Below are 144,179 nucleotides of genomic sequence, written 5' to 3' on the forward strand. Positions count from 1 at the left end.
TTGATGTCACACTCTATCAGACAGCTGTTGGTTGCCTCATTTATGTATGCATTACGAGGCCGGACATTCAGTTTGCAGTCTCACAGGTGAGCAGGTTTATGCATAGCCCAGGGTCTCAGCATTGGAAGGCAGTTAAACGCATCTTTCGTTACTTGAGTGGCACCATACATCTTGGGTTGTTTTATCCCAAGGGGGGATCGTTGCCGCCAGATTTACATGCTTTTTCGGACTCAGATTGGGCTGGTTGCTATGACACAAGAGTATCCACAAGTGGTTTTTGTTTCATGCTCGGTAGCTCATGCATATCTTGGTTGAGCAAGAAGCAACCTACTGTGGCCACTTCTAGTTGTGAAGCTGAGTACAGGGCAGCTTTCACAGCTACGGTTGAGTGTGTGTGGCTCAGACGGCTTATGGCTGACTTGGGTGTTGGACAGGAGTCTGCCACCTCTATCTTCACTGACAGTCAGAGCGCATTGGCAGTTGCGAAAAACCCAGTTTTTCATGCTCGCACAAAGCACATTGAGGTGCATTATCACTATGTCAGGGAGAGACTCTCAGCAGGAGAGATCAGCTTGGCCTATGTGCCAACACAGGACAACCTCGTCGATCTTTTCACAAAGGCGCTTCCTCGTGAGAAGTTCGAAGCTTTCCGCAAAGCTTTGGGCTTGCTCCCCTTTGTGGATTGATCTACTTCGGGCATGGCACTCCCCTATACATGAGTGCTAGCTCTCGTTCACACCATCACTCCCAGGGGGGATTTGTTGCCATATATATAGGCAGTGATGTGTGTGAACACACTTAGGACCGCCGGGGCACTTTTTCCCTCTTTAGGAGGTTTTTTCCCCCGGCTTGTATATACGCCCATCCTTCTAGGGCTAACTTATCTTTATACATTGACATAATCTAATACACTTTGTGTTGTGTGCATTCTTGCTTCTTCTTCTCCAAGCTTTGTGTGCTTTCCTGCAACCCTAATTCCAACAAGAATTAAAAAAGTCAATCTTTTTATGACACCCTATACACCCTTCACATAAATGACCCCCAAAATGGACAATTTAACAACTCACGAGCATCTACTCATTGAATGCTCATTAGTCTAAATGAGTTATGTAAAAAAGTGATTAAGAGTTAATCTAAGATTAATCCTTTCACTAATCTCTCTCTCTTTTATACTAATCAAGGACTCTAATTACCTACTAATCTCTAATTAATTCACACAATTGAGCACATCATTGGATAGAGCAAGGGAATGCTAATCTTTGTGCATCAACAAATGTGTAAATTAATCTAAAATAGGAGATTAATTAGACTCTTAATTGTGGTCTCCTCTTTTAAGGTAAAATTAATCAAAGAGTGTTAAATTCCTCCAATTAATGAAGAAATTGATGTAATTAGGTGTTTTGATGCATCTAGATGCTCTCAAAACACTCAAAAATACTAACTTCGACTACTCATATGATCAATTTAGATCCCAATTAACATATTTTTTAAATTTTTTACCTCTTAAACAAGATTAATCACCCTTAATGATAAAAACCAGTCCATTAAGTGAAATTAGTCGAATTCAAGGATTTTTTTGATGGTTTTAAGAGATTTTTTGAAAGATTAAGCTACTCTTAATGCTTGCTAATACTCTCATGCAAACAATTTCAACAACAAACACACAATTAAGCTAAAATTAATGATTTTAGTTCTATGTTTAACACTAAAGAGAGCTAACATTCACTAAAAATTGCATTCTATTGCATTGTTTGATGCAATGGATGCAAACTAAGCCTAATACAAACTATGTGCAAGCCCTAAAAACATGAAAAACCACAATAACAACAAATTAAGCTAAAAATTAAGCAAAAAGCATTCTTTACAAAAACAAAAAAGAGAGCTATTATACACCAAATCACACACAAATCACCATCAAATCCATATCTTCTTCATGGGAAACCATTAATCAAGATAATGGGCAATGGGTAATGCGTAGATTAGAGGAAAAACGATGGAAAAAGCCAAGGGATGGCTCCTCGGCAGCGGCGCCAAAAATGTTATGGCTCACCCTAACCCTCCTTGAAACACATCCAATAAGAGATTACTTGGTGAACCGCAATTGTCGTGAGGATCTTTCCAATGGCCGAGCTCGTAACTCTTGAGGTCTCCAAGCTCTACAACTCCTTGAGAAGTAATTCCACCGCGCCTCCCATGAGCGTTGTCACACCGCCGCATTGCACTACGGGTCCTCATCCCTCCTCTCACCTCACTTCACTTACACACACTCACTAGTATGTATTAGGGAGAGAGATTAGCAAGAGCAAGACTCAATTGTATAATGGGAGAGTATCTCGTATTATGAGAGATATTCACTTATATACATGGCCATAAGTGTTCACACTCAAACTGTGGTCGACCGATCACTTTAGGCTCATAAGAGGCCTAATGCTATAAGAATGACTACTCTCATAATATATTCATGAAGTACATCCCTTAGGACTTCATCCTAACTTGCTACCACACGCTCTTGAAGTGGGAATCACCATAAATAATTTGTCACACCATTACGGGCGCCCGTCCAAGTTGTACCTTTGGACACTATTGCTTCATATCTTAAATGTATGACCCTTTGGTGTATCTATCGTGACTCTTTGATGTAAGATAATGGCGATAGATCTTGTTAACCCTAGAACTAGGTTAACAGGCATGGAGAATGGTGCAAAAGACTAGTCGGGGAGGATGCACCGAATTTGCATAGCACAGGCCAAAATCCATGGAACCCTCTGGCATGTGAGGTCATCCTGAGGGAGGTGGAGGAGATGTGGCTTGAAGGGTTTGGCAATAGGTTGAAGGGTTTAGGAGAAATCAATAGATCAATTTTAGCCACAAAGAGGAGAAAATAGATAAGATGAACATTAGTGGCTAATTACTTGATTAGTGAGGTGTCTAAGTTTATGTGAGCTGAGAGAGTGTTTTGGAGAAGCTCAAAGAGGAGAGGGAGGCTCTGATACCATGTCAAAAATTAAACATGGCACCACAAGCATACATGGCTATGGCTTAACCTTAATTACTATGATTAAAGAGCACTAATCCTATGGTGGATGTAACCTAATTAATAATATAATGATAATCCAAATGACTTAATCAAGATTGACTCAAGCACAATTAGGTTACGAGATTGACTCAAGCACAATTAGGTTACAAGATGGAAACTTGTGCTCATAGAGAGGGCTTGAGAGCTGCTTGTCTTCATTGCTTGAAAATGATCCTTTTTATATGAGGAGGATACGCCTCTTACAAATGTGCTCAGGTAGGATAATGTCCAAGTGTGATGTGGCAGCATGCTCTTGATCCTGGTCCTCTACTCATACCTTGCCCTTAACGGCACCACAAATTTGAACAATTTATGCAGGCTCCCAAGAAGCCGCACTTGGATGTGGCTAGATAGATTCTCAGATACATAAAGTCCACTATTGATTATGGACTTTTCTATGAGGCTAGCAGATAGATACATCTACATGGATATACAAATGATGATCGAGCTGGTAGTGTGTTAGATAGAAGATCTACCAGTAGTAGGGAAGAGTCATTTCTAGAAGGTAAGTTAGAACTAGGCTTAGACCCACCAAGGGATCATACCCATATGGAATGAGCTTCAACACAATCGTCTCAAAGGTATAGTATTAGATGACAACCTAAGAGTTCCACTCATAGGAGTGCCCATGCATATCCTCTATATTATCATAGGCCCAATAATCTACTAAATGAGAGTGTTCATACTCCTAGAGACATTACTAGTCTCTATGCCAATCTCTATATCTTCTTATCTTCACAAGTTCAGATCCCTATTGGCTCCTTGCTCTAGACAACCCAAGCTTATGCAAGGACTTAAAAGCCTTCATGGATAGGAGACTTATGGCACACATGGATGAGAAATTATTTACCAGTTCAAGCTTATGGAAGGACTTAAAAGACTAGATGGACAAGAGACTTAAGACATGCATGGACACAACACTCCTCAAATGAGTCTACTAGAAAAGTTTGAAAATCAAAGAATATCCCATAAACAAATTTAGTCACTACTTTAAGCATGACAAAATGAATGTAAATATGAATGTGGCACTACTTGTGAAATAATCGATTACAAGTGACAGTGCAAGTGGCACTACTTATGAAATAATGGATTGCAAGTGACAGTGCAAGTGGCACTATTTGTGAAATAATGGATTGCAAGTGACAGTGCAAGTGGCAGCTATCTTGGATGGAGGTTCTAGAGTCAGCATCATCACCAAATAATTCTAGGAAAAGTGGGGACAATCTACATTGGTAAATAATATAAGGCTAATTGTGAATCTTGTTGATGGCACCACTGCAAAGCCTATGGGGATTTTACGAGATTTAAGAATCAAGACATTTAACCTAAGTTTCTCCATTTTTTGTAGTGACGAACTTCACAACCAAACTCTTACAACTACATATTTGACTCTATGAATGGGACGTGGATCTTACCTGAACCTTTTTTAATGGTTACAATGTCATTTCTCTTTATAATTGATCATGCATAATGTTTACACGTGCTCTTTGAGGTCTTCTTCTTTGCTCTTTGAGGTCTTCTTCTTTTGGACCTCTGGTTCTGGTTCATTAGACTTATTAGGGATTGCTATAGCCTTTGAGGTTTGCACCTTTGTCTCTTTGGCTATTTGCTTTGAATTTGAAGCATGGACTTTCTGCTTATTTGTAGCCTTTGGATGCTCCTTTGGTTTTTCCACCCTCGTCTTGGCTGCAAGCCTTGTAATGGCACTTAAGAGGACTATGTGAATAAGTCCTCCTTATATGCTTAACAAGTTAAGGCTAGTTAAAGTGGTAGTAGATGCTTCTACCATGGGGGCGATTATTACAAACTTCATGGATGGGGAAGTCGAGGCTGGGTGGTGTGTCAAGAGGTTAAGGAAGTGATATGGCACCACGTGGCAAGGTTGGACGTAAGTGGATGGCACCACGTGGCAAGATTGGACGTAAGTGGATGGGATTAAATGGAGTACAATAGTGTGGTGTCAAAGAAGGAGATGCCTTGGTTATTAAAGAAGAAACACAACATTGATGTAGGCTAAGATGGTGTGGAAGGTTGGGGTTGAGACAAGGTCCAATAAAAAGATTTTTAATTGAAGAAATTAAAGAGCTAGGATAAGGTTAATGAGAGTAAGGGTATCTACTCTAGGGGGGGGGGGGGGGGAGACATGTTAGCAAGGTATCAAGGTTGGAGGCCTATGAGAGAAGCATGTCTAGCTTCTTTTGGCCACTCCCTTCTAACTCTACGGGTATCATCCAATGAAATGGTTTCCAATTTATAGATGGTGTGTGCCTAGGTGATGAGGGCTTCTTTGTGGTGGAGGAGTTCTTGGTAGGATGCTTTTTCAGTGTCCCCTTGTTTATTCCTCACTTGTACTCCTCATGGAAATTGGTGAGGGCTTTGGTTGCCTCTTTGGTTGCTACTAGGGTAGTGTCACACTTTGGCTACCTCTTTGGTTGTTGCTAGGACAATGTCACGCTCCTTTGCGCAAATTAGTTAGCCACAATGAATTGCTTCATCTTTAGCTTGTTTGAGATCATCTAGGAATTTGTCTCTTTAGGCTTTTCATGTGCCTAGGCTACAATGATCTTGGCAATTTAGGGCATCCATGTTTGCATCCATGTCCTGCTTATGAGTGTGAGCTAGCTCCTCTTGGGTGGCTGCGACGACCATGATCTCCTTTTAAAACCTATGGATTATAAATTTTTCTCTCTTGAGCCGGATTCTAGTTTGGCATTCTTCCCATGAGCAACTTGAAGCAGTTGTTGGGAGTGGTTAAGCTTTTGGCACTCTTTGTTAATAGAGTCATTCCTGGCACTTGAGTTCATGTTCTTGCTGGGATATGTGGCACTTAGATGTCTTAGTCACATGGCCAATGAGTGTCACTTTTGAAATTGCTTTGGGGAGCTAAAAGTTCATTATGATGGACCATGTGAGACCAATCCATGAGAGTTTTGTATACATGGGTATGGTATGTTGTCAATGGTGGAAGGTTGACCAAAGTAGATGTAGTAGAGGTTGGGATGATGTAGGAGTGCATGACAGATTTATGGAGGGTGTAAGGAGGCTTCTCATGGGTCACTTGGTGAATCTCTTAATGGGCATCTTTGGCTTAAGTTTGTCCAAATGTGGATCTTATGTGAAGAAGTCTTGTGACTCAAACATATCACTTACAGATCTAATAGGGGATTTCTTTTGAGTGGATTGCGCAATCGAGATTATGGCTATTAGAGGTAGCCATTGTGGTTGTTTGGGCTGGTGCTAGATGTGTGTAGGTGGTTGAAGGTTCCTCCTTGGTTGGGCCGCCTTGGTGAGGAAATGGATGAGTTTTAGGATGTTTTCCACTTTTTCCTCTTCGAGGGAGGTTGGGGCTTGGGCTTATCAAAGAGACAATGCATCATAAGTTGGGAAAGGGCTCGACGAGGCAAAAGGGATGGAAGCTGGAATGACAAAGGATCTTTGTGAGCATGTGAGCACAATGTACCTTTCCCACCATGTCCTTACATACAATTTGAAGTTCATTGATGAAGGCTTTGACCTAATTTTTGGTTGGCTAAAAAACAGCTTGGCTAAGTGTGGTGGAGGGATAACCTGTTGGGTGGGCCTTCTATTGGTGAGTGAGGAAAGTGAGCACACAAGCTAGGGGCACCCATTTGAGTAAAGTGAGAACACGGGCTAGGCGCACCCATTTGAGGGACTATCATGTCCTCAAATTTAGCCTTTGTTATGTTGGTCCTCCCTAGCTTTCTGGTGGTGCCATTGGAATTGAGACCATTGTTGGTGATCAAGTATCTAACCTCAGCCATGGCTTCCTTCTCGCTATGGAAGTTTGATGGAGTGGCTGGGAGGTGCAAGGATCTTCTAACGAGATGCTTGATGAGAGGGATTCGATTATATAATCTATTTGGCATCTCAACCTCCCTTGAAATCTCCGTATTATAGTAGGACTCAATATAGTACAGGGTGAGAGGGAAATCTAAGCCTAATAATCATGGATGTTATGTAAAAGATTTCAATAACCATTCACATGGTTATAAAGGGGAACATAATTTGTAAATTTTAGAAAACATGGATCTAGAGTTCTCCATAGCAATGGAGGTGGTGATGATAACGGGAATAGAAATGAAGGGAACTCATCTCATGAGTGTGTGTGTGTGTGTGTGTGTGCTAATTAAAAATACACTCAAGTTAACTAGGTTACAAGCTTGAGACTTGTACTCATTGAGAAACTCGAGATGAGATTGATTTGATTCATTGCTTAGAAAGAGCTCCTTTTATATCAGTTGAGTACAATGAGGACTTGATTTATCTTATGGGATAATAACTTCGATGATGTGGCTTAATGCTACGCATACTCACTCCTTGCCTCTTCTAGTGTACAAGGCACCACAAATCTCAACACCCGCCCTTGGTGCCTTGGTGGATAGGCTATTGGAAGATGGTTGGATGTGAGGTGTTACAACATGTCATCACCCCTTCTTAGTGCCAACATAGCTACTCAAGGTGCTAAGGTGTGATTGCCTACACCCCCCCCCTTAATGCCAACATGGCTGAAAACAACAGAATTTAGGTCTATTCATTTGGTGACCTTTTTTACAATGGATTGGGTAGTGAAGTTTTGTTGATGAAGCTCTTAGAAGAGTCTGTCTCATTGGAGATCTCGTCTTTGCTTGATGAAGTCTCTATGTAGTTGGTTTCTTGGCTCTTGAATTTGCACTCCTCTTCTTTGTGTCCTTGAATCTGCACTCCTCTTCTTCTCTGTGTCCTAGCTTCTTACAATGGTTGCACTTTGGCTTATTCTTGAGTCTGCATTCACTTTGGTAGTCCCCCATCCTTCCACAATGGAAGCATTTCTTGGTGGTTTTATTATGCTTGTTCCACATTTTTGCTTCCTTGCTTTACCTTATTCTCTTCTCGAAGGAGAGACATCCTTCAAAAATTGGTTCTAGATCAATGCATTGTACTCTTTTGCATGCTTTTTAAGAGAATGTCTAATGCATATTTGTCTCCTATCTTTGCATTTATGCCATCTACTTGTCTGATTATACTTTTTATCTTGCTAACAAATTGTGCTAGTGACTCATTAAAGTTCATTTCTAGCCCATAGAATTCTATTTTGAGATGCATTTCTTGATTCTTGGCTTTGGCCCCAAACGCTTAACTTAACTCTACCCATGCATCTTTAGCATCATGTAACCCGATGAATGAAAGTGCTTGTTTATCTTTTTCTACCCACTTATCATCAGGATTAGCATATGCATTCTCTTTAATGAGTTTCCATAGCTTTTTGTGTATGATAAGATACTTCATTTGTGTATCGCAAGTATGGAACCCTTCCCCCAGTGAATCTTTCAACTTGACTCATTATGTTTAATGCCATTTATGAAGCTCTTACCTTACAATATGCGATGAAATATGCTTAATGTAGTGACCAAAATAGTGCAAAGAAATGAGCTAAAAGTGCCTAAATGCGAGAAATTTTTGCCTAAATTGACTAGTGCAACTAGGTAGAGTGGATTTAAAGATGAGAGAGGGCTTCTTCGACTTGAATACTACCCCAATGTCTAATTCTAAAGTCACTTTAGCTTAATTTTTTCTAATTATTACTTAGTATTATAATTAAGAATTATAAATAGAGATTAATAAGCTACAAACTCGTAGGGATTAATTGAGCAAATAAAAAACAAAATCAATGGAAATTTTTACATAGGGTGATTACTCTTAATGAGATTAACTTTCCTAAGCCCAAAAATGTAGCTCAAATGCCCAAGAAAATGCATTGTTGTGTTGTTTTTTGCAAAGCTAGTTTTTTGTTTCTCTTGGTGCGCATGGTTAATGATTTTAGTTATAGCCTTTGGATTGTAGAGTCCTTAGGCTATGGTGCGCATGGTTAATGATTTTAGTTATAGCCTTTGGATTGTAGAGTCCTTAGGCTATGGGTAAACACCTTCTAGGAGGGCTTCAGCTAGTTGTGAGCACACATTGTGAGAATGGAGTAGATGAGTAGGCAGCAAAGAAACATGAAATTTGAGTAGCAGCATGCGATTCTGGGTAATTTGAGGCTAGTGGAGTTGGACGCCTTGATGAGTTGAAGATACCCCAAAATTATTTTAAAAATGGATACAAAAATTGGCAATGGCAAGCTCGAGAAAAACATGCCACCACAGAACAATCTGGAGAAGGGTGGGATTAATGAGCTTAATAAGTGATTAGTACTAGTTTAAATGACTAATGAGTTGATGAAAACTAATGTAGCAGTTGGCATGTTAGAAAACATGGATCTAGAGCTCTCCATAGCCGATGTGATGATGAAGATGGTGAGCTAAGGTGGATAGGAATGAAGTGTGTGCTAATTAAGAATCAACTCAAGTTAATTAGGTTACATGATTGAGATTTGTACTCATAGAGAAACTTGAGATGTGATTGATTTGATTCATTAACTTGTAAAGATCTCCCTTTATATAAGGTGAGTACAACCTGGGCTTGCTTTACTTTATAGGATAATAGCTTTGATGATCGATTTGATCCCCTTTTATATAAGGTGAGTAACATGGGCTTTCTTTGATGTATGGGATAATAGCTTTGATGATGTGGCTCAATGCTAGGCATACTCCTTACCTCCTCTAATGCACAAGGCACCATAAATCTCAATAGGTAGTAAAGCATGCTTACTAAGAGAAGGCTACAATGTTTGCACATGGTGTATGTGTGATTTTAGACATTCACATTGGCATAAATACAGTCATGTTAATATTCAACAATTGAAAAATATGTAGGCCCAAAGTATGTTATTAAAGGTTTAGTGAAGTTCAAAGTGGATGGATTGCACAAAGTATGCGAAGCATGCCAATTGGAAAAACAATCCAAGCATGCATTTCCACATGATAAGAGTGTAAGTCAAAGACCTTTGGATGTGGTGCATTTTGATGTTTCATGACTAACAAAGATGACATCAATCTATCATGTATGTTTTATTGATGATCACACTAGGAAGGTGTGGGTATACTTCATGAAAGAGAAAAGTGAAGTGTTTATGCCCTTTCAGAGATATTTATGAATCTAAGCATTGACCCCAAGTTTATGCCAATCAAAAGGAGGTGGTCTTGGTGTAAGACGTATGGAAGAAAAAGGGCCCACTTATAACTTCCCCTACATTAATGGCCCCACACTTATCACCACCACAAAGATGCAGCTTGGAATGAAGAACTTGAATGACCTCTGAGCAACCACATGCCAATTCTTCCAGCTCATTATCCTCATCCTAGAGAAGGTGCCCAAGACAAGCAAGGTCTTCGATCTCAATGAAGATCCCAACTTCGGCATGATCAAATACTTCAATGGACACAAAGCGGTCACCTTCAAAGACATGCCAGATACTTGGTTTTGGAAGCCCTTTGAGATCGTGCGTTGATTTGATGGCTTTTGTGCAAACCCTTCATCTCATGTCCTTTTATGACACTAGCAGTATATTGATACCACAGCGGGTTACAACGGGTTGGTAAGTCTTACCCCACATTGAGTCGCCCCACTACATGTGCATTCCTTTACAGGCCCACTTTCAATACAAAAGCCTTGTCTAGGGGCATCGCACAAAAAAGAGAGAGAGAAGAGAGTCGAAAAGAAAGCAGATTACAATGTCGAAAAGAAAGCAAATTGTTCGAGATTTTACACGCAAAAGCTTCTACACAGGCCCACCTTTTACCCAATGCCCATGCACACCACATGAAATATATACATGGGCTTTGCATATAATAGACACAGTTATTATTCTTTTACAAACTTGTAACAATGAGCCTCATTGTCTCGCGACAACCCTTCAGATACATGTCTGCATGAGGGGACCATGGGGCGCCTAGTACAACCCATTGTTTGGACCTTCCTACAATTAACAAGAATATTATATCGCCTTGTATTTGACCACACCACCCATTGATTCACACCACCTCTATCCCAAAGGTTCGATAATGCCAATTTCTTGCGAGCCACCAAGGCCCTCCATTGTAGCTGCGATGGGCACCGCCATGCTCAAAGTACCATGCGTTAAATAATGTAATAATCTTGACTCCTCAAGAAAAGGGTTTCAAGTAAATGTTGACGAAAGCAGCAAAGAGAGTCAAGAAATCAGTTGAGTTAGAGAAGTCTTTGTGCACCCACATGGATATACATCCACCTATGGCCTATGTACGTCACATGTATAGTTACTACGAGCATCATAATTTTTTTCACTTCTCACATTCCATGGCACACACACACACACACACACACACACACACACACTTATAACTAGCCTCATCATCACAACGCCAATCCTCCAAGTACATCTCTGGATTGTGAGACCATGGTGGGTGTAACCTTCACCCATGGGACGGAGAACCTTTGACCTTGTAGGTACCTCCACCAACGAGTTTTCATACATGTATCCTATGCTTTGACTCGACTTCCACACCATCGCAACCTCGCCATTGGTCGATGTTTTTTCCATGAATAAGCCTCATCTCTCATCATCATGCTATTAGATCAAGACATACTCTCATGTTGTGCCATGAATATCTGAACCACCATCTACCCATATAAATCATTACATGGTGGCCATGGTGCTCATTGTGCCAATCATAAGGTATGGATCGCTTCTACCAACCACTTCATGATAAAGGGTCTGCACCACTTTCACAATCAACGCAGGCCTGGCATCATGAAGAATCTTTGCATTGACTATCACTTTGTTAAAATTACAGCAATGTGATGAGCTATGGTGGATCAAATACTAGAATCAACATCATTAACAAAGTGATTAGTAAATAATTAAGATGTGATTAGTGAGTAATTAACACATAGCTTAATGTAGGCATGGATAATCAACAAAAACCAGCAAATTCTCATTAGGCCAATGCCTCAATTTATAGAGTTTACATCCAAGCATCTAATCCCACTGATTTCTCCTTGATTCACTCCACCTCTTTTGCTTGATTCTCTCCACCTCTTCACTTTTTCCAGAATATCTCCCAGAATATCTCCACACTTCCTAAATCTTCTCATGCTACCCTTTATTCTCTCCCAGTAGATTCTTCTCACCTTTTCACAAGTTCTCTCACATTTACAGATTCTCTTTTACAGCCTCTAACTAAGAGCTTGTTCCCGCACACACCCTATTCACTTGTATATTTCAACACCTAAGTGAATACTCGTAGAACACCTAGACCCTATACCAAGTTTCCCTCTTACTTGATAGTCCGCGCGACCAGTGTCTAACACACCTCCCCTCAAGTTAACTTAGCATACCTGGACCCTGTACCAAGTTTCTCTCTTACTTGATAGCCCGCGACCAGTGCCTCAAGTCCCTAAACTCATAGTCCTTGACACTCTCTCTCTCTCTATGTGTCCAAGGCTTACTACAAGTGCCCGCGACCTTGACTAAAGTGCTCACACATACATCTATCTACCACGTGGCCTACATCATCGGTGGCTCAAAGGTGGTTTTACTTTGTTGGGACAGGTTACATTGGGTTGTGGGGTCTCTCTCTCTCTCTCTCTCTCTCTCTCACAGAGATTTTCACATGGCTCCTCACTCTTTGGAGCCTCAAATCTTCTCTTGTCTTCAATCTTCTTGTCGTGGCAGCTTCTCTTCACGCGTCTGTCTCTTCTTTCAGTCTTCTTGGGGCAGCTTCTCTTCTCGTGTCCATGTCTTTCTTCAATGCTTCCTATAGATCTTCTTGGTGTGGATCTTCTTCTTGGAAAGAGATGTTCTTCTTCTTTCATAGCTGGGGCCATGAGCTTGTCTGTCAGGTCTTTTTGCTCCATGTGAGCAACATGTTTGAACATTTTGTTTTGATAGTTCTTTTGGGATTTTGATGTTTATCTTGTATCATTATGCAATGCAAACCCAAATCTATGCGGGAGGTCTTACCTCTTGCCTTATTCTGGACAAGGGTAGTATCTGATCCCATTTTTACACTGATGCAATGTGCCCAATACATAATGGCGTATAGCATTCATTCTTATGCACATTCCCAAATGCAACTCTGGCTATGAATAATCTTGAATTTAAGTGAGATTTATAGGCATTAACCAAGGGTTAAATGCAAAATGATGATTACCACAATTTTATCAGCATATTTTTACCAAAAATTACATTAAATCAAGGGTAACCAATTTGTACGGAATGGTTGCAGTATCAAACCAACTCCGAATTGCAATCTGAAGTTATAAGGATGTGTATCAGACACCTAATGGTTAATTTGAACCCTCAATTGCACCAAAATATAGTGATTAGTATTTATTAATCATTAATTAGTAAATTAATCCTCTGTTTTGTGTGCAGAAAACAGAGTATGCGAGGAGTCTAGATCTGAGGCCTTAGACTTCAAATGAGCTCAAATGCTTTCAAGGCCATCAATAGCAATTAGTCTAGTAGAGGATTAAGCCAAGAAACACAAGATTTGACCAAACATTGAATGCTTAATCTCTGTTTTACCAAAGTCACCTGCAGATTTGATGAAGAGCTTAGATCTCACTGTAGACTTGATCAAATCAAATTCCGACTTCACCAACTTGTAGAGCATGCTTGAAAACCCTTGGAGCTATGAGGAATTAGACCAATTTGATTGGATGAAGATAAGATCTGCAATCCTCTCAGAAAAAACTACGCTGGCTAAAATCATGATTTCTCCTTCGTCCGGCGACGGTTTGCGCTTCTGTTTCACGACTGACTGGAGCTCCTATGGGTTGGCTATGTATGGCTAGAAGGGTTTGGCCTAATGTTGAGTGTGCAAGGAGCTAGAGCTCCTCCACCAGGTGGGTGTGCAGAGACTAGTTGAAAAAAGAGGGAAAATTTATAATTTTCTACTAATCCTAATTAGCAAAATAATTAGCAAGATAATGAGCTCACAAATTGATGGATTCTAGGCATGGATCTGATACCATGTTAAAATTACAGCAATGTGATGAGCTATGGTGGATTAAATACTAGAATCAACATCATTAACAAAGTGATTAGTAAATAATTAAGACGTGATTAGTGAGTAATTAACAAATAGCTTAATGTAGGTATGGATAATAAAAAACCAGCAAATTCTCATTAGGCCAATGCCTCAATTTATAGAGTTTACATCCAAGCATCTAATCCCACTGATTTCTCCTTGATTCACTCCACCTCTTTTGCTTGATTCTCTCCACCTCTTCACTTTTCCTAGAATATCTCCCAAAATATCTCCACACTTCCTAAATCTTCTCATGCTATCCTTTATTCTCTCCCAGTAGATTCTTCTCACCTTTTCACAGGTTCTCTCACATTTACAGATTCTCTTTTACAGCCTCTAACCAAGAGCTTGTTCCCGCACACACCCTATTCACTTGTATATTTCAACACACTTTCCATGCCACGTCGATAAGCAATCTATCATCACGCGACTATCTAAAGCTTCTCACCACTCTGCCCCTGTCAATTGGTCTTGAACTATACCACTTAACCTAGGTCGCTAACTTTATGAGGGTGTTTCTTGGACCATCGACATTGTTCCAATCCAACACCAGCCTCACCACCGATGGGTGGTGACGCAAGGACACGATCATCACCATTAGGAAGGGGGATCTATTAATCACTCTCTAGGTTAACATAGTTTCACCCACTCGACCTTTACCGTAAGACGACGTGTCATCTTACCTGTGCAAAGATACTTATTCTTTGTAAGATGATGCTAGAACATATAAAGCGGCCTTACCATGTGCCTTATGTCAAATAGGAAAAGCCTAAGGACTTAGTGTATATACTTGCTTAGAATTAGTAATAGAGGTCAGACCATTTTTATGTTTGGTTGGACTAAAATACAAACTAGTCATTTGTATAAAAATCATTTTTAAAAATAAGCAATACATAATCATTCCCTTGCAATAGTTTAGTTTTGTGAGCTCTTCTCTTCCCTCTTCTTGCTTACTTGTATACAGTTAAATCTTGCTTGCTTGATGGATGCATACTAGATTGGTTTAATTACAAGTTTTTTCACTTCTTCTTCTTCTTCCCTTGCCTTTTGTGAGAGAGAACCACTGCAAAAACGGGTCTCTTGTCACCTTCATCAAGGCATAAAGAGATCTCCTGAAAAGAAGCATTTCGGTGTGACAATGGAGTGAGGACACGATGGACAAACTAGCGCACCCATATAGAAAAGTTATAGTTTTGTCCCTAAGGTAGGATCCAATGACAAATACTTTGGCAAGGCTAATGTAAGCTCTTGATTGAAAAAAAAAGGTATCGCACACAAGCTGCAAAGAAAGCTAGAAACAAAAGAGTGGAAGAAAGCAGTGTGATGGGATTTTCACTAAAAGAAGTTTCTACAAGAACATGTAGACAATATACACATGAGCTTTGCGTTTAATGGAAACATCTAACAGGAATAGACAGCACCGCTATCTCAAGCAAGTAAATTAAGCCTCATCAATAGGCGTTCAATAAGGAGACCATGGCAAATGCAAGCTTGGCCCATGGGACGACCCACCATCATTGGATCCTCAAATTTGCAGGATTTTATGGTTTCGTCTTCGACCACACTAGCTCTTGATCCCCTTGCCTCTATCCCTAGTACTCGCTAACCACCCAACCCCATTGTAGCTATAGGAAAATTCCCTTGCCAAGCATCAATAATCTAACAATCTTAACTTCCAAAGAAAATGAATTTTCAGTGAATGTCAAAGAAAGCAGCAAAGAGAGTCAAAGAAAGCAGTTGAGTTGGAGATCATGGAGTTGGAGGAGCACATGCAAAGGGACACCTTCCAACCATTGCACATGCACGTCACCTATATATTTCACTATGGGTATCACATTGTTTTCACATCTCGCATCTTACGGTGCACATGAGCACATGTATTTGTAACCAAGCTCTTCAACACCAACCCTCTAGGTATAATTCTAGATGGGTGGACCATGGCGGACATAAGCCTAGCCCATGGTCCAACCCATCGACCTTACAAGTCCCTCCAAAGAGCTTCAATGCATTTACCCTTTGCTTCAACTTCATGTACACACCTAATCTCACCTTGGGTGACACATTACCAACTCACTGTGAGATTGGGAGATAATATTATGTCAGATCTGGCCCTGCCATTTACCTACGTATCATTCCATGGATGTCCTTGTGCTCATTCCACCACTCAATGAACACATGCCACTTCCGCCAATCGCCTAAACTTGAAAGGCCCAAGCCATGCCTGCAACCAAACAAGGCCTCGCATGAAGAACTTTTACATTGCGTATACCTTTGATGCCGACTCAACAAGTTGCCTAACCCCAAGGCTATGCCCTGAATCGGTCTCAAATCATACACTTAACCTCACACACTAAATTCATGGTATATCTTGGACCATCCACACATTTCCACCTCAATAGAAGCTTCACTACTAACTTAGGTGACGCAAGGACACGATCACTATTAGGAAGGAGGATATATTAACTTCTTCTTAGGTTAACGGGACTTCACTCGTCTGCCCTACTGTAATACGCTTTGCCACCTGACCCACTCGAACGGGCACTTATCTTTTTGTACGTCGACACTGGAACATATAAAATGGCCTAACGTCAAATAGGAAAAGTCTACGAACTTGCTTAAGACTAGTAATAGAGACTAAATCACACTTAGCAATAATTAATCATTCCTTTGCAATAGAGTACTTATGAGCTCCCATCTTCTCTATTCTTTCTTGCATATATGCCAATTGAATATTGCTTGCTTGATGGATGCACACTAGTTGGTTTATTTGTAGCTTTTCTAGGTTTATTTATAGGTTTCCCTCTTGCATTAATTGTTGCTTCTCCCTCACCTTTTGTGTGAGAGAGAACCATCGCGAGAAGACGAACCCCTATTCTTTCACCCCCTTCGCAAGAAGCATTATAGTGTAACAAAATGGAGTGAGGATGCATGACAAACAAGCTAGCGCACCCACATCAAGGATTTGCTTGTAGCTCTAAGGCAAGAAACAACGACACATGATTTAACAAGACTAAGGTAAGATCTTACTTGAATAAAAAGGTGGACTGAATCATGGAAGTAATTAGTGGCTCTTTTGATGTTTATGAAAAGCTATAATATGATATAAACCCTAAGCTCATTTTTGTGGAATCTGCAATGAGATTAGACCCTTGCTTATGCTATCATTATGTCTTTTTTATTGCAATATCTTGTGAAGAACCAACGACACATGATTTGATAAGACTTAAAGTAAAAGCTCTAACTTGAACAAAAAATCATTAAGTAATTAGTGGATCTAGAGATGTTTATAAAAAGGTACAAAATGATATAAACCCTAATCTCATTTTTATGGAATTTGCAACGAGATTAGACCCTTACTCATGCTATCATTACATCTTTTTTTATTGCAATATCTTGTCAATAGAACATGGATTTTAAGTGCAACTTTAAGCTTGGTTCGATTTTGCTCTCGTACAAAAAATAAATGTTTCATAATATCTTTATCATGGAGTTAAGATCACATACTTGCATAGTATGGCATATGATACATCACAATACACGTAGCATATGATGCATAGTGCATAATAACTCATAATACAATCATAAACGAAAAGAATCCACTCTTGTATTTCATAGTCAAAGCATGCCTCACCTACTAAAATGCGGCTATTAAAGAAATTTATTTACAAGGTTATTATAAAAACCCATCACACTAGACGATATTCAAGAACAATTGCTCCAATTTAGTGTATATTGAGAACTTTACTTGTAGTGTATATTGAGAACTTTATTTGTAGGTGTACTAATTAAATACCACTAGCATACAACCTTAGTAAGTGATTTCCCCCACCCCCACTCCCTCTCGCTTCCTCCCTCTACTTGTCGATGGAGTCTTTTGAGCCCTTTTATAGAGAATTATGAGACCATAAATAGAAAGGATATGGGTGAAGGCATGCAAATAGAAAGCATATGGGTGAACACATGCAAATAGAAAGGTCATCATTTCATTGCCTTAAATAGAGAGGATATGGAGGGTCATCATTTCATTGACTTTTTCAAGCATTAATCATTACATACTAAAATGAAACGTTAGAAAAACTAATATATTAAATGAAAATGCAAAAAACATTTTGGTGCCATATTCAAGAACAATTGCTCCAATTTAGTATTACACTTCATTGAGCTTTTGTGACTCATGACATGTACTCGTGTTATGAATGATGCATACGTTAACACACTAAAGATGACACTGTACTATAAAGACATGAATGAGCAAGTTACAATTCTGCAAGGCTATGCCTTTCCAACTTATCAGGCACAAAACAATCATGATGACAAACAACAGCAGAATGGAAAAAAAGAAAACTGAACTACAATGTGTCAACACGATACCATGGAGTGGCCCCCTAGTAATTTCAAGTTACAATTCTTCAAGGCTATGCCTTTCCAACTTATCAGGCACAAAACCATCGTGATGACAAACAACAGCAGAATGGGAAAAAAAAAACTGAACTACAATGTGTCAACACGATACCATGGAGTGGTCCTCTAGTAATTTCAAACATCTATGCACGACAATTGATGATCTGCCTTATGAAGAAACAAGTCCTTTGTATGATCCAAGTCTTCTTCAGCAACATGCTTGTGTGATATCAACACGAAGGAAGATGCTCAACATTGAATTTTGCACGAATAGCTTCCTCAAATTGTACCAAAGACCCTCTCCATTTCCTGTTAGTGTACCATTCAATCCTGTTGTTTCTCCATGGCTCTCTTTGCCAATTCATAGCCAGCAAAATTCATTGCTCCGAGAGGCGCGATCCAAAAGAAGCGAGGAACTGCTCCTTTGAACAAACCTAACAAGCCCTCTTCTCGCAAGATCGTTAGAGCAATGGTGCTCATCCTTGTTGACAAGCCTGGGGCTGCTGTCATTGTTCTTGTCTTCATGACATCAAAAGGGGTGGTACATACTGCTGCTAGACCACCAGAAATAGCCCCCACAGCAATGGTTTCCCATGGTGCCAATTCACGATTCAATGCCCTTTGCATTACCTGAGAACATACCCCACATTAAAACAAAGCTGCATACAACCTTACCTCTACCACTTGCCATGTGCCCTTTCTCACCAACTTTTTCTTGCTACATAAGCTCTAAGAACCTTCTTCCAACGACAATGAAGAACTCATAAAGAGAATTGTTACCTTTTTGGCCTCTGCATATATACCCATGCCTGCTACATAGAACGGCACTTCACGGCAAAGAGTAGCCCCAGTTCCTCTGAAAAAACCTCTTGGCCCATCTTGTTGCCATGTGCCAATAATAGCATCTCCTACACTGTCAAAAATACCAGCCTGCAACCTCTGTTTCAACACTTCGCATGGGATGCGCACTGCGGTTCCTAGCACTGTGCTGCAGAAAGATGCCAATGATTGCACCTAAAGAATAGAGAACATGGTTAGTATTTCATAAAAAGAAAACCTAAGGCATTGAGATCATGGTTCGGAGGTGACTTTGGGTGAACAAATGATTCCTGTTTGAAGTCTCACTACACCTGAAGTTCAGGAACACCGGGAGCTAGATTTGCCAGCAACAGTTTGCTAGCCTCAAAGATACCAGTTCGTAGACCATGACTGCAGAAACAGTGCCATCAGATGAAGGGTTAAACATGTGCTCCATTTGATAATACAGTGCAGTTGTAGTAACCCTCAGAATTAAACAATTGGCAAGTCTGACAGACCTTGAGAATTGTCCTAAAATTGCAGGAATGGAACCTCTGTAAAGACCTTCAACTCCAATCTCTGGTAGCTTTGATATAAGCTCTGCAAATGATAGAGTTGATGATGCTTGCACTCTTGTCTGCAGTAAACAAACTCAAGTTAGCCACTTCAATGGAGATTCTATAACATAGTCACAAGGGAACGGGAACGTTTTGGGGAACAGACGACTGTTTGGAACGGGATCGACAAGCTTGAATAAAAGGGAACAGTATGGGGAACACCACATTATTGCATAAATGTGTTTATAAAGTTACTTTATATATATGTAAATGCTTTGGAAAGAAGCATAGTAGCAACGGAATAGGAACGGGAACGGAACGAAAGCACCACTAGGGAAACGGGAACTGGAAAAAGGGGGAACGGGAACGAGGGGGAACGGAAACAGGGAACGACCTAGATAATTCCTAGAAATGACAATAAATCTTAACATACAATGCTCGTTTATATAACCAAATCAGAGACACACTAAAGTCTAGTGTACCACAATTTGCATGGCTAGATACTAACACTGAACAGATCTCACAAGTCAAAATAAATTAGCCCACATCATACATGACATAAGTGACAAAAAGCACAAAATGTGGCCCACGGCCTAGATAAAAGAAACAATCCAAGTCCAGAGTCCAAGCCTCAAGGTGACATGCAAATAGTGAGGAGATATCATGCATGGCTACTGCCAGTGATGCCATCAAGGAGACTATCATCTATGTCATCCAAGAAAGCCATATCATCAAGACCAACATCTGCAGCATCCAAATCTTCAACCCCATCCTGACCAAGATCTACAAGTCCATGTGTCTCCTCATCATCCGAGGACTCCTTATCAAGCAATATAAACTTCTCTGGTTTGGGAGAAGCCATATCACCAAGCAAGCACAAATTAGCACTAACAAAAATCAAGTCATTGACTTGTTTTGTCCCAAATTTGTTCCTCTTCTTGGATGCAACATGGCCGAACACACTCCATAGTTGCTCAATCGGAGAGAAGCTTGCACCTTGAGACAAGATCCTTACTGCCAATGATTGAAACTGTGGTGTACGAGCCCCATAATCCTCCCACCATAAAGCAATCCCTATCTTAAACCTATCTCTCTGTGCATCATCCGATCCAAACCTTCCCAACTTGCTGCGATAAAATCCAAGTTGGTCTTTCACCAACCTTCATTTATCTGCATCACGAACCTGCCTAGAAAGCAGTGTCTCCCAACCATCCATCACCTCATCATCAGCCTCTTGCCCACATCCTTGGAACTCGGGATCCAAGACATACGCAGCAGCATGCATAGAAGAATGATAACCATTCCATCGTGCTTCACATAATTCTCGCACCTCTGCATATTTCTCATCAGACGAGCCCATTTCTCCTATTTTCTCGATCATTCGGTCAGCCCTCTCATAAACCTTGCCAATGCATGGCTCCCGTCCATCTGCAATCCGCATCAAGCGCATGATCGGCTTCATCATAGCATTGATAGTGTTGACTTCATCCCAAAATGTGAAGTCTTGTATGGTTCTTGCAACCTCTATGCCGGCTCTTGACCGAGAAAGAGCCCATCCCATCCACTCATTGCATACAACCAACTGCTTCAAAGGCAAGTGCACTTTGGATAACCTCTTCATCATGAGAAAGTTATAACCAAAGCGTGTCTCTGAGTACTTCAAGAGATCCTTTTTGGACGATCTCTTGCGGAATTCATTCAAAATAAACTGATGGTTTTGACTGAGGCTTATTATCTCCTTGCCTTTTTGAATGTGTGGATCAACCCATGGCAAGCTGCCAACATCCTTCAATTAGTTGCTCAAACAATGAGCAAAGCATGGACTAAATGTGATATGTGGATACCTATCTTCAAGCTTAAGACCAGCTGCTCTATTTGTTGCCTCACCATCAGCTAAGAACTGAATAACATTCTCTGGTCCAACTTTCTCAATACCTTCGGCCCACTCTTCCACAAGCTAATCTGCAGTTTTTCTAGTCCCAGAAGCATCATGTGATGAAATGAATTACATTCTTCCTCGAGAATAAGCAACCATGCCATGAATGGACCTTTTTCAAGTGTCACTCCAACCATCTGCAATAAGTGACACACCATTCTTTGCCCAACTTTCATGCACAGACTCTAAAGCACATTCAATTGCAGCTTTCTCCTTTTGCAACAAGGTGGTGCGTAGTGTCTCATATGAAGGAGGCTTGTATGTTGGGCCATACCATGCAATCTCCTGGACCATTTCAATGAAATATGGAGACCTGGCAACATTGAATGCTACATGATCATGATAAAAGAACCTTGCAACAGTTGCATCTACACTCTCTTTCTTGCGAGGATCCCAAGCTGCTCCCAAGGTTTGCTGCTTGCCGGAGCTTGCACTCATAGACTACGAATCTTGGGAAAATGCAAAGCTTCCAAGTCCTCCATATTGTTGTCCATCTCCCAAGTGTACATCTTCCCCATGTCTACTGAAGTAAGATGCATCAATTGCCGGTTTCTTTCGTGCACATGCTTTCTCCTCTTCACTTGGGTACTTTGCCAAAAGCTCTCTACACATTTCAAGTGTTGTCCCTGGGCATTTGTTCACTTGTGCTTTTTCATTGTTTACATGGCATAGATGTGCTCTCACACGGTTTGCTCCTCCTGACTTCTCTTTGTTACATTGCTTGCATTTCCATCATGTTGCACCTCCCTTAGATGAATACCTTTCTAGCCTTTCAACCTTGTCCCACTAACTAGCATTCGAAGCCGATCGCTTTGAACCCAATTAAGCCATGATTTCTGCAAATTCGGGAAAAAAGTTGAATAGACTTTCAAAGTTAACCATTACAGAGAAATGAGTCCTTTTTTTGTCTATTGTTTAATGAGGAGAGACTGTGCAATCCAGATTGTGACAGGTAATTTTTAAAACACCAAAAGTTCAAACAGAGAAAGATAGAGAGAAGAAAGAGAAAAGCTTGCTGCCTTGCCTTGTAAAGATGTAAACTGTTGAACTTGAGTCTTGATCACTCTGTTGCACATGGCCCAGGCATGCAGGCTGGTACCAGGCACAGTGTTGAGTGTACTACTGTCGTGGACTTGTAGACTGTAGTAGAATGTAGTGTACAGTCACCAGTGTACATTGTACACGGCAAGGGCTGGGGGCCTGGAGGCTGGGGCGACTCAAGACTGGCTGGCAGCTGCAGCAAGCTGTAGGTCGGCTAGATGTATGTCAAATCCCCATGGATCCCCTCGTGATCGACCTTGGTTCGAAACTCGAATCCTACAAACAAACGAACAAATAAACAAGCAAGGGGGTGCAGGCCTGACTCACCTCCCAACCATGACAGCCGTGGACGAGCCCACAATCTTGGCTGTCCCCACCGAGCCACGAGCTGAGCTAACTAGGTTGACGTACCGACCAATCTCCTCCTCGCAACGTCCCATACCGCCACGAAGCTGCCCTCGCGGGCCTCGAGATTGCTGCCGGCCTCGGCTGCATAAAGCAGGTGCACGTCTGCACTAGATCCAGGCTCCAAGACCATAGAGCTCTCACAAACTCGCGAGACTCTCTATATTACAATAACTAACCTTGGCCACCCTTTTATAGGCTCTTGGCCGGTCATCGGGCGTCCACACTTGGCCGCCCGCCCGTCCATACTTGGGTGCCCGCCCGTTAGTATTTCCGTAACTCAGCTCGTCAATCAGCCTGCCTAGTTCCAAGCTTCCCCACGTCTCGAAACTAGTCTTGCATGCGTATAGCACACGGTAGATACACACTGTGCACATGACATACTCCCCTTCCTCTAAGAGCTCACTCCTGAGCTCACTAAAAAGCCAGGGTAATCTCTCTGAAGAGAAGTCAATGTCTCCCATGTAGCGTCCTCCTCAACACGATCCTTCCACTTGATCTTGTATTCCGTGATAAGCGTATGACGCAATCTTCGTTCACGAAATCCAAGAATCTTTTCAGGTTCGTGCGGATCAAATGTCATGTCCTGGACATCTATAATTTCTTGAGGAGTAACTAACTGATCTGCTCCACCAAGTACTTCCTTAAGTCTACTGACATGAAATACAGGATGAACTTTCACATGAGAAGGCAAATCCAATTCATATGCAACTGAACCAATCCGTCGTGTAACACGAAATGGTCCACAGTATCTAGGGGATAATTTCGGAGATCTACCTGTCTGTAAAGTCTCGGAATCTTTCGGAACTCGCAAATACACCATCGTTCCTTCAGAGAACTCTCTAGGTGAACGATGTCTATTAGAATAAAACCTGTCTCGGTCTTGAGCACTTCTAATAGATTCCTTTGCAACTTGTAACATTTCTTGCATATCTTGCAAAAAATTATGTGCTGCATCATGCTGAAGTCCTGAGAATCCTACTGTAACAGGTGATCTAGGTTGAAAACCATACATAAGCATGAAAGGACTAAACCCTGTACTCGTATGCTTAGTACTGTTATATGCAAATCTGACACTTGAGAACATAATCTTCTACATACCCTTTCATCTTCGGCCAGTAAAAAGTGTGTTTCACTAATGATAGTGTCCTGTGTACCCCAGGGTGTCCAGCAGAAGGGGCGTCGTGACACTCCTTCAGAATCTTGGACCTAATGTCCAGGATCTGTGGTACACAAATTTTGTCATTACGGAATAGTAAACCATTCCGAATCATCCACTGACCTCCTGCAGCCTGAATGGTAGACTGCGCAGTCACCGAGTCTTGGTCAATCAATGAGCTCCCGTCCTGGATCTTCTGTCAAAATGGACCGAAATAACTATCAGTCCTGCAAAGCCCTCTCAATGATTGAAATAAGTCAGTAGAAATCTCGGTGAACGACAAAGTATTCACCTCTCTAATCCGACTAAGCGCATCTGCAATATTATTCATGGACCCTTTCCGATAACGGATCTCAAAATCAAAATCTTGCATTAACTCTGCCCAACGAGCTTTCCTACCTCTCAAATCATCCGCATCACACACATACTTGATTGACTGATGATCAGTCAATACCACAAACTTGGAGCCATATAAATAATGTCTCCAAACCTTGAGAGCATGAATCACAGCATAAAGCTCCTTCTTAAGGGTTGGCCAACGAGATTGAGTGTCGTCTAGCTTTTTACTTTCAAAAGCAACCGGTCTACCATCTTGAAATAAAGCAGCCCCAATAGCATAGTCACTGGCATCAGTTTCAAGAACATAAGGCCGACTAGGATCAGGTAATGCTAAGATAGGTGCTTCCTTGACTTTATCTTTCAAAAGTCTGAAGGCCATATCCAAATCGTTATTCCAAGTGATAGGCTGATTGAACTTACGTCCACGACCTTTCAATAAGTCGGTCATCGGTAGTGTGAGCTGAGAGTACTCCCGTACAGATTTCCGAAGAAAAACTACAAAACGGAGAAAAGAACGAAGTTGTTTCACTGTTCGTGGTATAGGCCAGTCCAAAACCTTCTGAACTCGGTCATAGTCAATGCTCAATCCATCTCTAGTGATCTTGTGTCCCAAGTAAATGATGTCGGTCATAAAGAACTCACATTTACTCAACTTAGCATATAGTCGATTCTGTCTTAAAATAGATAAGACAATCGTGAGGTGTCTGACATGATCCTCAAGAGTACGGCTATATATCAAAATATCATCAAGGAACACCACCACAAATTTTCCCAAATGTTCACGAAAAAGATCGTTCATCATTTGTTGGAAAGTGGCTGGAGCATTGGTTAACCCAAAAGGTAATACGAGAAACTCGTAATGGCCATACCTAGTCCAAAAGGCGGTTCTTTCGACATGCCTTTCATGAATACGTATCTGGTGATAGCCAGTACGTAAATCTATCTTCGTGAAATATTTCGCTCCTGCTAACCGGTCAATTAGGTCATCTGATCTAGGGAGAGGATAACGGTTCTTAATTGTCAGCTTGTTCAATCTTTTGTAATCTATACACATTCTCCAAGTATTGTCCTTCTTTCTCCTAAGCAACACAGGTGCACCCCAAGGTGATTTACTTGGACGGATCTGGCCCATCCTCAAATAATCTGCGAGTTGTTTAGCCAACTCATCTTCCTCAGCTTGGCTCATCCTATAAGGTGGAATACTCACAGGATGAGCACCAGGGATCAAGTCAATACAATGATCTACTGCCCGTTCAGGTGGTAAACCCGATGGCAATTCCTTAGGAAATACATCTTGAAACGAATCAAGTATCTTCTGTAATTCTTTGCTTTCAAACACACTTAATTCATTCACATCCATGGAAGGGATGAGAAAAGAAGAAAGTGGAATCAAGACACAATGGAAAGCGGTGTACAAAGAAGAATTCATTATATTTCCAAAATCAATTGTATTTACAAGAGGTCCCTGAGAGGGATGGATACAATCACCTAAAATACTATACTTGGTGTCCCTATGCTGAAAAGAAAAAATATGACTAGACCAATCTATCTGGACGTTAAGAGTCTTAAACCACTCAATCCCTAATAACAAGTCTACATTTTCCAGATGCATAACATATAGCATTCCAGAGTGTCTTTGTAGTCCTGAATCTGGATCGGAAGTATCTCGACCTTGCGATCCCAAACTTGTCTTCCCGCAGGTAGACGTACCTCATAGGTATGGTCGCTAAGTGTCGTATCAAGACTCAATTTCTGCACAAGTTTGTAGTTAACAAAGTTATGCGAACTGCCAAGGTCTAAAAGAATGTGAATTTTATGGCCATTCACTTCTCCATAAACTCGGAGAAGATCATGCATGCCAAATACCTTAGAATTGAACAGACAATCAGAACAAGTACTAGGGCGAGAAAGTACAGTAATTGACGTACCTGTCAAAGACAACTGGTTAGCTGCCTTTGGCTTGGGTCCTGCGTTTGACTTGGTACCCTTTTGCTTTGGGCACTCATTACGTATGTGTCCTTTTTCTTCGCAGATAAAACAACGTCCTTCCTTCTTGAGCTTCAAAGCCCTAAGGAGTCGTTTCTTCTTCGTTGGTGTCGAACTTGAATTCTTCGAAGGTTGGTCCGAAGACTTGCCTTCAGTTGCGTTAGCCTTAGGTGCGGAGAACTTTCTTTTATGCTTGTTCCCCTGCTCGGTAACGGGTTTCGACTTGGAAGAGACCATCGTATCATCATAGATACGAGCTGAATGAATGGCCTTGTCCAAAGTTTTACATTTGTTATTTTTAACCTGTAATCAATACGAGTCTGGTAAACCAGCTACGAAAAACCCCAACAGAGTAGTGGGATCCATCTTTGTAGCTTTCATCTGCAAGTCACGAAATTTCTAGAGGTGGACCTCATAAGTGAGGTGCTGCGAGGTCATGGTCAAAGCTGAAAACCGCACAACAACATCATAGTCATCCTCTTTCTTGAGGAATTCTTTCTTGAAAATGTCTTCAAATTGTGCCCAAGTCGTTGGCTTTGGGTTCAGTTCCTTCCACCAAAGCAAAGCTTTGCCGGACAGGAAACCTGCTGCTAACTGAATCTTCTTTCCATCATCATATGGATGAAACTGAAAGTGAACTTGCCACTTGTGTAGCCAAGTGTCCACGATCTCCTTGGTTCTCTGCTTTTGCTCGCCCCCGAACGGTTCCGGAGTAATATTGGGGCCTAAAGCAGAAGCCAAGGTATCCATTCCCGAGAAAGTAGAGAGGGTAGTGGTCAATAGAGCGATGGAGTTCTGCAAAGCCTGCATCTGGGTTGCGATTTGTGCTTGACGTTCCGTCGAAGAAGCTTCGAGAGCTACTTTGAACTCTTGGAAATCTGATTTTGACACAAACTCGTCAAAAAGATCGGCATCAGTGCCTTCCGTAGCCGGCAAGCCTTCGCGTTCCACGAGGGGCTCCAACTCTGATTCTTGGGTCGACATCGTGAAGAGGGTACATGGAGAGAAAATTCGATCTTTGCACAACAAAAGTGCGAGCGAACTCGAGAGCTTGAGAGCTTGAAAACTTGAGAACTTGAGAACTCGAGAACTTGAGAGATGTGTGGCAAGAAGCCCACTTGAGGGGGTTTATAAAGGTTTCCCAAAAGCCAAAAAAAACTCGAAAAGCTAGGCTTAGCTTTTGCTTTAGCTTTTGTGTGTTTTTTTTTGAACAGCAGCCCACCGTTCCATCTCGCGTTCCACCGGCGTTCCACGACCGTTCCGCCACCTGGTTGTTCCTGACCCCCGTTTCCATCATTCCCTTCATGCTGGCCATGGAACGCGTTCCACCGTTCCCCATGGGGGGAAACGAGGTTCCCCTGCTACTATGTAGTAAAGAAAGAACCTCAAACCATCTCATTAGTGGCCATAATAATGCATAGATGTGTTGATACATAGTTCACTTACATTTTTTACATGTTCTACAGTGCCATTTCAGAACGGGAACGGGAACGGGAACGACCATCTCTATGGAACGCGCTCCCCCGTTCCAAGAGCTTGGAACGGCGTTCCCTTGTGACTATGTTCTATGAGCATAGCAGAACTGAGTCACATCTCCTATAAAAGAAATATACATTCAGTCACAAATCCTTTTCATAAAAAATTATCATTGAATGTATTTATTGATTTCTTGCTGGAGAGGCTTAAACTCAATGCATGGTAATCAATTTTCCTTCGTCTATGCCGGGCACAATCACCCCTCCACAGCAGAGGTCATCCAAGCCATCTGGACTGACCTTATCAACACTCTCCATGGATTTTGGGAGTAAATTCACCAGCTCTCAGGCCATGCAGGAGAGGCATTTCGCTTTTCTTTGCATGTGGAGCCCTGGCCCCTTCTTGTCCAGTGGCAAGTGGCATCTTTTGGCATTAGCAGCCTCAGTGTGGCTTTCCCCCCATCCTCACTCTCAGACGTAGTCACCCAAGAAAGTCCATTTCAATTAATGCCTCTTTATGGTGGTTGTAATCTAGGCTTTCCAGCTGTCCTTTTACTAATAAAAGATTCTTTTTTTGGGGGTAAAAGAATATTGTATTCCATTCCCTGATCGCTAAGAAGGCAGTGGTAAATGGGTTGTTGCTTGAAGTCTTCTCACCATTTACCTTTCTTGCCCCTTCCAAGCATTACAGCCTAGTTTGAAAGTGATTCTACCAAAAGATGTCAATAAGAATCTAGCACAAGCTTCATGTCCATGAAGCAGCATATTCATCCTATGTACGATATCTCCACTTTCTACAGGTCAAGTAAAACAAAAAGTTCTGTTAAATTAAATGCATACTCTCGCTTCGCCATGTCATCTGCTGCACCAATAACGGTTACGTCATCTGATATGCTGTGCAAAATTAGGGTTTTGCAGACTGCACGCAGTTAGGGTTTCATTTGGGCCTTCTCTCTCTCTCTCTCTCTCTCTCTCTCTCTCTCTCTCTCATCACGCTGCGCACTGATGGCCACCTTGCCGTTCGAGTGCTCCTCTTCAGCCCGCCGTCGCCCTCTTCGCCCCTCCTCTGTCCGCCAACTGTGTGCAGCCCACCGCCGTTTCGCAGAATGCACAGTCAGGGTTTCGTTTTGGCCTTCTCTCTCTCTCTCTCTCTCTCTCTCTCTCTCTCTCTCTCTCTCTCTCTATCTCTCTCTCTCTCTCTAAGGCCACCTTGCTGTTCGTGCTGCTCCCCTTCAGCCCGCCATCGCCTTCTGCTCTCGCACCTCCTCTGTCCACCACCAGTCTCTCCTCTTCTCCCACCTTCACCTGCACTTCCACTCATGTCCTCTAATGCAGGCCTCGAAGGCAGCAACTAGGGGGAATAGCCAAGATGAACCTACAGGGCTGGAGGCATACATCAAGACCGTGGAGGACCACACCAAGAAGGCATCGATCGAGCAAAAGAAAGTGTTGGACAAGGTCCTTAACCAACACAAAAACAACCAACCGATAATCTGCACACATGCTCCAGGAATCACCTTGCCATACAAAGGAATTGTAAGAAACACCGAAAGCCCCAAGTCGCTCTTATCAAAAACCATGACATTCCCAATATCACGTCCACCCTATCAAGGTTCACGATGTAGAAGTCCAAAGCCTCCCAATAGTCCTCAATCTGGACTTCCAACCTAGGCACCGTTCGATCCAACACTTACACACGTCTATACCCCTAGCAAGATTGACCACATAACGGTGATCACTTGCCACTGTGGTAGCCGGAGTGTCTACACCAAACTTGAAGAAATAAAATTGTGAGCAGAGCTGTTGTCAAATAGAATCTGCACCTGATGGCCGCCTATTGATCCCTCAACTCAAAGGAGATCATGCCGACCAAAAAAGACTCACTAATCCGATACCCCTGGCAACTACTACTATCCAGATGATGAATTTCATCAGAAGAGATCCAAGAGTTACCTTGTAGTTTAGTAATGTGTATCGAGGTCTTACCTCCCGAAGACTTCTTCTTTGGACAATCCTTGTAGTGATGGCCAGGCTGGTTGCACTCGAAGCATAGGTTTTCCTTATGCCCCTCCGCTAGTTGTTCCTCGGTAAGCGACGCAGACCTTCCCTTGCCTCTAGAGCGCTTCTTGGGATTGCGCTACCTGATGACTAACCCTCCTTGGATGCTGCAACATGCCCTCGCTTTCTGTCTTTACAGGATTTTTGGCTCTTGCATGAGGTATTGTGTGTGCTCACCACCCCTTTTGACAGAAAGGGTCCCATCAAAATTTTTGGCATAACGATGGATGTCATCCAATGATGAGTGAATATGGTTCCGAAAAACCTCATTCTCATAATCCGACAAAAGGCCCAACAAGTATACCATATAAACCAACACATGAAGCTCCTCGAGGGCCTTATGACCATTTACCAGGTCTTTAAACTCCTAGGAATAGTTCTCTCGGCTCTTCTTTCCCATCTCCAATTTAAACAGTTGACGAAAGTTGTCTATCTTGTTTATAGAGACAGACTGTGTCTTAAACACATGCAAAAAAACAGCCAGCCCACTTTTTTGGTTTCACACGAAGGTCCTTCCACCAAGTGAACGTTTTATGCTAACTGAAGCATAATTTGAATCTAAATAATAAGTTGAGCATCAATGTATTGTACAGATCAAAAAAAAGTGGTCCACTTCCCAAGCCAGCTATCCAAATAAAGTTCCTCACACTCCTCACCAGAAAAAGGTTTTGGGAAACCTGCAAAGGAGGAGGATTACTAGCTGTAGCTTGGTGAGCTCGGGAGTGTAGCTCCGGTAGCTGTCTCTGTAAATCAAGCATAGTGGAGTACAAACAATCCACAAAAGGAGATGCAGGAGGGTGATGGCATCATGGCTTTCCATATGGCACAGGAGGCTACAGATAGCCCATATATTGATGATACGGCTGTGGGTATTGAGAAAAAGCAGAGTAATACATGGTAGATTAGGTCATCTCTCTATTGTGTATTGGGCATGAAGAAGAAGCAGTTTGCGCATGGGTTGAAGTCTTTGATTAGGCACTAATCGCAATCAACAATTCATAAACACACTTCCGCAAGCACCCATGTTACATTGGTAAAAGAGCATGGTGGAAGTCCTAGAGGTGCTCGATTAGTGCAAATTTGGAAAACGCAGCCATGGGGTTCTTCAACATAAGGTATCATGGTGGCGCTGGTATAAAGCCCCCAGATGCTTAGCCCGGCAGCCATGGTACAAAGATGAAGGGAGGAACAAGGGGTTGCAGGTTTCCAAGATTGGATCTAAGTCTCAGCCCAAGAAAGGTTCAAGGCTTTAACCCCCAAGGAGGGGACAAGAAGTACATGTGCATACAGAACAAAACAATAGAGATCGTGCGATCCAAGCTTGCAACAGAAGGTTTTCAAGACGAGATCTAAGTGGACAAGAGTACCTCAAGTTTTGGATGCAAGATGCCAAGGATGGAGTCTACATGGAGTAAACGGATGACGTCAATCATCCAAGTTGGATTCCCCTCATCAACCTTAGCAAGAGCGGATGTCACATGCACAAATGTGGACATGCTTAAATCCCCTATTATAGCTAGGATTAAGAGCCTTTTTAGGCATTCACCAACTTTTTTATGGGATTTTCCGTAGGTTGCTGTCCAAGGACCTGGCGGACAGCGGTCAAGTAGAGGTAGGGGCAATTTCATGAGCCTATAAATAGCAGTTACCATTTGGAGGCCATGTTGGCTAGGATCTATGTACATCTCGATACATATGTACAGAAAACACTGTTTCAGCAATCTCTCTGTTCATCTTTGCTTTTGCCCAATTCTTGATACAGGCAATCCTTCCGTATGTATGTCTCGTGCCCTACAACTAGGGTGGGTGCATGTGTGCATGTGAGGGGGAGAGAGAAAGAAAGAAAGAAAGAAGGTTATATTAAACGTCTACTAAAGACCCTATGGGCCAATGAGACCAAAGTGATACAATAATGTCCATGGCATATCTCATCATGGAACAGAAATCGCAATCAACATGGCATGGGACATGTAAACACTCAAGAAGCCCGGCTGCTGGATGAATTCATCCTCACTTAGCATGTGGAAGTGATCTCTGTAGAAGTGCATCTTTGGTGGGAGCTCCGAAGGTGTGATCCATGTGCAATGGGTGTAGAAGTTGAGAAGATCTAACCGGATAATCCGGTTGGCGTCCTCATGAGAGAGTTGGAGAAAAGGGGAGTCCAAACTGTATTGAAGGGGTGGGAGGCAGTCCATGTATTGAAGAGCATTACCTTGGTTTTACCGAGGGTTTTACCAAGGTTAACAGTGAGGTCCCGCTAAGTGCAAGAGTCCCGTAAGGCATCCAAATGTCTCTGAAGACCCTCAGGTGAACCTGAAAGGAGGACGATGCCATCTGCATAAAGTAGTAGGGGGATCGATATGCTTGCCAATGTAGGACCAGCCCTGCCCGATCTGTCAATGAAGCTGGAGATCTCATCAATGCAGAGCCAAAAAGAGTGGGTGATAGAGGACAGCCCTATTTCACCCCAATAGTGCTGGAGATCTCCTACAATGTACCTCCTAGGACTCACTCGTCCGTGAGAAGCTCAGAGGGCGACAATGCTCCAAACCATGTCAGATGGGACACCTATCTCCTGTAGATGTTATAGGAGCGCCAGGGTAGGCTAGTAGGAGCGCCAGGGTATCATCGGCATGTGAGATGTACTCGACAATGACTCCCTTATGATCCTGGTCCCTCCCATTACATAGTCTACGGATGGCCTTGAGAACAATGCCTTTTGTGAAGAAAGTGGAGGCGGTGGGGCAGGGATCTAGTGGTGGGGGTAGAGGTGATCGATGGGGTATATGATAAGAGGGAGCGTGCATAGAAGTGCCATGTGTCCGGGCAAGTGATAGGTGTGGGGGGTTGATGTTCTCGGAGTTTCCTCCATGCCTCTTTGCACTTCTCGGCCCTAAGAAGAATCAATATAACTCATCCACTTTCTAAGCGTAGATCTCTCGTTTCTTGTGTTGGATGAGGCGTTGAGAAATTCGTTGCGCTTGGCGCTTCGTCACTCGTAATTTTCCCAATCCGTACCTCATGCTTAAGACGCAAGGGTGGCTTGCCATTCGTCATCATACCAATAATTTTGGGACATGGAACTGCAAGGTGACTTGATCAGTGCAAATGAAAGAAGTGGTGGCAGATGTGTGGAGAATGGTGGTGAGCTGTGATGTGAGGGCGGGTAGGGGAACAGTAGGGGAGTTGGCGGTAAGATGTGGTCAAAGTAAACAAGGTCAAGCACGTGATCGAAATGGACCTGGGTGTAATGGAAGATGGGAGGTAGTGGCGGGGGGATGGGTGGTGTAAAAGTAAGAGTGAAAGAGGTAGGTATGGTCAGCTTGAAAGGGGGGTGGCGGGATGGAGAAATCAGGGAGAAGGTATGCCAAAGCCGGAGATCCCATCAAGAAATCCACGTTGATGGTACCTCCTGAGTAAGGGAAGGGGGTGAGGGCGTCAGAGGAGGGCCATCAAGGCATCCCGCTATAGATAACAAGACCATGTGCAACTCCCAGCTCAAGAAATGTCTCCCATACACCGTGATTCACGATCTTGTGATGATCTCTGTAACCCTGTGTCAAGGATGTCCAGCTCTTATAGTCTGCTAGGGTCATCCAGATCAAGTAGTGGGACCTAATGACTCCTCATCCCCAAGCAAGAGGACTTTCTCCAGTTGTAAGAACTTCATAATATCCCCATATAATGGTAAGTGTGGTAACTGGCCATGCTGTGTGGCGTAAGGGGAGTGATACGGTGCAAAATAACACACAGCAATGTGGATGACTCTGCCCCGGGTAAGCTGTAGCCACACCCAAAGATACCGTGCATCCCCGTCCTTTCGTACGATGCTGAGAATCTGCTACCCCTCTCAAGCCACCTACTCCTCCTGACCTGCGCGAGTCTCGCCTCAAAAAGCTGACTCCTACTCATACCCAACTATGTATGGTAAACCCCTCTCAAGGCTTTGATGAGTCTCTGTATAGAAAATGAAATCCCTACCTGTGAGAATCTTACTCAAAGATCTTGGATTCAACCACAGGGGATGACCCTGCCACCTTTGTAGATAGCCCATTTGACCGCTCTACAAACCTTCTCATGAACTATCACCATCGCCTCACGCCGGTGTGCCACCTATCATTCCCCATGTAGGCCTATGTGCCCTTGAGGATAGCCCATCTGTCTAAGAAGGCCTGTCTCCCGGTGGCATCAAGGAATCTTGTAAGCCTAGCGGAGCATTCCGTGACAGATTCCACCACGTATCCAAGAGATAGAAATATAGAGAGAGAAGATAGAGAGATGGAGAGAGAGAAGGGTTTAGGGAACTTTGCACAGGACACACTGAGTAGGGAACAGGCCCCGCTCCCTTTCAAGAATCTATTCAAGAACAATCCACGGGCTCACAACCCAAGATCAATACATCAATGAATACAAAAGCAAACAAATATGCCGCTGTAGAACCCAAGTCGAAGTCAATGTCAAGGCACGAGATCCGGGTGCCGAGCACACCATGGGGATGACCCACAAGATCTCTCACTGGGCTAGTACCAGATCCAAATCCAATGAATCCCCAAGCTCGTAAACAAGGTACACAAGTAATACGTGTAGAGATGACGAAGCTTATGGTATTCAGCCGAAGTAGAAAACAATCCACAAGAAGACGCACAGAGATGTACGTGCTGATTCACGTTCACGTGGCTACACGGCAGCTCTTGTACAGCGCATAACAACTAAGAGTAGAAGTAGCTATACGGCTCTGAGCAGCCAACCAGAGGCAGGGGGCAGAGGGCAACAAATCCAGCAGCGGTTCAAGCCGTGGCAGCTTGAGTTAGCAGCGGCCAGTAAGAGGCCGCAGCAATGGTTCAATCACAGGCGGCAGTACTGGCCAAGCACAAGCGACGTACGGCGGTGGTGGCCAGGCGGCAACTGGCGCAAACGCGTGGCGACGGCGCAGAGAGGCGGTTGTGTCAACAGATCCGTCAATCAGCGACGACAGCAGCGGCAATAGCCAGACAGGCAGCACAAGCAAGCACAGATAGCGGTGCGCAAGCAACCGCAAACAGGTGCAGGCAGCGCAAATAGGTGATGCAGCCAGGTGGCAATTGTACGGTGGCGCGGCAGCAGCCAGGTGCTAGTGGCCGTGGTATAGTGGCAGTATGGATGGCGCACAGGAGGGCGGTGGCAGTGCTGGCTGTATAGCAGCGAATAGGTGCTGACAGCCGGATTCCGTACACCTGTACGGACAACAATACGACGATGGAGTTCTTTCCCAATTCGATGATGATAACGATGAAGAGTTCTACGCCTTGTCCATGATGAGAAGGGAGAGGCTCATGCTAGTTTTATACTAGAGAGGAGCCTTGCTTTTTGCCAAAAGCTAGCCCAGCTTTTGCGTTGCCTTTTTTCAATGTGTTTTCTTTTTTACTTTTAATAATAAAATATTACTCAAATAAGGCCAACTTTTATCAAAGTTCTTGTGCTTTGCTTTTCTAGCTTTAGGGCCTTACTTTTTGGCCCTAGAGCTACTTTTTCATAAGGCCAACTTTTATCAAAGTTCTTATGCTTTGCTTTTCTGGCTTTAGGGCCTTGCCTTGTGGCCCTAGAGGTGCTTTCTGAAAAACCAGCTTTTTCTTTTCTATCCTGCTCAATCCCCTCTTGCCACTAGTGCTCCTGGCTCGCAAGGTATTCCAGGTACTGGCCAAGTAGTCTAGAACCCAGTGGACTACACATGCCATAAATCCAAGCATCGTCCACACATCAAAAACAGCACACAAAGTCAAAGAAATTCAAACATACATCAGTATGCAATGCACATGTAAAGATCCTCCTGTTCATGGATTGTCATGTTTGGTCTCATCGAAAACCGATGCTAAGCTATCTGGCTCCCGAGGAAAATTGCTCAGTCAATCATCAGGGCCATCTGGTCACTAGGACCACCCGAGTGTTCATCAATAGTCATCTGGGCTATCTAGTCGCACTGACCATCCGACTATGAAATCCAACACAATCATCTGGGCTATCTGGTCACTATGACCGCCCGACTGTCCATCAATAGTCATCTGGGCTATATGGTCGCATTGACCACTTGACTTTGAAATCCAAGGTATCTAGCACAAAGACCGTCCAATGGGTCATCTGGCATTGTTACCACCCAAATACAAATCTTGCTCCTTCGGTTATCTGGCATTGTTGCCACCCAAATACAAATCTTGCTCCTTGGGTTATCTTAGCATTGTTGCCACCCAAAATGGAGCATGTCCAATTAACCATTACATAAGCAAAATAATGGTCAATTACATTCCAATACATATACAATGAAGAGGGCTAGAGGTGCAATCCCCCTCTCTTAAATCTACCTTGGTCGCAAGACGTCTATGCTTGTACTTTAAATACATCTCGACCAATCGCTTCCTCATAAGCTCCAAGTATGTCTGGATAGTCCTTGAAGTACTCCTCTGGCATCCATTTCGCATCCAATGGCGAATAATTCTCGAATTTCAAGAGGAACTTTATGACCATTGTCTTTCCTCTTTTTCTCACAAAATGAAGCAGAATCTATTCTGGTTGCAAAATCTCTTCTTGCTCTTCCACCTCTGGTGGATCCTCCAATACAAGCTCCTCTGGGGCTGGTCCTGTGTATGGTTTCAATAAACTGACATTGAAGCCATTACGTATCCTCCCAAGTTCCAGAAGGTCCAATCGATAACATACATTGTTGATCTTTTTGGTAATCTGAAAAGGTTCGTAAGTTTGTGGGTAGAAACTTCTTGTTGATCATAACCTTGAAGTCGGTCCATGTCTTCGGCTTGATTCCTTCTAGCTTAGGTTGAATTCCATTCACAAACAAACGCATTTCCATTAGTGGTGGAATAGGATTATAAGAGTAAACTTCAATGAAACAACTAAAAAGTTGTTAAGATAAGTTGCCACATTCTCACCGACTTTTTGTTTTACCTTGTCCCATTCTTTTTGCACATCTACTTCAAAGTTTGTGGGTAGAAGCTTCTTGTTGAACATAACCTTGAAGTCGGTCCATGTCTTCGGCTTGATTCCTTCTTGTACCACCTTTAGCCACCAATTCAAGGCAGCATCCTTCAAGTGCATGCAAACCATATGAAGTTTGGACTTTTCAGAGAAGTTCTCTTCTCCAAAACAACATCGAACTGCTTAATAAAAGATAAAGCCTTTTGTGTATCCCTTTTACCATAGAAAGAATCAAGTACGGCAGTGGTGGCCACTCAGCAACTTGCGCAGACAAGCGGCAAACGACACAGAGAGGTGGTGGTGTCAACAGCTCCGTCAATCGGCAATGGCGCCGACAAGCGCAGATGGCGGTGCTAGCTGGCACAAGCGGTGCGCAGGCAGTTGCAAACAGGTGCAGATAGGTGGCGCAGCCAGGTGGTAGTTGTACGGTGGCGCACAAGTGATAGCAGCCAAGTACAGGTGGCAGTACAGAGCATAGGAGGGGTGGCGGCAACGCTGGCTATCCAGCAGTGAATAGGTGTTCATGACCAAATTCCGTACACCTATACGAACGACAGTACAACCATGGAGTTCTTCCCCAATTCGATGATGATGACGATGAAGAGTTCTACGCCTTGTCCATGATGAGAAGAGAGAGGCCCATGCTAGTTTTATACTAGAGGGGAGCCCTACTTTTGGCCAAAAGCTAGTCAAGCTTTTGCTTTGCCTTTTTTTCACTTTGCTTTCCTTTTTTACTTTAATAATAAAATATTACTCAAATATAAGGCCAACTTTTATCAAAGTTTGCTTTTTTGGCTTTAGGGCCTTGCTTTTTGGCCCTAGAGATGCTTTTGAAAAAGCAATGTTTTTCTTTTTTGTCCTGCTCAATCCCCTCTTTGCCAGTGGTGCTTTTGGCTCACGATCAACTCAGTTTGACTTTTTGCTTTTCTCTGTTTTTTGACCCTTGAGAATGGCACTAGTGGCATTTTCCCCTTTAAGGTAATGGGAGGCTCTGAGAATGGTAGTTGTGCCATTCTCCCCTTCAATCAAAATAATGGGATGCTCTAAGAAACGTACTATTCCAATTCTTAGGGTGCCATTCTCCCCTTTAATCACGTTAATGGTAGATCTTGAGAATGGCATCATTGGCATTCTTCCTTGAATGTAAGGGAGAATGGTAGTGGTGCCATTCTCCCCTTTAAAGTTATGGATGTGAAAAGAGTGCAAGGAAGGCCAAATAGTTACAAATATGATCCTCTCTCGTGTCATATCCTTCCATGCCCTCCATGTACCTACAAGGAGAGGGGGGGGGGGTCCTGTCCACTTTTATCATTTGGCAAAGCATCATGGCATCTGCCTTGGGGGAAGCCCCACCTATAGCCCCCACACTCGCACAAGGAGGGCCTTATCCTTCCTGCGTTTCTCCTCCTCGTGAGTCTGGACTCTCATGCATGATGCTCTGTGGGGGTTGTGCTTCTTCACCACCTCCACCCAATCTTTCTTGGTGGTCTGCAGTTCTGTCATGTGTATGCATGGACATGGCAGCTTTCCAAGCTAAGACCTGATTTGGCAACAGATAAACATTAGGCTTAGGGCACTAGCTAGGCTCAACAGAATGCAGAAGAACCCCAGACAGATAAGATGGCTGCCAGCCTGTATCTATTGCTGTTGGCCGACAGATGATTTGCAGAAGATGGGGTGAATCTTTGCTGCTAGCCAACAGCAGGTCAGCCAAGTCCTTTGCATGATGTGAGCCTATAAAAAAGGCTAGGCTGCGAACTCTGAGTGTCTCTGCTCTCTGGAGAGTAATTCCCTGCTGTGTAGGCGTTGGGAGTGGGTGGATCTCTGAAAAAATGTAGTAATCTTTGATTGTCGTCCCCCCTCTGGAGCTGTCTAAGCCTGTAATGATGTCTCTCTGTGACGTTGTATGTCTAGAATGAATCTCCCCAGTATGCGCTAGTCTGCTGCCTCAAAGATCTGGCGTAGGGAATGTGGCTCTCTGAATAAAATGGGATATCTCTCTCTGATGGCTGTATATGCCATAGTAGCAGGGGAACCCCGTTTCCCCCCATTGGGAACGGTGGAACGCGTTCCCCCATCGCATGGACAAGTGGAACGCCGGGAACGCATGGTGGAACGTGGAGGTGATCGAAAAATGGTGGAATGGCAGGGAACGTAGGTGGAACGCTAGGTGGAACGCGCCAGGGAACGCTAGCCTGCCGTTCCCCCACGTGGGAACGTGCAGGTGACGTGGAATTTTTAAAAAAAAATGAAGCCCGTAAGCCTTGCAGCGCTAGGCGCTTTTCGGAAATTCGCACAAGCCCGTACGCCGCCCGCCGCCCGTCGCTTTTCGGAGTTCACGCCGTTGCTGTCCACAACTCCACGAGTACAGCCGCCAGCGCCCGTACTGTCCTGCCCGTACAGCAGCGCCCGTACTGTCCTGCCCATACAGCAGCTGTTCTTTCAACTCCTGAGTCTTGACATTCTGTACTGCTGCCTGCATAGTACAGTACTACAGTCGCCCCAGCCACCACTGGCAGCCAGGCCCCCAGCCCTTGCACTGTGCAGACTACAGTCATCTAAAAGGCAAGGCAGCAAGAAGCTTTTCTCTTTTTTTTTTGAACTTTGAACTTTTGGTGTTTTAAAAATTACCTATGGTGAATCACAATCTGGACTGCACACTGCACAGTGCACAGTCTCTCCCCATTAAACAGAAGAAAAAAAAGGACTCATTTCTCTGGAATGGTTACCTTTGAAAGCCTATTCAACTTTTTGCCCGAATTTGCAGACATCATGGCTTACTCGGGTTCAAAGCGATCAGCTTCGAATGCTACTTGGTGGGACGAGGTTGAAAGGCTAGAAAGGTATTCATCTAAGGGAGGTGCAACACGATGGAAATGCAAGCAATGTAACAAAGAGAAGTCAGGAGGAGAAAACCGTGTCAGAGCACATCTATGCCATGTGAACAATGAAAAAGCACAAGTGAACAAATGCCCAGGGACAACACCTGAAATGCGTAGAGAGCTTTTGGCAAAGTACCCAAGTGAAGAGGAGAAAGCATGTGCACAAAAGAAACCGGCAGTTGATGCATCTTACTTCAGTAGACAAGGGGAAGATGTACACTTGGGAGATGGACAACAGTATGGAGGACTTGGGAGCTTTGCATTTTCCCAAGATTCGCAGTCTATGGGTGCAAGTTCCGGCAAGCAGCAAACCTTGGGAGCAGCTTGGGATCCCCGCAAGAAAGAGAGGGTAGATGCAGCTGTTGCAAGGTTCTTTTATCATGATCATGTAGCATTCAATGTTGCCAGGTCTCCATATTTCATTGAAATGGTCCAGGAGATTGCACGGTATGGCCCAACATACAAGCCTCCTTCATATGAGACCATACGCACCACCTTGTTGCAAAAGGAGAAAGCTGCAATTGAATGTGCTTTAGAGTCTGTGCATGAAAGTTGGGCAAAGAATGGTGTGTCACTTATTGCAGATGGTTGGAGTGACACTCGAAAAAGGTCCATTCATGGCATGGTTGCTTATTCTCGAGGAAGAATGCAATTCATTTCCTCACATGATGCTTCTGGGACTGGAAAAACTGCGGATCAGCTTGTGGAAGAGTGGGCCGAAGGTATTGAGAAAGTTGGACCAGAGAATGTTATTCAGTTCTTAGCTGATGGTGAGGCAACAAATAGAGCAGCTGGTCTTAAGCTTGAAGACAGGTATCCGCATATCACATTCAGTCCATGCTTTGCTCATTGTTTGAGCAACTTATTGAAGGATGTTGGCAGCTTGCCATGGGTTGATCCACACATTCAAAAAGGCAAGGAGATAATAAGCTTCATTCAAAACCATCAGTTTATTTTGAATGAATTCCGCAAGAGATCGGCCAAAAAGGATCTCTTGAAGTACTCAGAGACACGCTTTGGTTATAACTTTCTCATGATGAAGAGGTTATCCAAAGTGCAATTGCCTTTGAAGCAGTTGGTTGTATGCAATGAGTGGATGGGATGGGCACTTTCTCGCTCAAGAGCCGGCATAGAGGTTGCAAGAACCATACAAGACTTCACATTTTGGGGCTGACCGAATGATCGAGAAAATAGGGGAAATGGGCTTGTCTGATGAGAAATATGCAGAGGTTCGAGAATTATGTGAAGCACGATGGAATGGTTATCATTCTCCTATGCATGCTGCAGCGTATGTCTTGGATCCCGAGTTCCAAGGATGTGGACAAGAGGCCGATGATGAGGTGATGGATGGTTGGGAGACAGTGCTTTCTAGGCAGGTTCGTGATGCAGATAAACGAAGGTTGGTGAAAGACCAACTTGGATTTTATCGCAGCAAGTTGGGAAGGTTTGGATCGGCTGATGCTCAGAGAGATAGGTTTAAGATAGGGGCTGCTTTATGGTGGGAGGATTATGGGGCTCGTACACCACAGCTTCAATCATTGGCAGTAAGGATCTTGTCTCAAGGTGCAAGCTCCTCTCCGATTGAGCAGCTATGGAGTGTGTTCGGCCATGTTGCATCCAAGAAGAGGAACAAATTTGGGACAAAACAAGTCAATGACTTGATTTTTGTAAGTGCTAATTTGCGCTTGCTTGGTGATATGGCATCTCCCAAACCAGAGAAGTTTATATTGCTTGATGAGGAGACACATGGACTTGCAGATCCTGGTCAGGATGGGATTGGAGATTTGGATGCTGCAGATGTTGGTCTTGATGATATGGCTTTCTTGGATGACAGATGATAGTCTCCTTGATGGCATCACTGGCAGTAGCCATGCATGATATCTCCTTACTATTTGCAATGTGCATGTCACCTTGAGGCTTGGACTTTGGACTTGGATTGTTTCTTTTATCTAGGCTGTGCCATGTGGGCCACATTTTGTGCTTTTTGTCACTTATGTCATGTATGATGTGGGCTAATTTATTTTGACTTGTGAGATCTGTTCAGTGTTAGTATCTAGCCATGCAAATTATGGTGCACTAGACTTTAGTGTGTCTCTGATTTGGTTATATAAATGTGCATTGTATGTTAAGATTTATCGTCATTTCTAGGAATTATCTAGGTCGTTCCCTGTTTCCGTTCCCCCTCGTTCCCGTTCCCCCTTTTTCTCGTTCCCGTTCCCCTGGTGGTGCTTTCGTTCCGTTCCCGTTCCCGTTCCGTTGCTACTATGGTATATGCTCTACATCTACATACATAATGCTCCTCACTCTCCACCTCCTCTCTGCACAATCTGCATACCCTCTCCTCTCGGGGGATCCGTGCTACTCTGCCAATCCCGATCTCCAATCGATGTGATGAGACTCTAAGCTGACCAACAGCTACTCGGGCGGTAAAAAGCCCTCCATGTATCTAGGCCTCTCTATAAATCCATCATCAGTGATACTCATGAAGTGATCTTTGTAGTATAGCATCTTCGGTGAAAGAGGCTGTGTAGGCAATATCCATGTCTCTCGTGTATAGAGCTGCCATAGGTCCTGTCTCAATACTCTGTTCCTCTCACTATGAGAGAGACGGATATGTGGTGCATCCCTGTCATACTGGAATGGTGGTAGATGATCCATGTCTAGGCCATGCTGTGAGAACCAATGTGTGACCTCTGCCTACCATGATCCTCTGTCTCCTGCCTCAGCCAGCTGTCTAGATGCCTCAAAAGCTCTGTATGACAATCTGTCCATGCGTGCCATCATGAGGGCCTGTGGTCTCTCTATCTGTGTCCACCAATGGGTAGCAAGTCCTGGCGCCCATACCGCTGCTCCATACATCAGTGCCGGTGTGACTAATGTGTCAAATAGCCACCCCTTCGTCCGAGGCTCTTGAAAATGCGCTTGGTGACACTGTCTCTCTATCCTAGCCAATGCTGCATTCCCCCATGTCAATCTAGCTCTGGCTGCTAAACCCATGGTGAAGCGCGTGGCTGCTGCAGAGAAGGTAACCCCTAGGTACACGTATGATGTCACCACCTCCACCTGGCGTCCTGCGAGAGTGAATGTCAACTGACTCCTGCCTTGTCTCGATGTAACATGGCACTCGTAAAATGCTAGAGCTGATCCATGTACAAAGCATAGGCTCGTATATCATCCTAAGATATCCCGCATGGCACACTACAACTTGGCACTCGAGTGGTAAAGCTGAGCCAGCGTGAGGGAGTCTGTGATGGTGTAAAATGATGGCCTTATTCTCCTATGGTGACATGGGCGTGGGCGGGGGCCTCTGGTCGAGGTCGTCAACCTCTCCATAGCTTGGCAGCTCTCTCTAGTGTCACTCCTCTCTGTCGGGCTCCTCCATCAGCCTGGGGTCCAAGCATAGTTGCCAGGCGTTTCATGAAACGTGTTTCATAAACGTTTCATTCATTTTCCAAAAGTTTCAAAAACGTTTTATACAAAAAGGGGGGCTACAGGCCTCAAAATCTATATACAGGTTTATAATATGTTAAAAATATGTTGCCTTCCCTGCAAAACAATATTAAACATGCATCATTTACACATTAAAACATGTTTACAAGCTAAAACTAAAGAATCTGGGTGACCCAGTTACAATGGGCACCCAACTGAGTCACTGACCAATTGGCATAAATAAACTCGCAACATCAAGAATCAAGATCTGGATTTCATTATCAATAATGGCACTCAAAGTGATAACAAAAAGTTTGAATCCTGAGCTGATACAAAAAAAGTAAACTGAAGTCTGAAATACACAAAGTAAAGCATGCTGAAGCCTGATAGATGCAATCATGCATGAATGATGAAAAATAGTAAACTAGAGCAGCTTGATAGCCCCAAAGACTAGATTCCTCAATATGGAGTGTGGGCACTGCCAACTAGGCACTCAATCCTCAACATCCTCGATGTCCTCATCAGTAGTCTCCTTGGTAGACTCAATGTCACTCTCAGAAGAGGATGATGCTGGCTCAACTGCCGCACTCGTCTCAATTGCTGCACTAGTACTAGCACCTCCTGATAATGCTACTGTATGAGCAGGTGCCATCAACTCCTCATACAACATGGCATATTATATCGCGCTCCTCGTGAGGAATCTCTGGGACATCTTTCATCTTCTCAATGTTGATTTTATCGACATTGACCTGGCGAGGCTCTATCGGATTGCCCAACTGCTCAATTAGGCGGAGATTGCAATGGCAATACACCAACCGCTCCAACTAAAGTATACAACCTATTCCTCTTCTTTGTATGGAAGAGGGCCCATGTGCTCCAATTCCTCTCAGCAGGACCGGAACTGCAATCCTGTGAGAGGACTCGAATGCCGAGGCATTTCTGCCATTAAAAATACAAAAACTTTGTAAGTACAGTGTACTAAAGTCTAAGTATAATCATCATTGATCAATGTGTTATGTAAATAACAGACTTGTCTTTTAGAGTTGTACTCACCAAGTGAGGGCTATTGATCCCATACTTCTCCCACCATGAGACTGGCTGAAGCTGTCTCTCTCGCATGCATGCAGTCTGTCTACCAAATGCATGACTGGCATTCCAATACACTAGCCGCTTATCCTCCAAGCGTCTCATGAGCTCCACATCTCCTCCTGTCCATTTCTGAATGTAATCTTGCCATCCATCTTCCAACTCTTCATTAATATACTACGCCTCACTATGCCAGAGAGGGTGCAATATGTGGACAACCCCCACCGGTCATTCCAAACCCGTCGAATGTCCTCAACCTTGAAAATTAGCCATGAATGATCAAAGCTATTAGCTCACTCCTACAGGGGACGATAGATCATAGTATGATACAAGTTACAACAAGAAGGCAACTAGTTGGAAGTTCAATACCTCTCATCTGTTGAGAGAGTGCATCGGTTAAGAGCCTCTCCAATCTGGTCCATGAACTCGTACAAGAGTCCAAGAGTGTTGCCCTCCATGTCAATGATGCGAAGAACACTATAGATTGGTTGAAGAGCGCTCAATAAAGCCTCTGCCTCCTTCCACTAATCTTCTTGCATCACTCTGCGTGCAAAAGCTGCTCATGGTCTTCCCAACTCATCCACTCTCGACTAACCACTATGCGCATGAGTCTCTGTCGGACTCTCACTACCCTCTCAACCACAATGAACATATATGCAAACCTCATTTGTGAGGGCTTCAAAAATTCAAGGTCACTATTGGCACGAAACATTGCCAAGACCTTGGGCCTCTTGGTAACAAACTTCACCAAGCTACACGTAGTGTCAAAGATGTCAGCAATCCACCTAATCTTGGCAAGATCTTCAATGAGCAAGTCTAGGCTATGGGATGCACATGGAGTCCATACAATCTGCGGGAACTCATCCTCTAGCATCCGTCCCATAGAGACAGTTGCTACCATTATCAATGACCACCTGCAGTATGTTTTGTGGGCCTATCTCCATGATAGCCTCGCGAAGGTGTGACCATATAAATGCTTCTGTCACCACTGTCCCAGGCATAGACGCATGAATGGCACGCAAAAACATATTGCCCTTGCAAGAGGACACCAAAATATTGTACACATTCCTCTTTCGTATATCTGACCACCGGTCACATAACAATGTGCAACAATACTTGCTCCAAGTGGCTTTTAATGGCTCCATCTCCACCTCCACTGCTTGTTGCTCTCTTCTTAGCTCTTTAGTGCGCAAGGTCTCACAGGAGGGTCCCTCCCACTCACATCCAATGCAGCTGATTGCCCTCATGGCCTTTTTCCATCGTGGTGTGCGCACAATGTGAAAAGACAAAGCACATTGGACGAAAAGCCTAGTGAGTTCCCTAGTTCCATCTTTAATTGCCTGCTTTTGCATGCTTGCTTGAATGCTTGCTCTCTTGAGAGGCTTTAGGTGCTATGGGCACAGGGGTTCGTGTTGCCGTGGGAGTGGAACTACCGGCACCCCCAAATTCTGCTTGGCTCTGGGCATCTTCCTCTGAACCCAACCGTGTTCTCTTTGATGCATCACATGTATCCTCACTAGCCCCAATATCCTCAAGCACAGGCCCACAACCTCCTGCCAGTTATTGTCTTTTCCATTCTTGTAGCTCGGCTTTGATGTTTGCATGCACCAATGCCTTCCCCGGTTAAACCTGTGAAATGAGCCTTAACACGGATTATGGACCCTCCTGAGCAAACCCCACAAAAATTGCATTTCCACTTTTGTGTGCTTGAACCACCATATTTAGATACAGGAGTGACATGGGCCCACATGGCATCCTTAGTGCAAGGCATCTTGACAAAAGCAGGCCTGGATTGGCACCTGGGCATGAAAACCCCCAAATTTCAAAATCTGTGTTTTTTACAAAATCGAAGAAAAAAAGCACAAATCAATACAACCAACTTGAGAGATGGCAGGCACGGAACCTCGGAAGTGCAGGAGGAGCTGATTTGTGCAAGGCAGGAGCTCCTTCAATCAGTTTCCCAATCGCCTGTAGACGTTTTTCCGAAAAACATGCTCTTTGGATAGAAAACGTTGAAAATCGTAAGTTTTCCCAGGCAACATGAAAGAAACGCGTTTCATTCGAATGAAACATTTCGTTTCATTCAGATGGATGAAACGCATTTCATTGCAACTATGGGTCCAGATAGGGTGGGTGGTTTTGCCCTCGAAGCTTGAGTCTGGAAGAAATCAGCGAGCTCTCTCTACGCTGGCCCTCAGGTAGGTGCTGCTGGCCTGGGCTGCAATAGTGACTTCCTATGTCTTCGAAGTTCCAAAAGGAAGAGCCCTAGGCATCTCTGATCCAGGGAGTCCGTGATCCTAGGGAGTGGTCCAAACCCGTCTCGAAAGAGGCACTGGAACCCCCCCTGATCTCACAGTATATCGGACACTAGCATATGTAGTGCTCCTCCGTCTCCGCCTCTGTGTGGCAAAGTTGACACATTCTATCCTCTGGTGCAGCCGTCCCTAGCTCATAGCTGGCTGCCTCCACAGTCATCTAGTGGGATGAGGTGCAGATCTGGCCAATCGTGCATCTCACTCGTCCATGTAGCGTGGGCATGTGATAACGCTATCCTCTGTCAAATGAAGAAGGTGATTCTGTAGAAGGCCATCTTGGTCCCAAGGGGCTGAGTGGGTGAGTGCCAAGTCCTCTGAGTATCTAGTCTAACAATCTCCTTCCTAATGACCTTGTTCAACTCTATCCGACTGAGATCAAAGAAAGGTGCCTCTACGTTGTACTGAAAAGGGGGGAGTCCTTCCATCTGCTTGCCATGTAAACTGAACCAAGTGCTGACCTATGCATACCAGCACTGTGTGTCTCCATCTAGTGCCAACTGTCTGGAGGACTCTAGGGCGAGCCGGGGATATTTGTCCTGTGGGAGCTCCCATCACCTGTGCCAGTATGTCACTGTATAGAGTAGAGCCTCTGTCACTACCGGTGTAGCCCCCATCTCCGCCCGCACAATCTCGTGTGGCACTGATGGCTGTACTCCTAATCATGTGCGAGATCATCCTCACCAAGGGCCTCTCCATCCGCTTCCATCCATCATATGCTTCCTCCATATCTGTCTCAGCTAGTTCCCCTCTCCGTCTCCTCCTGTGGTATACACTGGCCCCCAGATGGGAGCTCCATACAATAGTGCAGGAGTGACTAGCGTGTCAAATAGCCATAGTTTCGTTCTTGGCTCCTAGAACTCCTCTGTGAGCACTGCCTCTCTAGTGAGCCCAGGGCTGCATGGTCGCGTGTCAATATAGCTTCATCTGGTCCAGAAAAGGTGATCCCAAGGTAAACATATGATTTGACATGCTCCGCGGGCTCCCCACTGTAAGTAAACTGCTATGCATATCCGCCTATCCACTGTGGGGTAGTGTTAAAGATCATAACCTTGGTCTTCCCAAGGTTCACAGTGAGGTCCCGGTCCTCACAGAAGGCCCACACTGCATCTAGGTGCCTCTGCAACCCCTCCAGTGAGTCAGATATAAGGACAATGGCATCTGCATACAATAGGATCGGTATCAAGACTCTGCCAGTCATGCTCCTGGTCCTCCCTAATCAGATACCTCATAGCCCAAAGAGAGAGAGAGAGAGAGAGAGTATAAAAGGCCAAAGACTCTATGAGACCAAAAGTGCTACAATGTGTCCATAGAGTGACAAATCATAGAGAAAACATGATAAAAAAACCCAACTAGCGCTGAGAAAAAACAACGGCCTTGTAAGTGCAAGTGTTACAATGCTACAATGATAAAATGTGAGGGGATCATACTGGGTCCTCGATATCTCTTGAGTATCTCTCGGGTCTGTAGCTGTTGGGTGAAGCATCTCCTCGGACCAATGGGTCTTGAGCGTCTAGCTTGCTGCACCTGGATCGCCCTGTCTAGGGAGATGCCCGACAGGCGGGATGGCACCTATGGCACATACATTGTCAGTGTACATTGCCAAGTAGGGGCATCCGGATCAAGGCTATTTCGTGGTCATCGACAAGCAAGGGCCTCCATCCTGGGTCAGATGAAAGGAACTCCTTATGGTGGGTTGTGAGGTATCTAAGGTCTGTCTCTATGCCACTCTGCATACTTGATCTCTGTGGCGGCACAGATCAATCAGAAGGTAGAGTCCTAGGCATCGCTGGTCTGGGAAATTAATGACCAGAGACAATGGCCCAAACCCCTCCCTGAAGAGGCAATTAAACCTCCCTTGTACTGGGAATCTGAACAGATAGTGCTCCTCTTTCTCCAGCTCTAGTGAACAAAATAGGCAAATCTTGTTCTCTCTCGCAATGCCCTTTGCTCACCTAGTCTTCACCCTCAGTGATGAGACTCTAGTTTGGCCGATGGCAATCCTCATGGCAGGTGACATCTATGAAGATGGACAAGCTTGAGAAAGAGAGAAAGTAACTTACAGTAAACAGCTTTGAAAGACCCAATGGGTGTATGAAACCAAAAGTTGTACAAGAGTTCCATGTGGTACTCGGCCATGGAAAAAGACTAACAGAACTAAAAAAATCATACAAAAGATAGACTAGCTATGTGTCAATCTCATCATCATCATCATCAGCATGGTATGCCCTGTCGTGAGCATGTGAATACATGTGAAAGATACATCTCCAAGTCAGCACAAGAAAAGAATGGCTCATGCGGGTGTGATCAACATCATCATCATCCATCCAAAATATCCAGCATAGGCAAGTCTATGACTGCCGAGAGACTCACCAAGTCCACCCTCAGTGGAGTGGTGTCTCTACATTGCTGAGAATCTCCCCAATCTAGATCTACCACATAGAGAGCTATCCTGGCCCAAGGCCCATGGACATCGAGAGCACTGGATAGAAGCGTGGGCACAGTCCACACGGTGACTCTGGGAACTCAGAGTGGACATGGGGGTGGCTAGTCCTCCGAGCTGGATCGCCAGCTCATGCTACCATCCTGTATCTAGAAGAAGCTAGTGATGGTCCGTTGTGATGTGTGGGCTCTACTCTCTCTAAAGAGTGACTGCTGGGCTCCATTAAGTAAAGACCCAGGCAGCGCTGGTCGAGAAATTCAGTGATCCCGGACAGTGAACCGAACCCCTCTCGGAACAGACAATTAGAATCTCCCGGGATCGAATAAAATATTGGGCATCTGCATAAGTACTTCTCCTCCGTCTCGACCTCCATGGAGAAGAATCGATAAATCTTGTCCTCTCTGATGCCACCTGCTCTCTGTGGCGTCGTCACCATTGTGAGGCAATGGGATGAGACCCGAATCTGTCCAATCGCGAACCGCATGGCATGTGACATCTACATGTGCAGGTATTGAATCCCTAGCTAACCTGGTTATTATTAGCCCTTGCTTTATTTATAAGCTTTCTTGCTTTATTTATAAGCTTTTAGCCATTATTAGCCATAGGCTATTAATTATAAGCTCTAGGTCAATCTAGACCTCATCCTACTAGCACCTTAGCCCACGTGTGAACCCTCCAAGTCTCCACACCCCAGCTAAGCTCTTATCCCTAATCTTGGGTTAACCCTAACCCTAACCTTGGTTTAGTACACATCCCTAGTGCCACGTTAACCTAACCCTAGGCCAATCAAGACGAAACATACTTCCCTCCTCCTTTCAATTCACGTCCTCGTGAATGCATAAAGAGACAACCCCATGTAAGCGAATCCCGGATCCAGACATTCGTCCATAGCATCTACTCTGACCTAGGCCAATGTTGTTGGTTCAGCCCTAAGCTAAGGAGGCTCATTGATGTACACCATGGTTATTACTGTGTTGGAGCCGACAAAGATAGAGAGAGAAGAGAGGAACAAGCTAGAGAGAGTCCAGTACACACGACTCAAATGATGTGATAGATATTAGTTAATTCTTCCATGAAGTACATGTACCTTTATAAGTACATGTACTTCATGGATACATGTACCTTTATAAGTACATGTACCTTTATAAGTACAAAGGTTCCTCTTCTTGACATCATTGCTTATGTCACACACACATATAATATCTAGATATTATGCATGCCCCTCTAAGAGGTGGTTCACACACAAATACACACAAACATTTAAGTGAGTGTTTACTCCTTTTTAGAGAATGTTCACACACACACACACATTACCACCTATTTATCTAGGCTTAGAAGCCTTTTACACACAAGTAATACCTTGATTCCCAACAAGTGTAAGACTCCTCTCGTAGACCCTACTACAAAGATCCAATTGCTTACTATCAATCCAACTCACCCAAGAGCTGAATCCCAATAGGACTTAGAGTGCAACAAGCTCTACCATAACACCCTAGCACAGACCTATAGCACAACTCAATTGTTATACCAAATGGTAGCTTGCATTAGTTGTTGGTAACCATTAATGCACAAACAAGTCCTAGTGCCATGTACTTCCAGTACAATATTCCAACCACAAGATCTCCCCTGTCCAATCCTCATCTAAGACTAAACGGACATTGTGTTTTCACACATAACCGATAGATACTAATATCTACTTTAGGACAAGCATAAAACTCCCGATCGATTTCTACGTATGTCCCATGTCCTAGAACACCTTGAAAACAACATGCGGCTTCTAGCTACTTTTCACCCCACCAAATTGGAATGAACTTAAACCAAAGGTCCAGGCGATCCCATTAATAGAAGTCCTGAAGGACAATGGTTACAATATATTCCACCTCTAACATGTCCATGGGTTACATCCCATCGAAAAGATGGAAAATCCACACAACTCCAAAGTCCAAGAATCAAAATAACCCCGTGGAACTATGTCCACCCTAGGATATCCCTGACCATGGTGGGATCATACCACAAATACAAAGTCAGTGTATCAAATGCTCCAACAATCAACAACTAGTCTAGACATTCAGTCTTCCAAACTTCTCATCCCTCTCATGTACAATTCCGACCCTTGAAGCAACCAAATTCCTCTTCGAGCACCAAGGTCAAACCTTAGGTCAACTTGAGTGTCAATTTGATCCATGCAAAGTCAAGGATGAAACATGCCACCATGTTCACACCCCAATCCTTCTCCCTGAAGCTCTACAGGCTATCTATAAGCCATCTAGAAACCGCAGTCTAGACATGTTGGATTATAACCATCACTACAAGACTTCAAAATCAGCACTTTGTTCTGGATTATGCCACACCCAACTGTAGAGTCCTCCAAACTCAGCCCCAAGCCTGAGGTCTAATTGTCGTGAGCCTGCTTGGTACCGATGGCCCCGACTTAGCGTCCCATACCACTAGGCCGAACCACCCACCCTGTAGCTCCATGGCCATGAGGTCTTGCACACCCCTAGAGCCCTCTTGTCTACCGCGTGGATACATCAAATAACTCATAAGAGCCCCCACGGTCACTTATAAAGCAATAACCTGGCTATTATTGGCCCTTGCTTTATTTATAAGCTTTTAGCCATTATTAGCCCTAGGCTATTAATTATAAGCTCTAAGTTAATCTAGACCCCATCCTACTGTTAGAAGTCATCTCCTGTCTATACCTATTTACCAGGGCCTCTATTGTGGGTGTACCTACCCTTTTGGGTGTTTTCTCATTTTTCCTCACTCCCCATATTTTTCCCCCATTTTTCCTATTTTTTATGTGGCTTGGGTGGCAGTCTTGTGGTGGCAAGAGGACCCTTATCTTGGCCGACTGCATCTGTGTGATTGCTGGTGCTGGCCGACTGTGTGTGACACGTCATGGACACCTTGATGATGTTGGCCGACTCAGCACACCTGGCCGACTGGGTGTTTATGCTGGTCGTGGAGATATGGCCTACTGTCGGCTGTCCTAGAGCATGCCGACTGCCTTCTTGGGGCCATATAAAATGGCCCCATAGCCCCTTGCCACTTTGTATCTTGTATTTCCCGGATCTTGTGTATATAGAGCAAAGTTACACGCCTATCTCTCACCTTCTCTTGTGCTGTCTATTTTCTGCACTATGCTTGCTCTCGTGTTTCCAGATTTTGTCATCATCTCCGCTGCGTATTCTGACATGGTATCAGAGCCCTAGGCTCTTGATAGTTCTCGGGAGTTGTCTCAGCAAGAGGGGGACTGTGTTGCTGATTGGTGGACTATTCGGGAAGAGGAGAAGCAAGAGGACGGCAGGCTGATTTGCTGGACAGCCACTTGCAGGTGTAAGTTCCTCTTTGTTCCCACCCACGCACCCTTTTCAGTTACATCCCCGCAGTGGCAGATATGCTTGAGATGGTTGAGAGACATGTGAAGATCCCGACACTCCCCACGTTCCCAGTGGACCGTCACTTGGACAAGAATAACTACGGCATTTGGAAGGTTACGATGGAATCTGTTATGGAGTCTTACGACCTTGCTGATTTCATAATTGTTGGGGTTCCATGGCCGGAGGTAGAGGAAGGGGAGTTACCGTCGATTCGTAAGGACCGGGAGGCACAGGCACAGTTGTGGGATCGTGTCAATGCCAAGGAACGTTCATTCATCTTCCTCAACTGCACACCGCAGGTAATCAATCATATAAAGCATATGACGCTGGCCAGAGGTATATGGCAGCATTTGGCTTCTCTTTATAACAGGGTATCGCCCATGAAGAGGATTTCCTTGGAAGTACAGATGCAGGTTATGAACCCTGCAAAGTCGTCGACGATGCGGGAGCATATTTACAAGCTGTAGACTCTTCAGCAGGAAGTTCTTCAGGCTGGGAAGGAGATATCATCGGAGGACATGGCCATAACGTTGCTGTCGCATTTGCCCTCTCAGTACTCAACATTCTACTCGTCTTTGATTACCAGTGGCAGGCTCAGCACCATCACGTGGGAGGAGCTTGTGCCCATGGTCTTGGACCAGGAGGAAAGATTCTCGAACCCTCCACAGGGCGGAGGTTCGGAGACCTTAACTGGCCAACGGTCGAAAGGCTTCATCGGAGAAGTCTTCTGAGAAGAAGTCCGACTCTGACCGCGAGAAACTGAAGGCAGAGAGGACCTGTAATGATTGTGGCGAGAAAGGCCACTATTGGAGGCAGTGTCCCAAGTGGAACACCGAGAAGGGTGAAGAATCCTCAACAGCAATCGTGAAGACTCCAACATTTGTGCACCTGGAGGTGATGGACACCGATGTTTCATTTTCTTCAAGCAGGGAGGAGGTTGGAGGACTCGCCACTACGGATACTTGGGAGTGGATTCTAGACAGTGGTGCTTCCAGGCACGACTCCTTCCCGTTTAGATTTACAGGATCTCTGCAGGTATTCTGGTCACATTCTTACTAGGGATACATCCACTATCCCAGTTCATAGTGAGGGCAGGTTGGAGATAGTTCCCGATGGCAGATAGGGGAAGCATTCCTCCCAGGTGTTGTATGTTCCGTCACTTGGTTTTCATCTATTGTCAGTGCATCAGGTTTGCAAGACTGGCGTACGGGTGGAATTTGATGAGCATTTTGTTGCTCTCCGGGACAAAGCAACAGGCCAGCTACTTTGGGAAGGCGGAGTGGAGAATGGAGTTTACAAACTTTCAGCACTCTCTCTCCCAAGTCCTCAGTTTTGTGATGAGTGGCAGTCTGGTAATCGCCACTTAAGGGTGGATACGCTGCAGGTGCAGGCTTTCCGAGACCAGATGGTGGATAGCTTGCCAGTTGATGGCAGCAGTTGGCAGGAACTTTCCAATACAGATGTTGGTAGTTCTCGTGTTCGTCAGTCAGAAGAAACTTTACAGGTAACTTATGCTCTGATGTCTCGTAGTATTCGAGACAAAGAAACTCCTGTAGATGAGGAAGCTCTTTCCACGGAGACCTATTGGAAAGCCAGGCAGGTGGGAGTTGATTACTTGCAGAAGGAGGTGAATGTCGCACATTCTCCAGGCTTTGTGGTTTCGGATTCAGAGGGGGTTGGTTACAGGTTTCCGAAGGCCTTGAGTGGTCTTCAGCAGGTTTCCAAGACTTGGCATCCCACCGTAACAGGTGTTGATCCTTGTGAGCAGTATGATGCCTCTTTGACTTAGAAGTAGAATGGTTCATTGATTTGGTTGATGGATACTAAATTGGACAGGAGCTTCCTGATGAGGCTGTTGAGCTCGTGTTTGCAGATGCCTCTTTGGGAGGCAGGATTGCGTATCTTGTGGTTTCTGTAGCATGCGAAGGATCATGGACTCTTTTACATAGGAGGGGGATTGATGGATGGAGTCCGACTCCACGGTTGAAGTGACTCAGTTTGGGGAGGATATTCAGACACGAGGAGATCTACTTCCGGCCCAGGAGCACTTTTCTGGAGCATAGTAAGAGGCAGTCATCTTTTGACTTGTCGTCGACAAAGGCAGAGTACCGGGCTACTAGTGATGCTGCTTGTGAGGTGGTGAGGTTGCAAAGACAGGATTGGGTTTCCATTGGTGGAATCCTTGGTCATCCAGAGGCACTTTGTTCGTGAAAAGATTGTTGCTGATGACATCTTGCTAGAGTTATGTTCGACGGAGGACAGTGCGGTAGACCTCTTCACGAAGTCGCTATCTCAGGCGTTGCTCTGGCGGCACTCCAGCTCCCTGGGGATGGTTTCACAGCCAGGAGCTAAGAGGGGGTGTTAGACGTCATCTCCTGTCTATACCTATTTACCAAGGCCTCTGTTGTGGGTGTGCCCGCCCTTTTAGGTGTTTTCTCATTTTTCCTCACTCCCCATATTTTTCCCCCATTTTTCCTATTTTTTCTGTGGCTTGGGTGGCAGCCCTACGGTGGCAGGAGGACCCTTATCTTGGCCGACTGGATCTGTGTGATTGCTGGTGCTAGCTGACTGTGTGTGACAGGTCGTGGACACCTTGATGCTGGCCGACTCAGCACACCTAGCCGACTGGGTGTTTATGCTGGTCATGGAGATATGGACTCTTGTCGGCTGTCCTAGAGCAGGCCGACTGCCTTCTTGGGGTCATATAAAATGGCCCCACAGCCCCTTGCCACTTTGTATCTTGTATTTCCGGGATCTTGTGTATATAGAGCAGCGTTGCACGCCTATCTCTCACCTTCTCTTGTGCTGTCTATTTTCTGCACTGTGCTTGCTCTTGTGTTTCCAGATTTTTTCATCATCTCCGCTGCGTATTCTGACACCTACTAGCGCCCTTAGCCCACGTGTGAACCCTCCAAGTCCCCACACCCCAGCTAAGCCCTTAACCCTAATCCTGGGTTAACCCTATCCCTAACCTTGGGTTAGTACTCATCCCTAGTCCCAGATTAACCTAACCCTAGGCCAATCAGAACGTAACATCATTAGGCTACAAGGTGCATGTTGAACATCAGACTAGTGAAAGAGACTCCCACACATGTGACCATATCCACTACATCTCTCGTGTACGTGAAATGATATCTTGATGCAGACTGAGTGACCACCAACGCGTTGAAGACCATCACCTTGGTCTTCCCAAGGTTAACTATTAAGATCCCGCTACTCACAGAAGGTGTGTAATGCATCCAAGTGCCTCTGGAGTCCCTTGGCTGAATCTGAAATAAGTACTATATAATCTACAAGAGGGGGACAAAGGTGCCTGCTAGAGGAGAGCCTCTGCCACCTAGTCTATCAATGAAGTTGGAAATCTCATCAATGTAGATCCAAACACAGTCAGAGAAAGAGGGAAGTCCTGTTTCACCCTAACAGTGCTAGTGACCTCCAGTAATATATCTCCTGGAGAGCTGACCTGGCAAGTAACTGACTCATAAAGTGCGGTGATGCCTCATATGAACTCTGAGGGTACACCAAAATCTTGTAGGCGCCTAAGGAGGTGTGCCCGGAGGACAATGTCAAAAGCTTTGTGAAAGTCCACAAAGTAGCAGTAAACCCGGTGTCTCTGGGATCTGGCCTCCTATATGATGACCCTCAGTGTGAAAATGTGGTTGAGTGTGGGATATGTCCTCTGGAAAACAGCCTGCCAGGGGCCCTATATCCATTCATCTCTGCCGCGATAGAGCTGAGATCAGACTCTAACACAAATCCATAAGCTTTGGCCAATGAGAACACAGTTTACTCAACTGTGTGGTCAACTATAAAACCTGCAGAGAAGAGTTCACTCAATTGTGTACTCGACTCTACTACCTGTGCAGAGAGGAGTCACATCCTCTAGTCCCCTGTAGTTTCCAGAATCTGATGGGAACCCCGGCTTTGAGGATGGGGGTGATGCTGTTAGTGGACCAAGAAGGTGAGAAGCCATGGCATAAAGCTCTGTTTAACATGTGTGCTAGGAGAGGGGCAAGGGTGTCATATGCGAGAGAGACGATTGCTTCATGCTCATCCCAACTCTGAAAGGGGCACACTTGGCCATTGAGACCCAGCATTGTGTACAGTGTGGTCAATCTATGTCAAGCTCTATACCTTTCTAGTTCCTTTCCTTGCAGTCTGAATGCCTCAATTTGCAAAGGTGAACCCTACAATTTCACAACGGTACCTGACAACATACCTGAGACCACACAAACCAAAAGCCAATGGGATTAATGGAACCACCGACATCGTTTTAGGCTGTGATCAGTTCAAGCTCTTCAAGGTTCACAACAATAACAGCTCAGAACATTGTGATGAGGTAAGTGTGATTGCTGGCTCTCACAGCTACACTTCAGGGGGTTGAAGAGAATAGCATTTGTATTCGTGGAGTGATTTGGTGTATTGTGATCTCTAGCCTTAAATTTGTATTTTGAATACTGCATTACCCAAGAAAGAGCAGCTTGACCAAGACCAAAGCTTTGATTGAAACACTATCTATCAAGTCCGTGCCCTGGTAAAAGTAAAGATACAAGATTGATAACATGCCTTCATTGTGTCGATAGGATGCATTAAGGATGTAGAAAGAGCACAAGCCAAACCCCCTGCCAGAGCTGACTTCAGCACACTTTCTGCTGGCACTGCTACAGGGGGAGCCATCGGTACTACTGTTGCAGCTTCAAACCACACCATCCTGCATCAAGAAGACATTGCCTGAAAATAAATTAAGAACTCAAAAAGCATCTGAAATTTCATGTTAATATCTATCCACGCTTTGGTGCAAATGCAAGGACAGCATCAAATATGCTGAAGTAGCCAAGTTTATGAAAACACACACATGTATGTACACAAATAGAAATAATGGTTCCCCCATACTGTAAAGCCATGTCAAAAAACAACCCAAAATCCAGAGCAATTACAGTTTTAGAAGCACAAAAGTGACTGAGATATCAAAACAACCCAAAATCTTGAGCAATTACAGTTTAGTTTCAGAAGCACAAAAGTCAAGTTCACCGTGGATCATCTCCAAGTCGCTCAGGTGGCAAAAGTAGCATGAAATTTCGAAATTGCCCATATGCAATAGAGCCTCTTATGTCCGGATCGAGACATCGCATCATGGCTTCTGCATTTTCTTCTGTTGCAGGAAGCCCAGCATTTCGAAGAGAGATTAACACTTGATTCTTCTGTAGCGTGCCAGACTTGCTCAGGCTCAATGAATTATAAGCACGGAGCATCATAGGCTCTTTCTGCTCCATCAGTGAGAGAAATTCATTCCACCCAAAAGACTTTGCAAACCAGTGCTTTCTTGTCCGACGCAAAAATTCACGTGCATATTGTTGGGGAAGTCTTCTTTTGCGCATGGCAGCTTCCAGATCCTCAAGAGTTACCTGTCCATCATTATCTCTATCAAGCTCTTCAAAGAATCGTCTACCTGAAAAGCACACAGAGCAGACATAGGCAAAAATTTGTGGAGAAAAAGCTGTTCGGGGGGGGGGGGGGGGGGGGGGGGGGAAAGCCAGTCTAATACCACAAAAGATGGAGATAGTATCATGTAGTTGCCTATGTAGCCAATAGTAGTGAGACACTACATCGACAATATTTCATATTTGAGAGCTAGTGTGTCTAGACAAAGAAAAGAAAAAAATCACAACATTGAAATTTTAGCAAAACCACCCCACAAAGACCTCCCATTTTAGAGTGAGTTAGGACAGTGGCTGTAAGGCACGCTCATACTTGTATCTGTAAAATACTCTTTCTGGAATAGAGGATTCCTAAGGGGGGTTTGGGCTATTCGGGCCCTAGTGTCTCCTCTCATTTTATGCTAAGTGAATGGTATGTTAAGCTGCCATCTGTTTAAAGGACTCGTTAATGTGAACACAATAGTAAGAGAAAGAGCCTTGATTGTCTCAGGCGCATTACAGTGAGCCACGCTCATTTGCCCTCCAACGTTTTGAACGATTTCTTCACGAAGGCGCCTTCTCTTTGATGATCTACTTGGCAAAAGGTTTGACGACCTGCACCTACACCTTCTGTACAGTCATCTCAGCACACATCCCTATCTGCTGTACAGCTTCTTCTCAGAACTGCCACTGTTGGAAGCAAGGCCAGATCTCTGGTTGTCTAGTCATAGTAACAGGGGACGGAGGGGGAAACGCCGTCCCAAAACGTCATGGTGCTCCAACACGGTCTGGGGACGGGTGGGACGCCTCGGGCACCTGCGTCACAAGGGGACGGCGTCCCGGGAACGGCCGAACAGGCGAGTGCTGTCGGGGACGGGTCTGGAACGGATGCTTTTTTTTCGCTGGTTTTTCGCCGTTTTTTCTGCTGCTTCTGCCCGTTTTCTCCCGTTGGTGGCTGGCAGCTGCGCCCGTTTCCTCCCATTGGCACTGTGGCCTGCCATGACCCGCACCATGCATGAGCCTTGGAGCCTTCAGCCACCTATAAGGCTTGAGCTCTCCTCTCTCTCTCTCTCTCTCTCTCTCCCACTCTCACACTCTTGGCCAGCCGCCCAACTCCCTCTCCCCACTCTTGAGCTTAAGCCTTAAGCAGCAAGCTCACTCTCTCTCTCCCGACACCGGCGGAGACTACAACAGAGGATCGGGACCATACTAGCACGGCATGGGAGAGGTCCAGTCAAAGTGCTCACCATGGAGGACATTGAGGATATCCGCCATCGACCGATGAGAGACATCTTTGGATAGTGATGTATATGATGCTTACCTTTGTTGCTGGAGTTTTCCTTCCCAGATGTTATCCATTAGGAGCTCCTAGTACCTTACTTTTCCTCATAGTTGTTGTTTCAGTTTCAGTTAGTTGTTTAGTTGTTTTAGCTTTTCTTACACAGACATTGTATCAGATCCACCAATTGTTGTAACCTTTTTGGTCTCATAGGTCATTTTGGCCTTTTGAGGACGTTAATATATCATTTCATTTCATTTCTCTCTCTCTCCCACTCCCTCACTCTCTCTCTCTCTCTCTCTCTCCCTCTCCCCCACTCCCTCTCCCACGGGCCACTCTCTCTCTCTCTCTCTCTCTCTCTCTCTCTCTCTCTCCCCCTCCAGCTGCGCCCACCCCTCCCGCTCTCCCCCCCCTCCAGCTGCGCCCACCCCTCCCGCTGCCCCCCTTCGCTCTTCGTTCTCCCCTCCCGCTGCCTGCCTGCGCTCCCCCTCTCTCTCTCTCTCTTCGCTGCCCGCCTGTGCCTCCCCCCCCCCTTCCCTGTTTCTCCTGTTTTCGCCGCCCTGCCCCCTGCCCCCTCTTCTTTGCCACCCACCCTTCCTCAGGCCCCCAAGGCAGCAACATAACTCTCTTCTCCTCTCTTCCCCCCTTTTCCCTACATTACTTGAACCCCCCCCCCCCCCCCCCCCCCCCCCCCGTTGCTGCTGTTTTGCTCCTGTGTCATGGATTAATTTTCAGTCCATTGACTGTGGGAATCTGCAAGACCGGGTTTAAAGAGGAGCTCGTGAAGATGGAGGACAAGCTCGGCACAATTATCAAAGAAAACAAGAAGATGGTCGACTCTTCCGTCACCGCAATCATAAACCGCCTCTCCAAACTCGAGAAGGGATTTGACAAAATCCAAGAGCTCGAAGAGAGATCTTCCAAGCAAGAGGCTGAGATTTCAGCTTTAAAGGAGGAACTAGTGGAGGCCAAATTGCATGCTAAGAGTCAAGCGGCTGAAATCTCAGCCCTCAAAAAAGAGTTGGCAGCCACTTCAAAAAGCAATCTTGAGGATGGAAAATTTCAGCCCTCCTTTCTTGAAGAGCTGAATACCATCAAGGAGCAAATGAGGATCATTCGAGAGGAAGAGGAGCAACATAAAGAGAAGACATCTTCATGGGTGGAGGTGATCACAAAGACACAAAAGAAGATGGACGAGGCGGAGAAATGGATCGAGGTCGCCAAGAAAGGGAAAGGTAAAGAATCGCCACCCATCCCCACTCCCACCATCATCAACATGACCCTTGAAGAGGAGCAAAGGAGGAAGACCCGGGCCTTACATGTACGAGTGTCCGGTCTAAAAGACTGTGATGATGCGGAAGGGGAAACCAAGGAGCTCTTCCCTATGATGGGCATTGAAGCCACGCACACAAAGGCATGGAGAGTGGGAAAGAAGAGAGAAGGTAGTGGTGGCGAATCTTCTAAGGAGAGAGCACTTATCATTCGTTTCCCCTCCATGGAAGCGAAGAAGGACTTCTTGAAGAGACGTCCTACACTCAAGAAGACGGGAATATTTCTTGGAGATGACCTCACACTCTCGCAACTTGCTCACATGAAAGAAGTTATGCCAGAGATAAGGGCAGCCCGAGAGAAAGGGAAAGTGGCCTTCTATAGAGATGGTAGAGTGGTGATTATGGAGAGGTGCTCTTCATGACGGCGCGAGACCTATGGGACTACACTCAAAGTTGCTACTTGGAATTGTAATGGATCTCTACGTCTTGATGTAGGGGCTTTTGAGGATAGTTTCACTGGGAGGGACATCATCTTCTACTGTGAGACGCATCAGGCTCCTGGACAGTCCATGCCACATGTTAGTGGATACCGATGGGAGACAGCTTGTAGACAGGAGACTCGTTCAGAGCATAGAGGACGGGGCTCAGGAGGAGTGGCAGTATTGTTTAGAGAGGAGCTACAGCCACTGATACATATAGTCCGCAGAGATGAGCAGGCTAGGTACATGTGGGTTAGACTGAGGCCAGAGACGGGCAGATATCTCTACATTGCTATATGCTATTTTGCTCCTAGTACATCAGTGTATGCATCACCTAGCGGACAGTCTCCCTTTTCTATTTTGGATGATGATATTTGGGAGTTCTCCAGGGATGGTGACATCATTCTCCTGGGGGACTTCAATGCCAGGACCGCCCATAACCAGACAGTATTTTATGATACCTCAGAGGAGATGTTGAGGGAGCTTGATGTTAGGGATATGGGCCTATCTAGACTATCACAGGATGAGGAACATACAGTGTATGGGCGGTATTTGATAGACATGGGGACTGCACATGGATTGGCCATCCTGAATGGCCTACAGAGATTCCCGACATCGGGCGGTTTCACTTGCTTTCCACATAGGCATGGTGCTAGTACAGTGGACTATGTTATGGCTCAGCCCAGTCTCATTCCCTCTTTTCAGGATTTTATGGTAGGCACTAGGCCGGTTGGAATAGCAGTGGATCATGCTATCTTGTCCTTCACTCTCACATTTCAGTTCAGCACCGCTCCATTGGGACAGGTCTCCACACACACTCGTTATACCTTTACGAGGGAGACTGACACCATGTACACGGATGAGATATACAGACGCTTATGTGCCGAGGAGCCGGGACGGCCATTAGATGAGCTCACTCAGATATTGATAGATACGCTTCATGCTGCAGCATTAGAGGCATATCCCCATAGTCAGCCTACACGGAGACGATCTGGGAACATGCCCCAGAACAGTTGGTATGATGAGGAGTGCAGAGAGATGAGGATCAGATTACAAAGAGACGTGCTCATGGGTGTTACCACTCACAGACAGTCACGGATTACCTTCCGGCACCTAGTGCGACGGAAGACGAGGACTTATCTTGCTCAGTTAGAGAGGGATTTGTATCAGTTATTTATGGGTCGGGACTCAGGCGAGGCATGGAGACTATTTCATGAGCATTCACCATCACCAGCCATTACCTCCACAGAGATTTGGGGTGAGTATGCAGCATCCCTGTACACAGCAGCAGGACAGCCGCCCCTGCCAGACCCATCGGAGCCATGCCCAGAGACATGTGCTTTCTTTACTGCTGAGATGGTAAAGAAAGCTATTGATAGGATGAGGACTGGGAGAGCATATGATCATGATGGTTTGGTAGCAGAGCACTTTATTCATGCCAAGATATGCTTGCAGAGCTTATTGCTATGATGTTTAACCGAGCCATGTGTGAGGGTTTTCCTGAGACTTGGAATATGTCCACGATTGTGCCTATCTTCAAGTCAGGGGATCCCATGCTTCCTGGGAATTATCGTACCATCATGATTGGTCACACATTGGCTAGATTATATGCATCTGTTCTTGAGCAGGAGTTGAGTAGATGGGCAGAGAGAGAGGGCATACGTGCATCAAGGCAGGCAGGGTTCAGGAGAGGTTTCTCCACTCTTGACCATATCTTGACACTCAGAGCTATTATTGAGGAGGGCAGATTATATGGCAGGAGGATTTATTGTTGCTTTGTGGATTTCCGCAAAGCCTTTGACACAGTACCGAGAGCCAGATTGATGCGCAGACTACAGGAGATGGGAGTGCCCACAGAGCTGATTTGGGGAATCATGGCTTTATACAGGACAGTTGTGGGACAGGTACGTACTACTCAGGGTATATCTGAGATGGTTCACTCCACTATTGGAGTGAAACAGGGCTGCCCCCTTTCTCCCACCTTATTTGGGATGTACGTGGATGAGGTTTCAGACTATGTAGAGCGGGAGGGTGACAGAGGAGCACAGCTAGCAGGGACATGGATTCCGCTGTTATTGTATGCTGATGATATTGTGCTGATCTCAGATTCTCCAGAGGGGATGCAGCGTCATTTGGATGCATTGCACACATTTGCACAGGACAGTGGATTGTCTGTTAACCTTGGTAAAACCAAGGTGATGATGTTTAACACCACAGCACAGTGGGTTAGGAGGTCAGTACCCACCTTTACATATGGTCAGGAGAAAGTGGAGTATACAGATGCATATACTTACCTTGGTGTGGTTTTCAGTGGCCCACTATTTTCCTTGAGGAGAGCAGCGGAGACCAGATTGACCAGAGCTTATGCAGCATGGGGAGACTAGAGAGGATGTGTTCGCAGGTTCAGTTTCACGAACCTCGAACAAAGCTCTGGCTCTTTGACACTTTGGTCACTTCAGCCATGCTGTATGGAGTGGAGATATGGGGACCCTCAGTGGATCACCACAGCCGAGCTGGTAGCACTGATGGATGGAGACATATGGAGAGGCCCTTGGTTTCTATGATTTCCCGGATGATTAGGGCCAAGGCCTCCGTACCACATGATATTATCCGTGCAGAGATGGCTGGCCCCCCATTGGTGGTAGAGGCACTCACTCGATCAGTCTCCTTTATACATAGCACTTGGGCTCTCCCTAGAGACAGATATGCTCGCTTAGCCCTGGAGTCTTCACGACAGTTGGCATCACAGGGAGACGGATCATGTTGGTATGCACAGATGAGAGCTTGGTTCCAGTTGCATGGCTTTAGTATGGAAAGGCTACCTCCATTTCAGTACTCCCTGGATGCACCCTCCCTCTCTCTCACACGGGCAGAGATTACCAGACTTATCAGGCAGGACTTGATTCAGCTGGACTTGATTCAGCTAGACACTAGGAGGACATGGATACAGCCGACACAGGAGCTTGGTACGAAGATGGCTTTCTATAGGGATCATCTTCTCCAGCTCACGCAGGATGGGTTTGTGATTAGACCCAACTACATGGATGCTCATCTTTCTCATGGGGTACGGTGTGTTATTGGTCAGATGCGCACATCCTCACACCAGCTAGAGATTGAGACTGGCAGATTCAGAGGAGTACCAGCTAAGGCCAGGATTTGTCAGCTATGCCAGATGGAGCCAGAGACAGAGTTACATTACATATGTCACTGTCCAGTATATTATGAGATACGAGGCCGTTTTCACTGCCTGTTTAGAGAGGGTTTCGGACCACTTTCTAGAGTCATGAGATACCAGGATCAGAGATGCCTCGGATTATACTTGCTGGAGCTTCGTAGACATAGAGAGGGTCTCTTGAGAGGGACGGGATCAGAGAGGGAGACACACCTACAGAGGCAGATTACAGACTTCTTTCGACCAGAGATTGAGCAGTCAGGCCAGCAGGCATTGCAGCTAGCCCCAGAGTATAGCCGCACTAGAGGTACACTGATTGATCGGGCTATAGAGCTGGGGCGGTCCAGGCGCCCCAAGATGAGGCCCATCTCGACACCGGCGGAGACTACAACAGAGGATCAGGACCATACTAGCACGGCATGGGAGACGTCCAGTCAGAGTACTCACCATGGAGGACATTGAGGATATCCGCCATCGACCGATGAGAGACATCTTTGGATAGTGATGCGTATGATGCTTACCTTTGTTGCTAGAGTTTTCCTCCCAGATGTTATCCATTAGGAGCTCCTAGTACCGTACTTTTCCTCACAGTTATTTCAGTTTCAGTTAGTTGTTTTTAGCTTTTCTTACACAGACATTGTATCAGATCCACCAATTGTTGTAACCTTTTTGGTCTCATAGGTCATTTTGGCCTTTTGAAGACGTTAATATATCATTTCATTTCTCTCTCCCACTCCCTCACTCTCTCTCTCTCTCTCTCTCTCTCTCTCTCTCTCTCTCTCTCTCAACCCGCAAGCTTTCTCTAGGCTCTAGCCTCGTAACTTTTAAGCCTTACGCCTTAAGAGCTCTCTCTCTCTCTCTCTCTCTCTCTCTCTCTCTCTCTCTCTCTCTCTCTCTCTAGCCTCTTAACTTTTAAGCCTTAAGCCTTAAGAGCTCTCGAGTCTCTGTCTCTCTCTCTCTCTCATGTTTTTATGTTCTTAGTATTCCATGACGAGTTTCCATGGACAGTTTTGTATCACCCCAGTGAGAGAGCTATATTTATGTTTTCATTCCGTTTTATTTTCCATTCCATGATGAGATATGCCATGGACATTATTGTACCACTTTGGTCTCATAGGCCCATTGGGTCTTTAGTGGTTAATGCCAACCGCCCTGGAAGTGGAGGAGGTTCACGCCCGAGGTCTTGCAAGCTTTGCCCCTATAGGTGGACGAGAGTGGGTCAGACAAAGTGAGAGCCCACCTTATGCATAAGTCCGGGCACAAGGTTCGATTTTGCACGGGAATCACATCGGAGAAGAGAAGGGAGCTTCTTGAGCGCATTGTCAGGCATGAGGCTTTGAGGGCTGCAAGGCCGGCACGTATGGCTATGGATCCTGCAGCATTTGTGACACCACTTGAGGGGTCTGTTTCAAGGTCAGGGGGTGCATCTACCACATCTACACCACAGCCACATGGTGTAGGTTCCTTTGTGATGCCCACAGCTGCGCGGCGACAGAGTACACTTGAGGGAATTTGGGATCCTAAGAAGAAGGAAGAGGTTGATACAGTTGTGGCTCGTTTCTTCTTCCATGACCATATTGCTTTCCATACTGCTAGGTAAGCCTTGACTCTTCCCTCTTGACATGATTTTTTTAAGTTTCATTCTTGAAAGATCACTTGTTTCTTTCTGTAATCAGATCCGAGTACTTCAAGGCTATGGTGAAGAGGATTGGGGAGTATGGTCCAAACTACACCCCCCACATTGCTCGACAAGGAGAAGCGCCTTGTTGAGCAACCTGCAGAGAACACAAAGCGGCTATGGGCAAAGAATGGAGTGTCACTCATTGTAGATGGATGGAGTGTCACTCATGGCAGATGGATGGAGTGACACACGAAAGCGGTCCATCCATGGTCTCGTTGCATATTCCCGTGGCGAGATGTACTTTATTGCTTCACATGATGCCTCAGGGACAGGGAAGAGTGCGGACGTGCTTGTAGCAAATGGCATTGAGCTAGGCCCGGAATGTGTGGTGGGTTTTGTTGCAGATGCCGAGGCTACAAATAGGGCAGCTGGAGCTATTATTGAGGGCATGTATCCACACTTGACTGGGTCATATTGTATGGCACATTGTTTGAACAATCTTTTAAAGGATATTGGAAAGATGTCATGGATTGAGCCAATCACTGAGAAGGCCAATCAAATGGTCACATTTGTCTTGAACCACCAGTTCCTCCGCCACGAGTTCTCCAAGAAATCAAGGCTCTCACTTCTCAAATACTCAAACACCCGATCTGTCTTCAACTTCTTGATGTTGGCCCGCTTGAGGGAGTGCAGTGGTGCATTGAGGCAGCTCTTCATCAGAAACAAGTTCACCACTTCTACATTGGCTTCGACAGCCATAGGCATATTATGTAGGGAGCATGCAGAGAGCACTTCCTTTTGGGAGGATGTGAAACGCATTGATGCTATGGTGAGGCCTATTGTCGACTTGTTGAGGCTTGTAGATGCTATGCAGCCATGCATCGGGAAGGTGTAAGACAATGGATAGAAGGATAGAGAAGTTGCAATAGTTAGAGCCCGATGAGGACACTGGACAGATATGAGGAGATTCGTTCCTTATGTGTGACGAGGTGGAACTCCTATGCATCCAGCTACAAATATGGACCTGAGTTTCAGCGTAATGGACAGGAGAGTGACAGAGAGGTCGGTGATGGATGGAGGCGCATCTTGGATCGTCTAGTGCCAGATGGAGGCATTAGGCGTAAAATCAGAGACCAGCTTGCTACATACAGGTCCTTTCGTGGTGCTTTTGGGTGTGCGGATGCACAAGAGGATAGGTTGAAGGTTGGGACTGCTTTGTGGTGGGAAGACTATGGTTTAGATGGGCCTGAGCTGCAACACTTGGCTATCCGCATTCTCAATCAAGCTGTAAGCTCCCCTTGTTTGGAGCAGCTTTGGAGTTCTTACAGTCATATTGCATCAAAGAAGAGGAACTGCCTTGGTTTAGAAAAGGCCAATGATCTTGTCTTTCCAACCGCAAACTTAAGAATGCTTTGCAAGGGTACAACTGCAAAGGCAGATCCCTTTACTCGGTGGGAGATGGAGCAGGAGGAGGGAAATGAGCAGGTGGAGAAACAATAGAGCCCAGAGGACGATGCAACTACCTTTCAGACTGGTCATGTAGGCAGCCATGATCATGACGCCAGTACTTCTCACGCTCCAGCCTCCGATTGAGCATTGCAGGCTCTATGATTTATCATTTAGCTATGTTTCATTGTTTTTACTTTTGAGTCTTGACTCAGCACTTTATGTGCATTGTATACACTAGTCTTTTGTTATTTGATAATGATCATCATTCCATGCTTATAAATTGGTTTGAACTTTGTCGGTGTACTTATTAGCGCATGTTCGGTGTTTGCACCACGTATTGTACATGTAAAGTGATGCGTTGTTACGACCCTGTGTTTTTTCCTCTGGATAACAAGTAGGTGGGCGCGGGCGCGGGCACGGGCACGGGCACGGGATGGACAGTGTGGACAGGCATCAGTTGGATGTGAAAAGGAAACTCATATTGATGGCCAGCCCAAGTGTGAAAGGGGACAAAAAGGAACTTTAAAATTTATAAGGTTTTTAAACCTTTGATGATTTAAAAGCATTATTATTTTTGAAAGCATGCGTTTTTAATCTTGCTTTTGGCGTTTTTGAGGAAGCGCATCACCTCCTTATCAAGAGAAGGGTGGCGAGCTGAAGCGGGCACGGGCACGGGATGGACAGTGTGGACAGGCATCAGTTGGATGTGAAAAGGAAGCTCATATTGGTGGCCAGCCCAAGTGTGAAAGGGGACAAAAAGGAATTTTAAAATTTATAAGGTTTTTAAACCTTTGATGATTTAAAAGCATTATTATTTTTGAAAGCATGCGTTTTTAATCTTGTTTTTGGCGTTTTTGAGGAAGCGCATCACCTCCTTATAAAAAGAAGGGTGGCGAGCTGAAGAGGCAGGTCGCCGTATGGATCATCGTGTGGCGCATGGAGCAACGGGCGCATCCCTTTGAGGTAGTCGCCGAGTGGAGTCAGCACCGCTACTCATGGGATATCTGGCGGGTGACCAGGCGGCTACCAGGCTGAGGTGCAAGGGCTGCTGCTGCCGGGTGCTGCTGCTGCTGCTGCCGGGTGCTGCTGCTGCTGCTGCTGCTGGGCGCTACTGCGCATGGACTTTTACAGGGTGCAAATGCGCCCGGTCTACAGTAGGGCACTGCTGCGCCTGGGCTCCAGACAGGTGCTGTTATGCATGGGCTCCAGGCAGGTGCTGCTGCGCGTAGGCTACAATCGGGTATGGCTGCGCATATGGACTGCATCCAGCCGGGCAACTGGGAACCACAAGCGCTTCCCGGTGTAAATCACCACAACTGCCCACATCCGCCAACCAAAAACGGCAGCTCTACAATAGCTCACTAAGACGTAGAGAGCTGCTCCACTCACAGCAGCTCGGTGATCAGCAGATCAACCACGCAGCTGGGCAAGCAGCTGAAAGCCACCACAGGAGGGCAAGCGGCATCAACGGACTTCTTCCGCAGAGAAGCGGTCAGCTGTGGAGGAAGAAAGAAGATAACGTTTTTTTGTTTTTTGGGAAGGTTCACAAAACCCTAAGGATTTATCCTTATGAAAGTTTAAATTTGGTGTAAAGTGCCTTTCAAAAGGGCCATTCACATGTTATTAGTGAATTCTTTATGAGTTCACATGCATAACACGAAAATCATAAAAATAACCATGAGCACCTTATTTTGGGCATTGCACGGACGTTCATGGGTTTCACCACCATCATTTGCAAAAGTTTTTACAAAGACATTAAATGCTTTTGTAACTACAACTGCAAGATTCTTCATTGACAAAAGTTTCAGCAATGTCGTCATCAACACCAAAGCCATTAATTCTTCGTTGATGTTTTGCTTCATATCACGTTCTATATCATTTTGTGATTTTGGGATTCTATGGAAAAGTGGCCATTATGAGCACGCAGTGTTATGTGATGCATGGAAGAAAGTCAAGCCAGTAAGTATCGTATTAATGGCCAAGATATATGTTGTGTTATGTTCAGTTATGTGTTGTTTGTGTTTGTGTTTTGGTTGTGTGTTTGTTTGTATGGTACTCTAGATCAAGTACTTATTTTGGTTGTAACCACCTCTGGTCACCTACATAGGCAATGTGGAATGTATGGTTTGTTTGGTTCTTCTTCCTGGTTGGTTGCTCTACCCAAGGTGCACCATTGCAGGCATGTGAAACAGGACTACGGGTCCTGATTTATCCTTGCAATAGCAAGAGAGATAGCCCTTGAGGGGGGTTTGTTGGAAGCAAGGCCATATCTCTGGTTGTCGAGTATGTACTTGGGTCATGGGGTGTGTGTGTGTGTGTGTGTGTGTGTGTGTGTGAACATCCTCTAACAAGGAGTAAACACACTTAAATTTTGTGTGTGCATTTGTGTGTGAACCACCTCTTAGAGGGGAATGCACAATATCTAGATATTTATGTGTAATGTGAAATAAGCAATAACGTCAGGAGAAGAGCCTTTGGCCTATAAAGGTCTTGTACTGAAGAATACATCTAATACATTCACATCAATATCACTAGTCATGTACTGTCTTCTCTCTCTAGCTCTCTTTCTCTCTCTATCTCAAGCGACTGCTTCATCACTGTAGCCAGGGCTGTTGTTTAGGATCCTCCATAGCTCTGGAGACCCTAGCCTGTGCACTGTTATTTTAATAGCCACATCACTATGCTGTACGGAAAGCAGTATGGTTATTCTGCCTGTTGCCAGTACACTATACAGCATGTTTTACTGCAACCCTACCTGCTGGATGACTGCCGCGTGGACTGAGCCTGCTGTACCCAACTGAACCTCCTGTACGGCTGCCATGTGGACTGTAGCAGCCACCTATCGCAATCCAACTGTGTGCTGAAATATACACGTGGACTGTAGCAGGCATATTCTTCCATTTGAACCTGAGAATTCATCTGCCAAAGTGGAAAACTTGATGGCCATGGTGTGGACGAACCTGCAAAAAGAGTTTCCCTGCGTGGTGTGAGACTGGGCTTAGCTTAAGAGATCCACACAGGGATTCTTGTGTGAGACTGGGCTAAACCATCAGAGATCCACAAAGGTTGGGTGTGAAGATATGGATTTCCCCCCTTGCTTTGTGGCTTGGGTAGGGGACACCTCCCCTGCTGAGTAGATTGGGCTGAAGCCTGAGGTACTTGTTTGTTTGGCTTTCATTTCATGCTTGAAAATCTAGTGCAAGACACCCTAATACTTGTAACTCAATTACTCTATTGGAATATTAAAATTCCTCGGGGGGGTGGCTTGTTCCATCCCTGGTGTGTGTTCATTTTCCATTTGTGGTGTTGTTGAGCTGGTTAAAGGGCTTGTCCAGTGTTAGTTTTCATTAATAATGAGATTACGGCTCATAATCCACTGCATTACACCAACCCTTGCTCTTTTGAACAGACTGGTTTGAACCATCTTAAGCTACCTTACACTAGTCTAAATCTGTTCCAAACCTGTCCATTTCTGCTCCATCCTGAATTTGCAACTGATTTTTCTCCATTGCCATATGTCCCACATTTCAAACTGCGTCAAACTCCAGTCTTCTGTTTCTCTTTGTTTCCCAATGTTTACATTGGAAGTTTGTTTAGGCTCTGAAAGTTGTTGCAAATCCAAGTTCAGCAGGAGAAGTTTCAAACCCTAGCCCAAACCAGGAGAACCATCCACCGCCCACCAGCCGCAAGGGGAGAGAACACCTTCACACCAAGCCCGTGTGGATCTCTCAAGCAAGACCAGTCTAACGTAGACTCCTACGTGGATCTCAAAAGTCAAGCCCAGTCTCACATGCACCAAGGACGCACCCAAGGAACCAAGTTTCCCTGGTTTTCTACACCAAGAGGAGTACCTGGTATAGTACAGTTTCAATCTTTACAGCTTCCGGCCACTCTGGGCACTCAAAAGATGAGTAAATCAGCACCAAGAAGATGGCCAGCTTGTTCCAAGTACAACGACGCACACACTGTCATGCCAGCACCTAAGGAACCCAAACTTGCCCAAAGTTTGAAGATGGGCACCCCAAATGGGCCCAAGGAAGGCTGCGTGGATCAAACACAGTGGGGAGGGTGCTCCGAGGCTTGGATTGACAAGTGCCCACATATAAGTCTTCACATACATTAATAAAAGTGCCCCGGACGAAGGGGTGGCTATTTGACACATTAGTCACACCGGCATTGATGTATGGAGCAGCGGTATGGGCGCCAGGCCTTGCTACCCATTGGTGGACACAGATAGAGAGACCACAGGCCCTCATGATGGCACGCATGATACGCAGCAAACCGTCAGTACCTCATGACATTATCCGAGCAGAGTTTGTTGCACCTCCTATGATGGTAGAGGCCATATTTCAGACTATATGCCTGCTAGACAGATTCAGAGAGATGCCACAGGACAGATTATCATATAGAGCTTTTGAGGCATCTAGACAGCTGGCTGAGGCGGGAGACAGAGGATCATGGTATGCACAGGTCACACATTGGTTCTCACAGCATGGCATAGACATGGATCATCTACCACCATTCCAGTATGACAGGGATGCACCACATATCCGTCTCTCTTTAGAGTTTCATCACATCGATTGGAGATTGAGACTGGCAGAGCAGCACGGATCCCCCGAGAGGAGAGGGTATGCAGATTGTGTAGAGAGGAGGTGGAGAGTGAGGAGCATTATGTATGCAAATGCAGAGCATATACAGCCATCAGAGAGAGATATCCCATTTTATTGAGAGAGCCACATTCCCTACGCCAGATCTTTGAGGCAGCAGACCAGCGCATACTGGGGAGATTCATTCTAGACATACAGCGTCACAGAGAGACATCATTACAGGCTCAAACAGCTCCAGAGGGAGGACGACAGACACAGATTACTACATTTTTTCAGAGATCCATCCCACTCCCAGCCCCTACACGGCAGGGAATTACTCTCGAGAGAGCAAAGACACTCAAAGCCCGCAGAAGACAGAGGACACCTGGCTTTCGGACACCACGCCTATACCAAAGAGAGATGACAGAGATCAGAGCTCAGTTTCACAGAGAGGGTGCGGAGCGACTTGCTCGCTTCAGAGCACACCCAGGCATGTTCTTCAGGGAGCTGTGGACACCCCCTTCATTGATGTATACCATTTTATACCCCCAGTATGGTGCAGGATGGAGCTAACTAGGTTGCATATCATGATTGTATACTCCATGCATATAGCTTTGCATTCTCCTAGTAGTAGAGCTCCATCCCCTCTCCCACTCATTGTACTTATTGCACACCGAGATTCAGCTTTTTAGTTCAGTACTTTTTCATTTTGTTGGGATGACAGAGGATACCCCATACAGGTACACCGATTTGTCTCATAGGCCGAGTTCGGTCTTTTGGAAGACGCTAATAAAATCTTTCTTTCTTTCTTTATTTCTCTCTCTTCGCATAGGCCGAGTTCGGTCTTTTGGAAGACGTTAATAAAATCTTTCTTTCTTTCTTTCTCTCTCTCTCTCTCTTCGCACCACAAAGGGTGACGTCAAGATGAAGTGGGATAAGGAAAAGAAGGGATTCCTCTTTATGCCTCATTTCAGTGGACTCATATGTGGTGGACTTTTATTTCATGGGGGGAAGGGGGCGAGGCCTCGTAATGCATACTGAGAAAGAGAAGGGATTCCTATCCACAAGGCACCTAAAGTTTTACCTTACATCAATTAGACAATTGTGGCAGGAGTCATTTCAAGTTTTATGGAGTGAATCCTCCTATTGTTAGTTGATTAATCAGGCGCTTCTGTTTGGAAGAGTAGAGAATGAGGAGATAGCGAGAGGGCAACGTTACACAATATTGGGTCCCATACACCCACTCAATGGCCCCCCTCGTTGCCAATGTATTTGCTTATATTACTGCAAGTGAATTGAGTACAAAAGATAGGGCTGAACGTGCCCTAAACTAAAACTGACCTTTGACTTGCAAGGCCCAGGCTGCTGATCAACCTTCTCTAGGACAGCTTTTGACACTTGTGTTAGCCTTCAGATGCTCCTGGAGGCTGTGATTTGTTGGCTGATCTGCAGTGGCATGCACTCCCATAGCCTGGCTGTGTTTTCTTCCCTTGCTTGGCCCTCGGGGCGGCTGATTGGAGAATGCACACACTTAGTGGAGATTAAGATGCCGTTGGACTGACCCTTGCCCACCTTTATATAGGTTCTGTAGCCAAAGGGTTCATGGCTGTCCAAAAAGGTTCTTTAGTTGTCCTCTGCTTGTGCATGTTGTAACGCACATGAGGTGTTATGTACCTAGTGCTAATCCTCAGGATTAGTGGCCTAATTCGGTAGGGTAAGGGGAGCCTTCGGATTTATGGGCAAGGCATGGTGGATGGAGTCCATGGCTCGCAAAGAGGAAGAGAGTTAAGGACCAAAGAGAGGGAGATGGTTTGCACGACTCAAAGATGATGATGGATTAATTGATTTACTTAAGTCGAGTACAATTTTTTTTGTAGGTTTAGTGCCTTACCTTTTGACTAAATCAAACTCACTAGCACGTGACACTTGGCATAGCCATTGACATCACTGCTTTTGTCACACACACACACACTCAGCCTAAGAGACTATTCACACACATACACACTTACAAACATATAAGTGCTGTTTCACACACATGGAGCTCCGATTCCCAACAAAACCCCCTTTTGAACTAAAGGAGGTGTGACCCAATACGAAAGGAAGAAACTATACCCCCCCCCCCCCCCTCCATCACATCTTGCAAAGGAACAACCTACCTATGCATGTGCACCTCCCGTGCCATCTCAGTAGTCTTCCACCCACACATATAGATGAAGTTGGATAGTCCTTCAACACCCCCGTGGTTGCAAATAGGGAATAACATGGGAAAGGAACCTTCTATATCATTAAGGCCCTTTTTTCACACACACAACACACGAAAACATTTCATTTTGGGGGACATCCCGGGTAGAGGACCCTTATTGACTTTAACATAAAAAGATAAGGGATTTAGAAAGCCCAGTCATGGTCTCCTGCCTCACAGAGAGAGATGTTCTAAACCTGAGCACTAACAGCGTGAAATTCTTCATCTTCAACATCCTTGTCTCTATCTTCATATGGTTCCGAAACATCTCCAATAGTAAGATTTGCATGATGCTGCTCTTGTTCCTTCTCCTCCTTCTACTTAGCTTCTTTGTGACCCATCCTCTTGCAATATCCGCACTAAATCTTCTTGGATGTCTTCCAATTGTTGCTATTGATGCAGGCTTTGTCTAAGTTATAGCTACTGCTTGTTTGCTCTTCTTCTTTGTTTCTTCTATCTTTCTCAATGAGTAGTGCCACTAGGTCATCATAGGTTGTGGACACCAAGCGAACGACTTCTAGAGTCTGTTGAAACCGAGTAATGCCATACATGCTCTTTATGAGCACAAACATCTTATCTTCATTATCGGGCTCGCATTTCAAACTAGCGAGCTACTGGACTATCAACTCAAACTTGGCAAGATGATCACATGATGAAACCCATGCCCGGACACCTGACAGGTGGAAGAAGACATACGACAGGGTCCATAAGGTTTGATTACGAAAAAGCACCATTCTTGGTCAAAAAGCCCCAAAAAAAAAAGCAAAAAGTCAAACAGGGTTGACCACGAGCCAAGGACACCATTGGAAAGAGAAGATTGAGCCGGACCAAAAAGCTAAAAGCTACTTTTTCAAGACACAGCTCCAAGGCCAAAAAAGCAAGACCCTGAAGCTAGAAAAGCAAAACAAGAACTTTTGACTAAAGTTGAGTAATATTTTACTATTAAAAAGACCAAAAGCAAAGTAAAAGGCAAAAGCAAAGCAAAAGCATCACTTTTTGGCAAAAAGCAAGGCTTCCCCAAGTATAAAAGAAGCATAAGCCTCTCTTGAGCATCAAGTGGAAGAAGCACCTCCTCATCACGTTGCCATCTTCGTTGAAGCGTGGAGATCATCTTCTCCATCATCATCTACTTGATCATGAACCAAATCATGTAGTTTTTCATCGTTGCCTGCTAATTCAGAGTGCCTCCATCAACTGTTGTGCGACGTCATGACTCATCACCTGTCTGTACGACTATACGGATCCATACAACCGTACAGACAAGTACGGACTGTGCGGACTAAACATTTCAAAAACCCTAAAAATTGCTTTTTGGAGGTTTTTATTGCTTGAAAACCATTAAAACAAATTTTATATCAGTTTTTTTTGCCAGAAAGAGCTTTTCCATGGCTCTCTTCATCAACAAGGCTGTAGGAGTTGTGGAGAATACTCATGGGATGAGCGAGTGACTCTTGGACTTAGACTTGGACTTGGATTTGGACTTGATCATTGGATTGGAACTAGAACTTGGACTTGATCAATGGATTGGAACTAGAGCTTGGACTTGATCATTGGATTGGAACTGGAACTTGGACTAGAACTTGGACTTGGATATGGACTTGGACTTGGATATGAACTTGGACTTGGACTTGGATTCATTGGATTTGGATATTAGATCTGGTACTAGCCCGGTGAGAGATACTTGTGGGTCATCCCATGGTGTGCTCAGCATCAGAGATCTTGTGCCTCGACATCGATATCGACTTCGACTTGGATATCCTACATCGGCATATCTGTTTGTTTTGTATTCATTGATTGTATTGATCATGGCCAGCATGCCCGTGGATTGTTCCTAAATAAATTCCTGAAAGGGGGCGGGGCCTGTTCCCCACTCAATGTGGTGTATCATGCAAGATCCCTATTCCCTTCTCTCTCTCTATATCTTTATCTCTTGGACACGTGGTTGAGTCTATCACTGCACACCCCGTTGGGCTTTCAGAGTTGGCGCCCACACGAACTAGTCAATGCAACAGGAGGTGGCGCGAACGAGACAGAGTACTCAGCTCTGATACCAATTATGGGGGAGGATGGGTTACAACAAGGGGTGAGACTCGTGTCTTTTTTTTTTTCTACTACTTTTAGCAGCCTTCAATTGTTGGGTTTAATCTTCGCTTCAGACTCAGAGGCTTTGACGAGCTTGGTCTTCTTGTTTGCGAATGACTCAGTGGCTAAATTCCTAGATTTTCTCAAGAGCTCTTTCTTTGCCCTCACATACACACTCATTCCACGCATGCTCATTTGGCCGCATTACTTCACACAGTACATCTTTTTCCGACTCAAGGTCAAGGCTTTGCGTGTGCATATTGAAATTTGGCGGTATTTACAAAGGTCACAAATTTTTGCTGAAAATATTTATCAATGATGTTGTAGATAGCCAAGCTTTTACCAATGAGATTTGATGATGATGACCTTCTCGATGACTTTGTTGCCAATGTTGGTGATGACTCCCTTGATGACAAACGTTTAGCTAAAGTCAACATCATGTTTGCATTGAAAACACTTGCAAATGATGAGCACTTGTAAACTACCCCTTTGTTGAAGACTCTTTACACCAAGGATTTTACAAACCATACTCTTATATCCACAAGGACCTTGTCGTCAACTATTGGTTGTAACCCTTGTATGTACCCCGAGCTGCTTACCTTTGATGTAATTCTTTAGTTCTTTTTTTGTAGCGAAAAGGACCACCTAGATCTATAAGAAGAATTGATTGAAGTCTATTGCAAGTGAGAACACATGTGCTAATGGTGATGTTGTACGTGGAGCTGAGAGTTGGTCGTCTTCTGCTGATTTTTTAGTTTATTTTTTTAATATGTCAGTGGCCAGGGAGTTGCACACGGCTCTTGCCGTTTGCTAATGTTTAGACTACTTTTTAGAGCTCGCTACTCTCAACAATCGTCTCGTTTTCCCTTGTTGTTGTTTGCTGATGTTGTTGAAGTTGCCCTAGTAAGCAAGCAAAGGTGTTGCTTTGCGTTGAAAATCGCCGATGGATTGCCTTCGCAGAGGATAACCGCTTACTGAGCTATTTGCGTAGCTATGAAGAACGAGCTAACTACTCTTCTCTGGTACTAAATTCTGGTACTCATCCAACCCCGCAAGATAAATCAGAACTTAGGTTTACCCTATCATCCAATCTCGAAAGGGGATATCTATTCTATAGAACCAAAAATCTACAGATTCTATAATTACCAGTATAATGACCAATAAACCAAGTGCACCTCAAGGAAGAAACACCTGGCACTACGGCCCATCCTCACCATGCTGGTAACAATAACGTTATCCATGGTCATAGAGAACCCTTGTCAATGTTATTTTAATGCTTCCCTCATGGGTCAAACTCATCAGAGTCCTAAAAAACAGCTACCCACATGAAGCTACACTGAATCACCAGCCTAAAGCTAGAAATTCTCTATTCGAAGGTGATAGAATAAACCACTCTTGAGATCATGTGCACTATATCCAAGAAATGTGCTCGATCAAATACATTACTTAAGGTTATTGGTGGTAACTAAAAATAGGCAAGATCAATGATCGTTCAGGAAAGTAATAAGAAACTACATAGTCACTAGCACTGCATTGTGACACCACACACCGATTGCAATGGAAGCAACTGCCCTGACAAAATTCCTTCGTCGAGGCTTCTTGATTGGCATCTATCTATCTAGGACTAACCAATGTTATTACTAGATACATGAAGGAGCTATCGATCATGACGACCTGTTGGCAATATAAAATCAAGAAAGATTGCTTTGACGCATGAAGCTTGAGTTGGAGCTCCCCCCCACTGTTGCCTCTATCGCCCAAGCCCCCCTGGTGCCGCCTTCACCCCCCCCCCCGCCCCCCCCCCTTCCTACTCGTTGCCCGCTTGTTGACCTAGCGCAGACTTGCAATGCACCCCCCTAGCTTGTTGGTCGCCTCCCCCCTCCCTGCGTGTTCCTGCATCAACCCCCCTATCTCTCTCTCTCACGCCCCACGCTCAACCATCGCTCCCCCCGCCCCCGCCCCCGCCCTGCCCTAATCTACGCCGCCTCCCAGCTTTCCTCTTCCTACCGCCTTCTACGCCCACCTCCCTCCTCCTCCCTCGCTATCTATCTAGGACTAACCAATGTTATTACTAGATATATATACGTAGATGAATCCAAGAACATGCCCAAATTCACCTTATAAGAAAGTGCAATTTATAACCTCATGGTAGTCATCCACAAGACAATAAACCATCAACTCCATCATGCATAGTATGGACTAGATACTACGACATCCCCACTAACGTCATTAGTGCCCAATAGTGGGTGTAGAACATGGTATCAATATATGCTCCCACACGCACACACCCCACACGCGCACACACACACACACACACACATAAGAGCATACATTCATACAAAGGTCTCTGTACTGAGTTTCTGTCAGAGCTCCGGAGTTACAGGACAGACTCAGCCATAATGAAGTCTAACATTAAGGATCATAACAAATAGAAAGAATTATTACAACAAAAAGGTAGTTGATAGGGCATATGCACCACTACAGATAGAAAGAATTAACACAATATCAACTACCTCCAACTTGGACGAAAACTTCACAATGTTATTACTAGATGCACGAAGGAACTATCGATCATGACAACCTGTTGGCAAAATAAAATCAAGAAAGATTGATGTGACGCCAGAAGCTCGAGCTAGAGCTCCCCCCCGTTGTTGCCCCCACCCCCGACGCCCTAATGCTACCTTCGCCCCCCCTTTCCTACTCGTTGCCCGCTTGTGCACCTGGCGCAAGCTTGCAATGCGTCCCCCTAGCTCACTAGTCGCCTCCCCCCTCCCTGCGCGTTCCTACACCAACCCCCCTGTCTCTCTCTCTCTCATGCCCCACGATCAACCATCGCCCCCCCAACCCCCGCCTCTGCCCTACCCTAATCTGCACCGCCTCTCAACTTTCCTCCGCCTATAGCCCGAGTCTACCCTCGTCGGCACTAGAGTCTACCCTCGTCGGCAATCCAAGAGGCCGCCTCTCGTTATCCCCCCCAAGGCCCCAATCCAAACCCTCCCCAGGGGGGTGGGCGGGACACAAGCCCCCACCCATGTACCAAAGCACCAAGCCCCAGCTGAGATCGATGCAAGAGAGTGGCAGACAGCTGGCCCGTGGCAGAACTACCTGTCGATGTCAAGAGCCGAGCGGCATCGACACGCACGTCACGCTAGTAGGATCTAGGAGGATACGGTTGTGTCACAACAACTGGAGACCGTTACCTCGTTGAGACCCTCTGCAAGTCTCCAGCCTCCTGTGGGGATCGCTAACCCCTCTAGAGCTTGCAACGGGTCCGGCCTTCCAGCCATCACCTCGCCCCCCTCTGCAAGCGAACCCTTCTCCCCCCATCCCTCCCGCACCCCCCCCCTCCTCCCCCCCTCCCCCACCGTCTGCTCCGACTTCCCCCCCTCCAGCTCCTTCTACTCCAACTGTACAACACCCCCCCCCCCTCCGCCCCCCCTCCCCCACCGTCTGCTCCGACTCCCCCCCCTCTAGCTCCTTCTGCTCCAACTGTACAACGCCCCCCCTCCCCCACCGTCTGCTCTGACTTCCGCCCCTCCAAATCCTTCTGCTCCAACTGTACAACCCCCCCCTCCTCCCCTCCCCCACCGTCTGCTCTGACTTCCCCCCCTCCAGCTCCTGCTCCTCCAACTGTAAACCCCCCCCCCCCCTTCCTTAAACCTCTCCAGAGCACTCCCGCCACCCTCCAACTACACCAGATCCAAAGCGACAACAACAGCCGGCCAACTCCGTCCGCCGGTTGATTCATCATTTTTCGGAGCCGGTAGAGATGACCATCGCTCCCTCTCTGGTCCAAGGTCTCCCTCTCGAGTTATCCCCCCCCCCTCCCCCCCCCCAACGCTGTGTTGGGATAGCCAGTAGACTACAGTTTTTTCTGGTGCTTCCCCGTTGATGGAGCTAGCATGTTCAAGGAGACGATGGCTCCCATCCACATGTGTCATGTACCACTCCAGGCCGTCCACCCCAGAGAGTGAGAAATGATCTCCTCCTTCCCATTGAGTGTAGCACAGGGGACGGACTGGAGCACAGAGTCAATGTCCACCACTATACAGGGGCAGGCCATATAGATTTCGCCTCGTCTACACTACCTGTGTATAGCTGATGTGCTTACCCACCTTTGGCCTTTGGCTCGGATGGAGTTGGGCGGCTTCGGGCTCAGGGATCACATAGGGGAGATGGTGTCCTCCAGCCTGGAGGTGTTTCTTTTTGCGTTTCTTCACGTTTCAGTGGCGATACCACTTCCCTCCTCCTTCAGATACTTGCACTATGACAGATGGACCCTAGAGTATGCTTATTGTACGGCTTGAACAGAGTGGATCCACATGGAGGCCAAGATACGTGCCCATCTAGCACGGCTTCACCCCACGACTGACAGTGACTACTCTCCATTGAAACCCACGCGACTTTCATGTGCAAGACATGCACTGGCTGAGCCTAGAACTATTACTAAGGAGAGCAACCAGATAAAGACAGATCAAAACCAAAGATTAGGAGCATGTGTTGCTAGTTTTGGCAGGTGATGGACTGTTGGACTGTTGCTAGACATAGAGGACTGTCGGCCAGTATACCCAAGGGGAAAATCCAATCGGCTGCAGCAAATAGTGTGATATTTGTCCAGTTAGTTGGATGACCAGCAGTCGGCCAGTTTATTGTGTCTTTTTCCAGCCTATAAATAGCATTGATGCTCAACGTTTTGACTCATTCAGCCCTAGTTTAGGGCTGGGTCTAGACATAGGCTTAGACTAGGTGTTATAACTTTTCTTGGAAGGCAGCCAAGGGCTACAAGAACACTTGTACCTTTTTGTACCATATGAAATATATTGAATACTCAGCTCTCTCTCTCTCTCTCTCTCTCTCTCTCTCTCTTCTGCATGCGTTTTGCATCACCATGTTCCCAAATGGTGTTTAGCGCTGAAAGAAGACTCCAAGCGCTTCCCCATGTAACATTGGTATCAGAGCATCAGGCTCAACAAGGCTAAACACTGATTTAGTCCCCGATGAAGGTGCATAGGTCCAAGGCACAGGAAACTACACAGGTACGAAGCCCTAGGCAAGGAATACAAGAACAGGGAAGAACTCCCAAGAGGTTGGTTGGTGGTGTTCCACAAAGCCCAGCAGTCTTGTGAGTCGGGTGCCACTTGGGGCACACCAAGAAAGGCTTTCAATCAACGGTTCCAAGGGAAGATTATTCTCCAAGGGGTGGAGTGAGAGTGCCAGACTCATTTCTCAAGAAAGAAGACAAGAGACAATGTTCAAGGACAAGGCAGGATCGAAACGGGGACTAGATGGAACAGGTGCATAGATCTTCATCAAAGTTAGAGTGGATTTGGAGACCGGGCCGGGTGTTCAGTGAAAAGGTTGCCAAAGTAGGAAGGATGACAGAGGGACTCCGGGAATAGAGAATGGGATGATGACAGTCATCCAAAAATATAGATTGGAATCCCGTCATCAAGTTTAACAAAGGGGGATGTCATGTGCAAGGCATGCATTGGCTGAGCCTAGAGCTATTACTGAGGAGACCAAGCAGATAAAGACAGATCAAAACCAAAGATTAGGAGCATGTGTTGCTAGTTTTGGCAGGTGATGGACTGTTGCTGGACATAGAGGGCTGTTGGCCAGTATACCCAGGGGGAAAATCCAGTCGGCTATAGCAAATAGTGTTGATATTTGTCCAGTTAGCTGGCGGACCAGCAGTCAGCAAGTTTATTGTGTCTTTTTCCAGCCTGTAAATAGCATTGATGTTCAACGTTTTGACTCATTCAGCCCTAGCTTGGGGCTGGGTCTAGACATAGGCTTAGACTAGGTGTTATAACTTTTCTTGGAAGGCAGCCAAGGGCTGCAAGAACACTTGTACCTTTTTGTACCATATGAAATATACTCAATACTCAACTATTCTCTCTCTTCTGCATGCGTTTTGCATCAGCATGTTCCCAGATGGTGTTTGGGCTGAAAGAAGACTCCAGAGCTTCCGTATGTAACAAGACTCTTCAAGTGGAGGGCAATTCTGACAGTTCCTATTCCCACCACTCTTAGCTATGCGGATTGTCTCATGGAACATCTAGGGTTTGGGGGGCCCACAGTGCTTCCAGAGGTGTGGTGTCCTTAAAGAGGAGCTCCACAAAGTAGCAGTTGGTGGACCCATTGACATTCTATTCTTGCAGTGGGACGGACCCACCACTACAGGAAGATCTTGAAGTGCAAGAGTCACACCTTATGGTCCCACTCTTTTCGCCCCTCTGGAAACAGGGTGGAGTATGCATTTCGGTTAGTGAGCAACTTTTACCGGCAGTGGTCGAGTCAGGCACCATTGTCACTAGAAGTGCTCAATGGGTGACCATCAGGATAGGAGAGGACTGTGTAGGCTTCCTGAATGTCTATGCAACAAACGCGGTAACATGCAAAACCACCTTCTAGAGTACAGTCTGTCAGTCCCTGCAGCACACAAATTTCTCGTGTAGGGGTGGGGACTTTAACATGCTAGAGTCGACCAACGACACACTCGGAGGTGGCATGGATGTTACATCAAGTACAAAGTACTCGGCATGGGGGGGGTTGCTTTTGGCTCTCAAGGGACAGGACCCTTGGCATCTTCCAGAGTTTGGACGTAGTCCCGGGAGTCTGTGTTTCTCCAGATATGACAGGAGGAATATCAGCCCTAACTTTTCTCAATTCGATCGGTTCTATGTTGACAAGTGGGCTTGTGGGTGTGGCGGCATGATTGATATTCTGGCTAGCACTACTTTTTCGACCACACACCGGTTATTCTCTCCCTGTATGACCCATGGGAGACTGGACAGACAGTGAGTACCTGGATTCCACATCGCCTCATTTAGGACCCAGAGATCTGCAACAGGATAAGAGGGGATTTGGGAGAGGCTTGATTTTCACTCGAGAGCAACCGCAGGAGCCCTGGATGCAGGCCTTGGCGAGCGAGATTACCAATCTTTTACAGGAGGCAACACAAAGCAAATTGGTTGGCTTCCAAAAGCAAGAAAGGAGTATTCGTAGGGTCTTGCCTCTCTACAACAGCTTCAAGAGAGTGCACCTGATACCCTGTGGGTTGAGAGTCAACTGGGTGCCACCTGAACAACTCAAATCCATAGAGGAGCGGCGGGTGGAGTACAGATACCATACCAGAGCCTCTTTTTGGACGCAGGCAGTAGACATGGTCACAGGAGATTTCTTTGAGATTGCACGCCCACTCAAACGAAGAGAGGGTATCCGTAGGTTGCGACCCAGATGGATCCATTGTTATACACCCCTGTCACGTGCACACCCGTGCCATGACTAAACCTAAGCATGAACATCATCAACCCTGATTAAGTCAGCATTTAGGGCATCATCAGCAATAGCATTAGTAGCAGTATCATCATCGGCATCATTACCATCATCGTCATCATTAGCATCAGTGTCATCAGCATCAACATCATCATCATCATCATCAACCATAGCATCAACATCATCATCGTCACCTGGAGGCATGGGACCCCTATCGACAGCCAACAGAAGCCCTGCAGCAAGTGGGACGACAGCCAGTTGAAGGCTGGCAATGTGAGGCAAGCAGAAGAAGTAAAGCACGACATTTATGGCATTTAATGCCAATATAATTCCAAACCTGGCCGACAACCTCTGCTATTGGCCGACTAGCACTCCAAGCATATATAAATACATGAAGTCATAATTCAGTGATAGCAAGTCAAAAATTTCATCATCCATCATAGAAGTCATCAGTAAAAGTCATGTAAAAGGCCACATGTCACCCCTTTGGGGCTGACCAAGGGCCCAAGCCATGTACAAGTTTTTCAACAACCTTTTTGTACCATAATAAATACAAGAAAAACCCTAACACCAATCTCTCTCTTCTTCTCTCTCCTTTGTATTAATCGTGTTTAATCAACATCTTGTTCTTAATCAAGCTTAGGGCTGTGGATCAGTACAGCAAGGCTTCTACACAAGCATTCAAGCTCATCCCACTAAGCAAAGTCCCAAGGAAGATGCATAGTTCCAGCAGAAGAATGCAATAGGGTAGCAGGGGGAGTGGTCTACCAACAGGAGAACCCAGAAGAAGCATCCCCTGAGGGTATGTACGCATAACCTCATATCAGTTCCAACTGCCTAGCATGATCAATTCCAATAAGTGACCCACTGTTGTGATAAGGGTAAGGGAAAAGCAGGCATGGGGGCAGCAGTGGAACAGATGCTCAATTCTTCAGCAAGATTTGGAAGTGGAGATCAAAAGTGGAAGGTGTTCAGACAAAAAAAGTCAAAGTTAAAGTAGGTCACAGTCACTAGTCTAAGGAGGAAGGATGACAGAGTGTCCACCCCGTCATCAAGTTTAGCAAGAGGGGATGTCACGTGCATACCACCATGGCTAAACCTCAACATCAACATCATCAACCTTGATTAAGTCAGCATTTAAGGCATCATCAGCAGTAGCATGACCATCATCAGCCTAGCATCAACATCATCATCATCACTTGGAGGCATGGACCCCTATCGGCTGCCTATAGACAGCCTGTTGGCAGCCAGCAGCAGCCCTAGCAGCAGGGGGACAGCAGCCAATTGAAGGCCAGCAAGGTGAGGCAAGCAGAAGAAGTAAAGGGCAGCATGTATGGCATTTAATGCCAATATCTTGTCCAAACTTGGCCGACAGCCTCTGCTGCTGGACGACCAGCACACCAACCATATATAAATACATGAAGTCATAATTCAGTGAGAGCAAGTCAAACATTTCATCATCCATCATAGAAGTCATCAATAGAAGTCATGTAGAAGGCCACAAGTCACCCCTTTGGCGCTGACCAAGGGCCTAAGCCATGTACAAGCTTTTCAACAACCTTTTTGTACCATAATAAATACAAGAAAAACCCCAACACCAATCTCTCTTCTTTTCTCTCCTCTGTCTTGATCATGTGTAATCAGCATCTTGTTCTTAACCAAGCTTAGGGTTGTGGATCGATACAGCAAAGCTTCCGCGCATGCAACACCCCCCGAATGTGAGAGCCATCGCCACAAATTTCTTCAACACCGGCGCCCCCATTTCCTCATAGGTGCTAGATGTGTGAGCGGGTGTAGCAACACACGAGAGAGGTGATCCCTCACGCTCTCAGGACTTTCCTCCTCACCCTCTTCACATCTAAGGAGTTGGCAAAGGCTATGACGGCATTACCTAGGGACAAACGCCCAGGAGAGGACGGTCTTCCAACCTCCTTAGTTCTGTGGCACTGGATCTCATGTAAGGCGGCCTCAAGGCTGCCTTTAACGAGATAATGGTTACAGGAGCCATGCTGGAGAGGTTGTCGGAGGGTTTGATCCACTTGATTCCCAAGGGGGGTGGTGACAGATTGGAGATTTGACAGTGGAGACCCATTTCCCTAGAGACTGGCTACAAAATTCTGGCCAAGGCCATTAGCCGGAGATTACAGCCCTTTCTCCCCGACTTGATTCATGGTACATAGACCGGTTTCGTTTAGGATCAGGGTATTCTGGACAACATCTTCACCTTCTTGAGGCAACCGCCTCGGCCAGGATGCAACAGCAAGATCTGATTGTGCTCCTCCTCGATCTCAAGAAAGGTGATTGGAGCTTTCTGGAAGGGACGATGTGCACAATGGGTTTCCGGGAGGAGTGGGTCCGAGGTGTATCGAGACTCTACTCAGCTTCTCATAGCCAAGTTTTTATTCAGGGTGCTAGAGGTGACAGATTTCCACTCACACTCGGTTCAACACGGGTGCCTTCTAGAACCTTCTCTCTTCTTGTTCGTCCTCATTGAGGGCATGAGCAATTTTCTCGTCGCCCAAGAGACCGGACTCCAAGGACTGCGTCTCATCCAAGTGCCATAGGAGCTTCTTGATTCCAAACTCGTCAATGACACGAGCATACTTGTCGGGGGCCGATGGGAACCTCCAAAGATTCACCAAGGCGATTGAGATTTTTTGTCGTGCATCCGGAGCACAAATCAACTGGCACAAGTCGTGTGGATTTTGAGTTGGCTCATCGCTTGCCCTGACTTGGCGTCCATTTGAGGCTTTTCAATGGGTCACGAGGGGCACTCCAATTCATTATCTTGGATGCCAGGTTGGCATTGACATCTCCCCTGAGCAATAGCTCGCCCCCCTTCTTCTGAGCATTCGGAAGAAGCTGTTATACTCGAATTCAGCCAGGCTTTCCCTCATTGGCCAAGTAGTGGTAGTGACATAGTCACCAGAAACGAGAAACGAGAACGAAAACGTTGGAGGAATTGAAACAGGAAAACAAGTTTTTAGGGGTGGAAATTGCCATTTCCTATGACAATATCACTTGGGAAACGAGAAACAACCATGGAAACGGACGGGGTCCTGAAACGGAGAAATGTGTTTCTAGGGTCTGAAACGGTTGTTTCCTGTAACTATGGGTGGCAAACCAGGTTCTTCTCACCACCGTGTGGTACGTTACCTCCTGCTGGTCTCCTCCCGGGCATATGTATTGATCAAGTTCAGCGTTTGAACTAGAACTTTTTGTGGGCTGGCAGTGATGCAAGACAGGCCAGGGCCCAAGTGGCCTAGAGAGTGATCATTCAGCCGCGATGCAGAGGGGGCTTGGGCGTCGTCGATGTGAGAAAACAATATTTTTCCAGCCCTAAAAAGGGATTTTTCTAGGAATTTTATGTTTTATTTGGAGTTTTTTTGTCTTGGCTGCTGGCCTACACTTTTTAGGTTGACCGACCAGCACCCCCCCCTTAGTATATATAGCCTTGCCTATCATTCATCATTGGTGTACCACTTCATTGTCATATCCAGTACCATATGGCCACTACACAGGACAGCAGCCCACTCTCTGCTATAGGCCACCGTGGGACAGCAGCCCTCTCCGCTATCATCAGCGTTTACATCTGCTGGTACAGGCCGCCTACATCAGGGTTGACATCAGCATTTACATCTGCTGGTACAGGCCACATACATCAGGGTTGACTTCAGCGTTTACATCCATTTACATCAGCGTTTCACATCAGGCTTACATCTGCCTATCAGCAGGCTTACATCAGCATTTCACATCAGGTTTACATCAGCCTGTCATCAGCGCTTACATCTGATTCTAACATCAGCGTTTATCTTCAGCCTTACATCAGGCTTACATCAACGCTTACATCAGGGCTCACATCAATGCTTACATCAGTTTATCATCTGCGTTTTACCACAGCCCATGGGACAGCAGCCCCCTCTGCTATACATAGAGCATATCAGCATTTTTGCCTCAGCTCTCACCATCGGGAGAGCAGCCCACTCTCTGCTACATCATACCTACGGGACAGCAGCCCACTCTCTACTTAGCTTCACCATCGACATCACATCAGGTACACCGTACGCAACACCCGTGTCACCAGAGCTTGCACCACTCGGGACGGCATCCCTCTGCTCCTTTCCACTTCAGGTATGCAGCACCCATGTCACCAGAGCTTGCGCCACTCGGGACGGCAGCCCTCTCTGCTCCTCACCACCCCTTAGGCACGCAACACCCTTGTCATCAGAGCCTGCACCCTTCAAGTACACAGCACCCTTGTCACCAAAGCTTGCACCACCACTCGGGACCCTGCTCTTCATCTACCACCTCAGGTACAGCAGCACCCTTGTCATCAAAGCCAGCATCACCTCATCTTCCGCTGCCACTACCACCTCGAAGTGCCTCTGTATCCACCGATGCCAGCCTTCGACACCGACCACCTCTCGGAGTGCTTTGCCTCACATCGACACGAGCCTTCATCATCAACCGTGCTTCAGCTCCGACATCATCTCTACTTTTGCACTGGTCTTTCTTCTCAGAGTCACCTCATATCAAAGGGCTCTTGTACATATTTGCACTCACCCTTATATATATATATATTCACTCACATATTTCATGCTGTGGTTTTGCTCTGGTCTCTCGTACATCTGGTCCTTTCGTCCTTTAGCCCTCACAATCGACCCCTCCATTCAGAGCCCAGCCTTATTGGGTAAGTTGATGTTAGAGGTCTTCTTCCGGGTGTGGTAAGCCTTGGAAAGTTGGAAGGACTTCCTCCTAGCTAGGATCTCCACTTACACCCCGACCATGGGAAGCCCTTGGCCTCAAAACGCGAGATGGATTTCACAGAGATGCGGGCACATGGCTTCAACCCAGCATTTGAGGACAGATTCATAACCAATCTTTTGCTTGCCTAGGATCACCCCAAGCCGGGCCCTTCAGCAGTGAACTCCAATAGCCTCCGAGGAGTGGCTCCACCAGCCTCTCATCTGGAACCCCATGGTCCACCTACCTAGCGATCACATGCTCGGGGCTCACACGCACAGCTTTGAGCACCGGCGCCACTAGGTCACTTGGAGATCGGCTCACATTCAGACGCGGCCCACAAGAGGAGCCTTACTGGGATCCGGGGCCGGGACAGACTTAGCTACTACGAGTTTGGGTAATTAAGGAGAATTCTGATCCAACTTCTTCAACTAAGGCATTACAAGCGCATACTACTCAAGAAGCTATCAAGAAATCTGCTTCTCGCTACATCCTTAACAACCCTCCTCTATGGCTGCCCATCGTGGGTGTGTAGCCCACAGAACCCTTGACTAAGGAAAAGAGCCTACAGATATTTGGAAAGGATCATGAAGGAAAGCTCAAACTATGCCACTCAAAAAACGAAATTCTACTCGGGTGAAGTCACTTACCAAACATGGTAAAATATAACGACAATGAGGTAAGGGTTTCGTGGGCTAGAGATGCACGGCATATTCGATAGAACCAAACCAAGCTTCCCCATCAGCCTATGCTATAAAAGCATATTGTCTGCCAATGCTTGCTTTTCCCGTCTTTGCTCCTCCTCCCCTCCAAAGTGAGAAAGTGCCACAACAAATAAGTATTCTAGTTGTGACCACAACCACCGAACCAAGTGTCTCTCATTGTGAATGTCAATCTAGTGGCTATGCCTTGGTCATCCTCACCGAATCCCTAGAGGTAATCTGCCCTTTCTCATGATCAGAAAGATGATGTGAGAAAGTAAGGGATATAATCTTCACCATGGATAGAGTGAAAAGGGTTTCTTCTATTGCTATCACGTCAAATACTATACATGCTGATTCTGAAAATCACAAAACAGCAAGGGAAAAAATCCACATTTCACATGTGAAAATTTCAGAATTAATGCCACTGCTCCATGTACAAGAGGAGGTCGACTTTATTAAGTTGTCTCGACTCTTCCTTGCACTTCTATCCCACACTCAACAATAAAGAGCAGTGCTCTTTTGTTATGGTTTTTAGAGAAAAGAAAATCAATGATTTTTCCTTTTTTTTTTTTAACAAGTCTTTATTTAGTTGTGCACAAATTCAGCATGCCCTCATGCATGCGTAAGCCTGTCTGCCCACACAGCATTCTTTTCTACATGCCCTGCTTCTGATGCCCATGCCTACACACCCCCCCCCCTTCTTTCCCTACCGTTGGTCACCTTCAGCAGGTACACCCACCTCTGCTCACTGCTCTGTTGCACATTGCCATATGGCCAGCCTTGACCTCTGGCCCCCTGCTCCATCTACACCGCCTATGCACGCCATAAGCTACACAAGCACCTCTGCAGCCAGGTATGAGATAGAGGTTTTTTTTCTAGGGGTTTCAGCCTGTGTTTTTCCTAGGGTTTCAGATCTACACATCTCTCTTGTATAATTCTCCTACCTTTGAATCCATGTGTTTCCTAACATGACAGCAGAACCCTAAAAAGCATAAACTTTTTTTTGAGATGAGAACTTAGGCATGGCATAGAGAAATACCTTCAATGAGTATGCATCAAATCACAAAAGCGTAGAGAATACTGTTGGTCATGATCACTCCCGGCTAGTTCAAGTGTGAACACAGCTTACTCACGGGCATTTTTTCCCTATGTGACTGGACACTAGTTTTTTCCCCGTGTGAACACACTTATGTGTGTTGGGCACTTTGCCCTAGGCTACTTTATGTACTTTCATATTATTATTGAGTACATCTTTTCTAGCACTCTTGAGCTTCACCAGTTCTTCTCTCTCTTGCACTTGTGTGTGTGTGTGTGTGTGTCTGTGTGCAGGCTTCTTCCCCCATACCCAACATTGGTATCACAGCTTGAGCTTCAACCTATTGCACACATCTTGCATTAGGGTTTTGCTACATTAGGGTTAGGGTTCCCACCTACTTTGCCTTGTTTAGGGTTAGGGTTTCGCCCTCAGCCGCCCTGTTGCCGCCTCTGCAATAGCGCTCAGATCCGCCTTCAGGCCGCCGTTCACCGCCATAAACGCCGTTCACCACCAGATCCGCCGCCGCCGTTCACCGCCAGATCCGCCGCCACCGTTCACCGCCAGAAACGCGTTCACCACAAGTCGCCGCCTTTAGATCTGTGACCGTACGCATCGCCTTTGCATCGTACACCTTCAGATCTGCTCTGCGCCGATTGTACCTGCATCATACGCCGCCTGTCGCCCTGCATCGTACACCGCCCCAGATCTGGTGACACCCTGACTTGTACTTCCTGTGCTGTGCGCCGCCCTTCTCCTCGAACTTTGTGCCAACAGTAACTAGTAACCAATTTGCTATCTTTTTTAATTTCTTTTAAAAATTTCAGAAATTGCTCAAAATATTAGCAACTTGGCTGCATTAATTTTGGGGCTTTTCATAATTGAGCTCAAAATTGCAAAATTGACATACATTGGCACTAATTTTGCCTGGTTCGGTGCGTAATTGCACTAGAAATTTGGGGATTTTGCAAAAATTGACACCATTTGCACGTCCTTTATAGACATTTGCAGGCATTTTGGGTGTTACAGGCAAATTCAGTTGACATTGGGGCATTTCCCCCAAATTTTTGGGTGTTACAGCATTACTGCAACATTACTACTTGTTTGTACACACTTGTGAACACCATGTCTGGGAACACTGGTGATTTATTATGCCAGGCCCATTGCTCCTGCATGAGCAGCAAGTACTTTAGGAAGGTTATGATGTATCTTCAGGTGGTGCTACATCTTCTGCACCTTTGCCACCCACTCCAGAACAGCTCAGATGGGATGCCAAGGATGCTCAGGCACGTGCTTTGATTGCCCTTTCATGCAGAAGGCAGGTTATACCGCACATTCGTTCATGCACTTCTTCTAAGGGTGCATGGGATGTACTTGCTTCTTTGTATCAGGTTCGCAATGAGGCTCGTGTTGCCTATCTTCGCAAGAAGATTGAGTCTAAGCATATGGATGAGGATGATTCAATGGACAAGTTCCTTACCCGCATCAAGGATTTGCGAGAGTAGCTCATCAACATTGATGAGGTCATTCCAGATGGTTCACTTGTATCTATAGTGCTTCAGGGTTTGCCAGAATCCTATCAGGGTTTTGCTACTACTCTTCAGGGTTTGCCAGAATCCTATCAGGGTTTTGCTACTACTCTTCAGCTGGAGATTGGTACTTTGACGATGGTGCTTCTAAGCACATCACTTCTTGCAGAGATCTATTTGCCAATTTGCAGGATTCACCTCCAGGTGGCATAGTTATGTGTGCCAATGATACCTCTTACTCCATTAAAGGCATTGGCAATGTGGAGCTAACAGCATGTAATGGGGATAGCTTTGATCTTTGTGACACTTTATATGTACCAGGCATTAAGAAGAATCTCATTTCTGTTTCAGCCCTTGCATTATCTGGGTTTAAGGTTCAGTTTTCTGACCATTGTTGCTCAGTGTATGATGACAGCACAGATTCAGCTTCTCTTATGCTTTATGGGACATTATGCAGTGGCTTGTATAAGCTTGATATGTATGACAGGAGTACTTGTTCTCATGATGCTATGCTTGCATCCACCTCCCGTGTGTTGAGTGACACTGAGTTATGGCATGGTCAGTTTGGTCACTTGAACTTCCCATCTCTTGTACGCTTTGCAGAAGCAAGGTATGGTGCATGAGCTTCCTCCTATGCAGGTTCCCTTCAAGCATGTATGTGAGGGATGCATCCTTGGAAAGATGCACAGGAATTCCTTTCCTTAAGATGGCGCTATGAGGGTTGTCCGACCATTACAGCTTGTTCATAGTGATCTTTGTGGCCCCATGAGGGCTCCATCTTTTGGAGGACACTTGTACTTCATCACGCCCACTGATGACTACACTCGGTTTTGTTGGGTGTATGGTTTAAAAATGAAGTCAGGTGCCTTTGCAGCTTTCAGAGACTTCCGTCCCATGGCTGAAAATGCTTGTGGACACAAGCTTGTCACATTGTGTCCAAATCGAGGGGGGGAATATTTGTCAAATGAGTTCACAGCTTACATGCAGTTACATGGTATTTCTCATCAATGTACTACCCCCATACTCCTCAGCAAAATGGAGTTGCAAAGAGACGTAATCGTACACTTATGGAGATGGCACGTTGCATGCTCAAAAGCAAGGATCTGCCCAGCAAGTTTTGGCTTGAGGCGGTTATGTGTGCCAATTATGTGCTTAACCGTTGCCCCATTAAAGCCTTGAAATCTATGACTGCCTATGAGGCATGGAATGGCAGGATTCCAGTGGTGACTCATATGAGAGCCTTTGGGTGTTTGGCATATATGCATGTGCCCACACAACAAAGACATAAGCTTGATGCAAAGGCCATCAAATGCATTTTCATTGGTTATAGTACTGAAAGTAAAGGATACAGACTCTATGTGTCTAATATAGGCAAGATCATTGTGTCAAGAGATGTTATCTTTGATGAATATGCATCTCAACCACTTGTCTCATGTACCAAACAGTCATCTATTGGGCCGGAAGATGTGTTTGATACTTTGTTGCCTTTATTCAATTCAAATGTGGACAATGTAGAGCCAATTTCAGCTCATTTACACCCACCTATGCCTGCTGAAAATCAGCAAAATCAGCAGCTGAACTTGCCCCAAATTGATCCTGATATGCCTCAGATTGATCAAGATACCTTGGGTGATGCATTGGCACAGGAAGATGCAGATACTAGGAAGTCAAAAACTGTTCCTAGATGGCTGGTTGACACTTTGTGTGATAGCAAACAGTCTACATTTATGCCAAGTCGTACACATGCTGCTTCTCGCCATGCATCTTTACATTATGTGGATACAGCTCTTGTTGCCACTGCTTGTAATGAGGAACCCATTTCTCATGTTGATGCATTGGAGGATAACCATTGGGTGGCAGCCATGCGTTCAGAGTTGGACTCCATTGACAAAAACGGGTTTTGTTCCTCCTTCCTTGGCAAAACCGATGTCCCTATTTTTGGGATCACAGTCCTGGACTGGAATTATGTCTCTACCATTCTCATCTCATAAAACTATGTTCCCATGGTTGTCTCTCGCGGGACATACATCCATCATAGCTAGCACACCTATATCTAGTTTTCTTCCTCTTTAGGGTCCGATAAATAAATCTATGGAAGCTTCATCTTCTAACTTGTGTAAAATATCACCTCATAGAGCTGAAGGGAAAGCAAAAATCTTGCACATGAAAAACTAGAAGTTGACCACATCGTGATTAACTCAAATTTTGGGTAGCCAAAGCAACATAGTATTAAATTGGGTATAGATATTGGGAACTTGGGAGTTATGTGACTTGCCCCCAGGCAAGCGTGCTATTGGCACAAAATGGGTTTTCAAACTTAAGCGTAAGCCTAATGGTTCAATTGATCGCCATAAGGCTCGCTTGGTCACCAAAGGGTATGCCCAACGTGAGGGCATTGACTATGAGGAGACCTTTGCTCCCACTTCACGTATGACTACCATACGTACTGTTATTGTATTGGCTGCCCACAAACAATGGCATGTACATCAGTTGGATGTCAAAATTGCTTTTTTGAATGGCGAATTGCAGGAGGAAGTTTATGTGTCTCAGCGTCCTGGCTTTGTTCAAAAAGGTGCAAAAAGTAAAGTGTGCTGTTTACATAAAGCACTATATGGTCTTAAACAAGCTCCTCGTGCTTGTATCACAAAATTCATGTACACTTGACTGCCAAAGGGTTTCAAAGTAGTTCAGCTGAGAGTACATTTTATGTACGCAATATTGGGAACAATGTTCTCATCCTTATTCTTTATGTGGATGACATGCTCGTCACTGCCCTGAAGAGGGTGATATTTCAGCTTTTAACGCTGATTTGCAGCATGCATTTGATGTCACAGACATGGGGCATTTACATTACTATTTGGGCATACAGTTTATACCTTGAAAGGGGGGTATCATGTTATCTCACTGCAAATATGTTGAGCAGCTCCTTGAGCGTTTTCACATGACAGATTGTAAACATGTTTCTACTCCTATGGAGCCAGGTCTAAAACTGTCACTTGAGCATGTTGGCGAGCCTTTTGATGTTGCCACCTATCAGCAAGCTGTGGGATGCCTTATCTATTTATGCTCTACTCGTTTGGACATACAGTATGCTGTTTCTCAGTTGGGCAGATTCATGCATTGTCCGAGCACTATGCATTGGCAAGCGCGTGTCTTTCGCTATCTTAAAGGCACTGCAAACTTTGCCTTGTTTTATGGCAGTTCTTCTACACTATGCTTGCTTGCATTTACAGACAGTGATTGGGCAGGTTGCTATGACACGCAAGTGTCAACCAGTGGTAACTATTTTCTTCTTGGTGACTCATGCATCTCATGGCTCAGTAAGAAGCAGCCTACAATGGCCACTTCTAGTTGTGAAGCTGAATACAGGGCAGCCTTTACAGCTACTGTGGAATGTGTTTGGCTACGACGCCTTCTAGCCGATCTTGGTGTTGGACAGCAATCCCCTACCACCATTTACACTGACAGTCAGAGGGCTTTGGCAGTTGCACGAAACCCAGTATTTCATGCCTGCACAAAGCATATTGAGGTTCACTATCATTATGTCAGGGAAAGGCTCCATGCAGGAGAGATTGACTTGGCTTATGTGTCTACACATGCCAATATAGCAGATGGGTTTACAAAGCCTCTTTCGAGGGAAAAGTTTGAAGCTTTCCGCAAAGCTTTGAGCTTACAGCCTCTTCCAGGGTAGTCTGCTACACCCTATCCCCATTCACACCATTCACTTGAGGGGGGTTTGTTGGTCATGATCACTCCCGGCTAGTTCAGGTATGAACACAGCTTACTCATGGGCATTTTTTCCCTGTGACTGGAAACAGGTTTTTTCCCCGTGTGAACACACTTATATGTGTTGGGCACTTTGCCCTAGGCTACTTTATGTACTCACATTGTACTTTCATATTATTATTGAGTACATCTTTTCCAGCACTCTTTGGCTTCACCAGTTCTTCTCTCTTGCACTTGTGTGTGTGTGTGTGTGTCTCTGTGCAGGCTTCTTCCCCCACACCCAACAAATACCTCGTTCTTGCGAATCCATGAAAAGCAAAACAAAAAAGCTTACTGAGACCACCTCCCGTGCATCGCGATACCTTCCGCGTTTAGGGCACTCCGATATCAAGTGTAACAACCCCATAGATCTCCTAAACACAAAACACACCCCTAAGAGGGGTGCATGCTAGCTCCCCTGCAGATGCAGTTGGTAGGATCACCAGGCTGTTAGGCACTGATTTGTGGGAGTCAAAGTTTGGCCCCTTGGCTTGGGGGAGGTTCGAAGCATAGACTTGAGCCAACGTCCGAGCACTAGGCACTATGGCGCCGAAGTAACCCACGCGACACTCCCAAGAAAAGCTGGAATGACCTTTGACAAGTTGGTACTTGTACCCAAAACCAACACGAGTGGGTAGGTAGAACCTACGGTTGGGCTCGTAGAGCCTCTAGGCAAGCCTATTTGAGCTCTGCCACAACTATGGCTGGAGTCTTGGTCAAGACTTAGACTAAAAGTGCGGCTACATCAATAATAACCAATGTTTCACTTCTATAGTGTCCATTGTTGTTATAAATAGCCAAACTATTTTAATAGCCAAGACACATGGATTTATTAGTAATAACCTTATTCACCCATAATAGTCTGCTTTCTCCTATCCCAGGGCTCCCTAACCCTACCAAATTAGGCCACTAATCCCAAGGATTAGTACCAAGTACATAACATCCCCCCCTCTTCAAATGCCCATCTTACCTATGAGATTCAAGGGAGATTTTATTGTCTCTTCCAAGATGGATTTGGCCTCTCTCCTTGGTTATGCATTATAAGGACCAGAGATGCATGGGTCTATACCTACTGGAGCTTTGCCACCACAAGGAGACCATAACCAGACAGCACCTAGAGAGTCACAGTCAACAGATCCCTCTCGGACATCCATTACACACTTCTTCAGACTGCATTCGCCCATGCCAAAGAGTACCATCCAGGCTTACAGGGTCTGAGGGATCATACAATCAGGTCAAACTATACCCCACATGCTTGTGGGACACTTTGGCCACATGTACCCGCTACCACAACCTAATTCATGGAGCAGGATGCTACTATCATTGGATGAGGAGTTTGCCATCTTGCACCGGGATTTTCAGTACTGCATGTACATGGGAGGCTTGCATCTTCTTTTCATTTTCAGTACTTTTGTTTCCATGTTCACAATCTACACATGGAACTTTTGTAACACCTGTTGATCTCATAGGTCCATTGGGGTCTTTTCTAGACATTAATAAAATCTCTCTCTCTCTCTCTCTCTCTCTCTCTCTCTCTCTCTCTCTCTCCTAGCTTGTACCTTCCTTTCACATGCGACCTTTTCAGCCCCCTCAAGATGCTCCTTCTATTTCTTATTCAAATTGACAGTTTCATATAACTTTGGCTTGTGCTTATCTATAGTTACCTTCGGTAAATGATTGAATGCACAAGGCTCTCACAAAACCAGTCAACTTAAGCTGCTTTTGTGATTAAAACCCTCAGTACAAGTCCACCACAACTGCGTCCCAACCACCAACTCATTCTAATACAAGCAAAGATCCAAAAAAATACTGTTTTATAAAGATGAGTGGAAAACACTGGCTGGAAACACAATTCACTTGTGCAAGAGTGGAAGGAAAGAAGCAGATGTTATGGATGGAATGACAGAACATGCAATCCCTGTACATGAACTTCATTTGAGGACCTGCTAACATTGACATTTTGGCTTCATGCAAAGCAGAGAACTCCCTCTACATCAAAGGCTTGAAAACAACACACACACGCATGGACGCATTAATTTGTCCTAGTGCTTCAAGTATTAATACAAAATCTCTTGAGTTTTGCAGTTTAGACGATGCTTTATGACTCACCTTCTGCTTCTGTATACCTGAAGAAGTCCTGCACAGAGAAGAGCTTCTTCTTATCTGGGAAGTCTTGAGATGTCTTTCCCAACTGTGGAACAAGTTCCATAAGCTCTGTCAATGAGACCGTCAACAGTGTAGAGCGTAGCCTCTCAATATTTGGCATTGACATTCTAAAAAGCCCTGCTGTGAAAGAATGAGGAGTTTCCTCCTGTTCGTTTGTTGGCAGACTGCTTTGGTTATGGCTTGCAGGCCTAATAGACGGAACAATTGTATTGATATCACCTCCGACTTTTGCAAACCCTAAAGATGCCGACTTAAGACACTTTGAACGCTTCATTTTGTTGTCTATATCCTGCTTGTGAAAGAAACTGCCTACTTGATAGTTCTCAATCGTCACACTGATGCAAAGGTTTTCATTCAAGTAGCCCATCATCCTCTGTCTTGAGTCATTAATAGTGCAGATCAAGTTGTCGTTCCATGGCATCACCTGTCCGGCATGCTTGGAAATGATTGAGCCTGCAAAAAGGCAATGCTCCATCATTGTTTGAAAAAGAGATGCTGCAGTTGAGGAAGGCTTTTGCATTTCATATGAATCTTCAGTGTTTGCAAAGCACACAGGATCCGTAGCTTTCCCGCTGGCGCAATCTGGTTTGAACACAAGGCAGCAAATAGGGACGATGCTTGACAAACCCTGCATTGAAAGCCTGGATAAGTGTGTCTGTGATCCTGCTTTAGAAATAAAGCCCTTGTGCGCCTTTTTGCCTCCCAGATCATCATAATCATTACAAAAATGGATAAAGCCGCTTCGAAGTCGTAGATTTGAAAGACCTTCAAAACAAAGAGCTAAATGGTGGCTGTGAGGCAGGTTATTCGGAGTCCCATCTGGTGGTAAAACCTGGCATGGATGACTTCTTTTGTACATAGCTTGCCTGCTATCCTCTAATGCACCTTGACATATGGTACTATCCTCCCCGGCACTGACTGATGCCAGAACAGAATCTGTTGGTGCCATTCTGAGATTAGAGTGATAATCCATGAATGTTCTCCCCAATGAGGAGGAAACCGCAGGCAGTATGAAGTCTTTCGCTGAGTGCAATGATGACATCAGAATCCCCAAAGGTGCCTCCTTGGGGCAAGGATGAGCCTTCTCCCCTTTTGAAGAAAGGCAGCGCATTTCAATACCCATGCTGTGAGGTCCAGGTGGTTGTCTTTCTCACAGGACTAAGTGAATCTTCAAGGGCATAACTACAGATGAATGGTGTGGTGCAATCAATGTGGCATTTTCTGGTGACACCTGATAAATTATCGACCATATGGCCGCTTCAATCGGCAGCACAAAAGAGCTCTGCCTACAGATCTGCCAAACGTAAGAAAACTCATGAAAGAATAAATTCAATAATCCGTCACAGCCTTGTGATGAACGGTATCAGCACTACACTACCGCTATTCACCATTAGCTCCAGCTTCAGTTGTGGAAGCAGCAGTTGTATGAGATATGATCATGTGGTATTAGCGAGCATCCATCATTCCGTCTTTGAAAATGCGTTCATGTGTCATTGACGTGCCCTAATTAAGCTCATTGCCACACATTGATGTGCCCTAATCATCCCATTGCCACACATTGACGTGTTCATTAATGTGCCTTACTCAAGCAGCCACATATTGATGTGTCTTAATCATGCTCATGATTACAGATTAATCTGCCTTGATAGTCATACATAAGACCATATCACCGGATTTGCACTTGATCACACAGTTTTGATCCCGTTTTGATGCTCTGAAACTAAGCTTTAATCCACATTTCCTTCTCGTTGGGCTCTGGGACCAGAAATGAAAACAGTTTTAATACACTTTTGCCTTCGAAAACCCTACCTGTGCAGCGGTAATCTAGACCTTTACAGGACCGGGAGTTCTGAAAAGCACTCTGAAACCCTGATTTGATGTGCTGAACTAGCCATTAAGGTTGGTTTGGCTTAATCAGAAATTTGTGTTTAAGTTAATCGCGATTAAGAGCTAAACAGGATCCCACAGATCTTAATAAGGAGAGAAAGCAGAAAGTCTACCTCATAAATGAAATGGGGCTCGCCATATCCTTCCTTCAAGAGAGGCCAAACAGGATAAACTCGGAACTTCTTTTTTTTGTTTGTCACGCGTGTGCATGTGTCTTAAGAGACAGCCTAAGAGATGCCGAACTGCCAACACAGGATAAGCTCTAATTTAAAGCCTCCTTTTTGAAAGACTCGGGGTCACACGTGCGCATGTGAGTGGTCAGTAATGTGGCCCGTGGGGGGGGGGGGGGGGGGGGGGGGCACAATGCCCTCGCCTGCCTGCCCAACCTGATGTGGCAAAGGGGGTTCACACATCAGCTGCCCGGGAGATCACAGCCCCTAAATGTGTAACGAACAATGCCTCTCATCAAAACCGTCATAGAAAACATTGCATACGTTGTTGTGTTTTTTAGGAGTTGTTTTGAGAGGTGGCTAAGATCACCTGGCTTGCAAAACCACATGGTTTAAGCATGATGTTTTCAGTATTCAACCTGCACATCAGACACCCGCCAGTAGGGTCTTCAACCAATCCTAGGGCTAGTTAAATCTACCACCACCACTTTTCCTTGTTGAGCCGGCATCCAAACCCTCTTTAAATGTACTACAAGTCTACGTGCAAATTGCTTATATTGAGTTAAATGTACTACAAGTCTACGTGCAAATTGCTTATATTAAGTTAAAGACCTCATTGTAGATCAAACCATTACAAGCTATACCTTTATAGTATATTGACTTAAGAGCTCAATTTGGAACTAAACACAAGTCTTCTTGATGGACTTTTATGATCAGGTTTGAATGAACTCATTAAGTGGTTGATATTCTCACATTTTCATTGGAAAGGGTGGGCAAATTACCTTCACAATTTAGAGACTCAAAATTTATATAAGCAATCTATCTAATCCGTAACAATTGGAAATCTTTTCTTGTTGCATGTGTAAATTTTATTGTCATTGCCAATATAATTAGTCTCTCCATAGCTACTTGTGTTGAATATCAATGCTCCACCCTCGTATTGTATTGTCAAGGCACCGGGTAGCTCATGTTTGTATGGCCCGCTTTATGAGGAGTAACCATGGTTGAGCAGCACGAGTGCCCCAACATCCCCATATTCACACAAGAAGGTGGTATAAGGCCACAAACGGCTCGGATTGAATTTGCGTTGCCAAACAGGCTACATGCTTAACTGGATAATTATCTCATAACAATCCACACATGGAGTAGGTAGACTTTACTCTTGGACACCTTGTCCTGACATTTTATGAGGCTTGAGCAATACCCAAGATGAGCTTGGATGGCCGTGGGAGGTAGGAACATTTTTATGAGTTGAGTCTACATGGCGGATGATGGCACATACTATGATTGTGGACTTGTGCGGTCATGTCATGGCCGCCCCACATATACAAACAAGCATATAAAGATACCTTCTCCCAATAGTTCACTCTGAGTTTACTCCATAGCTTCTACTAGCATACAGCCTCCGTTTTAGCAGTTCTAGATCAGCCACCATCAAATCTCCCTTCATAGGAGCACACGGGTGTGGCTCTTTGCCATCTATTGTATCACTTCAGTAATATAGTATTCTTCTCTATCTATGTTGTGCAATTTGAGTTTCAAAGTTTTATGATGTGAAAGATCCTACTTCTTATGAGTGTTCTCTTGTATATACATTGCACGACGTTGTGTCTTACATGGTATCAGAGCTCCAGCTCGGTACAAAACTTCTTATTGTTATCTTAGCAATCCCTTAAAGAAATGGTAGCTTCCACAAGACACCGCCCATTTTGTGCTAATGGAAAGCTTAACATTATCAATTATCCTCTCTAGAAGTTCAAGCCTAAGGCTATTATTTCCTCCAATGAGCTTTGAGATGCCCATCATTGGTGTTGGTATTCACCTGTCACACCAACAAGGGATGTAGATGGTAATCGTGCTGCCAACCTTGTCCAAGCTTGGAGATGAAGGGATTTTGATGCTCTCTACACCATCGTCTCACTAACATGGAAGATAGTGTATTGAACATGGTTAAGCATGTCTCCATACTGCAAAAGCATGGGCCTTCTTGCAAAGCCAATGTGAGACCACAAATTCCTCAAGGATTCGGAATCTCAAAAATTAGTTTCACCAAGAGAATCTGAATGAAGGTGAAATGGTGGAGGTGTTTCTCACCAGAATCAAAGATATTCGTGACCAGATAAATGGTTGTAATTAGCATGAGTGTGCTCTCCTTGGATCTTGCTCATAGTTGTCTGAGGGTAGTATGATAGTTTTGTTACATCTTTGAATGTAAGTGTCATGCCTACTCCTGAGTACATCTCATTACTTCGGGATGAGGAGATGTGGATGCAGAGTCGCAATGGTGGTGACCATGCTTTCTTTGCTAACACAAAATCAAAAGAAAAAGGTTAAATCCATTTACTATGTAAAATAAGAAAGGGCACATAGCCAGAGATTGTAGGAAAAAGTACGCAAATGCAAATAATGGCACTCTAAAGACCAAGGAAGAATCCGATCATGTTGCAGAAATAGAACTGTCTATTGCCATTAAAGAAGTGTTCCGTGAAATAGCACATGTTGCAGCACATGATGATCCTTGGATCATCGAGGACAGAGGAGCTTGTAGGCACATAACCACATCGCAAGGATTGGTATTCCTCCCTAAAGCTTGCAGAGATGACATCGTGGTGGTAGTGGACAACGATGCAAAGTGCCCAATAAAAGGTTAAGGTACTACTTCGCTTATGTCTAAAGAAGGTTGTACAAAAAGTCTTTTAAATTATCTTTAGGTTCTAGATCTGAAGAGAAACCTCCTTTTTGTCTCTGACATCACGGATCATGACTTGCACGTTCACTTTACAAGAATGGTATTACAGCTATATATTTTATCATATTTTTTATAAATTAATAATCGTAGAAAAATATACTTAATTTAATTTGTGCAAGATTCAGCTTAATGGAATGTGCGAATTTGCATAAGATTATTATATGTGCAAATATGTACAAAGTTATTTTATTTAACAAGTCCCATTAGTAATTATATTTGGGCAAAGATTTTTATATGTACAAACCTTAGGGATTTTGATATGGTTAAAAAATTTTATATGTACAAACCTTAGGGATTTTGATATTTGGGCAAAGATTTTTAAATGTACAAACCTTAGGGATTTTGATATGTAAAGTAATACCCCAAAAAGTGGGAAAAGCAAGCCCAATTTGTACGCACATCTATTATTAGCTCCTTGGGCTATTTTTATGAATACAATTCTATAAATACTCATGTCGTGGAAGTGAAGCTACACGGCATGGGGGGGGGAGATTGCACCCAATCTTGTCTTGATGGTGATATTATTATATTTCTCTTGCCTTAAGTTATGTTATATTATTTAGTTTTCAATTTAATTCAAGTCTTTGTTTCAATTTTGATGTAATTTGTGAATTTTAAATTATCTCTTCAAGAAGTACAAAAGGGTCCCATGACAGTGATATCAAAGCTTTAGTTTAAATTAATCTTCTTGAAGTTGGTCAAAGACTTGTGGACAAAGAGGTAAAAGAGACAAAGGCACATATGATTTTGGTAAAAAAATTTAATTTAAATTTGAAGAAGAATACGTTTATGTTTATGTATGGTTGAAAGAAGGCTTGTCTCTAAGCATTGGACAACAAATCCCCATCAATCTATTGCCCAAAGGGTAAAGCAAGGTGGAAAACCATTAGTGGGTTTACAAAAACCACAAAATCACCTTTAATCTCACTAATCCTCTTCATAATCCGTCTGTACCAATCAAATCACGAAAGGGGAAGAGCATAGAGGGCCATAGCAAGATTGCTGAACCAATGGAGATGTCTGATTTCTATAATGGACGGATCTAGGAGTTTCTCAAATCAATTTATGGTTTAAAAATCAAATCGTTTTCTCAAAGTCATAATTGGATTAATTGGAGATTAATTAGGAGTAAATATTAATCCTCTCCCTCAAAAATTCAAGGTAAGGGTGGCCTAGTTGATCTCCTTCCCAGCGAAATTGCATCGGTCGTCCTCTAGCACTGAGCAGCAAGCGGGTTCTAATAGTGAAGCTACGTTTTTTTTAAAGCTTTGTTTAACGGCTTAATAATCAAGCTTTTATATATATATATATATATATATATATATATATATATATGACTCCTCCTATCGATGACAAGGCGCATGGCCAGATTTTTTTAAATTTATATACAGCACTGCGCGTTGTTCAAGTCCTTAGAGGCTTGTTTAAATTTTGGGCTAATAAAATTAAAGCTAATATATACATACATACATACATACATACATACATATATATATATATATATATAGGAGGGCCCCATGTCTCTTACATGCTAGCTGCCTATAATCTTTAATGGTTTTACCTTGAAACTAAAATTAAAGCTTTTAATAGCTTTAATCACCCTTCTAAAAAGCTTAGATAAAGCCCCATAATTTAAAGCCTTATAATTTAAGATTTCTTTTTTCTTTTTCCTTGGAGCCCAAGCCATAGACTTTTAGTGAACGTCTAAAGTCGTAAAAAAAAACCTTTTATTTTTCAGCTTTATAAAAAGAAGCTTAATATTAAAGCCCCAAATCTAAAAGCTTCTCTAAGCTTTAAAAATCTTATCTAGAGATCTCAAGGAAGAACAAGGATTTATATAAAGAGAATTTTATTTAAAAAAAGCTAATGAAAGCTTATAAGTTTTTTTTGAAAAGGGAGGGGGATGGTTTACCAAAGCTTTGAATAAAGCTTTGAATTAAAGCTCTAAAAGCTTTTGACTTTAAAGCTTTTATTTGTTTAAATAGGCTGATGTTATTATAGGCCTTATGATCATTTCACCCCCTAGTTTATAGACTTGAGATTGTGCATTTATGTGTGCTGTAAAGCATGATGTCTACCATTGCCTTTTGGAGATTAAATTAAGGATTTCAAGGACTACAAACAACATAAAACTTTCAAAAGTTTTGTCAAGGTTTTCTTTTGACATATTTCATCAAGGGTTATTAATTATCACAAGTCAACCATGAGGACAACAACTTCTCTTCGACATACAAGCTTTGAACTTTTACGAATTACGGATGAAAGCTCTACACCCTCTAAATTTTATAGATTAACAATTGAAGTTTAATATTATGCTATAAACTGAAACTAATGTGCAAAATTGGTATATACAAAATCTCTGATGATTTGCCAATTAAGTATTCACCTTGTGTAATTTGATTACTTGTATAAAATAAAAATTTTACTTGTCAGTTCGTTTTCTTCTAATTGATAGTTTGCAGTCCAACCCAAGTAAGTTTTCCCATTTTCTATAATTTTAATCATCAACAAATTAAAATGTCACATATGCTTGTAATATTTATGTCCTTTTAATGATGTATTTTGTAGCAAAGCTATCCGCTTGCAAGTAAGTTGTTATCCTCTATAATTTATTAAATAATTCCTCCAATATTTTTATGTAAGTTTTATCTTTCAGACAATAATTCGAACACCTTCCAAGTAAGTTTCTCATTTCTACCCTTACAAAAGTGAACCATGCTTAAATATTTGTGCTTAGAATTTCAAACCATATTACTTTTAAGTTTTATTTCTTATAAGGTCATAACTTACTATAACCCTAGTTAGGTTTGGAAGAATAATTATATTTCGATCCATTCGTATTGCTTTCTCATTTTTCTCAATGTAGAACATCATTACAATCAAAAGGTACGATTCTCTTACCCTTAATTCAACCTTATGATTGCTAAATTCATATTTATTATTCAAGTTTATTTCAACTTCAAATGAAAATCAAGCCTTCATCATCTAAACTTGTTCACTTAATCAAGATTGTTAGAATCATTACTAGTCATTCATGTTTTATCAATTTTATCCACACTCTTCATTTAGAATCTCTCATCCTCTCAAACAACTTTTCAACTCAAGGTTAGTATTCCCTATCCTTATATCTATAACCAATTTAACTTTCATTCTTATGATGTTAAGCTTTTCATGAGATTCTGTTTAATAACTTAATATACCCTATCCATAAAAGTAATAACAACTCACGTCTCTTTGAGTATTAAAATTCTTTTGACAGATAATTTCAATGACACCAACGATGAAGGTATGGCTATATATACACTTTTTTTTACTTTTTCATAAATATTTCTATAATATTTTTCCAACATAAGAACCTAATTAATAAACCATAGATTCAACATTAAAATTAGTTCAAGTTTAGTAACTTAAATAAAATTTCTAGATAGAGAAAATTTGTGTCGGAATTTAAGTTTCGGAGGGAACTAGCCACTTCGCCTCAAATTTCTATTCTGAAAGAAGTGATGCATGGAATTAATCTGGTGGTATGGGACATTAGATTGGTTTCATATACTTACTCTAGACACATTTATGTCTTCTATCTTTTACCATCCTATGTGTGTATGTACAACGCACCTATGTGGTATGGGACACTTAAACTCGTCTTACATACATTCATTTGATTGGTTCATTGCATATGCATTGTGTGTAGATCTAGTCTTCCACACTAATCATGAAGTTGAAACCATGTGAATTATGCGACCCACTTACCTCCAATTCCCATCATTTCCCTAAGTAAAGGCACCAAATCTCATGTCTCATTAGCATCTAATGTAGCCATCTCTTCATCCATGGCATCTTCCCAATGCTTATGTCCAAGTACCTCCTCAAAATATGTGGGCTCTACCTATTGTATAGCTTTGACCATATATGCATAATGATGGGTTGTATATCTCAACATGTTTACTGTGGGTGGCGGATATCTGGCACTAGTAGACCTTGCTACAGTTAGGTCACTACTAGGTGTTGTATATCTCAACATAATGATGGGTTGTATATCTCAACATGTTTACTGTGGGTGGCGGATATCTGGCACTAGTAGACCTGGCTACAGTTAGGTCACTACTAGGTGTTGTATATCTCAACATGTTTACTGTATATCTCAACATAATGATGGGTTGTATATCTCAACATGTTTACTGTGGGTGGCGGATATCTGGCACTAGTAGACCTGGCTACAGTTAGGTCACTACTAGGTGTTATTAACACTGCTTTGGCTCTCTATACACAAGGTGTAACAATAATCGAGATCCTAAACTCCTCATCAAGGCTCTGGTCTAAGTCACTATCTCCATCAACAAAGGGACGTGCTAAAACATCAAGCATTATAAAAGGTCATTTCACCTTTTCTTTTTCCTTGCATGATACATGTGAACATGTTGAACTTTTAGCATCTTTAGTACCACCACATAACACATCAAAATGCCAAACATTATGTCTTAAGTACCTCACCAAGTTCTTATAATAGACTCGTTTTTCTATTGGATTCTCTGACGACCTAACTAATATCTTATAATAGACTTGTTTATTGCCACTAGACTCTCCTAGTCCACTGAGTGTATGTGATTGTTACTCAGCATTTAAGCACCCATCTAATTCTTTACTTAAATCTACCTATAGAATCCTTCACTAGCTACTCAACTCATCAAGCATGGCATCTCTACTAGCTACTACCTAACTAATAACTTATAATAGACTTGTTTGTTGTGCTACTGTACTCCCTTGGTCCACTGAGTGTATGTGATTGTTGCTCATCAGCATTTAAGGCAACCATCTAATTCTTTACTTAAAGCTACTATAGAATCCTTCACTAGCTACCTCATCTCATCAAACATGACATCTCTACTCACTCACACCTCATGTAGTGGAGTTATCACATCTATAACCTTTCTACTTAATGGAATAACCAATGAATATACATTTTTTTGCCTTGGGATCCAACTTACTTTCTCACCTCATCTAGTACATGTACATAAGCAATGCATCAAACACTTTCAAGTGTGCCAAATCTAGTTTTCTACTAGTAAACTTTTGTTTAGGCATATGACATGAACTAATGGAGTAGGGATCATGTTTATGATATAAGTAACAATTGCTATAGCTTCAGCCTAAAAATAACGAGGCATCCCTTTCTCGTCCCCCAACGCACGGGAAACTTATACAATATGCATGTTTTTCCTTTCTACAATCCCATTTTAATGCAGCTTGTACCTGCATGTAAACTACCTCGCTTTATCCCATGCTTTCTCAAATAGTTCACATAATTCATTGTGGAACATTTTATGTGCAATGCCTTTGTCTTTCTCTACCATAGCTTTGAAGCTCTAAAAGTGAGTAAACACTTCATTTTTCTCTTCACATGAAATACACTCCCACTTTCCTAGTGTGGTCATTAAAGATACACAGTAATGGCATCCTTTGATTGATGTCATCTTTGTTGGTTCCCAAACATCAAGATGCACCACATCAAAAGGTCTTTAACTTACATGCTTATCACGAGGAAACATATGCTTAGCCTCAGCGTATCCAATTGGCATGCTTAAGTACTGTATGCATTCCATCCACTCTGAACTTTAGCAAACCTATAATAATACTTTGGGCTTGTATATTCTTTAGCCGTTGAATATATATTATCCAATGAAGTTATGCTAATATTAATGTTTACAATTACACATGTTATCTAATGTCTTTTTTAGCAAACCTATAACAATACTTTGGGCCTGCATATTCTTTTGTCGTTGAATATTGACATATCTCAATGTAGTTTTATGCCAAATATCAATGTCTACAATCACACTTCTATCATGTGTAAACATTCTGCCAACTATGTTTCCCTTTATAACCGAGTGGCACTAATTATTGAAATCTTCCACATAACATCCAAAAGGATTAAACCTTACATTTAGCCTTTCTCAATCATTTTCCCAACAGAAACTAGGCTCTTTGTTATGCTAGACATATGAAGCACATTAGCAAGATACTTCATTTTGCCATCCTACATAGACAAAGAGACTTTTCTAAAATATACAATAGGGCATGTTGTATCATCACCTGTTTCTACATAACCTAGTTTTTCTAAATTCCTAAATTCTATAGATCCCTTAACATGGTTGGTCACGTGATTAGAGGTGCCCAAATAAATATTATATACATCTCCGAAATTTAGTTCATCTGTAGCATAAAAATAAGCATATACTCCATCATAAAATATTTATCACTTCTATCTTCAACATGCTTATTTTGACAATGCATAGTTCCCTTACTACAACTTCCCACTTTTTATGTCATTGTGCTTTTCATAGCAGTCTTTTACTACATGTCCTAGTGTGCCATAGTCATAACACTTTATATTATTTTCACTTCAATTTCTTTGTCATCCATCTTGGTCTCTCTATCTCTCCCTACCTCTAAAGTGGCCTCTTCCACCTGTTTATAATTGGAATACTATTGTTGATGTCCATGATTCTTGGTTCTATATCGGCCTGCACATGAGTCTCTAGATAAAGATCTACCTCTACCTTTACCTATGTTTATATAGAAGGCATGCTCCTAAATATATTACTAAAGGATTCCTAAAATTTATCTCCCTGATAAGAAGGGCTATAAGGTTCTAAAATTTTAAAAAGTTTTCTCGAGTTTGGATAGATGTATGACTAATCATAGTCTTTTTCAAGCACTATTCAAAGTGATCAACACCAAGTCGTTATCATGAATCGATGCTTCAATAGAGGTGAGTTCTACAAGCCCTTTATTAATCTTCAATGTGAGTAATTATTAATACCTAGATTACTCCTTTTGCATATTATGCAGCTCTTGCTTTAACTGCATCTTTGTAACCTTCCTTCGTAATTCTGCTATACAGCTTTACCAAGGTATCCCATGCATCTTTAGGCATTGCATCATGTATATGTCCGATCATAGAATTGGACACACTAATAGAATACATTAGCTTGATAGCCATGCATTAAAGGCATGTACCTATTGTGGAGTGCAATTTTCTTTCGGAGCTTAGACTCCTTCTTGTCACCTGATAAACGCCCAATATCCTTTACCTATGAGGAAGTTTAACATGTAACTTCCATGCTTGGAAGTTGTTCCTTTCTAGCTTCTCGATCTCACAATTTGGGATAGATTGTTAGGCATTATTACCCTCACATGCACCAAATATCATATTATGTAGTCCAAATAAAACCTTTTTGCACTCATAGAAATCCTACAATCTCCAATAATGTCTAATAAATACATGTATAATTATCGATACTATAAACATGTTATGCAACCACTTTATGTGGACCAATCACATCAATAATATACATATACCATATATGTGTAGAACCCAATATCTCTACAAACACTTCAAATCAACTGCTATACACAATAGTCTATGTGAAACAGGAATAAAAACATTGCATAACTATAAATTATCATTGTCGGCATTGCTCTAGCATGTCTATGAAAACCTTGCAAGCGAAAATGATGTAGGAAATGACTACAGATGGGTAAAATAACGAAGAGGGCTCTCCAAGATATGATAGTATACACTACACTTTTGCTTCATCAAAGAGGGCTCTCCAAGATATGATAGTATACACTACACTTTGCTTCATCAAAGAGGGCTCTCCAAGATATGGCAATGCCCTCCTACTATTTGCTTACTACCATTTTCCTTAATTGGCAACTACTCAACTACTTGTATAGTTATTAATCAAAGGGAAAGGATGGAGTTACCCTTAACTATGTACCGCTACCTTTACTTACCTCTTGATGTCTCTATCGAGAACATTCTCTTAAAGTTTATAAAGTGGCCAACTACTTAATAGATCTATTTCTTGGAAAGTTTGAAATAAATCTATTTCCACATGAACTTCTTCTATTTACTTACCTCTTGATGTCTCTATTGAGAACATTCTCTTGAAGTGTATAAAGTGGCCAACTACTTAATAGATCTATTTCTTGGAAAGTTTGAAATAGATCTATTTCCACCTAAACTTCTTCTATTAGGCCCACCCTCGAGAATGTTGTCCTATTCAGTAGGCTACTGAATAGTTCCTATAGGTGTAGATTGAGAAAATTACTTGGCTAGTCTTATGTACGTCTATGTTTGGGTTGCTTAGCTTGGTATTCTCCATATTGGCCCATGGTTGTTCATTGCCTTTGGGGTTTGAGCTTCCCCTTCAGACTTCCTCAACTACTCTGAGCTAGTCTCTCCTCCTCCACTAGTATTATCATCATCATCTACATCCTCATCATCTTTTATCATATTACCATCATCTACATCCTCATCATCTACATAAGACCATCCTCATCATCATCTGAATCAAACTTGGTATCCCTCCTTGAAATCATCATTATCCTTCTTGTCATCATCTTCTGCTCCTTCCATGGACTTAGCCTTCTCTTGTTCCTCCTATTAGTTAATCATCCTCCTTGTCGTCATCTTCCTCTCCTTCCATGGATGCCTCCTCTGGGTTCTCTTTTGTTTCTAGGTCTAGGACTCCCTTAACACTTTGAATTTCAGTAGAATGATGTTATCGAGTTCTTTCCACGTCTTTTCCAAAAACCTTACTAGATCTTTTTGCATCTCTTCTGCCATTTCTTTTACTAAGCCCACATTGATTTGAAGTTTGTCTTCCAGTGTTATCTATAGTAGAGACTATTGACGGGTATGGTCGGGCATAGGAGTCTCCTTATATCTTAGCCATTTTTCAATGTCTTCACCACATGAATCTTGGCTAACTCCTCAAGCCTATGATTCTCAACTCTGTTTCTTCTATGGTCACTTCTAGTTCTTCCTCCTTAGCTTGTGTTTCACTTTTCACCTCTATCCTCTTCTTTGCCATTGCCTCATCGGTTGCTCAAGAAATATTCCATATCGTGAATTCCTTCTCTTTTATCCCTCTGAGATCTTAAAATGATCTCATGGTCAAACTGAATGTGAGCATCCTTGTCTTGGATTGAGGCTTAGTACAGATCTCATATGATATTGTAGTGTCTTAAGGCTCATTACATATTGATAGGGAGTTATGTATCTAGGTGAATTATTTTTCTACCCCAACTTTATTGTGTTTATTGGGTAGTTATCATTAGAAAGGCGCCAATAATTCCAAATTCTTTTCTAATGATGTACTCGGAAAGAGTTATTCCTTGATGTGGTCTCAGGAATATAGAGACAGATTTTAGTATGTAAAAGTCTGGGATAAGGCCATCTTATTCCTTTTATACAGGATGTTATTCATTTTTCCTAGACAGCATACTAGTAGGGAGTTTCAAATTGTTAAGGTATGTATGGGTGGTATCATGGTGGTATGGGACGCTAGCGATCCCTCACATATGTTATCTTATGGGATAATTTGGACTCAAGATTGTTGCTTTGCTAACATAACTTAGCATGTTGACCTCAACATTCAAAGACAATCTCATTTTCTGAATTCATTTAAAGTTCTTGTATGGACATTCTCTAGATAAACTTTTTTTATCTATAGCCTGCATATATTGATGAGTGTAATCTCGTCGGCATTTTCACTTGTTGAAATCTCTTTCTTTAGAGTTCAACGAGTTTATCTTGTTGTGTTCAGATTAAGGAAATTTGGATTTTTCCTTTGTTGGCATTTCTTTCTCTAGTTCCGTACTTTAGGTGATTTATACAGTCAACCTGATGGTTTACGGATGGATATATGTGACTCATCGAGACGTTGATGACTCTCTGGGTAACTTGGGACGCTTATAATTCCATGAGTAGATGTGGGGTACATCGGGCTGTCGATGGATACCTGGTTCCTGCTGTTATAATGCCATGTTTTTTTACTTTATTTCGAATGGTTTACAACGAGGAAATTACTTTGAGTATGAATTCCTATGATCATCCACAGTCTGATGGGCAAACATAGCGTATGAATCAGATTGTAGAGGATATGCTTCGTGCATATGTCTCTGGAAAAGCATCAAATTGGAAAAAATATATTCCAATCATGGAATTTGCCTATAACACTTTTAAATATACGGCTATTGGTTTTAGTCCGTTCATGCTTATGTATGGGTATCAACCCAGGGCACCTATTGATATCGGTCTTAAGGACATCGAGCTTGATGCATCGAGGGATTTCTTGCGTGATATGCAGGAAATGCGACCGAAGTTCGGGATTCTATCAAGAGTGCTCAGGATAGGGCACAGTTCTATGCTGATAGAGGACGCTCAATTTGGTCTTTTGAACCAGGAGCATCGGTTTATTTAAAAGTTCCTAAAGATTTTGAGACTTTACAAAAGGAAAATGCTCAAATTTATCTCCTAGATATTGTGGTCCATTTCGATTTATACATCGGATTGGCCCGCTTGGGTATGAATTTAAACTGACTCCACATGTTAGAGTTCATGCAGTCTTTCATATCAGTGGATTGAAAGGGAAACTGGGAGGTGAGGATAACACAGTTACCCTCAAGAACTTGTTGAAGTTGAAGAATTATCCTATGTTCCACATGAACCTGATAAGGTACTTGAATTCAGGGAAAGGAAACTTTTTAGTTGACTAATCCCTGAGGTTAAAATTAGGTGAAAAGATAGGAAAATCAAGGATTCGACTTGGGAGTCGGTTGAGATTGTTCAATGCAGTTCTCCTTCTTTTCATTGCAAGAGTGCAATGTTTTGAGAGAGGGGAAGTATGTTATATGAACATTATGTGTGCATACATTAGGAGGCTAACCCACATTAGGCTTGTGAGCATGGGAGCATGGGAACAAGCTCTAGTGGAGCATGGGTTAGGACTAACCTTAAGGGTTAAGGTTAGGGTCAGGCATCCAAGGGTCACACATGGAAAATGGAGAGTCAAGAGTCACTTGAGGGCCCTCCTATATAATGGGGGCATGGGGCACACTCAAGGGAGGCCAAGGCTATGTTATCTTGAGGCTTAGGATATGGTCTCTTGATGTTATCTTGAGGCTAGGTTATGTTCTGCTCTCTTGTGTAGAGGATCATAACTACTCACCTACCATTTCATACTATAGCTACATGCTATTGGATTGGAGTTATACCTCTTGATGGTATGGGACATCAAGGTAAAGGTATGATGTACTTCATTATAATTCATGTGTGCATCCCTTGGGCTCGGGGGTGGTTAGGTGGATGAGTTTATGCCAGATTTATGCATGTTTATGCATAACAATTATCTAGAGAGATCTTAGGGTTTTAACAGTTAAGTAGCTTACTAGGGACATTAGAATAGATAGAGTAAGTTGATTTTGAAAATTAAGAAGAGGATTCTTCTCGACCCTGACTTGTGCTAGGGGGTGGGTGGCTAGGCTTATGAGACTTAATAAATTCTTGTAAGTCTGGAATTCCTATGGCATTGATAGTGGGATATTCTATGTGGGTAGCATCAAAATTGTATTGTACATTTGTTAGCATGGCTTCTAACTTTGGCCCACCATGGTCTTCCCCCATCCAAAAATGTACATTGATGATTCTAAGTAATGAGGCTTAATGCAGGCTCTTGAGAGAGTAGTGCCAATATGGCTAGTACATGTAAATCCCGTGCATATATTACAAGTGCCGTGCATGTGCATGGGGCTAAAAGGAGCCTATGTAGAAGCTCCTTTCGATGAAAAATCCAACACATTATTATTTTTTACTCTTTTAATTATGCTTTCTTTGACTCTTTGTTTATGCAGCTTGTGTGCGACATCCCTAGACAAGGGTTTTATACCAAAATTGGGCTTATAAAGAATTTGAATGTGGTGAGACTTGCCAACCCGCATAGGTTCCAATTATACCACCAATCTCATAGAAAGATGTGATGAAGTGATGAAGGGGTTGTGAGAAAGCCATTGATCAGATCGGTGCATGATCTCAAAGGGATTCCAAAACCCAGTATTTGGCATGTTTTCAATCTATGGTTGTGGAAGTGTTTGACTATGCCATAAAGATCTATTTACTACTGGCAAAAGTTGGGACCTTCATTAAGATTGAAGACCAGCCACTCTCTTTGCTTGGACACCTCCTCAGGTATGAGGGTAATGAGAAATAACTGGCGTGTGGCAACTATAGCAGGGTCGGGGACCTTGGTGCAGTAGAGGTCATTAAAATTCATGATGCATAGTTGCATTTTTGTGGTGGTGATGAGGGGTGAGGGGCCATCGATGTAAGGAAGCTGTAGGGTCATCTCCGTGGTGGTTAGGGGTGAGGGGCCATCAATGTATGGAAGTTGTAGGGCCATCAATGTAAGGGGTAAGGGGTTGTAGGGTCACCTCCGTGGTGGTGGGGGTGAGGGGCTTTCAATGTATGGAAGTTGTGGGTTGGCCCTTTTCCTTCCATGCATAAGAACTTGTGCCATGACCACCTTCTTTTGAGATTGGCATATACTTGGTCTCAATGCACACTTCTCTATGTGTAACCATGTATTCTCGCCACATTTAGTGATCACACATATGATGATGCCACTTAGGTTGGACTCTCTATGACTAGGTAGTGCCTGTGATTAATAGATGGTGTGCCATGGGTGTGGTCGATCTTCTGTTAGCAAATAGGTGATCCATGTGTTGATTCACCAGCAAACAGATTTTGGCCATCACGTTAAAGGGTGTATCTAGGTGGTTATGGAAGTTTCCTTGAAATGTGAGGTCCCACACAGTGAGCGAGTATGTGAGCTGATATAAGTCCATAGACATGCAAGAACACCCCTTAGACCTTCCCATCATCTTTGATTCTTGCACCACTGTTTTGTATGCGTGTAGTGTGTATGGCAATATCTCATCCCATTGTTGGTGCATGTGGTCTATGTATATGGCTATCATTTGCTTGATAGTCTTGTTAAGCCTTTTAGTTAGCCCATTCGTCTAAGGGTGGTAGGGAGATGTGAAGGTCTACTCTATTCCCCCAAGAGCTTTGTGAGAGTATCTACAACACCTCTAATTTGAATTGAGTTCCTTGGTCAGATAAGATGGTTCTTGGACATGCATGTCTAAATACCACATTTTCTAACAAAAATCGTGCTATTGTATTTGTTGTGTAGTATGGTACCGCCTGTGCTCGCACCAATGGGATAGATATTCCGTCAGCACAATGATGTACCTATTCCTAGAGATGGTATGAGGGAAGGGTCAATTATATTCCATCCGACCATTTCAAATGGGGCTGAAACTGAAATCGGAGATAAGTGTCCCTTTCTGGAATTTGTGTTCTTAAATTGTTGGCAAGGAAAACATGCTTGGAGGTCCTTAGAGATTGTTGGGTGCATTCTAGGCCAATAATAGTACTATGATCTAATGTTATGTAGGACTTTATGGAAACCTAAATGGCCAAATAGAGGGTGTTGGTGAAAACATTCTCTATAATAATTAACTAAAGCTTGAGGTACATAGAATCTAGGGTTTTGACCTTTAGTGAGGAAGTAGTAAATTATCCTTAATAATTAATTTATTATGCAGTGAACATGGTTGTTGGCTTCTTATTTTGTTGAGAATATTATTAATTTGGAGGTCTTGGTTTTGAATTTGGGCTAAGGTTGATGGATCTGTGGGGATGTGATTTACCTCATCTATTGAAGTCCATTGAGTATTTTGTATGTCATGCTCCTGGGAAAGTCCATCCGTGACCTGATTTTGTATGCCTTTTCTATATTTAATGTTAAAAGAATATTCATGAGGTGCTAAGACCCATCTAAGCAATATGCCTAGGGGTGTGGGTTTTTTTCATCATCGGAACTATTGGTTGGTGTGGTGGTCGATTTCTATTGTCACCTATGTGCCATGGAGGTAGGGATGTAGCTTTGTAAAAGCCCAACTATTGCCACTAGTTCTTTCTCTATTGTCAATAATTCAATTCTACTTTGATGAGACTTTTGCTTATGATTTCCATCTATTGTTTTTATCCTGTCATAAAAGAACTGCCCGTAGCCCTATGTTGGAGGCATCTATTTGTATTAGAAATGGTTTATTAAAATCTGGGTACCCAAGCATTGTTGATTCATGAATTATGGTTTTCAGCTTTTTAAAACTTTGATGACACTGTTATGAGCATTTAAAGTTGACCCCTTTCTTGAGTAGTGATCTAAGTGGGTGGGCTACTGACGCCAAGTTAGGTACAAACTTTAATGAAAATGTCAGTAGTCCCAAAAAACTTTGAACTTTTTTGACTATTTATGGTTGGGGAAATTGCTTAATTGTCGAGATCGATTTGAATTCCTTTTGCTGAGATAATAAATCCTGTAAATTTGAACTTCAAAGTTCCCCACTTACGAACGTTGTTTTGTGTGCATCTTGTTAGTTGAGGGGGGATTTGCGAGTACCGTGAAGCTAGATCTAGGGATGTGAAATACTTGGATTTACCTAGATCATCGAGCAGGTTGTCAAGCCTTAGGAGGGGGTAAAGGTCATGTTGTGTGATGTTGTTGAGGAGGTTGAAGTCAATGCCAAATCTATATTGCTCATTGTCCTTCTTAACTAGATGAGCTTTTGATGCCCAATCACATGATGATGGCATGATTATTCTTGTCATTAGCTTGTCATGCATTGCTTCATTTGATGTTTGAGAATTCTTTGGGGGACCTTCGTTTGATGGCCATCTTTATGGGTCATGAATCTCCTGTCATGATTTCATGGGAAATTGGTAAGTTTATCATTGATGGTGTTGTAGAAGGATTGACTAAATCGTGGATTTTTTATTTATTTTTTGAATATCTTGTGTTCTTGTTTTTGTATCTACAAAGGGTTGGTTATCTAATTGAAAACATTGAAATTCATTTGCTGAACCAGATTATAAAAGAGGGATAGGTAATAAGTTGTTTTGTTGAAATCTAATTTGGCCCTTGTTTTTATAAACTAGTTGCATCCTAAGGTCATTGGGAAAATCTGGCTAGGCAAAACATTGTGAAAGATAAAGAGGCTATAGTTGATGTTTGGTAAAGTTGCTTATTGTCCCCAAACAAAATTGAAATGGGCTGAGTTGTGCTAAGAGGAGATTAAGTTTATTTGCTAATTGACTACTGATTGAAGAGATATACTCCCTGAGTCTAGAAGTGCTTCTATCGGATGGTGGTCAGCATAGACCATCGTCGAGCATAGCGTTTGACCAGAAGACTTAGCAGTAGCTTATATGTGTAAATGTGTTGCTCCCGTCAACTATTCGCTTAGACGTTTTGTGGAAGCGCGCCTAGTGTTGATGTGTCTTCTCCCTGAATTTGAGTTCTTTGTCGCTTACGACAATATTTCTTGATTTGTTGCAGTAAAAACATTTCGATCTCCCATGTGCGTCCTTTGTTGGAAGTTGGCACTTTGTGGGTGTTCTGTATGTCAATCTCCATGGGGGTTGGACTTTCAAACTGTGGTTTTGGATGTTGGTTTGGGATGTAAGAGGATACTTCTAAATTCACATTTACTTCTATTCTTTGGGCTATTTGAATTGCCTCATGGAAGGATGTTGGTCCTTGATCATGAACTTGCCCGGAGATGTCGTGTTGCAATGTTGGCCATAAAAAGAAAAACTTCATTTCTTTAGACATTGTTGGGTCTGCTCGCAGCAGTAACAGTTGATTAAGCTTGACTGCAAATTGGGCTACAGGTTCGTTTGTTTTTTGTTGGAGAGTTTGAAGTTGTTAAAGGGTTGATTGTGTGAAGTTTTGTCGAGCGAAGCTCTGAATTAATAATTGTTTAATTACGTGCCAATTTGACTTTACTTATTCTGATTGTTGAACAAACCACGTCGCGGCAATTCCTTCTAGAAAGGTTCTTGCTTCCAGTGCTTTTCTGTCATCAGACCAGTTATGGTAACTACATACATTTTTGAAATGGTCTCGAGCCATGTTTAAATGTCTTATGTAGGTAGCCTAGCGAAAGTTTTTGGGCGTACTTTGGGGTCTGATTTGTAATGGCTAAACTTGTGGTTTGTTAGGAATTTGACTAAAGATTGGTTTGTATGGTTTACTTGTAGAAGTAGGGAAGAAATGGGGTTAAACATTTGTTGTAAGGGCATTTGGTTTGTGTCTAAAGGAAATTCGGGATGCATGGAAGCATCCTCGTAGGGTGGTGTGATTGGATTATGGAGGGGAGGGAGATGTGTGGCAGCTCATGCTGTGAAGTGTAAATGTGGAGTAGAGGGAAAGAGGCCTAGCGTCTCCACCACTGTAACGTGCCTACGTTACGCAGTTCACTGTGCTGTGCTCCACAGAGGCAATGTAAAAGAGAGAGAGAGAGAGAGCGCTTAGATAATGCCCAAAACTCGAGTCCCCTAATGTCTTTAAATAGTAGATGTGTACATCAAGAATTCTCATCTAACTGCTAGACCTGCTGTAACTGACTGATGACTCATTGTTGCGCGCTGACTAATTGCTGATGTGTCCGCCATTTCACAATATATATATATGTATATATATAGAGAGACACAGAGAGAGAGCTGAGTGTGTATTGAAGTTTTAAAAACTGGTCACTATAATTGACACCATATTAAGAAAACCCTAAGCTCTTCTGCAGGTTGTGTTTGCTAGTAGTTTGGTACCCTCGAGCAGATCTGCAGACACTCGAGCTCTGCAGCTATGGCGTCCCGTTTCTGGACTCAACACGTAAGTACATCGACTTCCCTTGGCTGTCAGACTAAACGAAGGTTTTAACTGTCCGTGCGTTCCCATGTTCTGTGTTACTGCCGGGTAATGTGCCGTTTCCTTCGGTTTCCGTCGGTCATATTTCACACAGAAAGGGGATCGCTCTGCTCAATGTTTCTGTGATTTCTGCTGGAGAAAGTTTACTGTAACCTGATGTGTTCTGATGCAACCGCCTGAATCATGTCTGCCGGAAACTATGGCGGAGAGAGCTCTTGATGTCTTTGATGTGGTCTATTTTCCATTGCACGGCTCGTGCTCTTGTTCATGCCGTACACACAAAGATGTCAGACTTTCTTCCAGAAAAAAGTTTGTTGGGACCTTGGTGACTGGGAATGGAACCCATGAGGAGCATACCTTTCTTTACACTGTGCTAATGCCAAGTTGCTCATGCTTGGATAGACCTAAAGAATGGCACTGGGAAGCATATGACATTACACCCCCCATAAAGAGGAGATTTTGGCACTTGTACAAGAGGAGCCAGTTATTCTACTTCTTCTGGTTGTGTCAACGTAATGGGTTTCCCACCACCGAGTGGAGATCTATTTTTGGCGTGGACCGCTCTTGTCCTAGTTGCCCAACTCCATCTGAGACAGTGTATCATTCCTTATGGGAGTGCAAAGGAGTGTAAAGGATTTGGGTATCTATAGCTCAACTCTTAGGCAGATTGAGGAGTGATCCTATCTATATTACTTGGGGGCTTGTAACTTCCGGGAGGCCCAGGGGTTTTGCAAAACACTTGACCATTAACGTAGGAGTGGAGGAGAAGAAAACACCATGGTTCCACTCTCTCATAAATATGTTGTGTTTTGTTTGCGAAGCTCTAGAAGATCCCTGTATACAGGGCCAAGTGGCCAAAAGAGTATGAATGATGTCACTCCATAGACTACAAATACATTGGGTGTCAAAAACATGAATGCCCCAAAGGCTGTGATTTTATGGCAGCATAGTGTCCCCGATTGGTTGAGATCTCCCTTTGTATGATTTTATTTTATTTAATAGAAGTGTCTCTTAATCTTGCTGGACTCACTTTGTGTCTGCTGGGAAAGTTCTTGGCATTTACGATGTCTCTGATCTCAAGCTAGTTTCTGATGCTTGCCTTGATGTTTGTGGAGAAATCTGGGGATGTTTTGTCCTAGGAAAGATGTGTGATGGAGAGTGCCGGCTTTCTTGATATGCTGGCTTATCTCTTTTTTTTTTTTTTTTCTGCAGGGAGACAGCGAATCCGAAGATGAAGAGAGTGATGTTGAAGATGACATCCAAGCCCCCGGTCAGGATGGTGGGTCTGAGGTGGCTGCGGCTTCAAGGTACTTGAGACAGAATGAAAGTGATAGCGATGATTCTGATGATCAGCGGCGAGTGGTCCGATCTGCGAAGGACAAACGTTTTGAGGAAATGTCCCATACAGTGGAGCAGATCAAGAACTCCATGAAGATTAATGACTGGGTAAGTATTCAGGAGAATTTTGATAAGGTTAACAAACAATTAGAGAAGGTGATTCGAGTCACGGAATCAGAGGCTGCTCCTCGCCTCTATATCAAAGCTCTTGTCATGCTAGAGGATTTTCTGGCCCAAGCCCTGGCAAACAAAGATGCAAAGAAGAAAATGAGTCCAAGTAATGCCAAGGCTCTGAACTACATGAAGCAGAAGCTGAAGAAAAACAACAAGCTTTATGAAGATGAGATTGAGAAGTTTAGGGAAAATCCTGAGTCAGAGGTTGAAGAGGACAAGGGTGATGAGGATGATGATGATGAATCAGAGGTTGAATATAGCGATGAGGAGCCTGGAAAGATTGCCGGCTATTCTGATTCTGAGGATGAAGAAGAAGGTGAAGGCACTGGAGAAGATGGAGGCTGGGAGAAGCAGAGAACCAAGAAGGAAAAGTTTATGGACAAACAGTTTGCAAAAGATCCGAGCGAGATTTCATGGGATATGGTAGATAAGAAGGTGAAAGAGATCATTGCGGCCAGAGGTCGGAAAGGAACAGACCGATCAGAGCAGGTTGAGCAGCTGACTTATCTATTGAGAGTTGCAAAGACGCCTGCTCAGAAGCTGGAGGTCATGATGCACGTTGTGTCAGCTCAGTTTGATGTGAATCCAAGCCTCAGCACTCACATGCCTATCCTTGTCTGGAAGAAGTGTGTCCAAAATGTCCTGGTGATATTGGATATACTTGCACGGTACCCAAACATTGTATTGGGAGATACCACAGATCCTGAAATGGAAAATGAGACGCAGAAGGGTGCGGACCATGCTGGTCCCATTCATGTGTGGGGAAATGTGGTGGCCTTTCTTGAAAGGATTGATGATGAGCTCTTTAAGAGTCTCCAGTTTATTGATCCTCATACTAAGGATTATGTTGAGAGGTTAAGGGATGAGCCCCTCTTCATGGTTCTTGCCCAGAATGTGCAGGAGTATCTGGATCATACAGGTGATATGAAGGCTGCTGCAAGGGTGGCACTTAGAAGACTTGAGCATGTGTACTACAAGCCTCAAGCAGTGTATGAAGCAATGCGAAAGCTTGCAGAGTCGCAGACACGAGATTCAGTGAATGACAATGCTGAAGATGGAGAGGGTGAGTCTGATGAAGAAAGCAAGTTGGAGCTGAAGGCTGCAGCTGACGTGAAGGGGCCTCCTCCATTTGTATCAATAGCAGAAGTTGTACCACGACAGCCTTCCTTCCCAGAGCTCAGCAGAAGTTTAATGGACCAGCTTGTGTCTCTTATATACAAAGTCGGCGATGAGCGCACTAAGGCAAGGGCTATGCTCTGTGACATCTACCATCATGCCATCTCTGAAGATTTTCACACAGCAAGAGATCTGCTGTTGATGAGTCACCTGCAAGATAGTGTTCAACACATGGACATCTCCACTCAGATATTATTTAATCGAGCTATGGCTCAGCTAGGCCTCTGTGCTTTTCGGGCTTCCCTTATCTCAGAGGCACATGGTTGCTTGTCTGAGCTGTATGCTGGTGGAAGAATTAAAGAGCTGCTTGCCCAAGGAGTTTCTCAGAGTCGATATCAAGAAAAAACTCCTGAGCAGGTGCGTTTTTGTGTTGATATCCTGAACCTTTACTTTGAGCTGTTATTTGCAGTTGGATCTAATGTCTTGAAAATGACCTCTATAAGTCTTCTTGAAATATCACTTTGAATGAATGTTTAGACATAGCACTGTCAGGTTTATCACATGCTTGTTTCTTGATGCAGGAAAAGTTGGAAAGGCGGAGGCAGATGCCATTTCACATGCACATCAATCTTGAATTGCTTGAAGCTGTGCATCTCATCTCTGCCATGTTGCTGGAGGTGCCAAATATGGCAGCAAATGTCCATGACCCAAAGAGAAAGGTTATCAGTAAGAATTTTCGCCGGCTTGTCGACATAAACGAGAGGCAAACTTTTACAGGCCCACCTGAGAATGTGCGAGATCATGTCATGGCTGCCACACGAGCCCTAAGTAAAGGCGACTGGGAGAAGGCAGTGGAGGTAGTTCTGGGCCTTGACGCATGGAAGTTACTTTCCAAAAAAGACTATGTGCTGGAAATGCTGAAAAGTAAGATTCAGGAAGAAGCTCTGCGCACTTACTTGTTCACCTACTCATCATATTATGATGCACTTAGTCTGGACCAGCTCATGAAGATGTTTGATCTATCAGAACCTCATGTTCACAGTATTGTAAGTAAAATGATGATTGCTGAAGAGCTGCTTGCAAGCTGGGATCAGCCAACCCGCTGTATTGTCACTCATAATGTTGAGCCTACAAGGCTGCAAGCTCTAGCTGCCCAATTTGCTGAAAAGCTGTCAGTGCTCGTAGAGAGCAATGAGAAGGCATATGAGGCTCACACAGGTGGTAGTCTGGAAGGACTGCCTCAAAGTGGAAGACGCAAGGAAAATCAAGATTATGCTGGTGTTACCACTGGTCGCTGGCAAGGTGACTTTTCTTATGGACAAGGGAAGCAAGGTGGTTATACAGGATATGCTGCCGGTGGTGGGCGGTCTGGCTACAATGCTGGGAGATCTGGGCAAGGAAAAAGTATGCGTGCAGGTGGTGGAAGTACTTTCAGGGATTCTCGCTCTAACCAGGGAGTGTACCGTGGTAGTAATGCCTACAATTCTGTGTTCCAAAGCACAAGGTACCAAGATGCATACAGTAGTGTTGGTAGGACACCTTATCAGACCGGCCCAGCTTCTATTCGTGGTGGCCAGTCAGATGGAACTGGGCGTATGGTCAGCCTGACAAGGTCAAGCCGTTTCTAATGCTTTCAGGCTTTTGCGATTCTTGATCTCAAGTCTAAAGTTATATCTAAGTTATTTTTGTTGTTGAGGTTGAGAAGTCAGCCTACTGAGGCTGGGACTCCGTGGAAGAGCTGGCATTGCCAGTCTTGAGTTCTTTGATTTTTAGTTTTGCCAGATGGCGTAGAACGCTATGCCAGTCTTGAGTTCTTTGATGTGTAGTTTTGCCAGATGGTTTAGAACGCTATGCCTTATTTTTATCTTAATGGATGCTTATGCGTTCCTTGTATATAGTTTCCTTTGTATTGAAGCACTGATGTGATTCTATTATCCAAGTAATAACTTTTAGACAATGCTACCTCCTCTATAGTAGTGCTGGTAGGGACACTGTATCAGACTTGCCCAGCCTCTGTTGGGTGAGCTTATGGCCAACCTAACAAGGTCAGGTCGTGATCAGGTTCTTAGGATTTCGAATCTAAAGGTATTTTAAAAAATTATATTCAAGTTATCTTTGCTGCTGAGGTGTAGTAGTCAGGCTAACGCGGCTAGGACTCGGCAGAAGAGCTGGCATTGCCAGTCTTGAGGCTTTTGGTTTGTAGTTTTGCCAGATGGTTTATAGCAGCACTGTCTCTCACTATGCCTTTTATCTTGTATGGATTGATGCTTATGCTTTCCCTGTATGGATGAATTGAAGCACCGATGGAATGCTACTATCTATGCTAATTACCTTTAGGCAATGCTTCCTTCTCTAAGACTTCTTTGGATTTTAAAGTTATAGTTCCATGTTTTCAAAGTTAAGATCACATGCTGAGTTTGCATATGTGGTTCCTCTTAAAAGGAATCGGAGTCGATAGCTAGATTGCCTAATACTCCCGACAATGAAGAAATGCAATCTTTCATGTAACAAAATGCAAGTACAAGGATCTATAGCTTACACACATGAAGGGTGTAGCTCACACACAACTAGGAATGTATCAGCAATAACAAACTATTATTATATGCAAGACATAAGGTTCAGTGCATATTTTTAAAGAAATTGGAAGAGTTAAAGTAAAAGCACATGTTTACAATGGGTGTCACACCAAGTCCAGATAATCCAAATTGTCACAACAAATCAGTAAGATATGATTGTCATGCAAGTGAGAGTTTACTTTAATATGTGCTAATACTCTAAGGTTCACAACCTTTGATTTATTTTGATCTTATCAAGAGGCTTCGTTAGACTATTTGCTATTTCCTTCACAGTTGGACAATACATAATTTCTATTTCATTTCTCTCATGCTTTTCACAAATGAAATGTTCTATCTCTATGTGCTTTGTTTGAGGATGAATAGCATGTCTTTAGCTAATTTAACTGAACGATTGTTTTTACTAAAGAGTATCGGATTGTTGCTTTAGTTCAATGTTCCTTAGAATTCTTTTAAGCTAAATAGCTTCACAAATTGTATTGATGGCAACTTTGTATTTCGTCTCAATGAATGACAAAGCCATGCTTTTTTTTTTTTTTTTTTGGTGTCGGTATTTTGTATATCTTTATTAGCGGCTTTGCACTGACTCTTCCTATGTTGGTCCATGAATTGGCATACAACACTACCAAGTAAGATAAATTAGGTGTCTCATGGAGTAATATAAAACTAAACTTCTAACAAGATAACAAGTTGCTTATATTCGTTGCAACAACCTTTGGAGTTGAAACTAGCTTATTTAGCTCGGTACCAAATTTTATTGAAGTTTAAATGGTCTTTGACTCTTCCATTCTAAACCTTTTCAAAATATCTATGCCATAATTTGTTTGGGCAACAAGGAAGATTTTCTCTCTTTTTCCCTAGATTTCTAGATCTAAACACTATACATCATGCCAAGATCTTTTATGTCAAAGGATTTTCTCAAATAAACCTTGACATGGTTAATAATCTTATCATTATTTTTTGTGATTAATGATATCATCAACATATAGCACAAGTAACCTTCTCGTTTCATGTGAAAGTATAATCTAATAGGTTTTTATCAAACTCTTGAGATTTTACTTGTGTATCGATCGTGTGGCTGCACCAGGCTCTTGGAGCTTGTTTCAAGCCATAAAAAGCCATTTTCAACTTACACATACACTTCTTCTTTGAGATCTCCTTAGAAGGGGTATTTTCACCTAATATAGAGGCCAATTGAGTGTGTTGCACAAGCAAGAGATACAATCATCTTGATTGTGTTAAGCTTAGCAAAACTGGTGCAAAGGTTTCCTCGTAGTCAATTTCTTTCTTTTGGGCATAACCTTTTACTACCAATCTGGTGCTGTACTTTTCAACACATCATTTTTTAGTTTCACCTTTCCTCCTTTGCTCTATCTTTCCACTTAATCGTATATTCATGAATGAACTTGTTCCGAAGTTCTCTTTCCCTAAAATCTATCACCCTCTCAGGTTCATGTGGAAGATAGGACACGTCCTCAACCTCAACAAGCTCTTGATGGAAGGTCATCTCCCAATGTCTCTTTTAGTCGTGATTATGACATGAAAGATTGGATAAACTGAGGCAACTCTAGTCTCTAGGCAACCTCACCAATCTTTTTCAAGATGGTGTAAGGTCCCCACCGTACCTAGGGGGATAACTTCCCAACCTACGTAACTTCTCTAGACACTCTGAAATAAACTAGCATTCTCTTGATACCTCACTCAGTGAATGTTTAGCATTTCCAGCATATCTACTAAGAAATCTCTAATTGCATCAATCTGAATACCCTTAAGTCCAATTGTTACTAGATCTAGGTTGGTATCCACACATTAGCATAAATGGACTATAACCAATAGTCGCATGCTTAAGCACTGTTATAGGTAAACTCAACCATTAAGATGTTCTTCTCCCAATTTGATGGTCTTTTGGAGATGTATGCATGAAGAATATCCTCTAAAACATGATTCACCCTTTTCCCATCAAACTAAGGATTATTAGAGGAATACTCAATGTAGTCTCCAATCTTTGGAATTTCTCCATATTTGAGGAAAGCCCCTAATTTCTCAAGTTGTAAAATGTTGACTTCTAATTCAATCTATTTGTTCCATCCCAAAGGTGTGCAACCTTATTCACTTAACATTGATGACACTTTATCACATAGTCTTGAATATACGCCTTCATCTTAGGTTAATAAAACGTCTATTTTACCAAATCACAAGCTTAGTATTCCCGTGGATGACTAGCTATAGGAGCATCATGATATTTATACAGGATCCTTCATACACAAACCTTCTCATTCTAGATTAGGAAATAAGGAATTGACCACTCATAGATGTCATGACTCCTGAGTCTTGAAATGAAACTATGGAGTCCTGTTTGGATTTTCTCCTAAGATTAACAAAAATGATTGTCAGTTTCACATAGCCCTCTCAAAGAAAGTCATAAAGGTCAGCCTTGATCTCGATGGAGTTCAGAGAGTTCACCTCCTCAATTCTAAAGGCATATTCCACTTAGTTTAGGCTACCCTTTTGATACTTTATTTCCATATCAAAGTCTTGCATCAACTCAACCCATTGTGACTTCCTCCCCCTAAACTCAAGTCTTATCATAAATGTACTTAATCGACTCATGGTAGGTTACCACAATAAACTTGGTTTCATAAAGATAATGTCACCAAGTTTTTAGAGCATGTATAACTGCATATACAATGCTTTCTCTTGAGTGTGCCACCTGTCTTACATATCGTCAAGCTTCTTGCTTTTAAATGCCACATGTTGGCCATCCTAGAAACATGCCATGCCTATCACAAAATCACTAGCATCTATCTCAACAAATGGTCTGCTATGTTAGGATATGGCAAGGCCAATACAGGTGCTTCCTTCACCTTAAGCTCAAGAGCTCAAAAAGCATCATTAAGCTTCTCATTCCAAGAAATATAGCTGTTGTACTGATGACCTCTTCCCCAAAGGAGTCTTGTGAAAGGTACATTTAAGTGTGAATAATCCCTCACCGACTTCTTGAGAAAGACGATATCACTAGCATCTATCACGAAATCACTGGCATCTATCTTAACAAATGGTATGCTATTAGGATATGGCAAGGCCAATATAGGTGCTTCCTTCACCTTAAGCTTAAGAGCTCAAAAAGCCTCATCAAGCTTCACATTCCAAGAAATATGGTTGTTGGACTGACGACCTCTTCCCCAAAGTAGGATTGTGAAAGGTACAGTTAAGTGTGAATAATCCCTCACTGACTTCGTGAGAAAGACGAAAATGACCAAAGTTGCCTTATAGTCTAAGGAACTGGCCAATCAAAAACCGTATATGTCCACTCAAGATCTATCCTCATTCCATTTCGAGAAGTTTGATGTCCTAGATATATGTGTTCTCGCTTGAAGGACTCACACTTCATATACTTAGTGTACAACTTCTCCTGCCTCAAAATCCTCAAGATGATTTGGGGATGTTCAGACATGCTCCTCTATTCATTCGCCCTCTCTAAAGAGATCATTCACATCATCTCCTAAAGAGATCATCCGTCATCATTCATAATCTCTAAAGAGATCATTTTTCATCTGCTTAAAAGTAGCGAGAGCATTCGTGAGCCCAAAAGGTAATACCAATAACTCCGAAAACAATCATACCACATACAAATCCCGTCTTGAAGACATCTTCTACAGCTCTATGTATCTAGATGGTGATAACCACTATGAAGGTCAATCCTTGTAAAATAGGTAGCTCACTGAATCAAATCATTCAAGGGATATCTACTCTTCATTGTAACTTTATTGAATTTTTATAGTTGACACACATTCTCCAACTTCCGTCCTCCTTGTGCTTCATAGAAGTACTAGTTCCTCCAAGGAGACTTACTCTTACGAATTTTTCCCATCCTAAGATATTTTGACAACAACTATCAACAAATCTCATCCATCATTCTGTAAGGCACAATGCTCACATTCTAAGACCTTGGAACTAGATCAATCTCATGATTAACTAACCAAGTGGATGGAAGACCATGAGGTAACTCAATTGGGAAAACATCAGCAAACTCTGCCTTGATGTTCTCTAAAGCCTATGTTTCTCATACATCAAGACTAACAGAATTAACTCATAATTATCATCAAATGACATGGTATATATTTAGAACACATTCAAACACTTCATAATTAGAATCATTTACTATATTATTACAAAGTTCAACTCAAATTACAAGAGTAGTGGATGAAACATCAAAATCACTCTATAGACAAAATTGGACACCGTCCATGATAAAAGATACCTTATGCCCCTTCCAATCTATCTCTATACCATGGTTATGAAACCACTCTTTTTACCTATAATAACATCTCCTCTATCAAGATTCATAATCAACTATATGCAACTAACTTATGCAACTATATTAGGTTCGTGGGACTGAAAACTTTCATGTTAAAGCTATAACCCTTGTGCAAGAATTATGATCTAAAACAATAATGTCTACAAAAATAATTTTACCTTTAGCCTTGGTGCATGGGCTCCCTTTGACTTTGACTTGCCCTTCAATTGTGGGCAATTTTTCCTCATGAAGCACATCCACCCTCCTTAAATGTATTGAAGTGTCTGCTCTGCTTTCTTTGATTGCTTTGAATTTGGGTCACCTTGACTTTGGGTTTGTGTTGGAGTCTATGAAGTGTTCCCATGACTAAACTTTTGTTATGTTGGGAGCCTACCTAGTCTATCAAAAGAGGGTTGTATTGGGATTTTTTTAAATTGTTTCTTCGTCGTCGTCACATTATAAATCTTAGCATATCGAATGGCATCATTTTGCTTCAATTTTTTCTTATTTAGAGTTGATATTTATCAGGAAATCCATCCAAAAAGAATCCCAAAATGGTGATAGGATCCATGTGAGTTGCATGATATTTCCAACGGCCAAGATCATAACCCTTTATGTCTCCAAGCTCTACAAAGCAATTCCACCGCGCCTCCCACCACAAGCGTTGTCACACCATCACGTTGCACTATGTGTGCTCATCCCTCATCTCACCTCACTTCACTCACACACACTCATTAGCATGTATTAGAGAGAGATTAGAAAGAGGATTAACAAGAGCAAGACTCTATTGCACAATGGGAGAGTTATTTGTATTATGAGACATTTTCTTTGCTCTGTCATGTAGTATTCTTTTAGGCGAATTTACTTATGAAGCATTCTCTAGATCTAGCTTCAAAATGATGTTGAATCTAATTTTCATTGTAATGTCTCCAAAAAAATATATGATGATAATTATGAGTAAGGAGAGAAGGGAGAACAATGGGTGTAAAGAGAAGGGGCACGCAACTTCTAAATTTCTATAGATAGGTGTCAAAGGGCATATCCTTCATTTCCAAGCTTTTACACTTGTGCAATATATTGTACTTATCCTTAGCCTGCAAGAACTCTTCCTAAAAAACTCTCTCAAAATCTACCCACGTCATGGGTATCATGTGTACTTCTTTCCACAATAAGATCTTTTCCTATTAGGAACCCTTGTACCATTTGTGTCTTAATAGGGAAAGGGTGGAACTTAAAGTGTGTACCCTAGTTACGGAGCCAAGAGTCTACTATCTCTTGAGTCCTCTGCTTTTTCTTGCTTGTATAAGGCTCTGAAGTAAAAGAAGGTGCTACTAATGCTCCAACTCCCCCTAATGTTGTTTGCATAACAATTATGGTGTTGATAAGGTTTAAAATCTACTATAGCCTCATGTCGAAATCTATTTTAGTGACCAAGTAACCATCACATCATCACCATCCTGAGTCATCAAGGTGAACATTCTTGTCTATCATGCACAATCGCTATAATTCCAGGCTGATTTGTTGCTCTTGAGTGTAGAAATGAAGTGCTCCTACCCAAATTCAAGTACAAATCTCGCTCTTGGAAGCTGGCCGAGTTCTTTCAGCCCACTTGGCACACTTGACTAAAGAGATTTGGACTTCCTGCCCATGAGTAAGGCCCTCCTTTTATACTCAAAAGTTAGGCTGTCCACCATGCTTTTATTTTTTCTCCTAAAAACTAATTTCCTTTTACTTTTCTTGCAGAGTGAAAAAACGTGCTTTTCCACGTTAAATAAAATGATTTTTTTTTCTAAAAAAGGTATGTTTTGTGTGCATAGAGCTTATTATCTATGCACACGACCGCTAGGCCATGCCACACAGTTGGCCATGCTTGGCTGCCCTAAGTCGGCTGTTGGTGGCTGGTGGTTGTGGGCCTTTGCTTGCTTAGCTATGCCATCATTACTCTCCCCTTTCCACAAGGTTTCCACCCACAGAGGTATGCCTAGACACATACCTCTTCAGCCTCTTTGTTACGGTTGCTCCGATACCACCCATAAAGTCCTTCCTAAGATCTTCCCTCATCACAACTGAAAACATGGTTAGTCTTAAACTAAGTTATGAAGTAGTATGCTTGCTCACCTCCCAACCATGACAACCATACATCGATCTCCCTTGAGTGCAAGGGCTAGGGCTCCTGCATAGGCCCATGTCTAACTTTGGTGTCCCATACCACTGGAAGGCCTTCGACATGCTAACCTATGTACTTGCCATGTGACATGCTAGCCTATGTACTTGCCATGTGCACAACATGAGCATCTCTCTAATCCATGCTAGACCTTTAGTTGTGCATCTACACAACTGTGTCTCATAATAACATGGGCTCTTACTTATATAGTGATAACTATGCCATAATTAGCTAACTAAAATAACCCAAGCTCTCACTTATACAGTGATAACTGTCATAATTAGCTAACCTCTATAAACATCCTTTAAGTATGTTCAGTCAATCCACAAACCCTAGCCAAGTATCTACTTGTTAATCCCTAATCTCGAGGCCCCCCAACCTCCATGGATTAGGTCCCTAATCCATATATCAGTGTCCAAGTACATAATAGTTTAGTGTGTGGATTATATAACTTGTAATCCTTATGTTCAACACAATATCCAATAAATATACACTTATTGGATTTATTAATTAGCTTTTTCTTTTCAAAACCCAAAATATGAGCATATGTAGTGCACCCAAATATTTGCATAGATGAGAAATATTAGGCTTTACAATTGTAAAAGACCCTTTAAGGGTAATTTTATGAAGTACTTGAGTTGTAGTTAATACATAGTTATTGCTACATCATATGTACTGCATCCAGATAAGAAATATTAGGCTTTACTGTAAAAGCCTCTTTAAGGGTTATTTCATGAAGTGCTCTAGTTGTAAGTTGATGCATAGTTATTGTCACGGCTTCTATCCATAACTATGTAAATTTTTTGGCCTTGGGCATGCTACATGCTTTTTCAACTAAGGTTTGATTCATTCTATTAGCAACTCCATTTTGTCGAGAAATGTGAGGAGTGGTATGTTGTCACTTGACACCTTGCTCCTGAAAATATTCCTTGAATTCAATGAAGGTGTATTCTCTTCCTTCATTTGACCTTAGGGGCTTGATAATTTTTGTAGTTCCTTTTTCTAGCTTTGTCCTTTGTGAAGGCTTCTGTCTTTTTCTCAATGTTTTCATACTTTACAAGCTTTCCAATTTTTCTTGTTGAATTCTAGGATGTCCAAACTTGTGACTAGTTTTCTTTGATGGTTACCTTTGTTTAAATGTTTGGTAATGTGATAGGGATTTTTGCTTTCCCTTTTATGTCATAGATAATATTGTCACCGATTACACATTTTTCAATGTATTTCTCCTTAAGCTTGGAGAACCACTCCTTTTTCATGGAAATTGCCATGATGCATCAAAATTGATCAAGCATCATTGTCAAGGCTCTCAGCCTTTAAAACCAAGGTGGAAATAATTTTTTGTTTGTCCACTTTGTTGGCTACATGAATACAATTCATTCCTTGGTTTAACTACGCTTTCTTTCATGTCGTTTTTCTTTTTGTGATAGAAAGTCAGGCTCATAATACTAAGGCTTGCAGCTCAATAATAACACCTACATTTCTTCTTGGTCATAATCGTATAAGGGTGGGCACGCAAGGAGCTTCTCTAAGGGAACTAATTTTCTTGGTCTCTCTCTCTCTCTCTCTCTTCAATATATCATGGACTCTCATATAAGCCTACTGCACATGGATTACCTCATTTGAGTTTCTATAGATAGCATGTAGCACATGTGGAGAGTTTTAAAGGGTGGATTCATTAAGCTAGATGCCCTAAAACATTTCAAAATATTGAGTTCACAAACTAATCCAACCTTTTATGAGTCATCAAAACACTAAGTAATTTTACTATCTAAAAATAAATAATCAAGTATATGTTGAAGTGGAGACAAAGAGGTAGCAGATGCAGCAAGTAAGAAGAGATGCAAAGAAGCACAACACTCAAAGTATATTGATGAGAATGAGTGAAGTGACATGATAAGGCCACTTACACTCACTCATAAGAGTGTGTACACACCCTAAGGAGGAGGGAAAAAGTGGCCCGGCCCATCATTAGCCTACGTCCACACATCACTACCATATAAGTGGCTTCAAACCTCCTTGTAGTGATGATGTGCACATGTATAGGGATCATGTGGCTGATCAATCCCTAAATGACAATAAGACCAAAGCTTTGCAAAAAACTTCAAACGTCTCTTGTGAGAGAGCCTTCGTAAACATATGTGCCACAATGTCTCTACAATGTAGAGAAATAAGCTTTCTCCTACAATGAGCCTCTCCCTGACATAATGATAATGCACCTCAATGTTCTTTGTGTGAGCATGAAACGCTGGTTCCTTGCATAGAAATAGTCAATACACTCTAGGAGTGTGAAGATGGAGGTGAGGGATTGTTGTCTAACATGAAGATCTTCCAAAAGGCAACTAAGCTATACACACACTCCTCCATAGTTGTAAAAGCTACAATGTACTCAGAGCTTCACAACTCAAAGTGGCCACGGTCAGCTACTTTGTTGAGCCGTGATATACAAGAATCACCAGGATGAAAGCAAAAGCCACCAGTGGACACTCGCACGTGTCAAAACATTTAGTCCAATTGGAGTGACTAAAAGCATGTAGCTAAATATTACCCCCCTTAGTATAGAATAGACCAAGGGACCAAGTGGCCTCAAAAGAATCATTGAATGCATGCAGTTGAATATATTCCCCTTATTATAGAATAACCTAAGGGACCGAGTGCTCTGTAAGCCTAGAAATACTCATTAAAAGAATGCAGTTGAATATCACTCCCCTTGGTATATAATAGCCCAAGGAATTGAGTGCCATGTAAGTCCCCAAATCTTACCAATTCTTAAACTTTACTTCTGAGATTGTGCATAAACCTACTCAATTATCATGAGGAAAATTTGCTAAATACCAAGTGTCATTTTTTAGGATTATGTCGTACTCATCCTACATGGGTTGTATCCACAATGATAATTTTCTTATGCTTCCTCAAAGAAGACAGTTCCTCTTCATTGCATATACTCGCAATGAGAGCATGAGCCACAAAACAATAAGATCTGCATGATGAGAACATGCATGTGTCCTACTACTAAGTAAAGAAGTAGTTAATTTTCTATCCCGCAATGTTTGCACCAACCATTTTGGCATTCTCTAGGATGCATGTTGCATGCATGTATGACTGCTTTCATCCCCAATGACCTCATCAATAGGCTGATTTGTGCCCTAAAATTTGAGCTAATTTTCATCCTGTATACTTTCAGCCATATATGCATGAAACGCCTTTAACATATACTCCCCCCCTTGATATGTATGAATCATCCAACTTTATATGTTTATCCATAGAAACAAAGTGTCTAAAGCATGTATAAACATGTGATTTTGCCTTCAATGGATACACCCAGGTTTTCCTGGAGAAGTCGTCAATAAAAGTCACAAAGTAGAGATATCCCCCGAGGATGGTGAGCTCATTGGACCACATATATCACAATGTATAAGCTATAATAGCCCTTATTGATCCATCTTTGGGGAATGATGCTCATTGCATCTTACTTAAAATGCACCCCTCACATACATGTTTGATAAGGGGCTCAAGTTGTGGTAACTCTGACACCATTTCTTGCCTTTTAAGGTGCAACAAACTTCTAGAAATTAAGTGACCAAAGTAAGCAATCTAGAGCCCTTCATCACTCATAGCACGCATGTGAACAAGCATTATGTACCTATTTAACGTGTAAAGCCCACACTCTGCCATTTTTTACATGTCTTTTTTTCATCAATGATCTGCTATAGCAATCATCTTGGTTGCATTCAATGGCCATTTATAGTACTTATTATATAGGTTATTCAATGGCCATTAATAGTACTTATAGGTTATTGGGATATTTAAATTTTGTGTATCGTTATTTGTGCAAGCTAAAATGGTAAGTAGTGATGTATTTATTGGGATGCTTTTTATTGAGGATAAGCTTTGATGGGACCAACTACCCGTTGTCCTCCTATTATGATACATCATAATGTATTAGTCTACCAAAGGGATTTGGAGTATTGTTATTGGTATTGAGGAACTATGCCCCATCTCTAGCGTGAAAAATAATACAGGTACTTCGGATGGTGGTACTAGTTTGGATGTAAATGTGGCATCCGCCTTCATACCTCTCATAGCAGAACAAGCTAGGTAGGATGGCAAGGATACATAGACACTTGCATTGGTAGCACTTTCTATGAAATAGAGTATTATTCCTCATATTCACTCATATAAAACTGCCACAAGTAGACTTGGAATGCACTTGTTACGTTAAAACCACTAGGATCATAATAGGGAGACACACCGTCCAACCAAATACCAACTAGTTCATCACTTCAATCAAATTACCACAACCGAAAAATTAATAAATATCATAAAAACATAACATAGCATAAAAACACAAGAGAGAATCATTGGGTGCAATTTATCCCCCCTCAAGAAGTGTCGGCTTCCTCCCACTTCTTGAGTATTTATGCTTTATTAATAAAAAACAGCCCATAAGACAAAAATAGATGCACGCTTATGTATGGGCTTGCCCTTTACAAAAATGGGGGTTGCTTTTAACACAAGCTTAGCTAAAGTATTCCTATCTAAACACTAAAGGATAATTACAAAATGAACCCCAAGAGCTAATTCACGTGAAAATAAATAAATCCACGCCCAATATAATAAAAGTGGGCGGCTCAATAGGTCCACGCTTGAATACATCAAAATGGGGCGACCAAATACAAAATTTCGTAGTAGATACTACGGCCAAAATATTAAAATGAGAACCATCCCCGTAATAGCTCGCACCATATCGCTGCCATCACGTCAATCTCACACCAACCTACAAGATTTTCCATTCAAACACGCTACGAGTTAGCAACACATGCTACAAGTCCACGACAGCACATAAGTAATAAATCCACACTTAGTTCTAGCCATCCCTAATTTCATATGTCCTACACATGGAACGTTTGGAATCACCCAAGTGCCATGTTTTGAACATAGTGGTAATTAGGCATCCCCAATTAACCATAGAAGGATGGGCAGACAAACTGAGACATCCCTCCTCCTCGGGATAGTAACTGTTCTCAGTTTCATTATATGAAATGGCCCGTGTTTGAAAGTAAGATTGGATGATGTCGGGATAGGTACGAAAAAACCACTTAGGCATCCATTTGGCATTTTCGTGAGACGAGGATGATTTTTGAAGGTCAAAAGATATCTATTATATACAGTACATGTGTGCGAGTAGTAGTGGTCTCATGGTCATTAATAGCCTCAGGTTGAAGTTCTTCTACTTGGTCAACAAGACTATGTGCTTCCTCATATACAGGACATATACAGGATGTGTAGCAGCGAGTTTTACCAATAATATCGTGTCATCCATGGGTGGTGCTCCCCATTTTTCCCAACATTTCTTGGTGACAATGCTCACTCCTGCCCTCCCATCCAGGATTGTAGTGACCTGGAGGTCATCGGAAGGTTATTGGCAATGCAACATTGAGTTCATCGCCTTCAAAATATTGTCTGAGTTTATTGACTCAAACTCCAGTGTTCTCGGGGGTTTCATGAGTTCATCTTACTCAATCTCATTAGAGCTATCTAGCTCCACGAATTCTTGCATGCCTACACCGAGGCGTCCCTCCATCCAATCTTTTAGATCCTTCCATAAGCTTGGGCTACCTTGAAGCAAGGTGCCAATGGGGATCTAGATCTGAGAAGAGAGGAAGAGATACCCACAATGTCTCTAGGAGAGCAGAGGGTGTTCCTTGTGAAAGGTCACCTTGGCTGGTCCTCAAGATCACCTTGGCTTGTCCTCAAGATCTTATTCGTATAGGGTATTTGGATTGGGAACTCTGTGTTTGTTCTTTTGAGATGGTCATCCCCTAGGTTTTTGAGATATTTAGCTACCCGATTTCCCTGGTGTGAGAGAGGTAGCTGTTGGTAATGGGTGCTGTTGCTTGTGTTGGCCTATTAAGGGGTGACTGCTCTGGGATCTCTCTATTATATACCTTAGCCTCTTTAGTAGGTCGCATGTTGGAGACTGAGGGGCATGGCTCTAGGTAGGATGTTGGAGGCTCATCTTCTATCTAAGCTTGGCAATCCTTAACCAATTCTTGGGCTACCGAGAGCCGTTCCTTTTCCTCCATGGGATTAGGGTATTCGGCTATCTTTTTAGGGAGCTAGTTAGTGCCAATTGGTTCCCTGGCGGCATGGGTAGCTAAAGGTAGCAGATGTTCCTCTTCTAATGAAGAGGTTGATGCATGGGTGGTTGTGCCATCTTCTAAACCACTTTTAATAACTACCCAGCTATCGTCTTTGCCGATTTTTGTGGTTTTCTTTTTGGAGCGTCTAGTCGCTCATGCTTGTTTTCGGACATTCTTTGAAGATATAAACCCTTGTGTGTCCCTGGTTTCGTGAGGTTGATGCCTCAGCTGCAGCGTGAGCTATGGCGCCCTCTGTGTATTCTACAACAACCTGGTCACTGCATTGAGAGGGATCGTATGGATAAAGCCGTCTCTTATGCTCAGCAAGTTAATGCTGGTGCTAGGATTAGCTTTATGAGCTTTTTCGCTTATCCCTGGTCTCAGCAGACAATCCTTATACATGTGGTCAATCATCCCACACCCAACGCAGCATAAAGGGGTTAATGCAGAAGCGCCTACAGAGGTACTTATCCTTTTTTTTATTAGACACTCAGCTACTCGATGAGGTCCTATGCAATGGTAACATTGCATGGGTGGTCGTTTAGCCATAGTGTTCATGTCCTTGCCCCGTGGAATTGGGTAGCTAAGTATACATGGAACATTTGGTTGCCCTCCATCACATAATGGATTAAAATCTAGGAGGGTGGATTGCTTGGCTCTAGAGGCTTGCAAGTGGGACCTTCAGCAACTTCCCCCTTGTCCCCTTCTTCAAAAATTTCCATCAGGGTTAGCTGACGAGGCAATGAGGGTTGAGGTGGGAGTACTGGGGGTGGTAAGGGCATCTATGGTACCCTAAGGATTCCTCTTTGCACCACTATCTAGCTTGGTTGAGGTACATTGTGAAGCATAGGTGCTGGCAAGGCCAACAGTTGCCTTGGGTTTACTAGAAGGGCTTGAGGTAGGGCTCGGGCTTGAGCAGCCCTCTGTTGATAGTAGTTTGAGATCTCATGATTGCCCCATCTTTGGCAGTATGTGTAATAGAGAGTGGGACACTCTGTGCTAATATGATTAGCTTGACAAATCGGGCACCATAATAGCTCCCTCTTAAGGTAGAGTTGGGGTTAACCAACTCGATCCTGGCCTTGGCCGGTTCTCCAATGTTGGGTCATCTACTGCATTAATGCAGCATCTTCTCAACCTGTTGTCCGAGGTGGACTCCTTGCTTTTTTCCTCAGATGGTGGTTTTGAATGAGGCTTCAGATGTACCCTCGTGGAGTTCTTGGGAATGCATTCCCTTGAAGTTATCCTCGAATTCCATCGCACTCTTACAACATTGCTCAAAGGAGGCATGGGCCAAGGCATACAAAGAATTATGTAGGGGAACGTCATCTAGGCCTTCAAGAAATCTCCCAATTAGCCTTTAGACAAACGTCACATTCAGACACAAATTTAGCTACATCATTTTTCATTTTAGGCCAATAAAAATCATTAGAGATAGTCTAAAATGTAGAAACACTCTTGTAGTAGACACTACAACAAAAATATCAAAATGAGAACCATCCCGGTAATAGCTCGCACACCATATCGCCGCCATCACGTCCCAGCCAATCCGGCTTACGAGCATAAGGCCCGTCAATCTCACCAACCTACAAGGTTGTCCATTCAAACACACTACGAGTTAGCAACACATGCTACAAGTCCACGACAACACATAAGTAATAAATCCAACACTTAGTTCCAGTTATCCCTAATTTCATATGTCCTACACATGGAATATTTGGAATCACCCAAGTGCCATGCTTTGAACATAATAGTAATTAGGCGTCCCTAATTAACCATAGAAGGATGGACGGACAAATTGTGACATCCCTGCTACCCCTGGATAGCCATTGTCCTTAGTTGCATCATATCAACTAGCCCGTGTTTGAAAGTAAGATTGGATGATGTCAGGATAGGCGTGGAAAAACCGCTCAGGCATCCATTTAGCATTTTCGTGAGGATGATTTTTGGAGGTCAAAAGATATCTATTATATACAATACCTATGTGCGAGTAGTAGTGGTCTCATGGTGGTCAATAATAGCCTCAGGTTGAAGTTCTTCTACTTGGTCAACAAGACTAGGTGCTTCCTCATATACAGGATGTGTAGGAATTGGTCCCCTATAAGGCCTCAAAAGACTAATATGAAAAGAATTATGAATTCCAGAAGGAAGTGAAAGCCTATATGATAGGTTATTAATCTTATGAGTTATTTTAAAAGGACCATAAAAAAGAGGAGCTAACTTAACAACAAGATTAGTCTCAACACTTTTAAGACGTCTCTTTTCAATACAAAGAAAAACATATTGACCTTCTTGAAAAACCACGTGCTTCCTTTTCTTATTAGCGTGTTTAGTGCATTTGTCTTGTGCATTAGAAATAGCTTTACAAACATGATCATGAATGGAAGTGAAATCAATGGTGAATTGATCTGTAGCTTCAATAGTGTGTGACAAACGGGTGATAGGAGTAGGTAAATCTTTTCCATACACAATTGCAAAAGGTGCCTTTCTAGTGGGATGAATGCGGGTGTGTTGTTATATGCAAATTGTAAAATATGGATATACTTATCCCATTGTTTAGGTTGAGATGAAACATATGCACGAAGTAAAACCTATATTGTGCTATTTGTCACTTCTGTTTGACCATTAGATTCAGGATGAAATGCAGTGGAAAAATCCAATTTAGTGCCTAGAGATTATCAAACAATGTAGTCCAGATCTCACTGCAAAACTTAGAATCTCTATCAAAAACAATCACTTGAGGTAAACCATAATGTGTGAATTAATATAGCAATAGGATGACCATCTTGCATTAATACAGCACCAATTCCCTTACCACTAGCATTGGTTCAACCACAAAGAAAGAATGTGAAAAATCAGGTAATTGTAACACACAGGTGCATGAGTAAGTGATATTTTAATGCAAGAAAAGATTTCTCTTAAAGTTCGGTCCATTCATAAGGTTTGGTTTTCTTGAGAAGTTTAGTGAGATAATGTGCCGCCTTATATGCAAAATTACAGACAAATTTATGATAATAGCTACACAACCCTAGAAAAGATTGTAATTCATGAAGGTTCTTGGGACATGGCCATGTCGCAATAGTTTCTATTTTCTTAGGATCAACATGTATACCTTTAGCAGAAACTATATGTCCCAAATACTCAATCTCACTCTGGAAGAAACTACTCTTTTCGGGATTAATGTAAAGTTAATTTCCTTGAGCAAATTAAATACAATTTCCAAGTGTTTTTTGTGCTCTTCTTCAGATTCACTAAAAACTAAGATATCATTGAAAAAGACAACTACAAAGTTTTGATGTTCAAGAAAGATTCTATTCATCATACGACTAAAAGTTGTAGGAGCATTAGTAAGACCGAATGGCATCACTAAAAACTCAAAGTGACCAGTCTGAGTTCTAAAAAGTAGTTTTATAGATATCTTGCTCGGCCATTCTTACTTGATGATATCTAGATTTTAGGTCAATTTTGCTAAAGATGCTAGCTCCCCTTAATTTATCAAGTAGATCATCAACTCTAGGAATTGGAAATCTATTCTTGATAGTGTTCTTCTTGAGAGCCATGTAGTCCACACACATACGATAAGTACCATTTTTCTTTTTTACAAGAAGAACTGGTGCTCCATATGGTGAACTACTTGGTCTAATAAGTCCCCGAGAAAGTAATTCCTCGATTTGAGTATGAATTTCTCTTTGCTCAAGAGGGTTAACTCTATAAGGTGCTCTACAAGAAGGCAGTCCACTACCGTGAACAATGTCTATGTGATGATCTTCAGGACGTGATCTAGGGAGTCAAGGAGGAGGTAACTCATTGAAAAAACAATCATAGAATTTGGAAATGAAAGAGTCAAGGGATGTATCCCTAGGAGGTGGTTCTTGAGCACTAAGCTGGTTAACCAAAATTAGAAAAGTTTTCTCCTCTTCCTCAAAGCCTTTTTGCCTGAGTATGACTCAAAAGTGGTTGATCCTTACCCTTAGAAATTCCTTGCAAATAAACATTTTTTCCATGATGCATAAAAGACATTGTGTGCTTTGCATAGTCAATTTGTGGTGTGTACTCATGTCGAAAAGGCATTCCCAAAATCATGTCAATACCATGCAAAGGTGCTACTAAGATAGTACGTTGATCCGAAAATTGTGCAATAGAAAAAGCAAGATTCTTTACTTTCTTAGTGCAATTATACTTTTGGTTTTGAAAAGCAGCCTTTACTTTAAAACGAGAAGGAATCATGTCAAGATGAAGAGCATATGCAAGATGTTCAGAAATTAAATCGTGTGTGCTACCATCGTCATGCAAGATTGCGATTTCCTTATCTTGCATTTTTCCCTTCATTTTAAGTAAGGTATGTGGTGAAAAAGAATGAGGATCAAGGTTAGAAGTACCTTCTTGATTAGATTTACCATTAAACTCATTACCATCAGACTCTGGCTCGTAGTCGTTGTCATCATAATAATAAGCATCATCATTGTCTCCATTGCCAGTGTCTTCATCTCCATTCACCATGTTAAGCTATGCCATTGGCTTGTTGTTATTGTTGTTGGTGTCATTTGGACACTTATTAGCATAGTGTCCCCTCTGATGGCAAGTGTAACATCGAACATTGCTTGCTTTTTCATCTCGAGTCAATGAATCTGGAACCTTTATCTTCTTTGGTTCTCCACTCGCTCCATTGTTATTGTTGCCAATCTTTGCTTTGTTGTTATTGTTGAATTGCTGGCTTCTTTGATCTTGACCCTTGTTAAAAGGTTGCTTGAATGAAGAACGCCTGCCAAAACCATTAAAAGATGTCAAATCTTTGGAGAATTTAGAAGTACGATTCTCTTGTTGTGGAACCTGGGCACACCATTTTTCTTTTCACAATTTAGAGCAAGAGATTTAATAGAGGAAAGAGTGTGAGGACGAAACATATTATTCTCCGCTCTAATCTTTGGATCCAATCCTGAGATGAACTTCCTTTTAAGATGCTTTTCATGCACTTTTTCTATAGATTGCATCTGAATGAGAGCATTCCTCCCACTTCTTGAGTATTTATGCTTTATTAATAAAAAATAGCCCATAAGCCAAAAATAGATGCACGCTTATGCATGGGCTTGCCCTTTACAAAAATGGGGGTTGCTTTTAACACAAGCTTAGCTAAAGTGTTCCTATCTAAACACTAAAGGATAATTACAAAATGAACCCCAAGTACTAATTCACGTGCAAATAAATAAATCCACACCCAATATAACAAAAGTGGGCGGCTCAATAGGTTCATGCCCGAATACATCAAAATGGGGTGGCCAAATACAAAATCTCGTAGTAGATACTATGGAAAAAATATCAAAATGAGAACCATCCTTATAATAGCTCGCACCATATCGCTGCCATCATGTTAATCTCACCAACCTACAAGGTTGTTCATTCAAACACACTAACATGCTACAAGTCCACGATAACACATAAGTAATAAATCCACACTTAGTTCCAGCTATCCCTAATTTCATATGTCCTACACATGGAATATTTGGAATCACCCAAGTGCCATGCTTTGAACATAGTGGCAATTAGGCATCCCCAATTAACCACAGAAGGATGGATAGACAAATCGTGACATATACTTTAAGAGGTACATAACGAGGCACGTGTGTGGCCAGTTACGACAAGTAGTTAGAGTTTGAGCATATCGATGAGGGAGACTTAATGGATGAGTTTCTCATAAGCATCAAAGATATCAGAGACCAGCTTGCATGTATTGATGGTGCCTATTCGGACATTTCATTAGTGTCTATTGTTCTTATACCCTTATTGGATTCATAGTAGGTTTTTGCATCCATACTTAAGCTAAGATGAAGGGTAACCCCTCCCTTTCATAAGATGAGTTGGTTACAAAGCTCTTACAAGAAAAACCAAACTAGTATCCATGTGAGAGATGAGGCATTTGCTACTTGTGAAAAGGTAAAGGCAAAGCTTCTCTCTCATGGTAGCTATAGGCCAAAGAAAGAATCAGCTTAGTCTTCTGACAAGGATGCCAAGAAGGAGTGTGATAAGCCTAAGAAGAAAGGTAAATACAACTATTTTTAGAAGCCGGGTCATTATGGCAAAGAATGTAGAAAAAGGCTATAGAAGGAGAAGAAGAGAGTCATGCATGGCTGTGATAAACTGATCTATTAGCCACCAAGTGCTAAAACTAGTGGGGACACTTGCATGTCATAACATCCAATCTAATCGGAATCACTGAAAGCATGTAGTTACATATGACCTCCCTTAGCATAGAATAAGCCAAGGGATATAGTACTGTGTAAGTATCTAAATACTCATTTGGCAACCCGCTGGTTGCTAATGCTTACTTTGGGAGTTTGCATAAACGTGCTCAGCTGGGAGACTCCAAACTAAATGTTTGGCCTCGTATTATATAGATAGATGAGGCAGCTTGTTGAGGTTTATAGTCTTCAAGAACAAATCATGTAAGCAACCTCTATATGTTCTTTGACTACATCACAATACTATCATCACGCTCCATAAACTGTATGCCAAAATAGTAATGCAATAAGCCTAAAGCTATCATCTCAAATGGCTCAATTGGGAGACCTTAAAAACTGAATGTATGGCCTTGTATTACATAGATAGATGAGGTATCCAATAGCTTGCTAATAAAGTGATGCATCAAATGGTTCACCTATATCCTGGAGATTAAGCCTAGAACCTATCTCTACTATCATCATGCTACATAAACTGTATGCCCAAATAATAATGTAATGAGCCTAAATCAATCATCTCAAATGGCACATGTAATTCCACCTTAAAGACTGAAATCTTCTCCTCATTATTAGGACCTATGAGAAGCATGTCATCAACGTATAAAATGATGACCAAAAAATAATCTTTACTCCTCTTGACATAGAGGGTACTCTCAGTTAGACTTGTAAAAACCATTTGTAATCAGGTAAGCGTTTATCTTCTTATACCATGCTCTAGGAGCTCTGGGAGCCTACTTAAGGCCATATAAAGCTTTTCTTAACCTGTATAGTTTAGATTCCTTCCCTTTCTCAACAAAACCATGAGGTTGAGATACATAAATCTCCTCACATAAGTCACCATCATTTAAGAAGGCAGTATTGATATCCAACTGATGTACATTCCAACCATGCGCAACCAATGTAATAATACGCTTGATCGTAGTTAAACGAGACGGGTGTAAATGTCTTACCATAATTTGTGCCCTTCTCTTGAGAATAACCCTTTGCAACAACAAGCCTTTCCTTGTAGTAGTGATCAAACGCTACCACATCAGCTTTACGCTTAAGCTTATAAACCCACTTTATACCAATGGCCTTTTACCATAAGGAAAATCTGTTAAATACCAAGTGTCATAAATCGTACTCATCCTGCATGGCCTACACAACCCAATGATCATTTTCCTATGCTTACTCAAAGGAAATGGGTTCCTCTTTATTGCATACACTTGCACCCTTATTTGGT

General features: G+C 43.3%; 2 protein-coding genes and 1 pseudogene across 2 annotated transcripts; 1 reads left to right on the top strand and 2 right to left on the bottom strand.

Annotated features, from left to right (window-relative positions):
- Positions 1-18,236: 18,236 nt before the first annotated feature.
- On the bottom strand, positions 18,237-99,702 carry LOC147616469 (calcium-dependent mitochondrial ATP-magnesium/phosphate carrier protein 2-like). Its single transcript, XM_086777538.1, has 8 exons — positions 99,498-99,702; positions 97,441-99,252; positions 57,713-58,130; positions 57,248-57,392; positions 19,746-19,864; positions 19,560-19,638; positions 19,210-19,443; positions 18,237-19,059 (listed from the first exon to the last, which is right to left on the bottom strand). Exons 2-8 carry the CDS (start codon positions 98,618-98,620, stop codon positions 18,754-18,756), a joined length of 2,481 nt encoding a protein of 826 aa, XP_086633664.1. The 5' UTR covers positions 98,621-99,252; positions 99,498-99,702; the 3' UTR covers positions 18,237-18,753.
- A 17,756-nt stretch (positions 99,703-117,458) lies between these two features.
- LOC147616470 (uncharacterized) lies at positions 117,459-118,363 on the bottom strand (annotated as a pseudogene).
- A 68-nt stretch (positions 118,364-118,431) lies between these two features.
- LOC147616471 (eukaryotic translation initiation factor 3 subunit C-like) lies at positions 118,432-123,443 on the top strand. Its single transcript, XM_086777539.1, has 3 exons — positions 118,432-118,886; positions 120,135-121,967; positions 122,132-123,443. Exons 1-3 carry the CDS (start codon positions 118,860-118,862, stop codon positions 123,176-123,178), a joined length of 2,907 nt encoding a protein of 968 aa, XP_086633665.1. The 5' UTR covers positions 118,432-118,859; the 3' UTR covers positions 123,179-123,443.
- The last annotated feature ends 20,736 nt before the right edge of the window (positions 123,444-144,179 follow it).

The sequence above is a fragment of the Cibotium barometz genome, chromosome 38 (assembly GCF_041138505.1).
Source record: "Cibotium barometz isolate CiBa-2024 chromosome 38, ASM4113850v1, whole genome shotgun sequence".
Lineage (NCBI taxonomy): Eukaryota > Viridiplantae > Streptophyta > Polypodiopsida > Cyatheales > Cibotiaceae > Cibotium > Cibotium barometz.

Bases quoted from the DNA above. Each gene is read 5' to 3' on its own strand.
- LOC147616469 (XM_086777538.1), bottom strand. From the start codon at position 98,620: ATGGGTATTGAAATGCGCTGCCTTTCTTCAAAAGGGGAGAAGGCTCAT. The intron at 58,131-97,440 runs GTGAGTCATAAA...TGTGCTTTTCAG, and splicing joins CAGGTATACAGAAGCAGAAG to GTAGACGATTCTTTGAAGAG. The intron at 19,639-19,745 runs GTCTGTCAGACT...CTGTTTCTGCAG, and splicing joins ATTTTAGGACAATTCTCAAG to TCATGGTCTACGAACTGGTA.
- LOC147616471 (XM_086777539.1), top strand. From the start codon at position 118,860: ATGGCGTCCCGTTTCTGGACTCAACAC. The intron at 118,887-120,134 runs GTAAGTACATCG...TTTTTTCTGCAG, and splicing joins CCCGTTTCTGGACTCAACAC to GGAGACAGCGAATCCGAAGA. The intron at 121,968-122,131 runs GTGCGTTTTTGT...TTCTTGATGCAG, and splicing joins AAGAAAAAACTCCTGAGCAG to GAAAAGTTGGAAAGGCGGAG.